Raw genomic sequence first — 144179 nt, forward strand, 5'->3', positions numbered from 1 at the left:
TGCAGCCTGCTCGGACATCTCCGCTGAAATGCTAGCAGGTGTGCAGCAGTCGTTCTGTACGAGTCTCGTAGCGTGGATTGCCCCTGCCAGTGACCATTTTGAATGTGTCTTTGATGACCAGTAGTCTCGTTATTCGTCAGAACCCACGTAACCCTGCATGTTAGATGTAAGAGAGGGCCTGATGGCCCTAATCTTGCCAGGTTCAATAAATCAATACATAAATAACTAGGGTTGTTCTGTAGTGTATGCTACCGCGGGTATTGTACTATTACGGCATCAGAACTTTTTCAAAATACGATATCTCGTAAGCCACTCGCGCTAGAACTCTACAACAAACACCACTGACAGTCTAATTTCCCCTACTTTCAGTTTATTGATGTCAATAGGCATTGCTTCATTTGAAGAGGAGTGTGTTTGCCCAAAACTACGCTTTCTAAGTGTTATTACGGTCTGTTGATTGGCTAACAATACGAGCCCCTGACCATAAATCCACTCTCTGCAAGCAGCACTTCAATAGCACTTTCCATTTCCCTAATATCTGCGGTGCAAGTTTTGGGTAATTCACCCTGTATATAATTATGTGATGATGGCCAATGATCTTCTCAGTGGAGATGGACACCAAGCTCTACGGGAATGAGCGAAATTCCACGAGTAATGAGGTTAATGAGCTGGGTCCACTACATCAATAGTATGTGGCACAGATTGAGAATTTGGGTCTGAAGAAAGGTGTGCTAGAGTAGTCCGTTCGCTTGTGGTGACCACTGTGTCTGGATGGCTTTATAGTCAGTCCATCTGTCTCGCAAGCAGGAGCCCCAAGTTGGATTCTCGGTTTGGCACAAAGTTTCGGCTTTACCCATAGAACTAAATCAATTCCCACTGGCAGGTAACGTATTTAATTTCTTTTTCTCTTTATTACGATTTATCGTGTAAAATGATTCATGCAACCTGAAACCAACTAACAAATTAACTTACTAATTTTGAGTCGGATAGTTGCATTTATTGCGATGACGACCATCACTTTCTGATATCCTCATTTTCCATTCCACATTGAATGGTCCTTTTTGCAAATCCAGTGCTTGACTCTTCAAGCATATGACTGTGCTTTTCCTGTCTGACATGAACTACTATATATTAGGTTACAGCCGCTTCTTTGAACTTATCGCTGCAGATAATAGTTGTCATGCGTGCAGACGGTAAAACCATGTTTGTGGTGCAAGGAATCACTGCATAATCACCAGGATGAATGATCCTATATCAGATCTAGTTTTACCTTTTTCTTACTGTCGTGTATATTGCTTGCTCACTTAGACTAATTAAATTTCAATCATTCAAACTTGTTCATGTGCATGCGAAGTGGCTGTTAAAGTAATAACATACTTAAATGATATACACAGGTATTAAAATGAACTTTGTAGGCTACAGAATACTGTAATAATAGCAAATCTCAACCTATGTTAACATACAGACTTTTAGAATTATTTTGTATTTTTACGTTCATTTATCTTTATTGGTGGTTCATCACTCAGCTAACCAAACGGATCTTTTTTTTTATACAGTACATTTTGAAACAACTTATACAAACACAAACATTTTTGATGTTATTTGTTAGAGTAGCGGATACATAATAGTGACCTCCTTACCCGTCAGCAGACGACTATACCGGCATCGTAAGTTCCTCTCCACTTGTTTTTTTCAATAAGCTATTTCTGATTTTTTCAGTAGAACTACGCTTTAAAACTATCCTCCAGCCAAGAGCGCCTATATGGTAATTTGTACTGGGTATCAGGAAGACTGGGTACGGAGTTGGGAGTATTTTTAATATGTTGGAAGACGAATGGCGACTCATAAATAGCCATAAAAAAGGTCCAGTTCCGACCGTGTTAAAACCTACTTAACACCGTCTTTTAAATCATTTTCTCGAAAGAGAAACACCTGACTACACTATATTGTTCCCTTTCTGCGAGAGAAAAGAGGGAGAGGAGCTGCCTCGTGTATGGGCGCCCTTGCCTCCAGTTCATTTCACAGAAAAATCCAATGAAATGTCAAAGCAATAAACTGAAGCTGTTAACGAGTAGCTGTTGAAGTCGTTTGTCTTACAGTTCTCCACACTCCAAATGGGTAACCAGTGGACGAGTTCAACTTTCGACTTTCCTTGCTCTGTGAGACAATATAATGATTTTAAAAAAAGAGCCTCACATCATTATGTTACCCTTCTAACGTTAGTGTCTTATCATCACAGTTCAGTTTGTGAGCTTGTGTGGCTCCGTTTGATATATATAGTTGCAATTTTTGAGTTAGTAAAAATTTGATGCTGTTTCTCTATTTTCTGCAGTGAGGGTGCACATGACATAGTAGCCTGGTTCACACGCATGAATACATTCCTTAGTACTTCATTTCTCAAGGCATACATCAGCCATGGCGTTTACTCACTAATATCTACCTTTATATTTAAACTACATTCTCTGCAAAGAGTACAAAACGTTTCCGAAAAGAACGTCTGTCTCGAAGCTGACCAATTTTCTGATAGACAGTTGGTAGATATCTGGAAATATAGTGGGATACCTGTCGGAGAAGAACAATGCCTTTTGTGTTTTGTCACATTCATCTTTTATAAGTTTCTAGTCCTTGTTCTTCCTGGAGTGAATTCACCATTTGCTGCGTTGAATTAAAAGTATTGTTCAACCATTATGCTAATTGCACAAGTCAAGGAACAATTGAAACAAAGTAAATTTCATTTTTCTGTTACTCTTTCTTAACAGAGTGTAGGACACTTGATTCGTATTCTATAGGAACATGGTCTAAATCCCTGTTCGGTGATCCATATTAATACTTTCCGTGGTTTCCCTAAATTTCAGACAAGCATTAATGGTCATACACTGAATAAGGCACAGTGCTTAAAACTACTTGAGTCCAAGGTGGATAACAAGTTAAAATGTAGTCTAAACCTTGATAAACTAATCAAGAACCTTTATTCAGTGAATTATCCCCTTATAACCATCTCCATTTGGGGTGACCTATAGACGAGAGTATTGATTTATTTTGTGTATTACTGCTCCCTGTTATTTTATGGAATTGTCTTCTGGGACAGTGCACCAAAAGTAATTAAAGTGTTTGTTCAGCAGTAAGCATATTATGTCGCAGGGAATTGCATATTTTGCAAAAGTATTCTTAAGGATCTTCGAATACTTTTGCTCATTTATTCTTTCACGATTTTTGTTGCTGGTAATGAAAACCAGTTTCAGCTGAACTATGATATACACAATCACAATACAAGACACAAAAATAATTTACTTTGCGTCCTTTTTTAGGGTTCAGAATGAAGTTCTGAACTCCTGTGCTAAAATATTAAAACGCTCCTGGCTAACACAAAGCAGGAAATTGAGTATCCCTATTAACACAAAAGAAAATTAAAACCATGATGCCCCATAAACACTCTTTCTGCAAATTAGCAGAATATCTAGACTAAGAAATTGAATCGTTATGTTAGCTACATGGCAATTAAGAGTGTATGTTATAAAGCTGTATGACAAGTAATAATGTACAATAAATACGACGGTATTTATAGATGTAACAATATTGTCTTTGAAAAATTCCTTCGTAATCAGGTAAATACGAAGCTACTAGCAGGAAATAAACAGCATCTGCGTAATAATATTGAGGAAGCAGTACATTTTCTCAAAGTAGCAGCTGTCTTACTAATTTACTCGATTAAATTTATATAGCATAAGTTTGAATGATATTAGGCAGTGCAGTGATAGCTTATTGTTAATACAGAATACAGATTAAGTTTGTATGATGCCTTTGTCTCATAATAAACTATACCTTGACTCGATCCACATCCCTGAATGTTTCCCTTCTTGTTGAGATCTACAGAACATGGTGAACGAATCACTCAACCAACTGAAGCCAACTCCAAGATGGTTCCTTTGAAAAAGCCAATGTCCATTTACTCTCCTCATCCCTCTCATTCTGAGCTAATGTTTCCTTTCTGGTGAGCTGGTTAACGAAGAAACATTAAACACTAATCCATCTTCCTTCCTTTAAATTTGCCTATAACCATTATTCCGCAATCTTTTTATCTGTATTTAGTATTTCGTTATTTGGATCTTACAGCGTCATGGAATTGCAGGGTCTAATAATCAGCATCTGTTCCTATACTAGTAAAATCTTATTATGTTTCTCACATTCTGCGTGGTGTCTGTTTGTTCTAAGTCGTGTGTCCCTACCACTTTCGCGCAACGACGCTCTGAGCGTGTTTTTTTTAGGGAATTTACTAGTTTGAACCTGGGACCTGTTGCTGGTAAGGAGACGCCAGACCACACATGACATGTAGAGTTCAGAAGACTTCAGTGAGACTAGCGATGATATAATCAAATCCTTAATGATTTCAGCGTCAGCTCCACTGCACTCCCTGTAAAAGAATCTTAATACTAACTAAATTTAGTGGAAGGGGCTCAAGGCTTTCCTATTTTTAGTTAGCTGGTAAAATATCGTCGAAAAAGCAGTTAAATTTACCATTGGAAATTTTATTCTACTCACAAAACATTGTTTATAAATTGCACTATTGATAAAAGGAAATCTTTTAATACAGGATAATAAAAACCAACTGCGTTCAACTAAAATGTGAACGTATATTTCCTGAATGGGTTTCCAAGTTCTACAATGGACCGAAGGATGACCTGTGCCATATCACATCTATAATCTAGGTTTAAGTTAAGTTTCATAAAAGCATAAAAGAGAAAACTATGAAAATGATCTACAGTGACCCTCAATTACCTTTAATTACTTATCTAACTTGTCGTAAATTACAGTGGCTGATGTGGCTTCTCAATAATTATATAACAGAAAAATCATCGCGTTTCATATTTTTACTTCAAGTAGCAAATGTGAACACCACGAGATTTAATTGACGATCGACACTAGTATTGCGTACAAAGGGGATGTAACAGATGAGACTTCTGCAGTTCTGAGTTAAGTCTTATGCGCTCAAAAATGCGGCACTGCGTGCGTTCCTTACTTTGTCGGTGTTTAGGCAGCGTCAGGGGGCGGCGGGCGGCACAGCTCCACACAGCTGGCTATCTCCAAAGCAACTCTCCTAACTTCTCCTTACTACAGTTTACCGAAGTTGGTTTAAAAAAAGCTATCTGGCTGTGTTTTCAACTGACCAATCAGGGTCTCAATGTTAACCTTAAGCTCTGCCTACAAAAGTTCTGAGTATCCATTGAGAAACGTTATACTTTTCGTGGTGGGGCAATGTTTTTAACGTTTGCAACGTAACAGAGAAGCGAAAAAGTCTCACGCTAAAACTTGCAGCTGGTGTGGCCCTTTTAGTGTTATCGTAAGATCTATACTGTTCTTCTGGAGGTCTCTATCTTTTAACATGGGCTGAGGGATGGTTTTGGTGGTCAGCCGGCGATGTGGGTGTCCGTCCCTTATTGTAGGGCCTTCTAGCTTAACACGGTTCTGCTCTCGGCTTCTGTTCTCGTTTCTTCTCTCGGAACTGCGTCTGTTTTACGGTGGAAAGGTATGACATGCATTTAGGCCTTCTTTTGTTGGTCTGAGGATTCCATTTGCTCACTCGTTGATCGTATTACTTTGGTTAATTTAATTTCAGGATTTATTTGGAGCTGTGTGACATACTGCCGGATTTGTTATCATGTCAGGGTTTTCGTGGAAGGTGTTTGATTTGCCTGACACCTTACATGTTCTCTGTATTTATCTAGTTACCTAGTGAAAGTGATCTGTGAAGGAATCCCAAAAATATAAACATTGTCGTTGCATTTACTTACCTGTATTGTGAATTTCTACTCAAAGTTGTAAAACTACCGTAGAGTACCATAAGTAAGGGTATACTACGATAGTTTTCCTACTAGCTTTGGTAGTTAAGGTCGTACCCATGTTACCCGTATGTTGAGTGTGTTGCAGTGTATCGGCCGTTACCTCATAACGATCGCTTTCTTTACGTATGCACTCAGTGTCTTACTAGATTCCTCTGAAAACTGGAAGTGGTGAACCGTCGAGAAACTGAGTGAGGATATCTAAAGGGCCGCATAACCTACGGAACGTTTTTGTTCTACATGGCATCCTCCAGTCTTACTTAAGAATAAGTGGTATTTATAGGAAAAGTGAAATTGGCAATACTTAATTTAGGCTTGCTGTGTCGTTCGAACACGACTCAGCCAGCGCAAAAGCACCAAGGCGCAAAGATGCGAGCTGACGCCAGTGGCTTAGAGACCCGCCACTTGCGCGAGTTCCACCAGCTCCACGTGCAGCCCTCAGGACGAAATGTCGACTTCGTCTCGGCCAATTTCCAGGCGAGTACAATCCGCCAAGGACCGGACGGAAACGGACAGAAGCCTGCGAGGAAGATAGAAGAGCAGCTCTCACCCACTTGGTTATAGATCATCTTCCAGGGCCGACCTTGACAGGGAACGTCGTTTAGTGAACTCTTAGGACTGAACAGACAGTTGTTGTAAACTGGATTTGCTATGTACTGTGTAGTTTACCTACGATTATTTGCATTTAACTATTGAGGGCCTTTTTCGCGTTATATTACGTGCAGTGTGGCAGATTTCATTATCCAACAAGTTACAAAGATAAGTAAATCTTTTTAACTCATTTGTGTGACTTTGTTACAGATTTGTTGGAGTGTTGTAGAGCCTTCGTTATCCTATCCTGTTACCTGACCCTGGGGAATAGCTGTGTAATAGTGGCAGGGCGAAATTGTCTTAGCGGTGTACTGCACCAGAATCCACTTCACGAACTCACAAACTCTGCCTACTATAACAACAGTGGCAACTCGTTGTCCACAGCAGTAGCGACAAGGCCTTTACAAAACAGGCGACGAGGGTTTACAAAAAGGGTTTTTTCGAAAATAGTTGATTTGTAATATGAATCAGAGGAATGTCGTAGCAAAAATAAAGAAAACAATATAGATTTATCGTATAGCGCTAGATAATACAATTTCCTCAGCAAAGAGGTAAAACAAAAGTCCTCAAAACAAAAATATATCAAACATCGCTTCAATACTTCTTTGAACTTATGTACAACGTGTACTGTTATTCATAAACAACTTTCTCATTTATCAGTAATAACTGGAAACTCTTGCCTCTGATCATGTTGAAGAACGTTCAGTTGAGTACAAAATAACAACAATAATTACATATATGTTTTATGTTAATGCATGTAAACTGTAGTTACATCAAAAGTAATTGCTTTGGTTATACAAAAGCGCAGTAACTGTGCAACGAACTATTTTTTATTGCTTTTAAAATGCAATTTATACTCTGTAAGGATATAAAATACACAATGGACTAACACTGAATAATGCGCGGTTCTAATTACGCACAAAATAAACAACCGAACAAACAAAAAACAAAGAAAAATGATCGGCTTCCAGTTTCTCTCATTCATTTATGTTTCTTTCCCTACCAATACTACCGGTGATCCTAACATTCAGCACTTCACTTACGTAGTGTACAAAACTACCAAACCGTAGTTTCGCTAGAGCACAACTCTGCTCGTCCTACAGCAGTCCTCCGCACCCTCATGAGGGCACACCAGACAAACATCATAATGTGATATTCATGTCGGGTCTGCAGCGGGAACATATCGTCATACGCACACAATATTTTGGTGGTCCATCTGAACGCCATCTTTCTCACCTGAATATGGCGTCCAGATGGACCGCCGAAATATTGTGTCCTGATGACGAGTTACTACGCTGGGAAAGTTTACAGAGCCACAAGCATCGTTTTTGCGATGGTTTCTGCGATGGTAGTGCTCCTGCTGCTGTCACAGAATACCGTCGGTGCTTTCCGACACGTCGAATTCCTGATCGTAGAATGTGTTTCCAGAATTTTCAGCACATTACTTAAACAGCTCTTCTTCCAAGTTCCCATTTTTCTTCTGAACGTATAGTTCAATAATCTGTACCGGAACAACAGCACGTTGCTGAAATGGTGAAGCGTAGTCCTACTACCAATAAACATGTTTACAGGTCTATGTGTTAAAATACGTATTTTTCAATTGATACTTTGTAAAACGCGTGTTGTTAAGTTTACAAATTTTTGTATATATGTACACGTGTGAACCTGACAATGTATTAAACAATACAGAAAAAATAACTATATATGTTAAATATGTTCTATCTTAAAAACCTTTCGGAATAGGGCAGATGTTCGCATGAGGTTTTTGCTTCAAATGGTTGTTCCTACCATATCCCTCAATACTGACCAGTCATTGTGGGACACCCTGTATGTCTTTGGTCAATTTCGTCTCTAAGTGCTCTCTTCAGTATTGCACTTGTAAAGTACTGATTTGGGAGATATTCTCTTCCCACGAAATGAACAAAACTTCCCAGACAACTACTCTTCTTCCAGTCAGAATGTCATACTTTTCACCCATCCATTACCTCGTTTGCTTATCCAGGGGGGGGGGGGGGGGGGGGCGTCCTTAATTGCTGACCTTTACATAGCCAACGTTGTTATGGAACCGAGACATTTTTGTGTGCCGAGTCTAGATATGTTGTCTTTCTTTCTCTCTCTCTCTCTCTCTCTCTCTCTGTCTTTGAGAATCAAATATTTGTAAGAAGACGAAGCATTTTCTCGTCCTTTGACGTTCAACGACTTAGTGCAGAACGTAATGGCACTACGTCAGTAAAGACAGAAACCGTTTTCTAAGGATGTACACTCTAATTTTCTAATGGCTATGTCAGTATGAACAAAATTCCTTGTCTAATTCAGAGTGTTTGTAACACCTCGAGTGAAGAATGATTAAAATAAGGCTATCGCGCTTTCTCGCTTTTTCCTTTGATTTAATGCCCTGCTTAGACATGGTGCACTAATTGGAATGAGTCTGGGGAGGGAGATTGAGGAGGGGGTGGCGTGAAGAGAAGCCATGGGGAAAGGTATAACCATGGCCTTCCAAAGGGAGTTACTCATAATATATAATGACTGTACGGAGATATGCAACTAGATTTTCTTGATATCGTGTCTGATTCCTTAGCAATATGGCAACTTATTCACTGAGAAAGCTAACGTCTCGACGGTACAAAAGCTATTATTTACAATTTCCCGATTCAGGTAGAGTCGTAACGACCTTAACTAAAATGTTACTTGACTAAATTAATGCCGTCGTCATCGGAACCAAATCAGAGGCAGCCACCATCGAGTCTACATTCCAGGCTCACAAGGAGGTAAGTAAGACCTGAGGATCTAATACCTAATACTAAACAATACTAAAATACTTTAACCGCAATATGCCAAAAAACTAAAGTAAGAACATTAAAAAGGGGTAATTTTAGCAGAGAATATAGAAAAACGAAATGGGTTGAAAATCCCTATGATTTTGTGGCAGGTTCCAATTGGTAGTGGCAAATTCACATTTCAGGGTGTTATTCTCAAAAAAGACAGTTGCATAGATCTTAAACAAAGACTTTCGAATATAAAATATCAAACAATCGGAAGTCAGGTATAATCTAATAATGACATGAAACCTTCTAACTTTAAGAATGAACTTTTCCAGGGAATAGACATTGATCAGTTACGCAACAGTGATTGAACATCTCACAGCACATAGCAAAATCATCGAAGGCAGTTGAATAAAAAGAAGGGAAAGTATCAGAAGGGAAAAACAAAGACGTAAAAAATACTTTAAACATGGGAAAGAAATTAACAGAAAACCTTGAGTGAAATGAGACATACACATACACCAGAGGTGAAGGATCTACAGATATTTAGAAATTAATGGAGCAATTATATGTGACTCACCAATAAAATTAACAGCAGGTATGAAACACAAATTGAATGATGAAAGAGAAGGGTGCTGAAGTTACAAAAAAGAAATATGATTTCGCCATTACCGTAACATTAGAGAAATGAAACAAAAGATCGGAGAAATGAGATTAATAACTTCAGGAGTACGGACTGGAAAAAGGTAACATATATCAATAATTATTTATCATTAGTTAGTATCCCAACAGTACTGCGGTCGTTCAAAGTTTGATCGCAAGCTCATTTATAAAAAGAGGCAGTGGAGGAGAGGTGACTTTTTTTTGCGGCGAGGGAGGGGGGAGGAGAAGTGAAAAGGAGGCAGTCATGTCGCTCATCAAACCACCAATCGGACAATTGCAGGAGGTCATCTATGGAATCCACACAATCCCTAAAACGAACGTTTCGTTTTGCTTTCTGGTGTGCACAGTTTTGGAAAATTCTGACGTATTAAAACTGTTAAAACTGTGTAACCGGACGGGAGTGGAACTCCGATTTTGGCGTTCTGGTACGAGCATTGCCCCCTGTCAAACCGTCTCCAAAGAAGGTATACTCTGCTGCAGAGTGAACTGTTCATTCTCGAAACAACTGTTAGGCTCTGGATAAGACATACATCTGTGGTATCATTTATTCAACAAGTGCTATTGCAACAACGTAATCAGGAGGGCTATTATCAAGTTTGGAAAATAAATATTGTCACAACTGAAACAGTGAGTCGTATGTTGAGGGCTCAGTTGGTATGAACATTACGGGCGATGTGCAAGGGTCCGATATGTATTTTTGAATTTGTGTTCGATAGATAGTATTTGAGGTAAAGGCTGTAATGTGTAACATTTCTATTTGAAAGAAAAAGTTGCAGTATTTCTTACTTTCTGGTCACTTGAAATTTTATAATTGACTACATATTTCCGCTCTAGACTAACTCCGCGGCAGACTAGTTGAAGAAGGTGTCAAAGAGAAACAAATTACACTCCGCACATCGAGACACCACTACATTGTACCATTCTACTTTTCAAGGCTGATTGCAACAATATATTTCATTCCTCACGATGAAAAAGTTGTGTTCACAAGATGGTAGTATAGATTATTTTTCATTGTAGAACGACATTTTAAATATCACAGTTAATCGGAAACTCAAATACATTGGGTGACAACAAATTTCATCCATGAATAAGTACTTAACGGAGACGTGCGAGAGTGAACCTCATATATAATTCTGATCACTTCCATCAGTGCGATGAATACTTTTTGCCTAGGTAGGGAGCTACCACAAAATATTAACCTATATGACATCAATGGATCTAAAAGTATAAAATGCGTTAACTTACTAACTTACGTGTCCCCAAAGCAGGGGATTCCTCTGGTGATAAAAGCAGCTGAACTCGTATTTTAGGAGCTCTACTGTGTTTGAGTTAGTTTCAAAATATACGCTCAAGAAGTTACATTCTAACCTGTTTGCTATTCCTGCTTAGTAGAGTGCACCAAAACATCATGTTTTTGTCTGTTGAAAGGTAAAAAGATTAAAATAATTGAGGAGTTTTCGAACAATTATAAGTTTGCGTGTAGAACATGCATATGACTTGTAAATATTACTCTGTCATGTTTGGAGAAAATTAGCAAAACCAAGAAATTTTATAGCATTCAACTGTGACGAAAGTTTTCATAACACTAAGTAAAAAGTTTGAAGTTTTCATAATGCTACCCCTGATCTAATGACTAAAGAACATTTTAAAATATATTTGTGAATATCACCTGGACATGACAAAAATGAGAAATGAATAAATACAACGTGAGAAAAAGAGTGAGATTTTACAGCAACTCTGTGCATCCATTTTTTTACTTTGTATACTGAGAAAGAACAAAAGGAAAGGAAAGTAGAATTTCGAGCAAATAGGAATGCAGTATTTGAAAATGGCTTAGTCACTTTGAATCAAATGACAACAGATGCAGAATAGATAGCGATTCTAATAAGATAAGGAAAGCTTTAGTGGCACTTTAGCAAGTAACTTCAACAAAGTAGTCCATGTAAGATTAGTATAAGAGCCAGACTAGCAGAAGCAGGGGAAAAATTCTCGTCATACGTTTTTTGCTACTGTTTAACATCATTTAGTTTTAGGAGTACCAAAAATGCCAGCAAGATGTTTCAGATAAAAAATTAATCCAATACGTTAATCTCAAATTCTTCCCACAAATGCAGTCAGAAAATTCAATGTTGTACCAAGAAGTACTAGTAGATGCTCAGGTAATCTCATAAGGGCTGAAGCAGTATATAGGACTAAGTGCAGAAAGAGATAACGATTGGCGATACTGGTTTTCGTGGCTGTGTCGTAATTAAGGTTATACACATTGGCCATAACCACTTTCAGTGTATACGGTTGTCATAGTTAACGTTAACGTAGTTGCGATATTTTTCAAGCCACCGGTGCTCATCATCAAGCTTCAAGTAACACAAAACTCTTAAATAATATTTTTGTTGACAAAACGCTATCAACTAAATTAATATCATAATTATAATGGCAAATAACTTATAGATCACGTTAGATGACAGTATGTTGTTAATATAAATAACAGTTAAGGGTTTTGTATGTCTTTTCTGCCTGATGACGAGCGTCTGTGGAGCGAAACATCTCACATATAATGCAAACAACAACAGAAGAACATTGTGACTGTTATGGTAAGTATGTACGATGATGCGATTACGTTACAAATATCATCTATGAATTTAAGTGGAGGATACACTCGGAGATGAAGATTTCGAAACAGAATGACAACAAATGGTGAATACTTCTAACGAGCTCATAGCCTAATGCTCTTATACAGTGTAAGTAAGTGTAACTGATCTCTCATCATTTGGTATGTTATTATTTATGATCATGTGCATCAGCAAGAATTAACTGTAATTCCTTCTGCAGAATGACGACAGAAAAAAACTGGGTGACTCCTTAAACTTTCATTGAAATGCAGATTTTATGAAAGGGAAAGGCAACAAAAAGAAGTTAGGCTAGTAATCTTCATGGTAATGAGGATACTTTCATTCTCTCTCGACATTTAAAGTGTTTGCTATCTTTAAAGTTAAAATAGCAGTTATCGTTTGAGTGGTAAAGCAGGAAGTAGCGTAAATGTTGCTGTAAAATGTTAGGTAATAAGATAAGTTTAAAGCGTAAAATGGCCTCTATCAATAATCGGTAGCAAATCACAGGAATCTTTAATCAAATTCAATTAGCAAGAACTACAGTGAATCACCTGATCCTTTGCTAAGCATTTCTGAGTTGCATTTACAATATTTCCATCACGAGGACACTCTCTCGCTAAATTTAAACATACTATTATATTAAAGTCCCACGCCGTGGTTTCCGTCGGTATGTCAAGGAACTACTGCACGGATTTTGATACTGTTGTCACTAATATACAGACTGCTTCACGAGGGGATGTTGCGTGTAAAATTTAGTACCGCTACGCCAGGCAAGTCATCCGGCCTTAGATGCTTAGTACTACGCTTGCGAAGCCTGGCGGGTAGTATAAAGTAGAACTAAACCAAGAATCACCAAGTTAAACGTACTACCAATTCTCGAACTGTTGCGAGATTGTGCGACTGTACACACAGAATGATTCTGGTAATGACAGAAAAATTGGAAATACGTTACAGGTTACTTATAAAACTCTACATCAAGGACAAATATCCGAAGATCACAAAATGAGGCTTCTAGCAAAAAATTTTAATTCATAAAAGCATTAACTATTTCTAAGCTGTTGCTTTAGTTGTTCTTCACGAAAGGCTGGAATGGAATCCAGAATTTATCTTAGCTGTCAATTCAGAGTGCTGCGCATTAAGATCAATGTACATCGAACAGTTTCAATCACGAGCATATTTCAACATCTAGAGATAGCATGGAAGAGCTTCCTTCAAAACTGTATACACACGAAAAAATCATTTGAAAGTGTAATACTTTTCCTTAGAGAAAATTAAAAGATCTGGATGGATGGAAGGAACAGTTCTTCATGTTTTGGAAAAGCATTACAGAAGACTTTTCTTCTAATGGGTTTGTCTTAAAACCCTGGAAGAAAATTTCGCAAACATACCAACATTTCAGGGAAAATCGAAATCGACTGCTACTTGTCTTATAAGGTGTATTTCTGATACACTATCAAGAATGCAGATCCGTCGTTGTACCATTAATTGCAGAAACTTAAATGCATTATTTTCAACAATCTATACATATGACCATAAATTCGTCTGTGAGTTCGTAAATAAATAGATTTTTATGTTGTAAGGCATTATCAAGTGGTGCCTATTCTACTGGGAAGAGACAACCGTTTGTCCGACTACAGTGTCATTTTCTTACATATTAGTGCATCAGCACAAAGTCCTCTAAGGTTTCTGCACGTCTTACTTTAACTACCATTTGACTCTTTTTCTGTGTCTTTTAAGAATCCCTTTACATTATTTTCTGGCAAATTATCTGTTGCATCAGACGGACTGCTTGTTTCCTGATTCCACTTGTGAATTACTATAGTACATAAATCTCACACGGAGGCCGAGCTATCAGTCTGTAGAGATTTTGCAGAGATATAAATATCAAAAGCCGAGATGTGTTCTTTGTACCTGGAATGTGGATTTGTCCACAGACTGAAGTTATGAATGTGCTTTTTCAGTGCACACACTGGTATATTTCCTCTCTAACACATTTTGTCATAAATATTTCCTTAATCAATAATCTCTGTAACATATTTTGAAGCCCTTTCCCATAAATTACTTACCTGGATACACCGAAGCTACTCTGTTCCTGCTCTTTCGTAAAGTTTATAGAATTCCTGCATATTCTATTCAACACCCACTCTACAATGTTCGATGTAATTTTTACACAATTTCTTATAGAGTTTCTCCTGTATTGACTGGATATGATTAACCTCCCTGTGAAAATTTAGATCCCATCTAATTAGTACCGTAGTAATTCGCAGGTGTCACAAGTATAATCCCAGGTCTCTCATTTTACAGTATCACTTGAGTCATTAAATGCTTTCTATAGACCTCTCACTTACTTTTCAAGGGCAGATAAATTAACAATCAATCATTTCAAATGCTCTCTGCACTCTTGTAGAGAATCAACGAGTTTTTAGTTATTTGAAAGTTATATCTGGGTCAACCTAATTGGCCACTGCATCTGTAGCTATAACAATCCACTCAAAAACTCGTCTCAAACTCAAATACGTTTTCTTATCTTATTTACGGACTTAAACTGCAAACTGTTTCGCAGTTATTGTTCATTATCAAGCATACTGAAACCTACTTTTTTCATATTTCACTTGAACACTGTGTTATCATCAAAAGATCGTGGTTACACACCAAAGTCGGCAGCGAGCATCAATACTACAGACATCAGTGACGTCTCGCTGCAATCCGTAATGACGAACGGGAGGTGCTCCTGAAGAAGGATGGCTCGTTCCATCCTAAATGTGACTGCGATGAAGCGATTAGCATAATCTAGTTAGGTCACTAGTACTATTCAAGTCTCAGATGAAACTGTACTTTGGTACTTCAAGATAAGTGTTTGTAATTGTGTGTATCAATCGATACTTTACTGTTCAAAGACTGTTGTAAATTTTCGGCTCGTTCCTGTGTCAATGGATTGTATAAATTCAAGTAAATCTTTTTATCATTTTGTAATAAAGTGAACTATTGTTACACATTTTGTAGCTCCAATCAGCCGTCTCCCAAAGGAATCAAAGAACCCACAGTTATGACCGGATGGTTGTAGTATGTCTGGCCGTAACGAACACTACATCGAACATATTGTGTCGACTTCTCTTGAATATTTGTACAGGAGCTACGTTTCATCTTATTAGTTTCGTTTTAAGCTCTTTTCACATTGATCGACAGAGTTGGGGCAATGATTATGAGACTAGACTCGAATTCGTGTGGAGTTGTCCCAATCTGGCAATACGAATGAAAGTTGTTTGCGGTTCCCTAAAATCCATTATGGTGACTTGAAAAGGTAGGAACTGATTTTGTTTCACTTTCTTGTCCAGCTCTGCATGTGTTCAGACTTCAATGGTCTCTTTGTTGACAAAATGTTAATCTTCCTTCTTTTACTTCTGTCTTTATTGATCTTCTTAAGTTCGTTAAACACTTTGCACAGTTCCACAACATAATTCCTACATTCTGACCATATACGAAGCTCGTCCTCAATTTTAACCCACCCTAACAGGCAGAAGCTGATTTAAACGTTCTCTAAGAGGTCTTCCTACAGCATTTTCTTGAGAGAGTGAAGATACACTCCTGGAAATGGAAAAAAGAACACATTGACACCGGTGTGTCAGACCCACCATACTTGCTCCGGACACTGCGAGAAGGTTGTACATGCAATGATCACACGCACGGCACAGCGGACACACCAGGAACCGCGGTGTTGGCCGTCGAATGGCGCTGGCTGCGCAGCATTTGTGCACCGCCGCCGTCAGTGTCAGCCAGTTTGCCGTGGCATACGGAGCTCCATCGCAGTCTTTAACACTGGTAGCATGCCGCGACAGCGTGGACGTGAACCGTATGTGCAGTTGACGGACTTTGAGCGAGGGCGTATAGTGGGCATGCGGGAGGCCGGGTGGACGTACCGCCGAATTGCTCAACACGTGGGGCGTGAGGTCTCCACAGTACATCGATGTTGTCGCCAGTGGTGGGCGGAAGGTGCACGTGCCCGTCGACCTGGGACCGGACCGCAGCGACGCACAGATGCATGCCAAGACCGTAGGATCCTACGCAGTGCCATAGGGGACCGCACCGCCACTTCCCAGCAAATTAGGGACACTGTTGCTCCTGGGTTATCGGCGAGGACCATTCGCAACCGTCTCCATGAAGCTGGGCTACGGTCCCGCACACCGTTAGGCCGTCTTCCGCTCACGCCCCAACATCGTGCAGCCCGCCTCCAGTGGTGTCGCGACAGGCGTGAATGGAGGGACGAATGGAGACGTGTCGTCTTCAGCGATGAGAGTCGCTTCTGCCTTGGTGCCAATGATGGTCGTATGCGTGTTTGGCGCCGTGCAGGTGAGCGCCACAATCAGGACTGCATACGACCGAGGCACACAGGGCCAACACCCGGCATCATGGTGTGGGGAGCGATCTCCTACACTGGCCGTACACCTCTGGTGATCGTCGAGGGGACACTGAATAGTGCACGGTACATCCAAACCGTCATCGAACCCATCATTCTACCGTTCCTAGACCGGCAAGGGAACTTCAAACAGGACAATGCACGTCCGCATGTATCCCGTGCCACCCAACGTGCTCTATAAGGTGTAAGTCAACTACCCTGGCCAGCAAGATCTCCGGATCTGTCCCCCATTGAGCATGTTTGGGACTGGATGAAGCGTCGTCTCACGCGGTCTGCACGTCCAGCACGAACGCTGGTCCAACTGAGGCGCCAGGTGGAAATGCCATGGCAAGCCGTTCCTCAGGACTACATCCAGCATCTCTACGATCGTCTCCATGGGAAAATAGCAGCCTGCATTGCTGCGAAAGGTGGATATACACTGTACTAGTGCCGACATTGTGCATGCTCTGTTGCCTGTGTCTATGTGCCTGTGGTTCTGTCAGTGTGATCATGTGATGTATCTGACCCCAGGAATGTGTCAATAAAGTTTCCCCTTCCTCGGACAATGAATTCACGGTGTTCTTATTTCAATTTCCAGGAGTGTAATTCCATCAGAAGCTACTGCTATTTGTGAACTTCCCGTAGTCGTGACAACTTAAAGCTGGCATATGTACAGCGATGTCATTTTAAAGGTAACATCAAACATAAATGCAGAGCATGTATAATTTAGTTCAATTACGGTCGTCTCTCAGATATGCTATAATTTCAACAAACCTAGTAATCAGTGCAGTGGTTAAGACGTGGATTCGTAAATGGGAAGTGGGCTAAAATCCCTTTCGAGCCACCTGAATTCATGTTTTCTGTGGATTCTTTAATTTATGGTACTTCAAATTAGTGTCTCGCTGGCTCGTTCAGTAAATCTCGGGTCTGTTCTCTTTCGTATTCTTCTAAATCAGAGATAGTTTTCTCTCTCCACAATACATTGAGCTGTAACTCCCCTTATTTGTTATGTTGTACTTTGTGGACACGTAGCGTAAGTGTAGTGGCATATAAAGTGACACGTCAGATAGAAACAGGGTGGGACAGAAGCAAGTGTAATAACATAGGAGATTTTACTTTAATCTTTAAACTTTCTAGTGTGTTTTTGCAACTCTTTCTTAATGAATTGTAATTCCAGTATTACTCATTCGCTCTGTTTCACACACACAGACACAACAAATAATTATTTTGCGAAACTACAGGTATGAATATATGGTCATTTTCATCGGAAATTTGCATATGCTTTATTTATCGAAAACAAAATTATAATGTAATGCTGAATGACATGCATCTCTTAGCCTCTTCGATAGTAAAATAAGCTATAAATATAATGATTATTACTTTTAACATGACATCTGAGGCGCAATACTGAACATGTTTCGAATTTCCAGACGCTTTAATTTGTGTTTTCTGCAACATAGCTGTGTAATTCAATGACAAGAAGCAAATGCATGTGACAGTAAAAATCGATGTGATTGCTTTGAGATACGCAAATTGAGAAGAATAAGTTTGTAAAACTTAAGGAACGTACGACCAGTGCAGTACTGCCATCACTGCTGTCACTGCCTTCTACCTTAACCTAATAGGATGGATTCACTGGAAGGAGGGGCGCGTACAGGACGCATGCTGCCCTCATTGTGCATGTGGTGCGTGAAGACTTGGGAGACGGTAGTTCCCGCGGCGGCCACTAGGCTGCGTCCTCCTCTTGCGACGTTGTCGCTGGGCGCTGCCGGCCTCCGTTGCGCGTTTTGTATGCCGATTGCGACTTCACCTTAGGTTTCGGGTGCTCCAGCGCGTATAGCTCCTCGTCTGTCAGCACGCCCTTGTACCAGTCCGCACTGAAACATATCGACAATACCGCTCTTAGCTATAATCTTCCACATTCGCCCACAATCTAATAAAATATTTTACTCCTAATTGCTTGAATCAATAAAAGATTCTGACAAAAAGCTGCAGTCATTGGGTATGTTTTGCGATATGGATAATGAATTTTGACTGTAGAGGCTGAAACATACTGATAAGTATGCCGAAAGTTTGGATTCACTCTTATTTATCCAGAATGAAGAAAGTTGCTTTACATTGTATAATATAAAATTATCTTACGTCTGACTTGGACAGTTTAACATGAATCTTCTTTCAGGGTTTCAGTTTTGGAACACTCCTTTTTATAATATGCATAATTTGGCATAGCTCCAAAGGCATTTTATTTGTCAATGATACAAATACAAGTTCGAAACAAAATCGCTTAATGCGAATAACTTGGCTTCAGCTGTATTATATATAGATGTACTTCCTGTTGGTGACATGTGAAAATTTGTGCCGGACCGGGTCTCGCCGCCGTATTTCCCACTTATCGCGAGCGGAAGAAATTTTTATATGTCCTAGGCAGTACACCTACACCTAATTTAGCTGAAGCCAAGTAATTCGTATTCGGCGAATATATATCGAAGTAGTTTCGGAAGGCTAGGTAATCACATCATAACTGAATAATAAAATGATTAATTTATTGGATAAAAATCGTTCCCAGTTCACACCTAATAGACTGACAGTTGCTATCAGGCACAGAATGCTCAATTTTTTACACGTAATTCTGTGTTAGCTACTCATATGATCAAAATATATGCCACAGTTAGCATGTGTGATAAACTCCAACTTCTTTATTTTGTGTACTTTTATTCAATGACGTTAAACGGGATGGTTCATGGTTATTCAAAAGGGATATATTTAAGTGATCAAAACATTCCGTTTAGTGGCTGCTTTGCGTTTTCCCAAATGATTCGAGGCCGTATCATGATATTAATTAATGGAAGGCCGCTCCAGTTGCTGACATGTACTTTACCTAAGCCCACGATCGGTTTTGGCCTTCATATCCATGCCATCTTCAAATGGACCTGTTGAATATGCAGTTTTGGGATAAAAACACGCTTCAGACATGTTAGGATAGTTCCTACTAGCACGCCTGTTCCATTTCTATGCACCTTGTGAAGATTTTTAAAACAACGTTAATTTTAGTGGATATTTTGTTGTTATTATTATTAATTACAGTACTATGTTCATTCTCTAACTTGATAGTTGTATGTTCTATCATTCTGTTAAGTCTATTTAAGTGTGTATATTATTATACATTCTGTGACATAGTTCTTTAGTACGCACACCTAGTTGGGAGAAAATAGAGAAACACACAAACCCAAATTTCTGTGTCTCTGCTGCAATTAAAATAAAAAGAATATTCTATTACAAAGAGGAACAACTTTTACTGCTACTTCCATTATTAATACTTTTGTTAGATAACTAAAACCAATATATTTGTAATGTCATTTAAATCACATTTTTTTAAATACTATAAATTAAATAATTATTTAGATAATACAAAGGTTCTAAATATGTAAATTAAATAAATGCTAAAACACCTCTGTCGTTCTACAACACACTTTCATAGTATAATGCATGTTATTTGAAAGTAATATGCGAAAGATCCCTTTCTTTCTAAGTTCGACTTTTCTCTTCCTTATAAAGAAATGGAGACTCTGTTTTCCAGACGGACAAATGGGAAATCACGAAGAGAGTGATTTTTGGGGGGGGGGGGGGGAGGTAAAAGTATCTTTGTGATCCTGACATCAGCTGAAAAGTATATGTATGTTTCTGTGTAGTGTGTGCAATATATGCTGTCAGTAGTGATTAAATGTGAATGAGCAGTGTGACACTGCATTTGTCACTATCAGTTAACTCATTTGCGCACTAGACCTGATGAGCTATATGCCAGAAAAAAAACTAATATTTTTAGCTTTCAGCAGCGTTTTACTCTTACCTTTTAACTGTGTTGTACATTGCTACATCCATTTGTCACATGTGATAGCAATGTAAAACCGTCTGTAAGTGAACCAACAAAAAACTAGTAGTTTCTGTTAAAAATCAACACTCTTGTGCCTGATGTTATGTAACAGGACTTTTTCTACACCCTTATTTTATCATTTTCTAATAGTTACGTTATTAATGAGATACCAGTTTTTATTACAAGCAGACAGAATTGCTGCAAGTACTACAGTTACAGATAACTGCAATAAATATTACCATTACAAAAGCGAATGCTACCCTCAAACTCTTACACCACCAACACTACTATGGCTCATTATTACTATTAACTATTATCAATAATAATTCCTGGCGCCTCATTTTTATTTTTCCTCTTGACTATGTAATCATCTGATCCAAAAGTACTCAATCTTGGAACTTGTAAAATAATACTGCCACAATACACGATACCAGAAAATCATTGTACCATCATTTTTCGGTTCTACGGGAAGCCTACAAAAAATGTAGGTTGCCCAATAGATTACACCCCTCTGCACATAATTTAGGCAAGTTTCAGCCATGCGCAAATCATTTTTCGATCTAGTATTTGCTAATTACATACTGCAGTTGAATGAGTCCATATTGTTAGCCACAGGTCACATGACGGAGAATATGAACACATATGGTACAATGAGTATTCCGAGACGCTTGAATAAAGGTTAAAACAAAGCTCGCAGATGGTATCAGACTGCCCACGGTGTCCTTTTCCTCTCTATTAATATCCCTTTGTGAAAATACAGTCTTGGCCCATAGTTATGATGCCACAGGAGATAATAGCGAGAAGATAAGGGAAGTACCCAAGCTATCAGTGTCATTTATCATGGAGAATCGTGTTATAGTGGAGACATAAACGCTCAGTTTTTCTCAAGATCCTGAATGTTATATTTCCGACACAACATTTCATCTATTACGCATCCTATGAATTTAAATTGTTTGACTTCTGCGATATTTCGTTCACCTTGGGAATGTCATTTTTATCAGATTTCTGTATCAGAAACTGCACATACTGTGTTCTGATGCAAATAAAATAAACAAGTAATTGGATTTACCCACTACCGCATTCATCATTTCCACAGATTTCGCGTCATTCACAAAGACACTTATTTCACTTGCAGATAAAATAAAATTTCAGTCAACTGTCAAGTCTGTTGGCAGATCAATGATACAAACGATACTCCGAACAGAATCATCAGACATTCACATCATAATTTGTTTCCTTTTGTTGAGAACGGAGGACAGCCTTTCGCTTTCGTTTTTCTATATACAAAAGGAACCGATGATAAGTTATTATTCTTATTCCAGGATGTTCCAATATTTGCAAAAGTGTAATGTGATCTGTAAAGTCAAATGAATCAAGCCTGTTGATCTCTCCAGGACTCAGGATACAGCATGATGCTGTGCTATCCTCACCTCAGACCATATTTGTCACAGAAAACCTATCATTGCCATAGGGATCTACATCAGGTCACGTTGCCGGAAAAATCACTGTTTTCAGAACAATTTGGAGCTACCCATAAGACACTACAGATGTTACGTCTTTTGTACCATCAGTGGCTACTACACTCAGCTTAGGTGGTGCAGTGGCTTCAGGAAAATTCAGCTATTGACTTGTACATTATCAACGCGAAACACGTTGATTACTATATTTTCCACGTATCCAATACAGCCATGTCCGCAATTGCAAATTATGGTTCAGAATGTATTACTAACAAAGAGAACTTGAGTAAGACAGTACTGAGCTAAAGTGCTTGACATTGGCAGCTTAATTTGCTATACTTGCCGAAAGTGTAATACATGCAGAAATACCAATCATTCAGCTAGGAGACAGATAATAAATAACGCTTATTAATCGCAACGGGAAATAAATTTTCCTAACAGCGAATTAGTATATCATATTCGAACAGAGTGATTACATTAAGTAACTAGTTTTAAAAACAGTGCCAAATGAAAGTATCCACAGGAGAATGTACCGTATAAATGAGAAATAGGCAAAAAAAACTGGTCAGTGAGGCCAGAGTACTTTAAACAAAGCACTGTGTGAGTACGGAGCCAACAAATCAGAGACATCAGGAAGAAGTATTGCGAAATTTCACTGACAGTCACCCTAGTCTTGAACTTACGAAATATAGTAAAATAATACAGACCAAAAGAAAAACTTGTTTGTGTCTTCCAGGACTCTTATAAATTACTTTAATAAAACCTAGAGTCAAGAAGTTTGAACGTAGCTGAATTCGAAATAACGTAACAAGACGCAGCAGAAAGTGTTGTTTACAGAAAAAAATTGACAAATAAAAATGGTTTGCAAATTATAAGAGAAAAGGTAACAAGCTGATAATAATCAGCACGCAGAAGGAAAACAGAAACATATTAAAGGATTGGGGGAGGGGGGGGGGAACCAAATAGTCTAGACCACGTGGGAATCCCATACTGCTTTAGAGAATAATATCTTAATGCTAATGCTTCATTCTTACCTTTCTCCTGCTCGTTACACGCCACGTGAGGCTCTGTTTCCTGTGGGAGATTATGAAGAGTGCTTGCGTCGCGCAGCATTGCCTTTTTGTTGTTAAGGATAAATAAGTAAACGAAAGGAAGCAAGAAGATGAAACCTGGTACCAGTACATAACTTCCTTCTCTCTGGTGGCACCAAGAGGGGCGCCAGATTCATCGTCGCAGTAAGAGGAAAGATCATCATCAGCAGTTTAGATTATCCTCATTCCATGAGACATTGCGGAGAGTTTTGCGATGTAAGCCAGGACAATCTCGCGATGCGCTATCTCTAGCCACCCTTACTGATGTTAGGTGCAAATGCAAAAGCAAATAACTAATAACTAAAATTGCTATGAATCCTCAGATGACCTTAGTGAGAGGAACAGAATAAATATCCTGAAATTTCGAACGGTTGTGTGGGAAGGGAATAAATAGGTTTGAACACGCGAAACCGTTCGGTCGAAGAAAAGAGTAATTTCACAAGTACAGGTCGATTGTTGCATCTAGAAAGTCGACTAAAATGACTAAATAGGTCTATTGTTGTACCTAGAAAATCACTTAGAATGAATAAATAAATAAATAAACATAAATATTCGCATTTCACTTCTGTCTTCCATCCCTTCCCCTTTTATGTGAAATTCGACTCTTTGCGAATCTTTATAGTAATTCTAATTATCGGTACTCACGTTTTGTATACAAACTACAGGAAATAATTATGTGTAAACTGTATCAGTCCTTTTTATTTTATAACACCACTATGTATTTCGATGGTCACGCCATGTCACGCAGGTGCTCTAAGATACTTTTACATTGTTAAATTCGTTTGTAAGATACGCATCTGTTTTCTGCTTTGCAGAGACAAATTCAACAATTTAAATATGCCATAACTCACCTGAAAATGGTGGCATCATCATCGAAGCGTGCGGTGTTGTTGTAATAAGAATAAAAGTGACTGAAGCAGTATAGCAATAACTGTTTACATCTAATCACTCTTAGCCCTTAAAAAATTGCCCATTATGGACGACGTATTTGCACACTAAAGCGAGTACAAAGAACAATATTCAATGCACTTTATCAGTTCTTGATAACAATAACTATTGTGAAGTGGGACATTATACCCTGACGGGATAGTATACCATGATATGTTTCGTTTCAAGATATTAGTCATTTCCCAATAAAACTGCGCAATGGTCATACACAGTTACCAATTTCCGTTGTCACCAGCGGCTGTTTGAGTTCAGTTTATTGCCTTGGGAGTACATATCCTGCCTTTGTACTACAAGCTACATCTGTGACGTTGGATGTGCTTGAACATACACCAATCTGTTAATGTATTGCTAATGTACTAACATGATCTGAAGATGGTTGCTGGTAGTTGTGTGTGATTGTTGTGTGACTGTCAATGAATAAATAATATTCTACAAGCAGAGTCACTTTACTGAACTGATACAGTCTACAGGAAATAAGTACATATTAGCAGGATATATAAAGAGAAAGAAATACATTCTAAGATGGAATGACAACTGAAACAAACTTCATATGGAAGAACAGCTCAGAAAACAAAGGATGTGATGAAGTACTGCAGCTGTATTTCCGATAGTCAACTACTAGAAAATACCAAATATTTAATTGTAATGCTCCAAAAGACGACATACAGAAAGAAACAATATAGACATGGACTGACCAAGCACCATTATAGGATGAGAAGTAGATGTTTCGACAAGATCTTTTAATACAAAGTATCAATTAAACCGCATATTTTCTTAATACACAAGGAGGACGTTATAACATGAAATGTTTACGTACAACACAACATTTACAAAGACAGTGGAGCAACAAGACAGAGATGAAACATAGTTAAAGACAAAGTTTATTTCGATTTATGTATTACACATTTAATTCATTAAAACACATAAACATTTATAACAAAACACACATGGGCACTACTAAAAATCTAACTTAGAGCTTAAAGTGCACTTTTCCACGAGAATTATAATAAACAATATTATTTTCGCAAAATTCGCACTGGCAACATCTTATGCTCACAGATGAAGTTTCAGCTAGTTTACTATTCATGCATACATGTTCCCATGCTTGGAATGGATTTAGCATAGCAGCATGATTTAAAAAATGCCTACAGATAATAACTGCTTTTTGTTCATATGCAAATGGTGACTATCCATACCACTAACAAAAACCTCTGGAAAGTTGGTGCATACTCAACAACAGTAATAAACATTCATATAGGAAATAAATGAGTATTGCTATGCTTTAACCTTCAAAGTCAGTCAAACATTATGGTGACCCCACGATAGGGCAATAACTTTATTAACAGAACGTTTGTCATCTGCTGATAATTCTAACTTATGTAGTCATACAGTGAAACTACCGTGCTAAACAGGCAAGGCAATGACAGTCGACATAAACAAACAGGCATTCAGAACTGAAATAGTGTTCTAAAACCAAAAGCTGACAGCGTATGTGCCATAATTTGACAGTAGGTGTCAGTTACTGTATCTTAAAACAGAATTCTTACACAAGTAGCTGACAGTGTGCATCAGAAGTGGGTGATTACAATTCTCCCAAATGCATTGTTGATAGCCCTAATCACAGCAACAGTCGAAACAAGTTGCCCTATGTTAGAGTAAGAATTGTAACAACCCATGTTACAGCAAAGTTGAATCAAATTGCCTCATGTTATAGTAAAATTGTAGTCATACGTACACATTGTACTCGTACACATCTTAGCACAGATGGTGAAGCCCAGTGCAACGGTTTGCCAGTGTAACCATTTTTCACTGTAACCATTTTCCTGTAGTCAAATTAAATCGGGTGATGCTGAGGGAATTAGATTAGGAAATGAGACACTTAAAGTAGTAAAGGAGTTTTGCTATTTAGGAAGTAAAATAACTGATGATGGTCGAAGTAGAGAGGATATAAAATGTAGACTGGCAATGGCAAGGAAATCGTTTCTGAAGAAGAGAAATTTGTTAACATCGAATATAGATTTATGTATCAGGAAGTCGTTTCTGAAAGTATTTGTTTGGAGTGTAGCCGTGTATGGAAGTGAAACATGGACGATAACTAGTTTGGACAAGAAGAAAATAGAAGCTTTCGAAATGTGGTGCTACAGATTAATACTGAAGATAAGGTGGATAGATCACGTAACTAATGAGGAGGTATTGAATAGGATTGGGGAGAAGAGAAGTTTGTGAAACAACTTGAATAGAAGAAGGGATCGGTTGGTAGGACATCTTTTGAGGCATCAAGGTATCACAAATTTAGCATTGGAGAGCAGCGTGGAGGGTAAGAATCGTAGAGGGAGACCGAGAGATGAGTACACTAAGCAGATTCAGAAGGATGTAGGTTGCAGTAGGTACTGGGAAATAAAGAAGCTTGCACAGGATAGAGTAGCATGGAGAGCTGCATCAAACCAGTCTCAGGACTGAAGACAACAACAACAACAACCATTTTCCAGTGTAATCATTACCAGTGCAATCACTTTACAGCGTAACCATTTTCAAGTGTAAGAATCTTAAAATGTAACTATTTTCCACTCTAACCACTTTCCAGTGTAACAATTTTCCATTATAACCGTTTCAAGTAACCACTTTCTGGTGTAACTGTTTTCCAGTGTCTAACCACTTTCCAGCGTAACAATTTTCCATTATAACCGTTTCAAGTAACCACTTTCTGGTGTAACTGTTTTCCAGTGTAACCACTTTGCGCTGAATTGTTTCCAAGCGTACTTAATTTCCAATGCAACCATTCGCTAGTGTAACAGTTCTCCAATGTATCGGTTCTTTACTGTTACCAATTTCCATTGTAACTATTTTCCAGTGTAACCACTTCCAGTGTAAACATTACCAGTATAAAATTTCATCAAAACTTCTTCCAAGAAATGAAACACTTGTCAGATCTGTGAGGCCAATTGTCGATTGCTCAGCTCAATAACCTGTTCATTTGGGCAAAAGTCATACCTCTTTACTCTGATGTCATAATGAGATCACTCACAGGTCACTTATCTTGACCACATGATTCCGCAATGATTGTGGCATGTGACCTCACAAACCTGACTACGCATTTTGGTTGTTAGTACCATTCGTGACAAAGCAATTACACTGGAAACGATTACATTAGAAGAAATTACCTTGAAAAACGATTTTACTGGAAAATTGTTACACTAGAAACCAGTTACATTGGAAAACAGTTACTCTGGTGATGGTAACACTGGAGAATGGTTCCACTGGAAATGATTATACTGTAAACAGTTACCCTGTAAACTGTTTCACAGGAAATAGTTACTCTGGAAAATGTCTACACTAGAAACAAACATAATGGGAAACATTGACGCTGAGAAGCAATCACAATTGAAAATGGGTATCCTGGAAAACGATGTGCCAGAAAATGTTTAAACTCTAAAACAGACTGAGAGATAGCTACACCTGAAAATGCTTACACTAGACACCACCATTTATGCTAAAATGTGTACCTGTGTAACATGTCCATATGGAAAAGATTTTACTGTAATATGAGGCAATATGTTACAATTTTGTTGTAAGATGGATTGTTACAATTTTTGCCAAAACATGGTGCAATTTGTTGCAAAGCTTACTGAAAAATGGAGCAATTTGTTACAAAGCTTGCTGTAAAATGGAGCAGTTTGTTACAGTTTTTTCTCTGGCATGGTGTAAGTCTCTGCCATGTGTCTGTGTCAGTTGCAGTCACCTGCTGCACATACACACCGTCAGCTATTGGCATTACAGTACAATTTGCAGAACCAGTAGCTGACACACACGCAGTAGCTGACAGTAGCTCACACCCCCAATAGCTGACACATCAGTGGCTGACACCCACTGCACATACACACTATCAGCGACTGATGCTAGAGCTCTGTTTAAAGCTCCAGTAACTGTCAAGATAGTGCAGATAACTGTCAAGTTATGGAACATAGACTGTTAGCTTCAGGTTTAAAATACTGTTTCAGTTCTGAAAGCCTATTTGTTTGTGTCACCTATGACTGTCTTGCCTGTTGTTGTTGTTGTTGTTGTTGTTGTTGTGGTCTTCAATCCTGAGACGGGTTTGATGCAGCTCTCCATGCTACTCTATCCTGTGCAAACTTCTTCATCTCCCAGTATCTACTGCAGCCTACATCCTTCTGAATATGCGTAGTGTATTCATCTCTTTGTCTCCCCTTCGATTTTTACCCTCCACGCTGCTCTCCAATACTAAATTGGTGATCCCTCTATGTCTCAGAACATGTCCTACCAACCCATCCCTTCTTCTGGTCAAGTTGTGCCACAAGCTCCTCTTCTCCCCAATTTTATTCAATACCACCTCATTAGTTATGTGATCTACCCATCTAATATTCAGCATTCTTCTGTAGCACCACATTTCGAAAGCTTCTATTCTCTTCTTGTCCAAACTATTTATCGTCCATGTTTCATTCCATACATGGCTACACTCGATACAAATACTTTCAGAAACGACTTCCTATACTCGATGTTAACAAATTTCTCTTCTTCAGAAACGCTTTCCTTGCCATTGCCAGTCTACATTTTACATCCTCTCTACTTCGACCATCATCAGTTATTTTGATCCCCAAATAGCAAAACTCCTTTACTACTTTAAGTGTCTCATTTCCTAATCTAATTCCCTCAGCATCACCCGACTTAATTCGACTACATTCCATTATCCTCGTATTGCTTTTGTTGATGTTCATCTTATATCCTCCTTTCAAGACACTGTCTATTCCGTTCAACTGTTCTGCCAAGTCCTTTGCTGTCTCTGACAGAATTACAATGTCACTGGCGAACCTCAAAGTTTTTATTTCTTCTCCGTGGATTTTAATATCTACTCCGAACTTTTCTTTTGTTTCCTTCACTGCTTGCTCAATATACAGATTGAATAACATCTTGGAGAGGCTATAACCCTGTCTCACTCCCTTCCCAACCACTGCTTCCCGTTCATGCCCCTCGACTCTTATAACTGCCATCTGGTTTCTGTACAAATTGTAAAGAACCTTTCGCTCCCTGTATTTTACCCCTGCCACCTTCAGAATTTGAAAGAGAGTATTCCCATCAACATTGTCAAAACTTTCTCTAACTCTACAAATGCTAGAAACGTAGGTTTGCCTTTCCTTAATCTTTCTTCTAAGATAAGTCGTAGGGTCAGTATTGCCTCACGTGTTCCAACAATTCTACGGAATCCAAACTGATCTTCCCCGAGGTCGGCTTCTACTAGTTTTTCCATTCGTCTGTAAAGAATTCGCGCTAGTATTTTGCAGCTGTGACTTATTAAACTGATAGTTCGGTAATTTTCACATCTGTCAACACCTGCTTTCTTTGGGATTGGAAGTATTATATTTTCTTGAACTCTGAGGTTATTTCGCCTGTCTAATACATCTTGCTCACCAAACGGTAGAGTTTTGTCAGGACTGGCTCTCCCAAGGCCGTCAGTAGTTCTAATGGAATGTTGTCTACTCCAGGGGTGTTGTTTCGACTCAGGTCTTTCAGTGCTCTGTCAAACTCTTCACGCAGTATCATATCTCTCATTTCATCTTCATTTACATCCTCTTCCATTTCCATAATATTGTCTTCAAGTACATCGACCTTGTATAGACCCTCAATATACTCCTTCCACCTTTCTGCTTTCCCTTGTTTGCTTAGAACTTGGTTTCCATCTGACCTCTTGATGCAAGTTGTTCTCCTCTCTCCAAAAGTCTCTTTAATTTTCCTATAGGCAGTATCTATCTTATCCCTAGTGAGATAAGCCTCTACAGCCTTACATTTGTCCTCTAGCCATCCATGCTTACCCATTTTCCACTTCCTGCCGATCTTATTTTTGAGACGTATGCATTCCTTTTTGCCTGCTTCATTTATTGCATTTTTATATTTTCTCCTTTCATCAATTAAATTCAATATTTCTTCTGTTACCCAAGGGTTTCTACTAGCCCTCGTCTTTTTACCTATTTGATCCTCTGCTGCCTTCGCTATTTCATCCCTCAAAGCTACCCATTCGTCTTCTACTGTATTTCTTTCCCCTCATTCCTGCCAATTGTTCCCTTATGCTCTCCCTGAAACCCTGTACAACCTCTGGTTCTTTCAGTTTATCCAGGTCCCATCTCCTTAAATTCACACCTTTTTGCAGTTTCTTAAGTTTTAATCTACAGTTCATAGACAATAGATTGTGGTCAGAGTCCACATCTGCCCCTGGAAATGTCTTACAATTCAAAACCTGGTTCCTAAATCGCTGTCTTACCATTATATAATCTATCTGATATCTTCTAGTATCTCCAGGGTTCTTCCATGTATACAACCTTCTTTCATGATTCTTGAACCAAGTGTTAGGTATGATTAAGTTATGCTCTGCGCAAAATTCTATAGGTATGATTAAGTTATGCTCTGCGCAAAATTCTACCATGCAGCTTCCTCTTTCATTTCTTAGCCCCAATCGATATTCACCTACTACGTTTTCTTCTCTCCCTTTTCCTACTCTCAAATTCCAGTCACCCATGACTATTAAATTTTCGTCTCCCTTCACTACCTGAATAATGTCTTTTATCTCATCATACATTTCATCAATTTCTGAGTCATCTGCAGAGCTAGTTGGCATAGAAAATTGTACTACTGTAGTAGGCGTGGGCTTCGTGTCTATCTTGGCCACAATAACGCGTTCACTATGCTGTTTGTAGTAGCTTACCCGTACTCCTATTATTTTATTCATTATTAAACCTACTCCTACATTATCCCTATTTGATTTTGTAAATATAGCTCTGTATTCACCTGACAAAAAGTCTTGTTCCTCCTGTCAACGGACTTCACTAATTCCCACTATATCTAACTTTAACCTATCCATTTCCGTTTGTAAATTTTCTAACCTACCTGCCCGATTAAGAGATCTGACATTCCACCCTCCGATCCGTAGAACGGCAGTTTTCTTTCTCCTGATAACGACATCCTGTTGAGTAGTTCTCGCCCGGAGATCCGAATGGGGGACTATTTTACCTCCAGAATATTTTACTCAAGAGGACGCCATCATCATTTAATCATACAGTAAAGTTGCACGCCCTCGGAAAAAATTATGGCTGTAGTTACCGCTTGCTTTCAACCGTTCGCAGTACCAGAACAGCAAGGCCATTTTGGTTAGTGTTAGAAGGCCAGGTCAGTCAATCATCCAGACTGTTGCCCCTGCAACTACTGAAAAGGCTGCTGCCCCTCTTCAGGAACCACACGTTTGTCTGGCCTCTCAAGAGAACCCCTCCGTTGGGGTTACACCTACGGTACGGCTATCTGTATCGTTGAGGCACGCACGTCTCCCCACCATCCCCACCAACGGCAAGGCCTACTCAGCGTTTTTCCACTGTGCAATAGCACGGACTAGCATTGTCAATATAAGATGACAAACTTTTTATACTGAAAACTAAAGTTAATATCCTAGTATGGATCACTTCAGTGTTTGGGTGACTTTGAAAGTGGGTAGTTGAAAACATAGGAACCCATATGTCTTACCTATACAAGTATGCATTACTATTGTTGAGTATGTTATTTGGGAAACACGTTTAAATAGCTCCATCTTTCCAGATGTTTCTGTTACAGGTGTTAACAATCGCTGTTAGACATATCAGCAAGTAGCATTTGTAGTGGTAGGCATTATGATCTTATTTCTATGCTAAATGTATTCCAAGACTAGAAAGTTATATGAATGAATAGTAAACTACCTGAAACTCCTTTTTCGAGCATGAGAGGTTGTCAGTATCCGCATAATGGAAATAACATTGGTTGTTTTGGTAATTCTCGTCGACTAGTGCACTTTGAGCCGTAAGTTAGATCAGCAGTAGTGGCCATGCGTGTTTTGCAACGTCGTATTACCAATTTTCATGTAATTTGATGCACTTCATGCATGGTACAAACACTGAACTACGCACTTCAACTGACTTCTAATTAATTTCAGTAGTACCAGTAAGTGATCAACATGAATTTTCATGAGTAATATGGACAATTTAGATGTGTAAATGTTTAATTTGAGGATTTACTGTGCCTGAAAACTGTGGTAAGGATACTGAACTTTGAGTTTTAACAAGTGCTACCTTACCTATCAGTTTTGCCAGTAGTTCCAATATGCAAACTACGTGATTTTTTTTTAAATCTTGGAGAACACTTAAGTTATGCTAGTAGTGCCATGTTTATTTTGTGCTCAAAGTCTTACATATTTCTAGGAATAATTTTATTTTGGTGCGAAGTTCGAATTTCTGCTCACAATCAGAGATCTGTAATTACACTTACATATTATGACACGCAACCCATCTACCTGTTTTTGAATTCTAAATCGTTAGTTATTTTAAACAAGTAGTTTTATTTTAGTGCAAGTTCTTATCTTAGAGACAGTGAACTTCCATCTCTGTCTTGTCTGGTACTTTTCAGCATAGCCACAATGAGCTGCATTGTGATTGGCTGTTTTATTATAATGGCTCCTAAAATACTAAATAGCAGTTAGTTGTTCCACGGTAAACTATTGCACAGTGTTTGGAGGAGAAAGGCATGGCTTACTGCCATCTTGTCTCGGTTTGTGACATCATAGGTAAGGATAAATGGCTTGTCTCATGATAGAGAAGGGGGCGTGGCTTGCTGCCATGTTGGATTTTTTCATTTTTCAACACTACCAGCGACTGCAGCGCCAACTTGAATTAATGTTTTCAAATCGTCATTTCATTCCTACTAACCAGGCAAAAGACTAAACAGTGATCTGTCTACATCTTCAAGTGGAAACGAGTAGATATTTTACTTGGTTGTAATTTTTTCGTGTTATCATCTAAGCACTTCTTCGAAAACTACAAAGGGAATAGAAGTGAGAGGGCCTTTAGGCTGTTCTTATCTTTCTTTATAACAAATTTTATAATGTAAATCTATCCAATATTTGATACACGCTTATGAGCAGCGGAATGTGTATACACATATGCATAAGAGTTGCCTTTATCAGTTTTCGTACACTAATGTACTGAGGTGTGTTGTTAGCAGTCTAACTATGCATGGTGGCCCAGTGTTTAAGAAAGTAGTCTCGAATATGAGAGGAATGGAATTCAAATTCCTGGCCATTCACAGAGTAATTTCTCTAAGTCAGTTTACACAAATTCCTTTGAAAAATGTACGGTCGATTTCCTTCTCCATCTTTCCCCAATCCGAACTTGTGCTCCATCTCTAATGGCCTTGTTGTTGATGTAACGTGAAATCTAACACCTTCTCTAGTCTCAGCATTTCCGCCGCAATGATTTTGAATTATAAATGTTAGGATCTTGATAAACCTCCTGTTACGTGTACCTGATGCCACTGAGAAGTGGTAATTAAATGAAGATCGTGTGGCTCCCAACCTGATGCAAGTCTTTCGATTTAATGTGTTTCTGACGGCTTGTGTGGCTCTGACGGCTTGTGTGTCAGCTTCGCTGTGTATTTAATCGAGCAGCTTCTCATTTAACCATACTAGATTTAATGAATCCCGTGCCAGTGTTTTCCAAAATAGGAAAAACAAAGTTATTCACTACCAAATGAACCTTTAGCATCCATATTACTGGCCGGCAACGCACGTGATTATGAACGGCGCACTGATAGTGAAAAAATTTTGATTTACGTAAATAGACATTTGTAAAGTATTTCTTAATTTAAATATGTCTCAAAAGACTTTTTGTGTCGATACTGTTTTCATTAAAGAGTGACAGTAAAATGAGAAATTTAAAATATAAATATAACTTCTACGAATTTCGTACTGTCTCACGTGATTTTGATATAGAGAACAACTATTCAACAGTTGTAGAATAGAAGGAAAGCTTTTTGAATGAGGAGAGCTTGAAGGCAACTGAATCATCTCTTCCAGAATATAAATTTGTTGGTCATCTGTGTTAGCTATGATTAATTTTACTTACGCCTACCATTCATCGACTTCCTCTCATACTTCAATTACGTAACATCATTAAAATCCTGAACAATGGATATGCATGTAAAGTTATTAAGAAGGGCTGTTGCGAGAGGAGAAATTGAATGCAAGTTGCCCATATAAGCTGGGTGCCATATACGTACCATTCGGGAACGTTCCTCGGCCAGTCACAGCTGCGCGTGGCGTCGTTGAAGACCTGCCCCATCTTGCAGCCATTGCGGCGGGGCACCTCCCCGTTGATGCAGACGTAGAAGAACTGGCAGTCTTCCGGGTCAGAGTAGCGCGGATGTTGCTGCGCCTCCGATTCGTTCACTTTTGGACATGTGAACTGGAACACGTCTGCCGCCCACCGCAATTAGCACAACAATGTCATACGGCTGTGGTTGGGTTGATAGGTGATCATTATGTCGCTCTTCTACCATAAATCATTCAAAGAAATACGAAAGCGTTTTGTTGAATAGGTAAAAGTCTTCACATGTTTGTGCATTGTTGAATAGATAGTTAACAATGATGGTATGGGACCAGACAGAAGTGTTTCAGTGGTTCTGTGAGAGTTCAGGATGAAGAGTAACGCTAGATAAGATGTGTGCAGAAGAGTGTCACGTAAAAGGACGTATGCTAAGAAAACAAGGGATTTGGAGTAAGTGTAAACAGGATGGTAGCTGAGTCACAGTTATCAGGAGAAACAAAAAAAGCAAAAGTAAAGCGAAATGGATAAAGAAAGAGCCCTAATAATGGACAGGATGGGAGGAGCTGGACACACTTAATATTAGGTAATGTAGTTATTAAATGTGGGCAACTAGGTTAGAGACTTTGATGAGACGGCAAACGTTTTGTGTGAAGGTGGGTACGTAGATGCGAGAAGTAAGATTTACTATATTTAAGTGTTGGCTGGAATTTCAGAAAAGTGGAAATCAGGCGACTGTACCAGTAGAGGGCATTGCTCGAATCAAGACTTCCTACGTACGGTGATCACTGTTAGAACGAAACTTTTACCATCACTTTTTTCATTCCCCACTAATTGTTCGGGTTGGCAGCGTTAACGTCACTTCTCTTCACCTTTTGATTTATGAATCAAAGAAATACAATTTTTTATGATTTCAAAAAAGAGATGATGTACTTTTGGACGAGGATGGTACTGGAGTGAATGTTGTATGAAAAGTGATGTATGTATATTGAGAGAGGAACTGTTATGATTATGGGTTAGTAGGTGCTAGGATTTCGGTTAGGGAGAGACTGGCGTCGAGACATCATTTGGGATGGGACAGGTGGGGTAGCTAAGATGAGCCGATCTTGAAGTTTGTCCTATGGTCTATGAGAGAAAACTGTTAAAACATATGCAGAGCAAGCATTGGTTAAAAATGAAACAAAGGCCGGGTGTATACTGACACAGAACTGAAGCAAACCAGTGTTCTCAATAATGGAGGGAGACAGTGGGTTATTGGGGCGATGCTAGAGGAAGTGAAGGGACATTATATACTGGTGCAGGAAACGTGTGGGAAAATTCAGTCTAATGTGAGAAGCTAGGTGCAGTGGTTGTCGTTCAGATGTTCGAAGGAGTAGTAAAACTAGAGATAAGTTGCATTTATAACACACAAAAATCTTTTTGAACTATCTTTCTGCGAATAAAATATGACAAGACAGTCATTCTTTCGAAAGGCGAAAACCTTCAGTTCCAAATTACAAGAGGTCGTCACCCTACCTACAGTATGAACTTTTGTGTAGCCCATCAGAGAGATCACAACAGCCCTATATTATGAATGGTAACAGACGTGAAAGAAAATTCATAGATATCAATGAGCGACAGATAGATTGGTTATTTACATTACATCTGAATTTACCACACTACCTGCAGACGTTGTCTGTTTGCATATGTTGACAGTAACCTAGTTATTCTTTGTTTTCTCGAGTGTAAGATATTAGCTGCAACTTTTTCTTTTTTTTAATTCCCTCGCACTTCAAGAGAAGTGTAATGACACCATTTCCAAAGAAGGCGAATTATTTATAGTAGATTCCAAAGACTGATAGAAGACGACAATGGCAAAGATTACTTTTACTCCGAATAATGTAATAACACGCTTGCAGTACAGACTCTCCGATTTATCTTAGAAAATAGGATGAAGGAAGGAAAGCCTATGTTTATAGCGTTTGTATATTTAGATAAATCTTTCGACAACATTGACTGCAACACAATCATTGAAATTATGAATATAGCAGGCCTAATATACTGGGAGTTGAACAGAGGCAATTATGAGAGATGTGAGAAGTTCCAATACCTAGGAGTGCTGGTTACGGAGGATAGCACAATAAGAGAAGAAATAGAATCTAGGATTGCTGCAGGAAATAGAGCTTACTGGGCTCTGATCAAGATCCTTCAGTCACGTAGCCTTAGCAGAAAATCGAAGGTGACTGTCTACCGTAAAGTCATAAGACCCGTGGTAATCTATGACTCAGAAACATGGACAATGACTGTATCAGAAGAAGAGCTCAGAAGATGGGAGAGGAAAATATTAAGAAAGATTTTTGGAGCCGTGTATGAGGCGGGACAGTGAAGGATAGGGAGAAACAAGGAATTGGAAGAACTGTATGGAAATCCTGACCTGGTGACTGAAATTAAGTGTAACAGATTGAGATGGCTGGGCCATGTAGAGCGAATGTCGGAGGATCGAGCTGTCAAAAAGGTTTACACAGGAAATCCAGGTGGCAAAGGAGCAAAGTGAGACCCCGGAAACGATGTCTCGAGGATGTGGAAAATGTTTTGAGAAAGATTCGAGTCAGGAGATGGAGTAAACGAGCAGAAAATCGTCAGGATTTGGCTGTGATCATAAGAGAGCCAAGGCCCTACATGGGCTGAAGCGCCAAGGAGTAAGTAAGTAAATATACAGGGAGCGAAAGTTTATCTACAACTTGTACGAAAACCAGACTGCAGATATAAGGGTCAAATGACATTAAAGAGAAGCAGCAGCTGAGAAGTGGATGGGACAGGGTAGTAGCCTATTGCAGGTATTATTCAATCTATGTATTGAGCATGCATTAAAAGAAACGAAGGAGAGATTAGAAAAAGGAATTAAAGTTCAGGGTGAACAAAGAAAATTTTTGAGTTTTCGCCGATGACATTGTAATTCTGTCAGATACAGCAAAGGACTTGGAAGATCAAATAAGCAGAATGTATGACGCCTTGAAAAGGGGTGATGAGATGAATGTCGTCAACAAAAGCAAACTAAGTGTTATGGAACGTAGTCAAATTTAATCAGGCTATTCTGAAGGAATTACGTTAGGAATTGGGACACTAATAGTAGCGGGTGCGTTTTGCTATTTAGGCAGCAAAATAATTGACGATCACGGAATAGGGATGATATAAAATGCAGACTGGTAACAACAAGAAAAGAGTTTCTGAGAAAGAGAAATTCGTTAACGCTCAATATGAATTTAATAGTTAGGAAGTCTTTTTAAGGTATTTATCTGGAGTGTAGCCTTGAAACGTGGACGATAAACACTCAAACAAGAACAGAACAGAAGCTTCTGAAGTATAATGCTAGGTTGTGTGTGTGTGTGTGTGTCTGTGTGTGTGTGTGTGTGTGTGTGTGTGTGTGTGTGTGTGTCTAGAAGGAGGAGATGAGTAAAAATTGTAGGAGGAGGCTAAGGCTTGACTAAAGAAAGCAGCTTCAAATGGGTGTAAGTTGTAGCAGTTACACAAGGCTACACAGCTGCCCCTACTGATGTCGTTTAATGCAACCCGCAATGTTGTCCTGACATTCAGACACCATGGGCGAGATTTTCATATTCTCCCGCTCACTACGAGCAAACTATTGGTCCTACATAAAAATGCCCCTGACCTTTTTGTAGGAAATTTAATGTAGTAAAATTTTGTACTCGGATACGTATTCGCAGGAAGCCACGATTTCAAGTTATTCAAGAAAAACGTACAAAAGTGACCTTCAAGCGCACCTCCACCTCCACACTCATCCCTCACCAATCAGGATTTCTAGTATTCTTTTCATGGCACTCATTCCTACCAATGTACAAAACTTTCAAACTGCATGAACTATCCCGATATTTGACCTTTTTCGGTCACTCTTGATTCGACTATTATGCCGCCAACATACTCGGCTATTTCGTTCACGTTAATAATTTAAACGTGTCCGTGAGGGTGATGAAAGATAAACGACTTTTGTAAACTTTACGCTACAACTAATTACGCTGGCAATTCGATCCAACTTAACCCTTACAGACACGATAGTTTCTTAGTCAGAAGGCCTGACGAATACAACGATGAAATTGTTTATTTCATACTAGTAAAATTCAAAACATTTTGGGTAAAATTTATACAAATGTCAATTTTACTATTTTTAAGTGCTCGAATAAGCCGGCGACGTAATAAGGCGACTCCATGAAGACCAAAAAAGGTCGAATGTGCAGTCGCAAATTTTTGTACAGTGGTAGGACGGAGTGCCATAAACAACGTAGCGGAAATCCTGACTGATAGGGACGGAGTATGGAAGTGGGGATGAGCCCGAATGTCACTTTTGGTACGTTTTTCTTGAATAACTCGAAAACTACAGCCTCTAGCGAAAAGTAGCCCTGGGCAAAATCTGACTTCATTAAATTTCCTGCAGAAATGTCAATTTCATTTTTTCTGTAGGGCTAAGAGTTTGTGCGTAGCGAGCGAGAGAGAATGAAAATCTCGCGGGTGGTTTTTGAAGTCCAGATATAGACTTGTGGGTTGTATAAAACGACGTCGGTGTGGGCAACTGAATCACTCCGTATAGAGATGACGATACGTGCACAGGAGAGACTAACATGGAGAGCTTCATCAAACCAGTCTTCGAATTGAAGAGCGCAACAACACGGTTGGATTCGCCTGAGGTCTCTCCTGTCAAAAGTTATAGTCATTACATAAGTTAAGAGGTGTTTTCCGTAGTAATAGTACTACCACTAATTACTAGTGGTTTATTGAAAAAAGAACTAAGATGCTTTTGTTTTCTTACCCTGGGAGGAGCAGCCTTTCTTCTTGGCCTCGTCGGGCCACGTGCAGATGCCGGTGCGCTCGTTGTAGACGAGTCCGTCAGGGCAGGTGATCATGTTGAACTTGCCGTCCACGCAGTAGTAGAACTTGTCGCACACGTTCGGCTCCTCGTGCGCGAAGTAACCGTGCTTACGTGGGCAGTGCAGACTGGGTTGTGGCGTCTCTGCGGAAAAAGATGCGACAAACCTGTGCATAAGTCCCTCATCACAACTCATCGATATCATATTCATTGCAGAACTTTTGCTCCAAGCTATTTTGATGGAATGAACATTACAGAAAACCAGAAACAGAAAGTAAGGAAAATGGTTCGCATTAGCTAGACACAGACCGTATTGTACATGACTTAAATCGTCTTCGTATTACATTTCGGTGAAATCTCGTAGAATGATACGACAGCAACAATAATAAGGAAGATAGTCTTTAGACATGTCTGATACAGCTGCGGGAATTAAGTTTAGTTTTACTTGTAACACAGAACAGAGAGCAACGGACTTCTTCTTTAACTTTGGTAGGTTAAGTCACTGAAATCCCTTTATGATCTACAAGGATTCTGTGGGGCGGGTCTGTCCCTTAAAATCAACCTTGGCACATTGACGTCGGTGGTTTCTTGAATGTTTTGATACAAAAGTGCTGTATGCTCCAGAAGATGCGGGATACAGCCTACATAGAATAGCGACGAGATGCCTATGAACATTCGAGAGTTGTTGAGGAAGTAAGTTTCTATAGGTCGCTAAATGGAAACCACAGTGAAAATCAGAAACATTTTATTTGCAAAGTTAGCTATACTTTCTAGATACTTCTCTACATAGTCCCCGCTCCGACTTCGACATTTGTCAAAGCGTCATTCTAAATTTCCTACACCATCGTCATAGAAGGCCGCCACCTGTGCTTTCCGATAACTCTCTATGCTGGTCTATAGTGCGCAGCCTGCGCCCAAGTGTTGTCTTCGTAGCCAGCGTTTCATGTGAACAGAGATGACACTCAGGACGAGCCAATGAGGCCTCTGTTGTGGGTGATCAAACGCTGCGCATCGAAAAGGGTGCAGGAGCGTTTTCACTGCCGCTGCAGAGTGCGGCTGAGAACTCTGCCATGAAGAAGAAAGTGCGTGACAGTTGTGTTACGTGGGCTGCATTCATTAAGGCGAAGCCTCTCAGCGGGCCCTCCTACTTGGCGGGACGCATCGTTGTTCTGGGCACCTTTACTCGCCCACAACGCGATTACAACTTAAAAGAGCGTCTTGATGCGGTCGACGGCCATACTACAGACACTACCCAACACATCTGTCAAACCTTCATCGGATTTTCACTGTGGTGTCCATTTCGAGAACGATCGGAACTTACTTTCTGGACAACCCTCATAGTTAGTGCCAGACTCCAAAGAGGGTATACACGACGAGTACTATGTTTCACATCCGCCATACGTCACACAAGTAGTTCCCAAGTGTACATCTATCCAATAAACGTGAATATAAGTAGGCATACAGCTACACTCACGTTAAATGGGGCTGTAGCCCTCCGAGAAGGGGTGAACCGCCTGGGAGATGAAAATAGTGCCAAAGGTTGTCAAGAACGTTTTCCTGCTGCTCACCGCACTGCAAACTGTCGTTAAGACCGCGAAATGGGTGGGAACCAACATCCCAAGGAAAGAGATGTTTTCATTGAAATCCACTATGCCGCCCCCTGAGGACTTTTCATTTCGATCCTGAGCGCTGTGTGATTTCAACGCTGAGCGTCGAGGTTGTAACCTTCATCGGAGAGAATTCAAAAGAAGGGATGAACTTTGGGTAAGACAGGCTCTGACGACCTTCCCATAGCGTGACACGTCTACGGTGGCGTTGGGCAGAAATTTGGTGCCCATGTGACATCATTAATCCACTTTACACATCATATTAACTTCTGAGCTCAGACCCTTTTTTTCGTAAATGCCGAAAACTTGCTGGTTGAAGCACCGTTGAGCCCGAGGGTGAAGTCGCAGGGCGCCAAGCTTTTGCACCGCTACAGAAGAAGGTTGTATGCATCTTCGAGCCAGATTTCAAACTTATGCGTCGCAACAGGACGAAATTTACGGGATTTCGAAAAAGTTATCCTTTAATTCTGTTGCGCAGTGCACCTTACATGTTATGCGCATGTTCTTTGATGTAAATAATTTTTCTGTGCAGTTGAGTCACAAAGATAGCTGGAATAAAGAACAGAACGAATTAGTTTGTAACGAGCACATGGAGATAAAATGCTCCCTATTAGAAGACAGTAATCAAATTCCTCATCGACGTCTGAAACTCTTCGCGCCCAACATGTATTTTGTGCTGAAGCTTTAACTCACAGTAAGCGAATTCTTACTTAACTGTTATTCGTAAGTCCCATTTACTTTCTTGTGGCTAAAATTGCCGTCGAAAGCTAAATCCGATCTGTATTGATTCTGTCATTCTTTTAACTTAACAGCGTGAATTTTCTGTTTACATTAAAAAAGTGAGCTAATATGTGCATTTTGGACAAAGGAAAAGTTGAATTTATTGAGATTTATTCTTGTTGGTAATATAAAAGTTTGGGCTTATCACACATAGCACACCGTGTGGTGAAGGATATATAATACTTAGAAGTAAAAATGTTCAGCAAGTTCAGTACTAGATACTGCATTGTTCTGTAGAACAGATGTACCATACTAGGAGAAAAATGTACAAGTATTTCCTAAGCATTAGTCAGTTTTGTTTTAGAATTGGAAAACATACAGTGTGAATCAGTATTTCTGTTTTAACTGCTTGAATATTCGCGTTCAGTGAGATAAAGAAATCAGCTGTTCACCTTATCATCGCAGATGATAGCAGAGCACCTTTCACAGAAACCGCTGGAATAATTGTAGTGACCATGGTTTTTTTTAGGTCCGATAAACTTGAAGAGCGTATTAAATACAGGGTTATTCAAAATGAATATACGGGTTTTAAGGCTTTGTAGCACATACTACATTCACCTTACAATTATATATAATATACCAAATGAAAGAGAAATACAAACAGTTTTTCTTGTAATTATTCAGTGTGAACACCGATCACACATCGAGTAGATAGGCGAATTGTTCCGAAACCTTGATCAATGTATCAGGAGTAATTTCAGGAGTAATTGTTGCAATAACACTGTTTTGTAAAGTCAGATACAAAGTCACATACACATGATCACGTCAGGTCGTGAGTGAACGTGGGGATCATGCATAAAATGCTTTGTCAACCGACCCCTTGCTCCCAGTCCACCGGTCGAATACAACGTCGTTTAACCAGCCGCATACTGAGTTATGCCAGTGAGGCGACGCACCATCTTGCTCCCAAATAAAGATGTGTTATTCAGCTTCTTCCCATTGAGGCACGGGCCATAACTGTAGCACATCAAGATAAGAAACATCGGTTACAGTTGATTCACCGAAAAAGAAAGGCCCATAAACTTGCTGCGGGGATATATTTTGCGGATAAGCTTGAAAGACTGGCACTCGTTCTACACGTTTTTCACTCACTCTTTGTCGTTACATACTTTCCCATTGCGCGAAGGTATGCAAACAAAACTGTTTGAGTTGCTCTTTCATTTGGTGTATTATTTACAATTGTAAATCGAACGTAATAAATGCTAAAACGCCTTAAAACCGGTATGTTCATTTTGAAACACCCTGTATATTAGTAAACACAAATAGCACTTGTTAACAGTTCATAACTATGTGTCAGATGCGCTCTACTTGACAATAAAAGATACATTTGTTTGTGCTATGTCTGTCACATGGGCACGGTAAAGAGTCAGCTGATTGTTAATTAGCCTGAAGATTCAAATTTACTCCAGCTGATGAGTGCTAGGTCTACTCTGCGTTCATACGCTACGAAAGCCAGTAATTCTACGAGGGAAAATTTAGAGGCAGCCACAAAGAAAACGAGACGAAAACCACTAAGACAAAATAAACATAGACAAAACATTCAAAATATATAAAAAATAGTTGAAAAAGACCTGATTTGCTTGGTCTTTATTTTCATGTGTTTCCTGAGTACATTCCAGCTGACGCGAGGACATAAGAGAACATAGAAAAAATGAATATTCAGAAAAAAGTTAGTTTTTCGCGTTCCAAAATAATCTCGAAGGCTCAAAAACAGTCTTGAATAGTCTTAAATCCACTAATTTGGAATAAAGCACTCTGTCACGCACATGTTCATTTCTGCATAGGCCAACATCCTTGCCACGTTTACTACACCGATTCGCTTCGGATCACCGAAGTTAAGCACTGCTGGGCGTGACTCTACATGGATGAGTAACCGCCCTGGTATGTCACGCACTGTTGGCAATTTCCCCTTCGCCTTTCCTCCGAAGAAGAGGAGGATTGGTGAATTAAAGTTTCTGATCAGCAGATTTTGCGCCAATATCCTGGACTAAATTCCAAACCTCTCCAATGTTTCCCATTGAGTGAGGAAATGTGACGCTGTTTATGGTGATCTGTCCGTCGGATGGGGTCGTAGGCTATGTACCGTCACAGGATTTCATACTGTCCCTTCCCTCATCATCATATAGTGCGAAGTGACACCACACTACACACATATCCATTACAGTCAAGTACATGTATTAGATACGCTTAACTCACAGATCTCACGACTGGTGAAGCTGCCGGTGTTAGCGAAAGATAGGAAAAACCTTTCGAGTTAGGTGGCTAAACGTGCCCCTCGTGTCTCCCAACTAATCATGCCATTCGACTTTACTTTATTGTTTCTTTATAGCATACCGAGAACATTCCAAAACGTTAGAGAACGTTAAAGAAGACTGTGGAACTTACTAGAACACTCTAAGACATTCAAGAACATTCTAAAACGTTAAAGAATACTCTAAGATATTGTAGAACGATCTGAAGTACTCTAGGACACTCTAGAATATTTTAGATTATTCGAAAACATTCGTTAATAATCAAGAATATTTGCAAAAGCTCGAGAACATTATAGATCAATCTCAATTTTTTCCCTTGAAATATACATTCAAGCGAAACAGATGAAAGATCTGCTGGTGACCACCACATTCTGATAGCGACCACTTCAAAATCTCATATTCCCACGACCACAACAGCTACCACTGCACAATCACTATCGTAAGCAAATGGGAAAGCAAGGGTAGCACTAGACACAAAAACCAGTGATTGACGGTGTCGGGGGTTGGAGGTATCGTACGCTTCTCTCGTAAACGCTAGAGGAAGACAGAGAGAGAGAGGGGGAGGGATAGACAGATAGAGAGACGGGGGCGGGAGGGAGGGAAACTTGGCCTTATCCTCGCTTCGCCTGGACAAAGCCAGCCAACTCCTATCAAATGTGAATTTAAAAATATAGCTTTAAACACAGAAATTACGAGGTCAGACTGAGTCGTCGTATATTCGCGCAACGTTGATACACTTCTGTTTGTTTGTCATCAATGAAATACACTTGCAAAAAATTATAAGCTTCCTTTGGTGACATTTTAAACGAAAACACAGGACTGAATTGATGCTCTCCACTACTCCGAGAAGTAGCATCAAATGATCTCATCTGAAGCCAACTATTCTACCTTCTTACATTTTGTAGAGAACGATTTGATTTCTACGTTTCTCCAGTCATGTAATTAAATATTTCTGGTGGAACACTTTCAGTGGTGCTAATATAATTTTTCCACTCCTGAGACGCACTCTTGGTTTCTCTACTGAAATTCTTTGCACTGTGGAACTGACATACTAGATCCACATTTTGTCAACGACAACATGTTTATGTTTTTTTGTAATCTTTAATGGGATCATGGTGGAATACTTCACCTGTCAAACTGGAATCTCTACTTCTTCTGCTATGTACTTCTCTTACATTAATGTTTTATTCATGCGCTTGCGCTCGTTATCTTTCAGAAAATTCGCTCATGGTAACTCTACTTAGTTCATTTCATACTGTTTCTTCAGCAGTTTCTTTATGTCTGCTTGCAGAGTATCTCACTCGATCCTCTACTCTACTTTCATCTCAGCAGTCATCCTTTAAGTTTTCTCTCAATCTGTTCATTCTCTTCCGTTGTGAAGCTAAACGTTCAGCTCGCGTATCATCTGTTCCTTTACTTCCCTGTTCTTTCTGTTTCCTTCTTTTCAATTTATCACTGGCCAGAGCTCCTCCTCTTTTACGTTTCGGAATCCTAATAAATGTCAGTAGTACTTTACACAATAAGATTCGACTTAATACACTATTCACTACCGTAATTCATTTACATTTATTTCACTTTCTATCGCCTGTTACTTTTCCTTGATCGACTCTAATCGATTTTCAAAATGGTTCAAATGGCTCTGAGCACTATGGGACTTAACATCTGTGGTCATCAGTCCCCTAGAACTTAGAACTACTTAAACCTAACTAACCTAAGGACAGCACACACATCCATGCCCGAGGCAGGATTCGAACCTGCGACCGTAGCAGTCGCGCGGTTTCGGACTGAGCGCCTAGAACCGCTAGACCACCGCGGCCGGCTAATCGATTTTCAAAATCAAACTGATGTGTGTGCCTCTCCGGATTTAATTATATATATATATTCTTGAAATTAATTAACATTCTAAAAGATTTTAAAGCACTTTTGAGTCTTATAAACGATTCTGTGACATTATGGAACATTATAGAACGTTCTCTAATCTTCAGGAAAACACTCTAAAATTCTGGAACGTTATCCAATCAACTAGAACGAACATTCTGGACAGTCTCGAACACTTCGGCACTGGATGCGCTGCTGGTTTGGCAACTTCTTATAAGACGTCTATTGGTGTTATGCCCTCTTCTGACACCCGTATCTACGAACCCAACTCCTGCAGTTCCAAACCAAAACATTTTTCATGGATGGGGGATGGTAGACTACCGTCCCATATAATCCACACTGGGCAGCGCGTGTGGGTTGCGGAGCTGTAGTGAAACGCACGGACAAACCACGCTTATATTTATTTCATCCTTATCTTACCAGGCGAGTGTTTTCTCCTCCAGTCACACCCACCATACCACTAGCCCACATATTTTCACTTGCCATTTGATCCTGGTCATGGTCGATGTCTTAGGAAATCAGGCTCAACATGAAACCGCGACCGGTCCTCTGTTTAGCAACTGAAACCAGCACGCTGCCAACTACTATGTAAATGTCGCTTCATTCATATTTACGAATACAGCGAGCTCCAGTGCATGTTTTTTTCTTCTCACTACGCCACTGCAGTGTTTAAAGAATATGATACTGTCTTGTATTTTTCCAGTAAGTTGTGTAATATATTCTGTACCTTTGTGTCGTTGAATGTGTATCAATTTTTATAAAGATTAAGCAAATAAAAAAGAAAAGAAGTGTAAATTAATGCATGCCACGAAATGTTACAGTGTTTTAGCATTTGACTGTATAATTAATATGTCATAATTGGGGGAAGTCATCTCACACAAATACCTGCAAATAACAATGCTTGGGTATGTATAGTGGAACAATTCCACAGGCTCTGTTGTAGCTAAAGCAAATGACAAGCTTCGATTCATTGATTTGGTACTGGAAACTGCAGTTCACTTATTAAAATATTCCTGACTTGTACCGTGGGACCATCATCAGCATCGGAATCTTCCGAGGAAGATATGAACCAATGTTACACCATGATGCAATAAAAGTAGTGGACGACAGCAACTGACAGCAGCCAATAGCGTTCGTCTTTTGAAAATATGTGACGTCACACTTCAGTGAGGGAGCACACGGAAACGATGTTTTACTGTTGTCGGTGGTGGGCCATTGCATGAATAGGATCTTCGTTGAATTTCTAACAAAAAATTCATTTGTTCACAGAACAATAGACATTTTAATGAGCGTAACATTTCCAGCCTTGAACCCTTACATTCTACAAAGAGGAGTTCGTGTACAAAAACAGTTTTACTTGGTTAAGCCTAGTCTGTCTGATGGAAGAGTGTGTCAGAAACGTTGTTTACTCCGAACAGGCAGACACCTGACAAATATATATATATTTCGAGTTATTTACACCTGTTTAGACCTTTTCCCACAACCTCTCACTCAAGCCTCAGTTCAAATTTCTTGGTAACATGCCCTCCTCTAATTGATTTTTCCATTCTGTACGGGGTCTTCCTCTTTTTCCACGTAGGTTGTCAACAAAGTACTTCTTTCGGTCACGGTTCATCCCTAATCTTATCACCACATGTCTATGCCGTTTCAGACGCAGTTTGTCCCCCTATTCGGTGAGCTACATGGGAGTTTGCGATAGTTTCCTGATTTCTTTATTTGGGATCTTGTCTCACGTTGAACCTCCACAACTTCTCAAAAAATCCATTGGCACGGCGTCAAGTCTTCTTCTATCTTGTTTTGTCATTTCCCAGGATTCCGCTCCATATAAACAAATGCTTTGATTATGGATTCATGTAACCTTATTTACCTTTTTCTTAATTTTATCCAACCAAAGGATGGAATTCTAATTTTTAAACCCCGTATACATATATTTCCTTTACATTCTCAAAATGAGCAAGACTATTGTATTTCTCACAGATTTACTCGATCTCTGAATGGACTAGGAGGGCTGTCTCAATATGTTACACAATGAAAAGTACCATTGTCAAGCAGCTCACAGTTATTTACAAAATTTAAATATAGATGGAATGGACAGTGACTTGAGAGGAGTATATAAGATGAACATCAACAAAAGCAAAACCAGGATAAAGGAACGTAGTCGAATTAAGTCGGGTGATGCTGAGGGAATTAGATTAGGAAACGAGACACGTAAAGTAGTAAAGGAGTTTTCCTATTTCGGGAGCAAAATAACTCATGATGGTCGAAGTAGAGAGGATATAAATGTAGACTGGCAATGACAAGGAAGGCGTTTCTGAAGAAGAGAAATTTGTTAATATCGAGTATAGATTTAAGTGTCAGGAAGTCTTTTCTGAAAGTATTTGTATGGAGTGTAGCCATGTATGGAAGTGAAACATGGACAATAAATAGTTTGGACAAGAAGAGAATAGAAGCTTTCGAAATGTGGTGCTACTGAAGAATGCTGAAGACTAGATGGGTAGATCGCATAACTAATGAGGAAGTATTGAATAGGATTGGGGAGAAGAGGAGCTTGTGGCACAACTTGACCAGAAGAAGGGATCGGTTGGTAGGACATGTTCTGAGGCATCAAGAGATCACCAATTTAGCATTGGAGGGCAGCGTGGAGGGTAAAAATCGTAGAGGGAGACCAAGAGATGAATACACCAAGCAGATTCAGAAGGATGTAGGTTGCAGTAGGTACTGGGAGATGAAGAAGCTTGCACAGGATAGAGTAGCATGGAGAGCTGCATCAAACCAGTCTCAGGACTGAAGACCACAACAACAACAACAAATATAGATGTGGAGGTAGAAAATTATCGTGTACACTGCCAAGAGGGAAAACCTGTGAACATTAGTGATTACTTGTTTGTTGTAGTTTTTCTGTGTTTATGCAGGGTATTTCCATAAGGGCGTGCAAAAATTTAACGGGAAATACAGGTTGCTTTACTGAACAATTTGAGGTAGGGAACCTGAAGTCGGAGAAGTCAGCTTAAGGAGGTATTAGGAATAAAATTACATTACTGTGTACTTTTTTATTTACATTAGTACAGTTAACTGCAAATACAATCATTGACACATTGAACGTACAATTTATACTGTATATAACAAAATATGCTGAAATCGATGGCCGTCAACCTCAATATAAGCATGACATTGGCGAACAAGATTCTGATACAGCCTGACAATTACCACTGGTGTGTTTCGAATCACATCGCAGGCAGCTACAAATCTGGCAACTAATTCCATCTCCGTGTCCACTGAGTGCTCGAAGTGACTTTAGTACACCTGCATGAAATAATCGAGGGGATTCAGGTCAGGTGAGCTCACAGACCATGGGATAGGCTCTCCCCTTCCAGTCCAGCGACCAGGAAATACAGCATTGAGATTGTTGCTTACATCCACACTGAAGTGAGGCGGTGCGCCGTCATATTGTGTCCGCATACTCTCACGAACAGACAAGGGCACGTTCTCCAACAACTCAGGAAGAACTCTTTGCACGAACCTCAAGTACAAGTGGCCATTCAAACGGCTAGGTAGAAGATAGGGCCCAATGAGACTGTCGCCTACAATGCCGGCCCAGATATTCGCTGCAAAACCAATTTGATGGTGTGGCTCTCTACAGCGTGAGGGTTGTCTTCATCCCATAAATGGCTATTCCTGCTGTTCGAAATATCATCACTATCAAATGAGGCCTCGTCAATAAACAGCAAGATCTGGAGGAAATTTGAGACATTAATCCATTGCTGAAGCAACCACTGACACAATGCGACCCTTGCTGCAAAATCAGTCACAAGTATTGCAAGTGATACGTGTTTAATTGTTGTTCTTGGAGTACTTCCACACGCTAGTGCGTCCAGCGCCCATTTTACGTGCAATACGACGAGTACTTGTAGTGGGGTCTACTGCAACACATTCCAGCAACTCTTCTTCAAAATCGGGTGTGCGAATAGTCCTCATGTTGTCAGGTCCCTCGTTTCTTCTTTCCGGTGAACCAGTCTCCCACATTCGTCGATCGAAAAAAATAAGCACTCGTTGTGGCGGATGATGTCTGTTAGAAAATCGTACATCTACATCCATACTCCGCAAGCCACCTGACGGTGTGTGGCGGAGGGTACCCTGAGTACCTCTATCGGTTCTCCCTTCTATTCCAGTCTCGTATTGTTCGTGGAAAGAAGGATTGTCGGTATGCTTCTGTGTGGGCTCTAATCTCTCTGATTTTATCCTCATGGTCTCTTCGCGAGATATACGTAGGAGGAAGCAATATACTGCTTGACTCTTCGGTGAAGGTATGTTCTCGAAACTTTAACAAAAGCCCGTACCGAGCTACTGAGCGTCTCTCCTGCACAGTCTTCCACTGGAGTTTATCTATCATCTCCGTAACGCTTTAGCGATTACTAAATGATCCTGTAACGAAGCGCGCTGCTCTCCGTTGGATCTTCTCTATCTCTTCTATCAACCCTATCTGGTACACACTGCTGAGCAGTATTCAAGCAGTGGGCGAACAAGCGCACTGTAACCTACTTCCTTTGTTTTCGGATTGCATTTCCTTAGGATTCTTCCAATGAATCTCAGTCTGGCATCTGCTTTACCGACGATCAACTTTATATGATCATTCCATTTTAAATCACTCCTAATGTGTACTCCCAGATAATTTATGGAATTAACTGTTTCCAGTTGCTGACCTGCTATTATGTAGCTAAATGATAAGGGATCTTTCTTTCTATGTATTCGCAGCACATTACACTTGTCTACATTGAGACTCAATTGCCATTCCCTGCACCATGCGTCAATTCGCTGCAGATCCTCCTGCATTTCAGTACAATTTTCCATTGTTACAACCTCTCGATACACCACAGCATCATCTGCAAAAAGCCTCAGTGAACTTCCGATGTCATCCACCACGTCATTTATGTATATTGTGAATGTCAAACTTTCAGCAGCGAGAGCATTGCAACGTACTTCCCCACACGCAAAGTGCATGTCAGTTAGTTCTGTGAACTGTACCAATACTTCTCCGACGTATTCTACTGTACGTCTCTGAATAGTACTGAGTAATGGAAGGGGCTGTCGTTGATTCGTAACACGTTCTGTCATGGACAAGTAAAGTATGTTACAGTCAAGTAAAGTAAACAAAAGCTGCATCATGACTTCCTGGTAATCAGGCTCGTCTTCCCTGTTTCCTTGCAGGAAATGAAGAATGCACATGTAAATAAACAGTTTAAAATTGTACGAGCCTCAGTTGTAGATAAACCGGAAAACAGTAATGCTGCATAAAGCGGTAGACAAGTTTACTTCCATATCTCCTTAAGCTGACTTTCCGACCCCAGGTTCCCTACCTCAAATTGTTCAGTGGAGCATTCTCTATGTCCTGTTACATTTTTGCACGCTCTTACGGAACCATCCTGTAGGCCAAGAAGAACGTGAACTTCTTGCACGGAGGGGTAGGCTCTCGGATGTTGCCAGGTGACCTGTTCGCCTTGCACAAAGGTTATCCAACTCTTGAAGGCCTCGCCACTGCGTTGTCTCCGCAGCCGGCAGCGTGCACACAACTTCCATCCTCCCTTGCACTCGGAGACCGAGCTGCTATCCTCCAGTTTACTCTATAATCTTAGTTTCAGTCTTCTCTGATACTAAAATCTGTTGAAATAACTTTCAGCTTTTTGCCTAATGCAGACGTACAGTCGCCATTAGAACGGGTAGTTTGTGTACTGCATCGGAACAATACACTTAAGAATCAGGTTAAAACACCGTCGGTAACCTGAATGTCATCTACTGCACGACTGTGAGAAATTCTGAAATGCGCTACTACAGCACAAGAAACATTGTATTATTGAACTCAGTACTCACAGATAATTAATATCGGTTGATTTAGTAAGTCTTTCTACCCAACGAATGTCTCAAAGACTACAGCGTTTGCACAAATCTTAAAATATTTTAAGAGCACGAGAGAGCAGTCTGCTATAGACAACAGCAAGGCAAGAGTAAGAGGAGCGACATAACAAGGAAAACCTTTCAAAGGGTTCACCTTACTGCAATTTCATTTTTGTAACAAATCGTAAACAGAGAAATAATGTTTAAGCTAATAAAACATGTAATAAGTGCTGGTTAGTAAACATGGGAGTTTTATTTTTTATCAGTACAGATTTGAATTAATACTTTTAAAATTCTCACAAAAGAGTTAAATAACGTTTATGAAGTCTACGAGTAAATATGAATAACACCCCCCAGAAAGTTACGGTACTGGAACCTCATGTTTTACAATTCAAGTTACAAATCTGGTTCTTCCTACTTCTTGGCACATTTGATTCTTTACACAGTCCATTTAACGGCATCTATTCCACAAGTTATTCCTATTTCTCTAATCTCCCAACTTTTCCGAACGTCGTTTGCAAATACTTTTCTTTGTCATGTGAGTATTCTATGTACACTGTCATATTATGAGAAATCTCGAATTTTATAGTTTTATATAGTTCTTCAACAGTTTTCTAAACGTTATCTTTATACCTTGCTCTTAAGCTCACCTCAGCTGTGAATTCTACGCACTTCCTCTACAGACATTATGTTGTCGCGCCTTGTCTACATTTATTTAGTCTTTTAGATTCTCGCCACTTTTCCTAGGCTGAGATGTAATACTTGATCTGATAGGTCACAAGCCTGCGTAGTTAAATTCGATTCCCGAAGACCACCGAAATTTTCCCCCTAATATTTGACTTTGGAGTAAGCTTCCATTAACTTCTGGTTTGTAATTGATTGTCTCTTTCTGACTGCTCAAAAATCTTCTAAAATTACGGGATGTGCCATACGCTACTCCGAAAACAACGAACACAATTACTTTGTTTTCTCCTCAGATTGTCTTCTTTTAGAATTCTCTTGAGATAAAAAAGTTTTTCCATACGACATTGTAAAATTAATTACGAGGGCTATTCAGAAAGTGAGTAATGATCGATCACGAAATGGAAACCACTGTGCAAATCAGACGAGACTTTTCACAGACGTTTTGGACAGTGTCTCTAGTATGCCCGTCGATCGCATCAAGACGCTCTTTTCAGTTGTGAGCGCACTGTGAGTAAGTAAAGGTGCCTAGAACAACGATGTCTCCGTCCAAGTAGGAGGGCCCGCTGAGAGGATTCGCCTTAAAGAATGCAGCCCACCTAACACAACCGCCACGCACTCCCTTCTTCGTTGCAATTCTCAGCCGCACTCTGCATGGGCAGTGAAGACGCTCCTGCAGCCTTTTCGATGGGTAGTGTTCAATCACCCACAACACAGCCCTAATTGCCTCGTCCTGAGTATCATCTCTGTTCGCATGAAACGCTGGATACGAAGACAACACTTGGGCGCAGGCAACGCGCTATAGACCAGAGTAGAGAATTATCGGAAAGCACATGCGGCTGTCTTTTATGACGATGGTGTTGGTAATTTGGTACAACGCTCCGACAAATGTCTAAGTCGGAGCGGCGACTATGTGGGGAAGTACCTGGAAGATATAGCTAAATGTGGAAAGAAAACAGTTTTGATTTTCACTGTGGTTTCCATTTTGCGACCGATCGTTCCTTACTTTCCGAACAACCCTCGTAGAAGGAACGGATAGGAACACAAACTCTCGCCTGTCATTTGGTTGGGTTTTCATCCGTTCTTTTTCCATTCGCACTATTCGATGAAACCAGTTAGCCACGCCACTCCAGGCCCTCGCATCTTTTGTCGATCACAGCGCGTATAGTGCTGCATGTAGAGCGATCGTATGACCACAGATGACTCTTGCATATAGTTCAACACATATTACAAGCCTCTGGATTTTGACTGCGGTTTTTGTTTTCTTCGTGTTTTGTCTCTACATAAAGAGTATTTCAGAACTCCTTTAACCCACTTCTGAGGGTTGTATAGGGGACTCAGTAGATAAAGTTTTGACAACGATCACATGTCCAGAAACGTACAGTTTGTATTTAAAATAAGTTTGAAGACTGGATCACGCTACGCACACAGCGAAAACGAAGAGCTCTGATCCGTGTGCTGTACAAGACCCCAGAGTATTGGCAATGATTCGAGTACTCGTCGCCATGTTGTCTTCTCTGAGACTAAGCACCACAACCCTCTACTTGTGAAAGTACTTCGCAGACGTTATTGTATTCAGATGAAATACAATGTCCTAATTATTGCAGAAGGGACTGACGACGGCATTCTCTTCTCAATTTGTGCACGTATCGTAAAGCGGGAGATTTGAAAGCAATCTGATCTCCAAACGTTTAGGGAGCAGTCAAATGAAAACCGGACACGGGCCACAATGGGACCATGCAATGATTCCATTCAAAAATAATCACGACAGTTGTTAAGACATATACCCCTACGTGAGACGAGGCGACCAATTCCTGTTTCGTAGGACGCGGTCGTCCGCCGATGGATCCACAACAGCGCCCATTATTGCACTTCCTCGTCCAACTGAAATCGACGTCCACGTATATCTCTTTCTTCAGATCGCCAAAGATGTGACAATCACACATTGAAAGATCAGGGCCATCCCTCAGGATGCTGCGGTGTTTCCCAACCAAATGACTAAAGTTTAGCCTTCGTCCGATTGGCAGTGTTTGGGGCGGGCGTTATAGTGCAACAGAATGATTCAGTCCAACAAAGCGAGGACAACCGGCAAAACCAACACTGGAAACATCCCACATCTACCCCGCCAAAGGAATTCGGAACTGTTCACACAAGTTCCTGTAAGGTCATGATGACCTTCTTCGACTGCAGGTGCCCTCTGCTCTTAAAGTTCCTCGAGATCTGAACCTCAATTAGGGTGCAGAGCTATGAAGGCACTTATCAGAAAATGCGACAAGTCATTAAGTCAAAATGCCCAGGAATGCTGTCGGACGGAATTATCCTGGTGCACAATAACGTCCTCCCCCCCCCCCCTCCCCCCCTCCCCCCCCCTCCCCCAATCGGACGAAGGCTACGCTTCAGCGATTTGGTTTGGAAACACTGCAACATCCTCCGCACTGTCTGGATCTATCACCGTGTGATTTTCACATCTTTAGCAACCCGAAGAAAGATATGCGTGGACGTCGGTTTCAGTCGGACGAGGAAGCGCAACAGTGAGTCCGCATTCCGATGAGTCAGCGATCAGCAGCGTTCTACGAAAAAGCAATTGATTGTCTCCTCTACCAGTGGGATAAATGTCTTAACGCGTGTGGTGATTACTTTCGAGTGGAACACTGGTCCCATTGTAGCGGATATTTGATTTTCTTTTGGCTGCCCCTCATTTCTTACATCCAAACCATACATTTCTGGAGAGTGATTGATTATCAAAGCTTTATTTACTAAGTCCCCTCTACAACCACTAGAATCCTTCGTTACTATCGCTTTTGTGACTACGATGCAATTATAGGTCTTTTAAACTGTGTTTTAGATACTAGTTCAGTACAGGGTTATACGTCAGACACTGGGAGCAATTTTTCTTCTGTAGTAAACAAGGATGACCATGATTCGAGTGACGAAAAAGGTAAGAAAAGTATGACGAAATATTTTTTCGTATTCTGGAGATAGGCATATTATATACCTTTATTGTGTATCAAAACTCACATGACAGAAAAAGAAAACGTCCTCAGATTTTCGTATAAACATGTCAGAGTAAATATTACAACAGTGCAACTCCCAGAATCCTCGTCCATTTACAAGCAATGGACTAAGGACTCATTTGCCGATGAATATCCTAGCAGCTGTAAAGAAGAAGAATCCTTCAAACCGTTGCACGATGTGCCATGTGGCGCAACAGGGGAAAATGGTATGAAGTTGGTTGACAATGATGTTGTGTTTTGTTGTGTTTTTCTTCATTCACGAGAATGTCTGTAAATGATCCGCACCAAAACATGATTCTGAGCTTATATAGACGGTACGTATAGAGTTTTTAAAGTAAGGGTACCAAATTTGAATCCTAAACAGTATTTGTTTTTTATATATTTTTTTAAAAATGTATGTCAGCACTTTTGCTGACTGCGATCCTATTCAAAACTAACAGGTTACAGGGACGTCACTTAAAGCTGATACATATGGGTTGGAGTGAGCGTATGAATGTGTATTTCCAGTGGCCAGGGATTTCTGTTCATTCTTTCTTTTTCAGAATTTGAAATGTAAATCACCGCCTCCAAAATTTGAGTGCAGAATTGCTACGATTGCTGCATATGACTATAGAAGTTCCGTAACAATGGAAAAGAATGCCGCGAGAGCAGTCTGTACTCGACTTACGGAGTTCCGGCCTTTTGGAACAGTCGATGTTGAAGGGCAGGTCGCACTTCTCCTGGTCGGGGCTGTAGTCGTTGAAGACCATGCCGTCGGGGCAGAGCTTCTCGGTGATGGCGCCGTCGCGGCATTCGTAGTACTTGTCGCACTGGTAGGCGTCTGCGAAGTAGCCGTTCGGCTCGGGGCACTCGTCCGCCAGTTCGCCATCCGCCGCGGGCGCCGCCGTCGTCGGCTTCTTGCGGGACTGCGCCACGCTCCCACCTGCAACACACGCACACACTCCTACTTCCTGCGCCTTGTCTCATGCACATAAACTCACACTAACTGCTAGGCGTACACTTAACACAGCGTGGGCAAAGTAAGACTCCCACAACACGCCTTAGGGTCGGCAACCCCCGTCCCATCTTCCACATCTGTGGCACACGATGTTAGTCGGGTTGCCTGTCGTAGGTGCATGAAATATTTTCCGGCCAGTTTTACGAAGGCTATTTGGGAAGTTACATCACGAAATGGAAACCACTGTGAAAATCAAAAACGTTTTGCTTGCAACAGTTTGCTACATATTCCAGCTATTCCTCTATATAGTCGCTGTTTCGACTTACAAGGGAAGCCCATCACGTTGGGCTCGTAGATTTACTTCAAACTTTGTATAACTTTAGTAAACCATTAAAACAACATAATGTGCAAGTAGTAAGGTGTACTACTCAGGCACTCCCGAGGAAACCACTAGAGAAATTATGCTCGTCTATTATGTAACTGATGCATATGTGCGTAGGTGTCGGAAGTTAGATTTCACGGTGGTCAAGTGGTTAGCTTTAGAACTCGCTCAAACTCAATTTTAACCGATACTTTTTTCATCACTGGCCATATTATTTAATTTATGTAATATTTGAGAGGTAATATAATTTCAAAAAAACCACGTGTATTTGAATGAAGTTATAGTGAATTTCATGTTATTTGACTACTAACTATTTTTAATTAAATTTAATTATTAGAACAAACATGTTTATAACTATCGACAAGAAAATGAAGAAACGCATAAAGTTTTCCTGAAAATGTATCCCAGATGTGATTTGCGAAATCCTTTATACATGCAATCTGGTAATGTATTCGTAACTACTTTGCACCTCGACTTTTAGAGCTGCACACAAGGAGGCAGGCCCCGTTTGGAAGTTAACCTGCTTAGCGGTGAGACGTTGCTAATGCAGCAAGAACGAATAGTGTAGGTGCAAATTTTTCGAATGAGCAGGAGTCGAACCGTCAACTCGTACTCGTTCGTCTTACGAAGCTCGAACACTAACCACTCCACCATCATGAGCTCTAACGTCCGCACCTATGTACAGATACATCAGTTACATAATAGACGCTTAAAACTTCTCTTGTGATTTTACGAAATTGCCAGAGTAGTACACCTTAATACTTGCACATTATGTTGTTTTAAGTACCTACTAAAGGTGTACAAAGTCTTAAGTAAATCCACGATCCAAACGTCTTGGCCTCCCCTTGTTAGACGTTGTTCCAACAAACTGTCACAGAAGGCAGCCGCCTGCGCTTACCGTCAATTCTCTACTCTGGACTACAGCTCGTTGTCTGTGCCAAAACGTTCTCTTTGTAGCCAGCGGTTCAAGTGAGAAGAGATGAAACTCAGGGGGGAACCGATTATGGGCTGTATTGTGGTCGATCAAACATTTCTCGTCGATAACGCTGCAAAACCTTTGCCATCGATAATGCTGCACTGGCTCCTTCGTTGCCCCTGCAGAATGGGACCTGGAATATGGTCACTAAGAAAGAAACGCGTAACAGTTGTGTTATGTGGGCTGCATCACATCAGGCGAAATCTCTCACCAGACCCTTATACTTGGCGAGTGACACTATTTATCTAGACATATTTACGTGCTCTCTGTTCCCTTAGAACTCAAAAGATCGACGTGACGCGATCGACAGGCATACTAGAGACTGCCCAATACTATGCAAAGCTTCGTCGGATTTTCAATGTAGTTTCCTTTTCGTGCCCAATAGGACCTTATTTTGCGAATAGCCCTCGTATTTTGTCTACCCCCTATAATAACAGATCAAAGTTCAAGAATGTGTTATACGGCACACGAAAACCACTAGTGTTTACTTTAGAAACACCAAGGCTGTTGCCTAAAATTATGCTCAGATAATTCTGCTTTTGGACAAAACTTTCAGTGAAAGTATTTGTAAAACTGTTTGCATATAATGGATTAATTATTTCTGATTGTCTTCTTGTATTCAAGTATCGTTGTTGCCCTACAAAATTTTCCAAGCTATTATTTGCATAACTAAGAAGGATGAGAACAATTTGCGGGCATACACATCTTTAGTGCAGTGCTTATGTGCGGCTTAAATTCTGCTGGTCGTTCTTTTACTCTCTCAGTTGCGTCCTCATTTTTACATGGATAGTGACAAGTCTATGGTCGTTTTTAACATTTGTCCTCATTGATGTGGTGTAACAGGTGTACCACACTTAACAGCATGAATATACCCAACTTACGAATTCTCTGATTTAATTTGGTTTATGATGAATTCCTCTATCTGTTCTGTATGTGTGTTTGATATTTGTGTTTACCTGTCAATATGTGTCGTTAGAGGAGGATGTATGCGATGTTCGTCGTACTTCAGTGTATTTTGTTGCTGCTTTGGTCTATAGTTGTTATCCAGTTAGTCTCATGTTCCACGAATCATTTGTACAATTAATCGTAAGTGTACACCACTACGTCAAATTGCTCTGAACTGACATCTCATTTATAAAGGTCCGAATTTAATTAAGCAATCGCTTCTAATTCTATTCTGAAACCTGGTATTCTCAGCACACTCTTGAGACTACGGATCTAAGAATACTGAATTCCCTAACGATTTCCGAAATTAAATGTCCAATTCATGTAGTTCCAACTACCATTCCGTGTTCAAAGTCTCTTAATTCCCGTCGTGCGACCCCAATCACATCGGAAATCTTTGCACATGAATCACCTGAATGCAAATGATAGCTCCGCCAATACACTTCCCTAGTATACCTTGCGTACGCGATACTAACGACATCTGTGTCTGTACATATAGCTATTCCACGACTTTTGTCACCACAGTATATAACGTCTGCGAGGTGGCACAGTTTTTAAGATGCTGAACTATCATTCCTGATGTTCGTTTTTTCGACCATACAAGCCCTGGCTATGGACAATTACGTGTAGATAAGGGTAAAGACTATCATATACTCTGTTTATAGTACCGTCTAGGCAATCATTGCTCTCCTCTTATCCAGCTTAACATCCAACACTATTATATGAGCAGTATAGGGAAATAAACTAGAACAACCATTTTTTCAAAATCATTTTCTGTATCGGGAGCCAAACTTCGCAACGATCTCCTTCAAAATCTCAGCAAAATTCCGCTCCGTTTCCACCTCGAAAGATAATTAAAGGTCTACCTTCTATCACAATTGCCATTTATTCTGCATACGTTTCTGCAGTACAGTATAGTCACCCTCCCCTCTCTCAGTATTCCCCAGCCTCTGTGTCTACAGCGCCTTCTATTGAAACAATATACCCTATCTTACAAGTTTCCGTCACTGGCATATCCCTATTCTGTCATCATATCTCCAGTATCGGATGATGTTGAAAAGTACAAAATTAATATTTTTGTTATTGTTTATATACGTTATTATCAATATTGAGAATCACAATTATTATTAGATATGTCGGCAGTTATAATTTTCCTCGTTAGACTATCTCAGACGTATACATAACTGAGCCACAAGTACGTAAAGAAATTGAGAAGTTTGGTAAACAATTTTTGCAACTTTTTTATATGTATGTTCCTCTCCACTGTCGGGATCCCCTGGTCGGATAAAATAAGTAAATACCCCATCCGGCCATCCAGATTTTGGTTTTCCGTGGTTTCCTGATATCGCTTAAGATATATGCCGGGATTGGTCCTCTGTAAAGGACACGGCCGATGTTCTTCGACATACTTCCCCAGTCCCAGCTTGTACTTCGTCTCCCATGAACTCGTTGTCGATGGAACTGTACACCGTAATGTTCCTTTCTTCCTTTCTAAACGTCTAATTACAGTGGGAGGCAGCAAGAAGGAATCAAACATTTTTGTGTTTTATGTTTTAGTCTTAAATCACGTTAAGAAAATACCTATGTCGTGGATTCACAGCTGCTTCCTCTCTAGTATAATCCAAACGGTATACCGCAGGAAGATCCCGTAGAACGAGATGTTAATTAATGCATACGGGTTTAAGAAAGGTCAGACGACGTGACATTCGGAAAGATCAAGGCAAACGAGCAAGTGTCGCCCGAAATGGCAATGCGGGATCGCGTACATCCGCAATTAAAAGTTGACAGCAATCTACTAATTTATCTTCCTTGTACTCCAGAAACGTCATCTGGAGCGGATGACTCGCAATTCGCGCAAAAACAAAGGTTTGGTTTAAGGCATGGGTACCACCCTAAGCTCTAACCTCTCAGGAAGTTTCACTTAAACTGTTATTTCGCTGATATACTACAGCGGGAATAAATGTTTGTGTGGCGACGAAATATATGAGCTCTACTCTTGAACAATTTCTTCGTGGAAGAACTAGTATAAGAAAAAAAAAATCCGTAACGGACGTCTTCCTTGAAGCAAAAATTTCCGGGCCTCACTCCGGATGTCAGTGTCAAGAATCCAAAACTCAACAATGCTCCGAGATTTCTCTCTTTGCTTAACACTAAAGCGGTAAAAAAAGATATTATGTCGTATCCGAGATTGTTAATTATGTCAATTTACCATTGTGGGGGGGGGGGGGGAGGGGAGGAAAGGAACTGATGATAATAGCTGCACGAGGACTTTCTGCAGAATCGGCGGTGACTGTATGGCAGGCCGGGACTCGAACCCGAGATCTTCAGCTTACAAGGCAGCTGCTTTAACCATTACGCCATCTGGATCCAGCGTTTATCTCGCTACCTATCCGCAGTCCCCTTTCATGTGCCTGCTAACTTTTTTTAGATTTCCACAGGAGGTCGAAAGATACTGTGCATTCGGACTGGAGGTTGTGGATTCATTGCCCATTCGTGCAAATCAATTATATGAATGCATTCTCATCACACATACGATATCGTTAAAGCTCTCTTCTGCGATGACGCTCGACACTGAGAAAGTGTTTTAAAGAATACTGTTCCTTGGTTACATTTTGATGGGTAATTGACGGCCGGCGGAGGGAGAATAGCTGGTGGAAGGTCATAATTCGCCAACTTCGTTTAGATTTACCTGCATGTTCGGATGAACAGACATTAATGGCGATTTAGAGCCGTCCAAAATTAATAAGAAATAAATTAGCTGAATGTGAATATTTTCGAGTCAGCTGTGTTAGATATAAATGTACTAGATATAGATGTACTAGATATAGATGTACTACTGACACACGAAAATTTGTGCGGAACCGAGGCTCATCTACAGCCTGTGTAAGGGACTATGGTTTAGTTATGTAGACAGTGTGATATAGGGAAGTTTGGATCGAGTTGGGACGCGTGCACGAGTAGCCAATGAGGGTAAGCCGACCGCTCGAGGTAAGGGAGAAATCCGGGTTCGACCCCCAGTCCGGCATAAATTTTCATGTCAATGAAAAGGAAAGTTGCTACTCACTATATAGCTAAGTGATGAGTAGCAACTTTCCTTTTCATAATATGGCTACATTCCATCCTGAATTATCTATTGTTTAATAGATAGTATATCTATACGTAATACAGTTGATTCCAATATATTCGTATTGAGCGAATTTATTACGAAGTCTTTGACCTTGCCTGGGAAAGAGTGGATGCAGTCTCTCGCCTCCGTAGAGCAAGAACATGTGCGCATAATGAGCCGTCGGTAGGATGGGAACCGTAAGCTCAAGGAGGCCCTAGGCTACGTGCCGGCGGCTCAGTGTTTCTCACTACCCCCTTCTTTCATTTATGACATCACAACCGTTAGCCTATTCTGAACAAGCACTCAAAGTATTTAGATATAGACCTGATAGTTACTAACAGATAGCAGAAATGCACAGGAAAACAACATTTATTAGAATCTACACGGGTAGGCAATACGATATTCTGTGAGACAAAGGATATTCCTTTCGCAAATCAATGATTTTCTCTCCGCTCACTCATAACATCTGTAAGCTAGAGAAAAACTCCGTAGGTCAAAAGGTCCTAAATTTTATGAGAAATCACGTTTTTCACAAATCCTACTTCATTTATATATCGCAGTATTTCTTTATACTAACTGAATGGGAAAACATTTATCCGTCTTACAACTCAGACGTATCAGAAATTCTCCTCGAACTGTTCAGCTTCCAATCATCGGTAGGCGTTGGACAATGTGAAAGTCTGTTTACTGGAAACGGTCAGAGGTCGGTTTCTGCAGAAATCTGGTTGCGTCCTGTAGGACGAATTCCTGGAAATATCCGCAAGAGTGCCAGCGTGACACTTGTCTTGGTTTCAAAGCTTCCGTATGGCCTTAATGCCACAAGTTGCGCTAGTGAAACCAAAAAAGTCTTCACTTGCTACAAACAAGTTCCAGAAATCAACAAATATGGTTGTTTCAAAAACCTTAATTAGGAAATCATTTTTTTAAACTGATCATACAACACTTGGAACTGAATGTTCTATTAACATGCAGCTAAATAAAGTTTAAGGCAAGCCAGTTAAGTTGAAATACGAGAAACTAGTTCACGAACAACGGTTAAGATATTCGGTCAGATTTCGGACGGCGTAGGTTTCAGTTCCCCGTCCGGCCACACGGATTTATATTTTACTCAGTTTTCCTAAATTACTTCAAGGCAATGAGAGGGTGGTTCTTTCGATAATGAGTTGGACGATTCCTTCTTGCTGTTTTACTCCAACTGAGTCGTTCAGAATAACCTCCTTCTCCTGCAGCACAAATCTATTTATGTTTTGGCAAAAATAGGAGTGAAGTGAATACGTCGAAACAAAAGTTTTTCATTGCAATTTTTTTTTGATTCAGCTCAATAATTGATTCCGACTTCATGACCATCATTATTTTGATCTGGAGAAGACTTTTTTCCTGTGCTGGTACACCACTTTCAGTTAATTTCGTTATGTGCTATATACGTCGTGGACACATTTGTATCTGAGACTACTATTTTGCTGTAGTGTCATTTCAGTGCTCTAGTTCTTTTTTTTTACTTCATTCTTCACTCCTTATAATTTGACTAGTATAGTATTTTCACTGGATTTGTAACACGCCATTGTAAACTGTGCATAGCTGGCATTTTTAATTTTAACTAATATTTTGCTGTGCACCCATTTTTATTTTCTCCGCTTTTAACAAATTGCATTTTAGCTTACGTAAAATTTCGAATATCCCTTCCTTGCGCTCGTAGCACGCCATTGTTGATTCTGCTTACGGAGAGTGACACCTAACGGCCAAACCCCCTATGCTGTTTGTATTGAGCCGTTATCGTAGTGTTTTAATGACGGCCCAACGTTACAGGCCGTAACTGTTCATCACAGCTTTATTGCATTTTGCAACATGTGAAGATGTCAGCCATGTCTATCAATTTTATTTGCTTCGTTTACTAAGTTTAAGGAGGCAGGTATGTCATTTGTTAGATGCATCTCAGAAAATGTCAATCAATGATATTAATTATAATTTTGCACCTTGCCATAATGCTCTGACTCATAAAGGTGCCACATCTTTTTTAAATCAGTCTGATAATGATCATTACGATCGAAACCAGTTATTGAACAGAATTAAGGAAATTTACGATAAAAGACTGTCTTGATTCTGACATACTCTTAAACATTATATAGCTGTTACCTTCAAGGTAACCATGTTGTCCCTCATCTAGAAGTGAAGTGATTTGACATGTGCGTTATTCTGTCTGCATGGGATATGACATCATACACTGTGCACAGTTTGTCCCACAATGGCAGTTTGTGGGAAAGGGAACCATACTGCAAGAACAAGTAAATATCTTCCTCTGTACTCACCATCAACTCTTTGCAGCAGATGGCTAGGCTTTGCATACCTCGATAAGCTCTTAAGCCCACGACCATAGACTTGGGCACAGGAAACGTACCTGGAGAACGACTGCATCAGATCAGAAAAACTACATCAAAGACGCCGATGAAAAATGGTTGTGTTCCAAGGCTACCACCTGTGAAACAGGCACCAACCATACAGGAATGTATCGCGGGTTGCCGAAACATTGGCCGTCCAACGCCATTACCTGAGGACATTGTACGAGGCTTATTCAGAAACTATGGTCCGATCGGTCGCGAGTGGGAACCATTGTGAAAATCAAAAAGATTTTATTTTCAACAGTTAGCTACAGCTTCCAGATACTTGTCTACATAGTGGCCGCTCAGACTTACACATTTGTCGTAGCACTGTTCAAACTTTCCAGCACCCTCATCATAGAAGGCAGCCAACTATGCTTTCCGCCAGTTCTCTGAACAGCTCGTTGTCTGTGCCGAAATTTTGCCTTCATAGCCAGCGGCTCATGTGAGCAGACATGAAACTCAGAGGGAGTCAGTTACGGTCTGTACTGTGCGTGATCAAACACTTCCCTTCGAAAACGCCACGCGAATTATCATCCAGAAAGATAAAATGTTGGCGATACGGTCCCACTATTAGTTGTAGAATCTCGTCCTCGTACGGTAGAGGAGCTAGACTGTTCTCAAGAACTACGAGAGGTGTACGATGGCCTCATGTAATGCCAGCCCAGAACATCAGTCCACACCACCTTGTTGCACCTGTTGGACACAGTATTGGAGACGTTCGATATGACAGGGTTGACTCCAAACACGTTGTCAGAAACAAACAAACAGACCGCCGGCCGCTGTGGTGGAGCTGTTCTAGGAGCTTCAGTACGGAACCACGCGGTTGTTACGGTCGCAGGTTCGAATCCTGCCTCGGGCATGGATGTGTGTGATGTCCTTAGGTTAGTTAGGTTTAAGTAGTTCTAAGTTCTAGGGGACTGATGACCTTGATGTTAAGTCCTGTAGTGCTTCCAGCCATTTGAACCATTTTGAACAAACAGACCCGATTTTCATCAGTAAAGTACACCAGACGTCAATTCTGAGGCGTTCATTCTGCATGATTTCTTACCCATCTGTGCCGGGGCCCACGGTGTTGCGAAATACGACCTGGTGCTCGCCAAGGCCGCCGGGAATAGAGATTCGCATCAGGCAGTCGTCTCCTAACAGTTCTATGCGACACAGAACATCCTCTAGCCTCTTCTAACGCCGAATTCAGTCCTGGAGCACTCAGCCCACCGTTCCTTTGAGTCAAAAGTAGTAGATATTGATCATTTAGTGCACCTGTCGAAAATGGATGGCTTGCGTGGTTTCAGTCCTCAACACTAACTTCAATAGGAACCGATTCCATATCTGCAGCACATCGCTTTGACTCCGGGGCGCTCGTCTACCAACTTCCCTGGTTGAGAATCCTTCTGCGCCTAACTTGAAGATGCGGACATGATCACTGGTCTCAACTGTCCTTCTTCGCACGAAGAATGTTCGTTCTTGACATATGTCTTCAATGCGTCCTTACTGGTGCCTAACTTTCAACTGAAATGCTGTGATCCCTTCGAGTGCAGCGTTCTATCCGAAGTGCGTTCGTGGTAACTGTGTGTATGTTCACCAAAAACGTGAGGGGTGACCTTCCGATCGGTACAGGAACAGTCGTAATAGAAACTCACCTACACGACATACCAAGCTAACGCAAAACTGTTGTTGGTCGCCCACATCTCGTGGTCGTGCGTTAGCGTTCTCGCTTCCCTCGCCCGGGTTCCCGGGCTCGATTCCCGGCGGGGTCAGGGATTTTCTCTGCCTCGTTATAGCTGGGTGTTGTGTGATGTCCTTAGGTTAGTTAGGTTTAATGGTTCAAATGGCTCTGAGCACTATGGGACTTAACATCTGTGGTCATCAGTCCCCTAGAACTTAGAACTAATTAAACCTAACTAACCTAAGGACATCACACACATCCATGCCCGAGGCAGGATTGGAACCTGCGACCGTAGAAGTCGCGCGGTTCCAGACTGAGCGCCTGAACCGCTAGACCACCGCGGCCGGCAGTTAGGTTTAAGTAGTTCTAAGTTCTAGGGGACTGATGACCTAAGATGTTAAGTCCCATAGTGCTCAGAGCCATTTGAACCATTTGTTGTTGGTGTGTGTATTAGAGGAAGTGGGGAACGGCCAATGGAAATGTTTAAATCTGTTGCTGGAGCAGGCTGAGACAGAAGGGGCGGGATAAATATTATATTATTTTGTGGAATTATTTGGAGTTGGTGAAATCGAGGAGTCGGCGGTAGTCGTCAAAGGTGTAAAAAGCGATGCTGGGCCCTGTGGAGCGGCTAATACAACAGATCTTCCCAGGGTCGTCACGTGAGAAGCCGCGCGCGTGTGCAGTAGCTCAGCGCCACAAACACAGAGTGAGTCGAGTAGGTATTAATAAGCAGAAAATCAGATAAGAGACGCAAGACCACTTATTAATGAATAACCTACCGGTGTATCCAAAACTTCTGTGCCAAGTTTATTTCGGGTTCCTTGAAAATTCAGTCACAATTTAACCCATTGACGAAATTTCCAAGAGAAAAGAAACGTCATAATAAAGTTTCCTAATATACTGAAGAATCGAAATCTGCAAACAGATTATGACTGCCGTCATTCTGAGAGGAGCCGATAATTTACTCAAAATGACGTCAACCGCTTAAAACTATTAAAGTTTTAAATGATATTTTTTCCTCCTTCAGGAGGTGTAGCGGTACAGTGAGAACCGCCTTCCCGACAGTCGGAACTGAGGCTGGATAAGAACCTCTGTCGACAAAAAGGGATTGTTGGCCGCTATGTCTCTGTAAGGAGGCTTGGACCCCTGAGTTTCTACACTCCTGGAAATTGAAATAAGAACACCGTGAATTCATTGTCCCAGGAAGGGGAAACTTTATTGACACATCCCTGGGGTCAGATACATCACATGATCACACTGACAGAACCACAGGCACATAGACACAGGCAACAGAGCATGCACAATGTCGGCACTAGTACAGTGTATATCCACCTTTCGCAGCAATGCAGGCTGCTATTCTCCCATGGAGACGATCGTAGGGATGCTGGATGTAGTCCTGTGGAACGGCTTGCCATGCCATTTCCACCTGGCACCTCAGTTGGTCCAGCGTTCGTGCTGGACGTGCAGACCGCGTGAGACGACGCTTCATCCAGTCCCAAACATGCTCAATGGGGGACAGATCCGGAGATCTTGCTGGCCAGGGTAGTTGACTTACACCTTCTAGAGCACGTTGGGTGGCACGGGATACATGCGGAGGTGCATTGTCCTGTTGGAACAGCAAGTTCCCTTGCCGGTCTAGGAATGGTAGAACGATGGGTTCGATGACGGTTTGGATGTACCGTGCACTATTCAGTGTCCCCTCGACGATCACCAGAGGTGTACGGCCAGTGTAGGAGATCGCTCCCCACACCATGATGCCGGGTGTTGGCCCTGTGTGCCTCGGTCGTATGCAGTCCTGATTGTGGCGCTCACCTGCACGGCGCCAAACACGCATACGACCATCATTGGCACCAAGGCAGAAGCGACTCTCATCGCTGAAGACGACACGTCTCCATTCGTCCCTCCATTCACGCTTGTCTCGACACCACTGGAGGCGGGCTGCACAATGTTGGGGCGTGAGCGGAAGACGGCCTAACGGTGTGCGGGACCGTAGCCCAGCTTCATGGAAACGGTTGCGAATGGTCCTCGCCGATACCCCAGGAGCAACAGTGTCCCTAATTTGCTGGGAAGTGGCGGTGCGGTCCCCTACGGCACTGCGTAGGATCCTACGGTCTTGGCGTGCATCCGTGCGTCGCTGCGGTCCGGTTCCAGGTCGACGGGCACGTGCACCTTCCGCCGACCACTGGCGACAACATCGATGTACTGAGGAGACCTCACGCCCCACGTATTGAGCAATTCGGCGATACGTCCACCTGGCCTCCCGCATGCCCACTATACGCCCTCGCTCAAAGTCCGTCAACTGCACATACGGTTCACGTCCACGCTGTCGCGGCATACTACCTGTGTTAAAGACTCCGATGGAGCTCCGTATGCCACGGCAAACTGGCTGACACTGACGGCGGCGGTGCACAAATGCTGCGCAGCTAGCGCCATTCGACGGCCAACACCGCGGTTCCTGGTGTGTCCGCTGTGCCGTGCGTGTGATCATTGCTTGTACAGCCCTCTCGCAGTGTCCGGAGCAAGTATGGTGGGTCTGACACACCGGTGTCAATGTGTTCTTTTTTCCATTTCCAGGAGTGTATTTAGTTAGAAAAGGCTCTATATTTTTAAACGTCGGAAACCTACAGGAGTGATGTGCCACCAAGCCGTAAAAGGGCTAGCTGACCCTTCAGTTTGAGCTTCGAGCCGGGGGACCAGCAGCTGCAGCTTGGTTACTGTCGCGGACACGACTTGCTACACGTACAGTAGTTAGTATTAGTTTGGCTGTTCATCATCTTGAACACAAAGTAGCGACATCGTACGCGTACGTTCGCCGTTGCATTCGCTCCACAAAAACGAGTATCTCGAGCCATGACCGCAACGAACACCGCCAACGATGTGGTACGATTCACCTCAGTCTCCTCCTTTGCCGCCAGTTCTCTGTGGTTCAGCACTCTCTCCGCAGACTGATCACATTTCTGTGTACCTAGATATGGTTGCAATATATGTGCTCTGCGTCATTTTACAATCCACAACGGCAGTGAAGGCTGCTTTCGGCTAAATATTGTGTTTTACTTGACTCCAATTTCAGAATATATCAACAGTTTTGTTATTCATTATTTCTTTCTTACACTACCGGCCATTACATTTGCTACACCAATAAGAGATGCAGATGATAAACGGGTATAAATTGGACAAATATATTATACTAGAACTGACATGTGATTACATTTTCACGCAATTTGGGTGCATAGATCCTGAGAAATCAGTACCCGGAACAACCATCTCTAGCCGTAATAACAGCCTTGATACGCCTGAGCATTGAGTCACACAGAGCTTGGATGGCGTGTACAGGTACAGCTGCCCATGCAGCTTCAACACGATACCACAGTTCATCAGGAGTAGTGACTGGCGTATTGTGACGAACCAGTTGCTCCGCCACCATTGACCAGACGTTTTCAATTGGTGAGAGATCTAGAGAATGTGCTGGCCAGGGCAGCAGTCGAACGTTTTCTGTATCCAGAAAGGCCCGTACAGGACTTGCAACATGCGGTCGTGCATTATCCTGCTAAAATGTAGGGTTTTGCAGGGATCGAATGAAGGGTACAGCCACGGATCGTAACACATCTGAAATGTAGCGTCCACTGTTCAAAATGCCGTCAATGCGAACAAGAGGTGATCGAGACGTGTAACTAACGGCACCCCATACCATCACTATGGGTGATACGCCAGTATGGCGATGACGAATACACGCTTCCAATGTGCATTCACCGCGATGTCGACAAACACGGATGCGACCGTCATGATGCTGTAAACAGAACCTGGATTCATCCGAAAAAATGACGTTTTGCCATTCGTGCACCCAGGTTCGTCGTTGAGTACACCATCGCAGGCGCTCCTGTCTGTGATGCAGCATCAAGGGTAACCGCACCCATGGTCTCCCAGCTGGTAGTCCATGCTGCTGCAAACGTCGCCGAACTGTTCGTGCAGATGGTTGTTGTCTTTCATACGTCCCCATCTGTTGACTCAGCGATCGAGACGTGGCTGCACGATCCGTTACAGCCATGCGGATAAGATGCATGTCATCTCGACTGCTAGTGATATGAGGCCGTTGGGATCCATCACGGCGTTCCGTGTTACCCTCCTGAACCCACCGATTCTATATTCTGCTGACAGTCATTGGATCTCGACCAACGCGACCAGCAATGTCGCGATACGATAAACCGCAATCGCGGTAGGCTACAATCGGACCTTTATCAAAGTCGGAAATGTGATGGTACGCATTTCTCGTCCTTACACAAGGCATCACAACAACGTTTCACCAGGCAACGCCGGTCAACTGCTGTTTGTGTATGCGAAATCGGTTGGAAACTTTCCTCATGTCAGCACGTTGTAGGTGTCGCCACCGGCACCAACCTTGTGGGAATGCTCTGAAAAGCTAATCATTTTTTATATCACAGTATCTTCTTCCTGACGGTTAAATTTCGCGTCTGTAGCACGTCATCTTCGTGGTGTACAGTTTTAATGGCCAGTAGTGTATCAACAGTTTTGTTACTCCTTATTTCTTTTTTATTAGTGATATCCTTCCACCTTTGCCAGTATCCAAACAAATCAGGGACATCCTTCTAGTAGGTATCAGTCTAAAATCCCAGCAGCTCGTTAACAATTACCAAGCCCGCTAACTGGGGTGTTCAAATTAAAGGAAGGCATCGAAGCAAATCAGAGGCGAGCTCCTAGATTTTTCAGCAGTAGGTTCGGTCTGCACACAAGTATTATGAAGATGCTTCGTGAACTCAAATGGGAATCCCTGGAGAGAAGACGACGCTCTTTTCGCGAAGCAATATTGCGGAAATTTAGAGAACTTCCATTTGATGGCGACTACAGAACGATTCTGCTGTTACCATGTGCTTTTCGCGCAACGATCACGAACGTAAGATGAGAGAAATTAGGACTGGTACGGAGGCTTTTAGACAGGCGTTTTCCTCTTGATATATCTGCGAGTAGAACAGGATAGGAAATGACAAGTAGTGATACGTGGAACCCTTCGCCATGCAACGTAAGGAGGCTTGCGACGTATATATGTAGATTTAGAATTGGAATAAGCTCCTTTTATTTGCGCCCCCTGGTGTTGGAAGAACTGTGGAAGACAGTGAGGTATGGTAGTTGCTAGTGAAGGTCATTTCTGAGTATTGCTTGTATGAGATAGGGAGTTAGTGATCTTCAGTGATTAATATACACTGAATCGCCAGTGAAACTGGTATGGGCATGTGTATTCAAACACAGAGATCTGTAAACAGCCAGAATGCGACGCTGCGGTCGACAACGCTTATATAAGGCAACAATAGGCCGGCGCAGTTGTTAGATCGGTTACTGCTGCTACAAGGGTGGGTTGTCAAGGTTTAGGTGAGTTTGAACGTGATGTTACAATCGGCGCACGAGCGATGGGACACAGTATCTTCGAGATAGCGATAAAGTGGAGTTTTTCCCGGACGATCATTTCACGAGTGTACAGCGAATATTAGGAATCCGGTAAAACATCAAATCTCCGACATCGCTGCGGCCGGTAAAAGGTACTACAAGAACGGGACCAAAGACAACTGTAGAGAATCGTTCAACGTGACAGAAGTGCGACCCTTCCCCAAATTGCTGCAGATTTTAGTGCTGGGCCATCGACAAGTTTCAGCGTGTGGACCATTCAACGAAACATCATCGATATGGGTTTTCGGAGCCGAAAGTCGACTCGAGTACCCTTGATGACTGCACAACACAAAGCTTTACGCCTCGCCTGGGCCCGTTAACATAGACATTTGACTGTTGATGACTGGAAACATGTTGCCTGATCGGACGAGTCTCGTTTCAGATTGTATCGAGTGGATGGACGTGTACGGGTATGGAGACAATTTCATGAATAATGGACCCTGCATGTCAGCATATGATTAGTCACGCTAGTGGGGGCTCTGTAATGGTGTGGGACGTGAGCAGTAGGAGTAATTTGGGGGCCCCTGAGACGTTTAGAAACAACTCTGACAACTCTGACGTAAGCATCATGTCTGATCACTTGTATCCTTCCACGACTATTGTGCATTCCGACTGTCTTGGGCATTTTCAGCTGGACAATGCAACACCCCACACGTCCAGAATTGCTACAGAGTGGCCCCAGAAACACTCTTCTGAGTTTAAACACTTCCGCTGGCGACCAGACTCCCCAGACATAAACATTGTTGGGAATATCTAGAATGCCTCCCAACGCGCTGTTCAGAAGAGATCTAAACCCCTCGTACTCTTACGGATTTATGGACAACCCTGCAGGATTCATGGTGTAAATTCAAGCCAGCACTACTTTAGACATTAGTTGAGTCCATGACGTGTTGCGGCACTTCTGCGTGCTTGCGGGGGGAGGAGGAGGGGGGTAGCTGCACGATATTAGGCAGGTGTACCAGTTTCTATGGCTTTTCAGTGTAGCTGTTCTGTCAGCACGGGAAATCTTGAAAGAGTTTGCAGTTATATTCCCATGTGCGGACATAGAACTCTGCTTAGATGGTGAGCGGGGATGTGTGCGGTAAACAGCGGCCTCATATCAGATCGCGGATCTAGTAGCTAGCTGGAGGCGGTGTTCAATGAACGAAGCAGACCTGGCGAGATTTAATGTAAGCGGATAAATTCCGCTTGTTTCGCAGAAGATTTTGGTGTGGTGTGTTGTTGGGGCTGTTGCCCAATCGACACTGAACAGTATTCCTTTTTTTGTTGATGCTGGCGGAAGTTGCTAGACGCCAGTTGGTAGTGATGTATGAACTGTTAGCAGTGTACTTATTTCAGTCCTCTGGTCGAATCTCCAAATATTGTTTTTAGTTGTCGACTCTAGGAGAGGGACATTTTTAACTCAGTCTCACAGGTCAAAGCGAGGCTGGTTAGTCTAATTTAAACTGATTTCACAAGGGTACCAATACAGGGAATTAATCTGAGCAAGCCAATACACTTTTCCGAATGAATCTACGGAGCAATAAGTCACGTATATGATCTCGCGCGCCGGTCACCACTGGCAGTGTATGGATTCCAGCCGTGACAGCGAGTGGAACTTGAGTTCATAGCCGCGGATGCTCCGACATCGGATGAAACGACCGTTTCATCGTTTACATAGACTACCACTTTAACGTGTCACATCAGAAAGAGCGGATCTGAAATATTTCCGTGTGTTCTGAGCTACCAAACCACGCAACACGGATGCGAGGGACCGTGTCTCATTGGCTTGGAGCGTGCGACCTGAGGACACGGAACGTCTGGGACGTGGCCAGAAGGCCGCCCCGCCCTGCAAGGTTGATGGGTGTGGCCGCCGTCGCCCGGAACACCATTCGGCCGCCAAGGCGCAGAGCCCAGAATCGTGCATACGTTCAACCTTCACCTCCAAGTACAATCTGATTAACAGATCCATTGGGGTCAGAATGATCGACAGCATTAGAATACGAAGATCTTGTCCTCTCCTTTTTGGTACCGAAACTTCTTGTCACCTAACAGTATGTGTTACTTCTTCGCGTATCGATTTATTTACCTACTGGCCATTAAAATTGCTACACCACGAAGATGACGTGCTACAGACGCGAAATTTAGCCGACAGGAATAAGATGCTGTGATATGCAAATGGTTAGCTATTCAGAGAATTCACACAAGGTTGGCGCCCGTGGCGACACCTACAACGCGTTGACATGAGGAAAGTTTCTAACCGATTTCTCATACACAAACAGCAGTTGACCGGCGTTGCCTGGTAAAACGTTGTTGTGATGCCTCGTGTAAGGACCAGAAATGCGTACCATCACGTTTCCGACTTTGATAAAGGTCCGATTGTAGCCCATCGCGAGTACGGTTTATCGTAACGCGACATTGCTGCTCGCGTTGGTCAAGATCCAATGACTGTTACCAGAGTATGGAGTCGGTGGGTTCAGGAGGGTAATACGGAACGCCGTGATGGATCCCAACGGCCTCGTATCACTAGCAGTCGAGATGACATGCATCTTATCCGCATGGCTGTAACGGATCGTGCAGCCACGTCTCGATCGCTGAGTCAACAGATGGGGACGTTTGCAAGACAACAACCATCTGCACGAACAGTTCGACGACGTTTGCAGCAGCATGGACTACCAGCTGGGAGACCATGGCTGCGGTTACCCTTGACGCTGCATCACAGACAGGAGCGCCTGCGATGGTGTACACGACGACGAACCTGTTCACGAATGGCAAAACGTCATTTTTTCGGATGAATCCAGGTTCTGTTTACAGCATCATGACGGTCGCATCTGTGTTTGGTGACATCGCGGTGAATGCACAATGGAAGTGTGTATTCGTCATCGCCATAGTGGCGTATCACTCGGCGTGATGTTATGGGGTGCCATTGGTTACACGCCTCGGTCACCTCTTGTTCGCATTGACCGCACTTTGAACACTGGACGTTACATTTCAGATATGTTGGACCCGTGACTCTACCCTTCATTCGAACCCTGCAAAACCCTACATTTCAGCAGGATAATCCACGACCACATGTTGCAAGTCCTGTACGGGCCTTCCTGGATACAAAAAATTTTCGACTGCTGCCCTGGCCAGCACATTCTCCAGATCTCTCAGCATTTGAAAACGTCTGGTCAATGGTGGCCGAGCAACTGGCTCGTCACAATACTCCTGATGAACTGTGGTATCGTGTTGAAGTTGCATGGGCAGCTGTACCTGTACACGCCATCCAAGCTCTGTTTGACTCAATGCCCAGGCGTATCAAGGCCGTTATTACAGCCAGAGGTGGTTGTTCTGCGTACTGATTTCTCAGGATCTATGCACCCAAATTGAGTAAAGTTGTAATCACATGTCAGTTTTAGTATAATATATTTGTCTAATGAATCCCGTTTATCATCTGCATTTCTTCTTGGTGTAGCAATTTTAATGGCCAGTAGTGTATAAATGTGCACAGTTTATGTCTTAGATCTAACAGGATGGCGTTTTACTACACTTTATCACCTGTCTCCATCTTCCATGTTACTCTTCTTTTGTATGATGCGTATGACGAAGTTTTCAACATTGTGTTTCCCAACTGCTTAACCGTTTCACTGTTTCTTTGTCTTGTTGGTATATACTAACAGCAGAAATCAAGAGGGCATTAGGCAATACCATTGCGCAAATGAATTAAAGGGTCACTGTTTTGTAACTACATAATTTTCCCTCATTGCCGCCGGCCGTTGTGGCCGAGAGGTTCTAGCCGCTTCCGCCCGGAACCGCGCTGCTGCTACGGTCGCAGGTTCGAATCCTGCCTCGAGCATGGATGGGTGTGATGTCCTTAGGTTAGTTAGGCTTAAGTAGTTCTAAGTCTAGGGGACTGATGACCTCAGATGTTAAGTCCCATTGTGCTCAGAGCCATTTGAACCATTTTTGAACCCTCATTGACACGCAGAAGTGTGACAAATTCAAATGGCTCCAAGCACTATGGGACTTAACATCTGAGGTCATCAGTCTGCAGTTCAAGAGGAGGCGTGAGACGGGGGCAAGGTGGAATGTGACGTCCTTCCCCTTGTGTGACACGTCCACAGTGGCATTGGTCAGAATTGTGGTGAAATTCTGTAGCAATTCGACATCATTTACTCCCCTTACACCTCACATGAACTGCTGAGCTCTGGATTCTTCTCGCATGAGTCGACATCTTGCTATCAGAAGCGTTGTTGAGACCGAGAGTGATGTCTCTGGGCGTCCTCCTTTCTCTAAAGTACAGAGGAAGGTCTAAGGCATCTTTGAGCCAAATTTCAAGCTTCTGCGTCGCAATGAGGCTTTTTACGGTGCGAGTATTTAGTGTTGGTGTATGGTCTTATTTCAGACCTTTCTTAAGACATTTCTAATAAGAGAGCTTAAGTTCATTACCAATTAATGTATGTCAAACTGTTCCTAAGACAATGTCTCAAACGCAAATAAAGAGCTTCTAATCCATTTCTGTGGTTGGATGAGCTTATTTGGCTTTCTTTATTTACTATATTGTGCGTGTGTGGCGGGGGGAGGGGGGTGGAGCGGAGGGGTGTATAAGTGTGTGCTGGACGATGTGAAAGACTAACTGTGGATGCAAGTTGTACACAATTTTCTCAGAATACATATTCCTTGTACTGAACTTTTACGATCTTTACACTTTCCTTTTATTACTCTACACGATGGATTTTAAACAAAGAGATTTAAAATAAAATTATGTTGGACTCCTGCCTTCACCTTAGATATTGTGCACCTGATTTAAGTTCGCAAATTTTAACAAAATAACATCAGTAGAGTAACTTATGGAATCCGTAGTTTCGCGCATTAGTATCAGATTACCACGATCGAGTGTCATTCCAAGTAAAGAACACAGGAGGTTATTTGTTACTAATACGGACAAAACAATTCGTACTGCAATAAGATTGCTCCTGAGTGGAAAATTTATTAACATAAACTTCCGGATCACCAGAACATAAACTGAGGTGACAAAAGCCATGGGGTAACTCCTAATATCGCGTCGGGCGTCCTTTTACCCGGCTTAATGTAGCACCTGGAAGTGGCGTGGACTCAACAAGTCGTTGGAAGTCCCATGCAGAAATACTGAGCCATGCTGCCTCTATAGCAGTCCATAATTGCTAAAGTGTTGCCGGTGCAAGACTTCTTGCACGAACTGACCTCTCGATTATGTGGCACACATATTTGACGGGATTCATCTCGGGCAATCTGCAACCTGGGTGGCCAGACTATTCGCTCGAATGGTCCGGAATGTTCTTCAAACCAGTTGCCAACAGTTGTGATCCGGTAACATGGCGCATTGCCATCCATAAAAATCAATCAATGAATGGCTGCAAATGGCCTCCAAGTAGACGAACAAAACCATTTCCAGTCAATGACCGGTTCAGTTTGGTCAGAGGACGCATTCTATTGCACGTAAACACAGACCACACCATTATGAAGTTGCCACCAGCTTCGTAGTGCCTTGTCGACAACTTGGGTTCATGGCTTCATGTGCTCTGGAAACACTCGAACCCTGCCATCAGCTCTTACCAGCTGACATCGTAGACCATTAACGCCACATTTTTCCGTGCTGACCTGACGGATACGTTCGTCGTAAGTCCCACATTAATTTCTGCTGTTATTTCATGCAGTCTTGCTTGTCTGTTAGCACTGATAACTCAATGCAAACGCCGCTGCTCTCGGTCGTTACGTAAATTCCGGCGGCCATAACGTTGTCCGTGGTGGTACTCGCAGCTCACTCCTGACACTGTGGATCTCGGAATATTAAATTTCCTAACGATTTCCGAAATGGAATATCCCATGCGCCTAGTTCCAACTACTATTCTGCGTTCAAAGTCTATTAATTCCCGTCCTGTGGCCAAAATCGCGTAGAAAACCTATTCACATGAATGACCTGAGTACAAGTGAGAGCTTCGCCACTGCACTCTGCTTGTATACCTTGCGTACCCGGTACTATCGTCATTTGTATATGAGCATATCGCTATTCCATTTGTTACTTCGATGTATACCGACACTCCAAACAATTGTATTATATTTATTATATTGTTAAATCTAGTATTATACAAAATTTCCGGTTTTACAAGGAAGGGGGCAGGAAATCAGCTGCGACCTTTGTGATGGAATCATATGGCCAGTTACTTACTGCAGTTTATACAAACTACAGGAAATCTCTTCCAGGATGGTTAGACCGTGATTTGAACCTCATTCTTTCCGCTAACAGTTCCTCCAGAATAGGTGCCAGCTGTCCAGCAACTGTATAACTTCGTTAGCAACGTAATTACTAAACAGTTGTGAAACCTTTCACAGTATGATTGGGAAGCATATGAGATATCTCTCTGGTAAAATAGATATTAAGGCATAGAACATACGAGTAAACTGTGGAATACATCCCATATTTCTACACCAATATCGAAAGATTTAAGGTATGGAAGAATTAGAAAATGTTATGTCGATTCGAGAGCATTAGAGAGGGAGGACTAGTTTAGTTGAATGAGAAAGAGAAATAAACAGGCTTTGGTCTATTTACTGTAAAGCAATCATCCAGACATTCACCTGCCGTGAGTTAGGGAAATCACAGTAAACCCAATTCTGCATGTTTCGGCATGGACCTGAAGCCTACTCCTCGAGTAGATGTGCCCAGTGTCGTAAATACTTCGCTACCTCAGTCGGTAATTTAAGGAAGGTTGCAGACAGTACATTTCGCTCATGTAGAAACTCCGGAAATGGATTAGACAATTAGTGTACTTAAAGAGCATATTAAAAAGTATTCTGCCACCTTTGCATCACTTAGCGAACAAGCAAGATAAGTCAAAGTGATCTTCCCTCAAAAGTTAAGCCTACGTACCGGACCCAGATTCGATCTCAGATCTTCGTCTTTCGTATTCAACGCTCTAGCGACTGATCAATATGAGAACCCGTCAAAGACAGACCGCAAATTTTAACCTGTGTCATTAACGGAGCAAGGCGAATGTACACAGTGTTTTTCAGAATACCGATTAATCCGTGAACTTATTTGTACAATTTCTGAGTAGACGTCATCTGATCTATATTAACGACATAGGAGACAATATGAGTAGCCGTCTTAGATTGTTTTTAGATGATGCTGTCATTTACCGTCTTGTAAAGTCATCAGATGATCAAAACGACTTGCAAAATGATTTAGATAAGATATCTGTGTGGTGCGAAAAGTGGCAATTGACCCTGAATAAAGAAAAGTGTAAAGTTATTCACATGAGTATTAAAAGAAGTCAGCTAAATTTCGATCGCGCGATAAGTCACACAAATCTGAAGGCTGTAAATTCAGGTAAATACTTAGCGATTAAATTACAAATAACCTAAATTGGAACTATCACGTAGAAAATATTGTGGGTAGAGCAAACCAAAGACTGCGATTCACTGGCAGAACACTTAGAAGGTGCAACAGGTCTACTAAACAGACTGCTTGCACCACGCTTGTCCACCCTATTCTGGAGTATTGCTGTGCGCTGTGGGATCCGCATCAGTTGGGACTGACGGATGACATCCGAAAAAGTACAAAGGGCAGCTCGTTCTGTATTATCGCCAAATAGGGGAGATAGTGTCACAGACATGATACGTGAATTGGAGTGGCAATTGTTGAAACATAGGCGTTTTTCGTTGCGACGGGATCTTCTCATGAAATTTCAATCACCAGTTTTCTCCTCCGATTGAGAAAACATTCTGTTGGCACCCACCTACATAGAGAGAAATGATCATCACGATAAAATAAGAGAAATAAGGGCTCTCACAGAAAAATTTAAGTGCTCGTATTTCCCGCGTGCCGTTTGAGAGTGGAACGGTAGAGAGACAGCTTGAAGGTGGTGCATTGAACCCTCTGCCAGGCACTTTATTGTGAATAGCAGAGTAATCACGTATATGTAGACGTAGATGTAGATGTAATACATCTCAATTTTTTCAACGGGAATTTGTGTAATAATTCTTGGGGAGCAAGATAGGTAATGTTGATACTAACAGTCTCCGATACTTACCTAGGCAAAAATGGAACGCCATGCCACATCATCCCCTCCATTTATTATGTCATATCAATCTTTTCTCTCTTCCAAGCCGTGGATACAAACCGAATCCAGTACAGGTCCACTAATCCCAAAAAGAAAAAGAAAGTGGAAAACCCATATCACAGCACCGGTCTCAGCACCGGTCTCCCACGGAGAAGATCAATCTTGCCGAGGCTGCTTGGTCTTTTATCAGATTTAGATGAGAGCAAGTGAGTTCTCATTTGATCGCTGTGAACATTACGGCACGCAAGGAGAAACGGCTGGAGGAAAGCGCTGCTACCAGTAAATGCCAGCGCGACCTATCTGCGCAGCCGCTTAACGGTTTCGCTCCGCGTCTCTGACTCAGCTCTCGTGTCTGCTAACCCTTGCGACAATATCCTCTTCTGTTCCTATACTGCTTCTCTTCCCTCTAACAGCCTTACGTTTATTGTGTCGGTGTTTCTAGTGATACAGAGTTGAATCAGTATTATGAACACATTGTACAAAATGTCATTTCACTACATTCGTGGATTGGTTACACTAATCTAAAACTTAAAGTCATTAAAATCTGTGGAATAGTCTCGAAAAAGTAGATGAACGCACTAAAACAAATCAATGGAAGAACTATAGAGGAATCTTTAAAGGCAGGCATTCAAACCGTCAAAATAACTGAAATCAATGAGTGAATTCAATGGATGGAACATGTGGAATTATGATGGGTTTTAAAAGATCAACTATACATATCTTCCGAAAAACTGTTAAAAGATGATTTCTTTAAGCGATTGTGTTATTTCGGTCCATTCCAAAAGAACTTGTATTAAAATAGCCAGAGTAGAGTCCAAGACGCGCACACCTCTCTCGATGGAATGTCAGATATGCCAAAAGTACTCAACGGAACTGACGTCAGGTGAGCTGTATGCAACACGGGTAGCCTCATAACCGTTTCCTGCTCCTCGGACAATGTTCACACCATTATGGAGCAATAGGGTGGTATATTGTCTTGCTGTAGTTATAGGTCGCCTGTTGAGGGTTGTAGACAAACATACGGATACACACGATCGTACTGTAGGTTTCTGTATCTTTAGAGACATCTCTACAAAGGGCAATCACAGAAGCTGGACAGACAAATAAAGTTACAAGAAAGGTAACTGAGACGAAGCAGTGAGTAACAGAAGAAATACTTGAATTGATCGACACAATAAGGCAGTAATCTTCAAGAAAAGAGAGGAATACAGTAATGTAAGTCACATAGCAGTGAAAAAATGGGAAGTGCAGAGAAACTAAGGCGAAATGGAAGCAGGAAAAGTGTGAAGAAATTGGGGAAAAAAAGTGTCGTCGGAAGGACACATTAAGTATATATAACTATCAAAACATTCTCCGTGGAAGTCAAAAGCAAAGGTGTCAACATTAAGAGTGCAGGAGAAATTACGCTGTTAAACGTAGAGCAGGAAATGGTCAGATGGAAAGAATACATTGAAAGCCCCTACGAGAGGGATGAACTGTCTGTTGACATGGTCGAAGAAGACATTGAAGTTGGTTTGGAAGACTATATGTAAGATCCAATAAGAATGGAAGCGAAGGGATGGGTTAAAAAGGCTGTAAGACAGGGATGCAGCATATCTTCCCTACTGTTCAAACTGCACATCGAAGAAGAAGGACTGACGGAAATGATAAATAGGTTCAAGAGTGGCGAAAGAATATCAACGATAAGATTCGCTGACGAAGTTGCTATTCTCAGTGAAAAAGAGAAATTACAGGGCACACTGGACCGAATGAACAGTCTACTGAGCATAGAATGTGGATTGAGATCAAATCGAAGAAAGACTAAAGCAATGAGAAACAGCAGAAATAAGCTTAGCAATAAAGTTAACATCAAAATTGGGATCACGAAGTAGATTAAGTGAAGGAATTCCGCTACCTTGAAAGCAAAGTAACAATGGCGGACGAAGCAAGGAAGGCACAAAAATCAGACTAGCACAGGGAAAGAAGACATACATGGTAAAAAAATCTCCTAGTCTCAAACATTGGCCTTAATTTGAGCAAGAAATTTCTGAGAATGTACGTCTGGAGCAAAGAATTCTGTGGAAATGATCGTGGATTGTATGGGAACCGGAGAAGAAGAGGATCGAAGTGTCTGAGATGTGGTACTACAGAAAGATGCTAAACTTAAGCGGGCTGATAAAAATAAGAAACGAGCAGGTCCTGCGCAGAATCGGAGAAGAAAACATTCAGAAGAAGAAGGAACAGGTTGATAGGAAATACGTTAATACACGTGAGAATAGCTTCCATGGTACTAGAGTGAGCTGTAGAGAGTAAAATACTGCAGAAAGACTGGAATATATCCAACGAATAATTGAAGACGACGAGTGCAAATGTTACTCTAAGATAAAGAATTTGGCATAGAAAAGGAATTCGTAGCTGGCCGCATCTAACCAGTCAGACGACTGATGATTCAAAAGAAAGGGAAGATGTCAGACTATCAGAGTTTTCCTTTTATCACCGATAAAGGTACTCTAGAGAACAGTACTTTCGTGAACGCTGCCCTGTGTTTAATAGCAGTGATCATCTAATTTGGTTGTCGGTGTGTTCGTGCCCTGCCATCAGCGAGTAACATAGCAGTGACTCACATGCGGTGGCACGCATGTGAGTCACTGGCCTCTCTATCCTATCACGTTGAGGTGGTCCCAGACCAGTGGTTACCAACCTGGGGGTAATTACCCCCGAGGGCTAAAGTGAAATTTTCTGAGGGGTGAAAACAAAATAGGTTTGTTTATGGTTTGTCACGAAATTAAATTTTCGTTAAATGATAATATTGGTTACTTTTTCTCAATAATTGCTTTTCCTCAATTACTAGCATTATGACACTAAGCGGAGGAGATGAAAGGTTACTCTCACTCACATAGTCCACTCACTGCATACGTACTTTGTACTTTCTACCTTACACACACGACGGGAAAAGCACTAAATATTTGATTGAAACGTGTTCTCCAGACTGTAGATAGTTCCTGCATAGACCAGAGATTGAGTCATCTCTCAATTCGAAACAGTTAAACGAATTGACAGCACCAAACAACAATAACTACATAAGGTTACTGTAGTACTCCACACAGTGTTATTATTATTATTTTATTGGTCAGGCATAAAGCATTAACAGTTGGAAGTGTACCAATTTCTGACAACGCATAAGTAAGGAGTCCAGTCAAGTGATTTACAAACAGTAGCCGGCCAGAGTGGCTGAGCGGTTCTTGGCGCTACTGTCTGGACCGCGCGACCGCTACTGTCGCAGGTTCGAATCCTGCCTCGGGCATGAATGTGTGTGATGTCCTTAGGTTAGTTAGGTTTAAGTCGTTCTAAGTTCTAGGGAACTGGTAACCTCAGAAGTTAAGTCCCATAGTGCTCAGAGCCATTTGAACCATTTTGCACAGTGCAGGGGAAGCAGTAACCGCCAGGGAGAGGAGTATCCAGGGGGGAAGTGTTTTGTAACAAGTGCCCACGCTTATTGTGGATAGTCAGATTTCTTGCGTGAGAAGGAGTTGTAGGTAGCACTCGCGATACAGCGGGAATTGCTTCAGCCTTCATTCCAAAACACACACACACACACACACACACACACACACACACGTGCGCGCGCGCGCGCGCGCTTCGGGGTAATAGTTTAAGAAAGGTTGGGAACCACTGCTCTAGGTGGTGTGACAGCTTACCGGTTATTGTTGTCCATCGCTAAATTGACTACTTACTTGCTGCGTCGCGGCTCGCCTGTCCACTGTCATTACTAACCAACGCAAAACGAAGCCACTACCAAACCAGGAACCACCTTGGTCAGATGTCTAGGTGCAGCAACGCTCTCATTCAAAGTCCACAGCACGTGTTCTAGTGGCTAGTGTTGCTGCGTCTGGATCACGGGATCCCGGGTTCAATTCCCGGGCAGGTGGGAATGCTCTGCCCAGGGACAGGGTGTTTGTGTTGTCCTCGTCATTTCATCATCATCATCATCATCATTCGTGACAGTGGCTAGATTGGATTGTGTAAAAATTGGACTGTTTTAAAATTGGGAATTTGTACGTGGGCTGATGACCGTGCAGTTGAGCGCCCCACAAACCAAACATCATCGCTTCTCATTCAAAGCAACACGCGTCGTTACCTGACAGAGTATGCATGGAAAGGGATCGCGAAACATGACACGACGGCATGCTGTTAACGTAAATACATTTTTTGATGCCGAGAAGGACAAAGAAGCGACAGTGCTGGCAGTTAAAATGATGGTTTATCCATGCAAAATGTTAAAACTGAGAAAGTCAATGGTGTGCAAATTACGGAAAGAGAAAGACGATGAAGAGAGGTATGGGGGAGGAAGTCCAGAGTGGGCAAAATGAAATTGGCCCGGGAGGTACGAGGGCTATTTTTTTTTTTCAGTGTCCAATCGGTGGCGAAAGAGCACAGCGAAGATTCGATGACGCTTTGCGCAGATGTGTTGCGCGGTGTCTCTAGCACGACCGTCAATGGCGTAATGTTGTACTTTTCAATTATGGGCGCAGTGAGCATGTAAAGACGCCTAAAAAAATAGAGTCCGCCGCCAAGGTTAAAGTACGTGCTAAAATTCAATTTCTTCATGCTGAGGGGGTCCGCCTGATTCCCATTCAGCTCACATAACGTAAATGTCATGAGTAACAGCAAAGTGCGGCAGTGGTGCTGGTACTTTTAGTACAATTCTCTACCGCATACTACAGCTGCAACGTAGACCCCCCTGCATCGTTTCCGATCGAAAGTGTTTGATCAACCACAATACAGTTCGGAATTGGCTCCCTTTCATTTTAATATCTTTGCTCATACGAAACGCTGGCTATGGGGACAGCATTTTGGTACAGAAAACGAGCTGCAGCCCAGCGTAGAGGACTGCCGGAAAGCACAAGCGACTGCCTTCTATGACGAGAGTATTAGAAAGTTAGTACCACACACTATGAGTGACGTCTAAGTCGCAGTGGCGAGTCTGTGGAGACGTAGCTGGAAGGTGTATCTAAGATAGGCAACTTGGTGCGGATCTTAAGTACAGTGAGATATTTCTGAACCAGTTTTGTTTTGTCCATCCTCTATGTGCCCAAAGAACGAACAAGACGACATACTTTCAAAAGAAAGCTCATTAAATTCTTACGAAGAAAGATAAGTATTAGAATCATAGCACCCAGCAGATTATTCAGATGAAACGTGAATTCTCATACAGTGTCTGGCCAAAAAAATGAACCGCCCAGGAGAAGTGGAAACGGAATGAAATTTCGTGGATTGAGACGATACTTGATCTTATTTCAGCGATTACAAAATCGAATCAGATTTACAAACAACTTGACAGTATGAGCCCATACTGAGCGTCATACGACGGTATCACATTCCTCCCCCCAACTGCCGTCCTCCCTGACCTAGATGCATGCACTGATTCGGTTGGGAAGGGTCTCATCAGGCCGTTGTATCCTCCCCTGAGATAAGCTGACCCACAAGTATTGTAACTGCTTCTTGATATCCTGGATGCTGGAACTGCGAAGCAGTTGACGTCTGCACTGGTCCCACAAATACCAGGTGTACAAGTATGGAATGCGCATTTTTTCTCTAAAAACATGCTATATTCAGAATAATGATAGCTAGTGCTTTATTCAAAAGATAGTCCATCGTTTGTTAACATTTTTCTCATTCTTTGTGCAAATTTTGAATACCACGCCAGAAGGAGTTTTACCCTTTGGCTGCGAACCATTCATCGAGTCATTTTTTCACATCTTCGTAAAAACTATAGTGCTACTCAGCAAGTGTGTGACCCATCGACGCAACAAGTGGTAACTGGATGGAACCAAGTCTGGTGAGTGTAGAACTTCCCAGCCGAATCCTTCCAACATCTCGCCGAATATGAAGGAACATTGTCGTGAAGAAAAATGACTTTGCTTGGCCTCTTTAGGTATTATTGTCATGTTCAAGCAGCGAAAGGCTCAAATAGGTTAATTGTTGCTGATAACGTTCAGTATTAACCGTTTCTGCCAAAGTGGTCGACACGATGCAAACATGACTTCCTTTTGTACCGAGCGAGCAAAATGTGACATGTGTTTTTGTGCTTTCCCATTTCGCTGTCGTTCAACGCGTGTGGTACCCATCTGCCGGTCTTCTGAATCTTTCCCGTCTCTCGTAGCCGATTGGAAACAGCTTGTTGACGATCGCCCAATTGCTCAGCTGGCTTTTTTTGTGTTTGCAAGCATCTTCGTTCAACAATGCTTCCAATTCCTCATCTTCGTATTTTTTTTGGCGGTTTTCCAATTTCCTTGTCTGCAACATCGAAGTAGCCATTTTTGAAATGCCGAAACCACCGTTCACACGTATCTCGCCATGGAGAATGTTCACCATAAGCTTATCGACGTAATCGGTATGATTCAGCAGCAGTTTTCTTCAAATGAAAACAAAAAATTAATGCTGTCCACGAATGCTCTTTGTCCGGTATAAATTTCGACATACTGAGCCCAACAACACAACCCTGTGCACACAGTTTTCCAATTTATCCCTCATTGTCCGGTATAAATTTCGACATACTGAGCCCAACAACACAACCCTGTGCACACAGTTTCCCAATTTATCCCTCAATTATGACCCAACAAAATGGTGCAGTGTCAAAACTTTATATCGCATACTGCATTGGCGCGTCGTCTGTTGTCTGAAATTTGCATTTCGTACTTGAACACTAGGTGTTCTATCGAGGACAGACCTGGGGTTCCTTGCTGGCCACTGGAGTAGCTCAACATCGAGTAGGCAATTCATACAGACACGTGACGCGTGTGGAAGAGCATTCTCCTGTTGAAAAATTGCATCATGATACTGTCATATCAGAGGTAAGACATAAGGACGGAGGATGTCCGTAATGTGTCATTGTGCGCCAGCGATGGCTTCCCACTGCATGACCACAGGAATAACACCGTTGTGCATTCCAAAGTATTGGATGAATTGGACCTCTCCCCTGTTCTTCGCCGCTATACTCACTGTGATTCGTCGCTAAACACAATGTGACACCACTCATTAGGTGTCCATGGTTCTAGGCGCTTCAGTCCGAAACCGCGCTGCTGCTACGGTCGTAGGTTCCTGCCTCGGGCATGGGTGTGTGTGTGATGTCCTTAGCTTAGTTCTAAGTCTAGGGCACTGATGACCTCAGATGTTAAGGCCCATAGTGCTTAGAACCATTTGAACCATTTGTCCATGTTTCCCGCGCACGGTGTCACTTGAAACGCAGCCGTTTGTGTTGTGGTGTCAACGGCAGCCTACCCGTGGGACTGTAATTCCTCCATCTGTCCACTCACAGTCTCCGACCAGTGGTGTGGAATGACACAGAATGTTATAGGGAACCCGTTATTTGTTCTTGGATGGCAGGCTCAGATGTGAAGTAGTTACGAAATGCTTGGTGCAGAATACAGCGGTCCTCCATTGAGGTGGTCAGAGATGGTCGACTGGAACCTTGACGGGAAGCATGCCTGACCTCACGTTCTCATGCAGTCCAACATGGGGCCACTGTCACATCCGAATGTCCCAAAAATCTGGATATTGCACGATTCTTCCAGCCGGCCAAATGGAGACCGCCAATCAGGTCCCTTTCAAACACTGTCAGATGCTGATAACTCTGTCTCTCACGAGTACTCAGCATGTGTATGGCCTTCGCAGTGATCACTCAACATCTGACGCTCTTCACGCCCCTTATTCTCCTACCTCGCCTGGTAACAACACCAAACACTGACAACATTTCTGTACTTTGGTGACCGTTGTACCTATCACAGAGTTGGAAATATTTAATATTTACGTATCCGTACATTGTGTGTACATGTACCATGTAACATTGACAACGTATCACGTCTTCTGGGTGCTACAGCTTTTTTTTTCAGGCAGTGTGTATTACACCCTGAATAAATGTTGTCAAGTGTGCGAGGACTGTTATGAAACAAAATTGTCAGTCAATGTTTAATTATTGTTCAAATGTGTGTGAAATATTATGGGACTTAACTGATAATGTCATCAGTCCCTAAGCTTACACACTACTTAACCTAAATTATCCTAAGGACAAACACACAGACACCCATGCCCGAGGGAGGACTCGAACCTCCGCCGGGACCATCCGCATAGTCGATAACTGCAGCTCCTTAGATCGCTCGGCTAATCCCGCACGGCGTTTAATCATTGTGTTGTGTGTGGTATTGGCGCGTAGCGTGCGAGAGTGCTCCACTTATAAGAATATTTGAGTGTACATTACCACTGCCTCCTCGTTTTTCGTGCGTGAACACGACGGTGTTGCCACCGAAGTTAGCTCTTGTGTCCACTTTGGCAAATAATACATTCCATCATAGCGGAACACCATCCTTCTCATCCCCATGTTGCTGGCCACGTTAGTCGCCTCCGCTGGTGGTGGTTTCTCCAGAAACGACGTACGCGCGGTGTAGCTCTGAGGTGGTGCCACATGGAAAGTAAAATGTAGTTTCAGGAGCAGAGGCTTCAATTTTTTTTTCGGTACACTTGATTTGTGGAACGTTAACTGGGTCAGATTCTTACAGGGTGTGCAGTGGAAGTCTTATAACATCACACTCCAAACGGGCAAGTCACAACACATTTTCCGTGTACGTTTAAACCCGTCTACTTGTGTACTGCAGCTAATAGTTTGACTTCCTCTGATCAATATTACCGTTGTTGTTGATCGATAATCTGCACGGTATTTGGTATTTGAAAGAAGTGATATGAATTGTTCGGCAGTAAAACTTTTTCCTAGAACTGACAGTGAATCAGTGCTTTGAGATTTTGTCTCCAGTGCCAGTAAAACTCTTTTTACCTCATTCTACAGTATCCATACTGTTCAAAAGGATTGTATGGGTAACCTCAGTCTTGAAGGGACGTGCCTCCCTGTTCGGCCTACTCGGTCGTTTATGAGAACATTGTTGTCATTCTTACAATTATGAAGGAAGGCCTACATGTATTATCGCACGAGTTAGGGGGTCCTTGGGCATGTGTGTACTTGAGTGTCGTATCATACTGGAAGACCAGCAGGAAACTTGATCCATACTAGTTACCGTATTCCCTGACAGAGAGACAAATGCAAAAAATTCGAAAAATTTCGAAGTAGTTTATCTTGCTGTCTAAATATAACGATTATACGAGTAGGTTTAAAAAACTGTATTTATCATTATACATTTTAAATTAAACCTCAAAAGAAGTGAATATGAAGACACGCCAATAGCAGTTCGAGAACCCTGAATCGTAAACGTTTTCTGGGAATACCCGCTACAAGCACCAAAGGCACTTAAAACCATTCGTCATACATCAGTTCTCTCATGTCAGCACCTCAGAACGTTCATCGAAAATTTTCAACGAGTGTTTTCCTGCAGTACGGTTTACATTCTTCAGGCTGCCTCTGACACTCTGATCTTGAGCCATTCGACTCTGCCTTGATACCATGTGTAGACTCTAGAGAGGACCTTCTGCAGAATTGTGACAGTTAGTATGCTATGCCGGCCGCGGTGGTCTCGCGGTTCTAGGCGCGCAGTCCGGAACCGTGCGCCTGCTACGGTCGCAGGTTCGTGTGTGATGTCCTTAGGTTAGTTAGGTTTAAGTAGTTCTAAGTTCTAGGGGACTAATGACAACAGCAGTTGAGTCCCATAGTGCTCAGAGCCACTACCATTTAGTATGCTATGATATCAAAAAATATTTGGGAGAAACTTCTGACAGACCCATTTAATAACGCCAAAACAATTTTTGGAAAGGAAAATACGTAATTGGGACTGTTTCGCAAGCTTTCCAAGACCGGTTTGTTTGCTCATGCTCGTAAGTTAAGGGATCTTCGAGATGCAAGACAAAATTATCATTGCGTTATGGGTGCATTGTGCCAATATAATTGTGGCGGGACTAAACGAAACACATGACATTAAGGGCACGACAGTACGATGAAACCTGGTATGTCTGCACAAGTTTCTGTGTGCAAACGTCATTAGTGCGGTGGTTCTGTGCAAACACTGCGTCTGTTTCTCTACATTATGCGAGTTGCAGACAAGCAGGATGCCGCTGAAAATGCGTTTGCATGTTTGGATGACTTTAAATTGACGTGACAGAAGTTCGTGGGATAGTGATATGGACATACACTCCTGGAAATGGAAAAAAGAACACATTGACACCGGTGTGTCAGACCCACCATACTTGCTCCGGACACTGCGAGAGGGCTGTACAAGCAATGATCACACGCACGGCACAGCGGACACAACAGGAACCGCGGTGTTGGCCGTCGAATGGCGCTAGCTGCGCAGCATTTGTGCACCGCCGCCGTCAGTGTCAGCCAGTTTGCCGTGGCATACGGAGCTCCATCGCAGTCTTTAACACTGGTAGCATGCCACGACAGCGTGGACGTGAACCGTATGTGCAGTTGACGGACTTTGAGCGAGGGCGTATAGTGGGCATGCGGGAGGCCAGGTGGACGTACCGCCGAATTGCTCAACACGTGGGGCGTGAGGTCTCCACAGTACATCGATGTTGTCGCCAGTGGTCGGCGGAAGGTGCACGTGCCCGTCGACCTGGCACCGGACCGCAGCGACGCACGGATGCACGCCAAGACCGTAGGATCCTACGCAGTGCCGTAGGGGACCGCACCGTCACTTCCCAGCAAATTAGGGACACTGTTGCTCCTGGGGTATCGGCGAGGACCATTCGCAACCGTCTCCATGAAGCTGGGCTACGGTCCCGCACACCGTTAGGCCGTCTTCCGCTCATGCCCCAACATCGTGCAGCCCGCCTCCAGTGGTGTCGCGACAGGCGTGAATGGAGGGGCGAATGGAGACGTGTCGTCTTCAGCGATGAGAGTCGCTTCTGCCTTGGTGCCAATGATGGTCGTATGCGTGTTTGGCGCCGTGCAGGTGAGCGCCACAATCAGGACTGCATACGACCGAGGCACACAGGGCCAACACCCGGCATCATGGTGTGGGGAGCGATCTCCTACACTGGCCGTACACCTCTGGTGATCGTCGAGGGGACACTGAATAGTGCACGGTACATCCAAACCGTCATCGAACCCATCGTTCTACCATTCCTAGACCGGCAAGGGAACTTGCTGTTCCAATAGGACAATGCACGTCCGCATGTATCCCGTGCCACCCAACGTGCTCTAGAAGGTGTAAGTCAACTACGCTGGCCAGCAAGATCTCCGGATTTGTCCCCCATTGAGCATGTTTCGGACTGGATGAAGCGTCGTCTCATGCGGTCTGCACGTCCATCACGAACGCTGGTCCAACTGAGGCGCCAGGTGGAAATGACATGGCAAGCCATTCCACAGGACTATATCCAGCATCTCTACGATCGTCTCCATGGGAGAATAGCAGCCTGCATTCCTGAGAAAGGTGGATATACACTGTACTAGTGCCGACATTGTGCATGCTCTGTTGCCTGTGTCTATGTGCCTGTTGTTCTATCAGTGTGATCATGTGATGTATCTGACCCCAGGAATGTGTCAATAAAGTTTCCCCTTCCTGGGACAATGAATTCACCGTGTTCTTATTTCAATTTCCAGGAGTGTAGATGGCGCTAGTATCGGGTGCGTAAGGTATATACAAAAGGGCAGTGCATTGGCGGAGCTCTCATTTGTACTCAGGTGATGCATGTGAAAAGATTTCCGACGTGTTTATGGCCGCACGACGGGAGTTAACAGACTTTGACACGAAATGGTAATTGGAGCTAGACGCATGGGACATTCGATTACGGGAATCTTAGGGAAATCAGTATTCCGAGATCCACAGCATTAAGAGTGTGCCAAGAATACCAAATAGTAAGCATTGCCTTTACTACGGACAACACGATGGCTTATGAGCTACACTTAACGACCGAGAGTAGCGGTTGTACCCTAGACTACTCGAGCCGTGGCCTGGTCAAATGAATTCCGATTTCAGTTGGAAAGAACTGATGACAAGGTTCGACAGTGGCGCAGACCCCACGAAGCCAAGGACCCAAGCTGTGAACAAGGCACTGTGCACGCTGGTGGTGGCTCCACAATGGTGTGGGCTGTGTTTACATGGAATGAACTGTATCCTCTGTTCCAGCTGAACCGATCATTGACTGGAAATGGTTATGCTCGGCTACTTGGAGACCATTTGCAAATTCATGGACTTTATGTTCCCAAACGATGGAAGTTTCATAGATGCCAATACTTCATGTAACCAGGCCACAATTGTTCGTGGCAGATTTGAAGAACAATCTGGACAATTCTACCGAATGATTTGGCTACCCAGATGGCCCGATTTATGGGGTCAGTTAGTAATTATAATAATATTAATGTTGTGTGACGAGGGCCTCCCGTCGGGTAGACCGTTCGCCTGGTTCAAGTCTTTCGATTTGGCGCCACTTCGGCGACTTTCGCATCGATGGGGATGATTAGGACAACACAACACCCAGTCCCTGAGCGGAGAAAACCTCCGCCCCGCCCGAGAATCGAACCCGGGCGCTTTGGATTGACATTCTGTCGCGCTGACCACTCAGCTACCCGGGGCGGACGGGTCAGTTAGTGCAGAGTATCCTGCAGCTGGAACACTTTCGCAATTATGGACTGCAGCAAGGCAGGGCACTTCCAACGACTTGTTGAGTCTATGCCAAGTCGAGTTGTTGCACTATGGCGGGCAAAAGGAGGTCTGACACGATATTAGGATGTATCCCACGACTTTTGTCACCTCGGTGTACTGCCTCACAGAGTCCGTTTACCCGAGAGAATCACGGAACTGCTGAGAGGGCACAAGCGGATCGCGAGCTATAGACGGGCTGTCCCGAAAGCGTGCGGAGGACGTTAGCAGAGAGAGAAGCCGTAACGGCGCGGCGCGAGTCTTTCACAAGACGGCTGTCGGTGGCCGCTTTCTCCTGGCAGCGCTCGCGACCGCCGACCGCCGCGCATCGCAAACAAAATACGTGCCAGCCCGCCGTGTGCTTTCCTCTGCCTCGTACATTTCTACCATCTACACCTGAGAGCTTCGTACCGTTTTCCAAATAATAATCTGCCGATGTACTTCAGAACCGGCTGCGTCGTTTCCAAAGCCAGCGTTATAAAAATAACCCTACCTCACGCTTGCGGAGGTTTTTCTATTGGGTTGGAAGTCCCGTTTACAATAAAGCCATGAGATATAAAGTCAGATTTGAAAGAAATCAGTCTAGGTTCTGTATAGTGAACCATTTCGGCACTCACTTGTTTCGATATAGGTGCCCTGTGAAGCACGTATCGAGATCACTGCACGTTTAAGTGTCTGTGTTTCCAGCAGTTGATTAAGGGACGATCACAGAGTTTCTCCTCGAAGGCCGTACAGTCCAGAATCAGGACAAATCGCCGTGAGCATTGAGGCAATTATCCTACCGGCGCACCAGGCTGAAGATACCTGTCTGCCCTGCTGAGCGAAGGACTGCGTAACTACCCGCTGTACATCCTCGTCCGACAGCAATTGTCAACCCTGCAAGGACTTTTTTAAGGGACCGAAGAGAAATCGGGGCTGTAGGGCGGGTGCTGGAGTGTCTCCTGTTTGAGTTGTCGTAACTTCTGCGTTATGAAATTTGCGTTATGGGGACGTGCGTTATCATGAAGCAGCAGCACCCATTGTCACAGTTTTCATTCTACAACGATGGTTTTCTAAAGTCATGCTGCCTCACACATATTCTTCATTCTCCGATGGATGTCTACCGGTGGTTGTCCTTCGGCAGCCAAGTAAAGAATAACAGCACGTTGGTCCTGTTCGGACACATTTGGTAATAACGTCACCATAGTTCACTTTTCCGCATTTACTGCACGTACGTAGAAAAGACACGAATGCCATACTCATCCTTTGTCTAAATCTCGTTGCTTGTACGCTCGCATCGGAACCGTGCTGCGTTGCATATACGCTGAAGCAACGTCTTCAAACGGAAAACTTTTGATCGTCCTTTATACATTCACATTTGTGATGTAGCAACTCTACTGGTATTCTCACTGTCCCGTTTCAGTACTATCGTGAAACGAGTGTCGTCTTAGTTATACTTCCTTTTGAAACGATCTCGTTTGTCCTTAAAAGGAAATATATTTCCGTAGCTGATTACTTTCGATTATATTACAACGAAATGCAAGCAATCACTGGTAGAAATTAAAACAACAATGATTAGTTTCTTTTTTTCCGTTCATATTTCCGACATTTTCATATTGCAAAACTTCCCAGATGAGTTTCACGGATGTGTGACATGTAGTATATTCCAACAGAAATGCCGCGCGGCCTAGCAGCGTTGTCTCAGGCGCCTTGCCACGGTTCGCGCGGCTGCCCCCATCGAGGGTTCGAGTCCTCCCTCGGGCGTGGATGTGTGTGTTTTCCTTAGCGTAAATTAGATTAAGTAGCGTGTAAGCCTAGGGAACGATTACCTCAGCAGTTTGGGCCCATAGAATGGCTCTGAGCACCATGGGACTTAACTTCTGAGGTCATCAGTCCCCTAGACCTTAGAACCACTTAAACCTAACCAACTTAAGGACATCACACACATCCACGCCCGAGGCAGGATTCGAACCTGCGACCGTAGCGGTCGCGCGGATCCAGACTGTAGCGCCTAGAACCGCTCGGCCACCTCGGCCGGCGGGGCCCATAGAAACTCGCCACAAAAAATTTTTTTCCAACGGAATGGAAAAGTTTCCTGCGTTAGCTATAGGCACGGTCACTGCATTTGGTAACACTCTGCAGGCGAAAGTGACCTTCATCATTGTTCACTGTTATGAATGTTCCTTCATTCCGCCCCTGTAGTTGTGTGGTCAGCGCGACGGAATGTCATCCCGGCAAGGTCGGAGATGTTCTCACTTCAAGAACTAGGTGTTCTGTTGCACTTATCATCATCATCATCTCATCCTCATCGACACACAAGTCACTGATGTGGCGTCAACTCAAAAGACTTGCACCAGGAGAACGGTCTACCCGACGGGAGGCTCTAGCCACACGACCTTTCATTTCATTTCTATGTTTCTTCACACGAAAGACAGAAACCAAAAGACTACATCAACATTTCGTAACCATCTGGAAATAAGGCTTTCGAAGATTCAGGTGAGATATGATCGAGTGCATGGAAAAAGACAAAGCCGTTTTCTCCGTTGTGCACGTATTCTGCTGGCGGGGTGAAAGTCTTTCGCAAAGGTGTTCAGTTGGACGTCTTACAAATTCCCTATTGTCTCAAAGCGTTACAACAAAGACGCGAACAAGTAACTTAAGTAATGTTTCACTCGTCTGTTTTGCAGAACTTTTCTTCCTATATATAATAGCCGGCCGCAATGGCCGAGCGGTTCTAGACGCTTCAGTCTGGAACCGCACGACCGCTACGGTCGCAGGTTCGAATCCTGCCTCGGGCATGGAAGCGTGTGATGTCCTTCGGTTAGTTAGGTTTAAGTACTTCTAAGTTCTAGGGGACTGATGACCTCAGATGTTAAGTCCCATAGTGCTCAGAGCCATTTGAACCTAAATATAATATTAACGTGACCGCTTATTTGCTACAGACGATGCAAAGCACAGAGCATTGTGATGGAAATTTCTAAACACTTCTGAATGGCTCTGATTCATTCAGGATAGCAACAGTATTTAAGAAATTAGAGAGTTACAACTACTCTTTATATCGTAACTTACATAATACCAGCTACTGTTGAATCCGCTCAATTACGTAACTACAATGAAAGGAAAAAGATGTTATTACTTCACTCTCTCAACCCCGTTCCAGTCAAAAGGTAGCCCAACGCGCATAGACGAATTATAATGTAATGATCAGTGTCCCTCAAAAAGCAGCTAATACGTTTGAATGTCCTTGGATATATCAGCACACTTGACATTATTGAAGCCGTTTCAAGGCAAAGTAACAAGAACGAAGGAAACCGCTGGCACGGCCTCCGCAGCGCGTGTCCTTCTAGGGGAAGTTGTCCGCCGCCTGCAGTGTCTCGAGACGTGTTCTACTTTATGCAAGTCGTCTGGCTACAGAATGACCTTTGCTTCACTGAATCGCTCAGCAAACTCCAATAGGACACGCGGCATCGTGTGTCACGTGACCTAAGTTCCAGTACGAGCCAAGAAACATATTAATTCCTCCAACGTACCTCTCGCATAATGAATGTGACGATGAAACTATAGAAATTTGTGCTAAAGCATAGGGGTAACGAAACTCCTTCTTCTAGCATAGAACCAGCGAGTGGAAAATGAAGGGGGTAAGATGATCCTGGTAGACGATGTAACTTCGTCTGATATTGTACGGTGGCATGCGAAGAACTGATACCGACTTAGACTTCGTTCGCATTTATAATGCAGAGTGACAAACACTTCTAGCTTTTTCCATGGTAGTCATAGAGGCTGTTCTTGGCAAAACAGTGGAAGGACAAAACTTCATAATAAAATCCGTGTTTTGTGCTTTGAATAGCTTTTCTACTTCACGAATACGCATTTCGATGCACATTTTCTTGATCAGGGCTACGGCTGTCGTCTTTGGAAATGTATAAATTTTAATGAAAACAATCTAAACAACATGCGTAACGTTGTCCATTGGGGCGTCATACACAACATAACACGGCAAAATTGACATATAAGCATCTCTGGCGTGTTGATGTCGCCATGAAGGCCCTTCCATGAAAACTGAATACTAATGATGAATTGTACATTGGTGAAGTAAAACTGCTATCGAAAAGAGAATATACGGATTTTATTATTATTTAAATGACACCATATCTGTTTTCAGCTGATATTTCTGTCCAACGTCAACGAGCAAGTCAAAAATCTTATGCTCAAAAATGGCATAAATGCTGAAATTACAATAGTAAACCAAAAACAGTAAAAGCTAAAAGCAAATATGACGTAATTAAAAACAGTTATACAGTAGAAGCTGTAGACCCATATTACAAGAAAATGATTTTATCATTATATTTCCCAATAAATATATTGTTCACAGTACAAAAATCTATTTTTAAAATCATGCGAGACAGCTTTGAACCGTCACTTGGCTGTTTTATGTTAATTTTCCAGTGTCGGAGTTGCATATCAGAAGCACCGTAATTTCTCTTAATTTTTACGTACGAACAAAGTGAAACAGAAGGAAAGCGAATAAGCAGATGTTGAGAAATGGCAAGGTACACAACTATATAGACACAGATATGTTAATTGATGCTCAAGAAACGAGTGCCTAGTCAACCTGCTGACTGCGCAAGAAAAGCTGCTTGGAAACCCCAGTATAAATGACCAATCAAAGGCGCAATAATTGCTTTTTGTTTAGTTCGTACTGCAATGTCACACGCTTATGGGTCTGTCAGCGGACATATATATTCCCTGAAATTGAAGTTATTTACGTAATACATTAGATAACAACGAATCGTGATTTAAATTCTGAACTGCAATTCTCGGACCATAGTGAGCCATTACTGTCACGCAAAATATCTTTAAGCCACCAAATAAATATTTTTCCTGTTAGTTTTCGGGTGTCATAGTTATGTATCAAAAGAAAGTACAGTAATTCCTTTTAATGTACAAGTAAAGTAAAATATGAGGAAAGGAAATAAGTTGCTGTTCAGAAATCGCAATGTCTTAACAATCGTCTAGGATAAAGCCCACTTGCAAGAGAACGTCTGCAAACATTGTTGCCATAGCACTGGTGCAAATACTCTCCAAATGCTGAAATGTGATTATTCAGCAAACAACTATGTAGATCTGTTGAGTAGTGCTCAGTAAATTAGTGCCTATTAATCTCTTCGATAAGGGTAGAAGCTAAAGTAATGAATTACAACTTGTGACAAGGCTCGGACTTGAATCCAGATCTCGTGCTCACTTGGCAGATGTGTTGTCCACTATACCACCGTGGAATTGTATCCGACACAGCTGTACAGACTACCCTACTCCAGGGCCCTCCCTAACACAAATTCACACTTCAGCCCATCATGGCACAAGTTTTAATTCAGTGCCTCATGTTCTACCATGGTGGAAGATAAAATTGAGACTCAGTATATCTCCAGGGAAATGTAATCCCATCGGATCAATAGATCACCTACTAAACTCGTTGACTGCGTTATACCTGTCTGCTTTGAAGCACACAATATGAAATCTCAGCAAAATGAATTAGAACAACTTTTTTTTCGTTTACACGTTGAAGTACCATACGTGTTCTCCAAAACTCGAACAAATTAGTAAGCCACGAGTAATAAAGCTACAATGAACTGCGATCTAAATTCTGAACTGAAATACGAAGACCGCAATGAACTGTGACATTTAAAAATTAGCGGTACTGTCTGGTGTGAAATACACAGGTACGGTAGGCGGTCCTCTCGCCTGCGCACAGCCCCGCAGTTCTGTGACCATCGAGCGTTCTCACAGAGGCCGGGAAGCTGTGCCGCGGAACGAGAGGGAGTCTCACCGACGAAGGCGAGGAGCAGGATGGCGGCGGCTGCTGCTGCGGGTCTCATGTTGCTCTGCGACGCGGCGCCGGACTGACCGCGGCGACCTTGCGGCTGCGCTTATACACGCCCGCCGCGAGAAAGTACCGGTAGGCGGCCTTTCGGCCAGCGCAATCTCTGAGCCCGCTGCTCCCTAGCCTTTTGTTGTGCACGGAACGCACGGTGGGCGCCCCGACGACATGTGTACAATTGTATACCGATAACGTTGACGACCGTCTTTTGCCGAATCCGAGAGCGTGAACTTTATGACGTCCCTAATGGAAAACTAGTAGAAGCCGACCTCGGGGAAGATCAGTTTGGATTCCGTAGAAATATTGTAACACGTGAGGCAATACTGACCCTACGACTTATCTTAGAAGCTAGATTAAGGAAAGGCAAACCTACGTTTCTAGCATTTGTAGAAGCAGAGAAAGCTTTTGACAATGTTGGCTCTCTTTCAAATTCTGAAGGTGGCAGGGGTAAAATACAGGGAGTGAAAGGCTATTTACAATTTGTACATAAACCAGATGGCAGTTATAAGAGTCGAGGGGCATGAACGGGAAGCAGTGGTTGGGAACGGACTGAGACAGGGTTATAGCCTCTCCCAGATGTTATTCAATCTGTATATTGAGCAAGCAGTGAAGGAAACAAAAGAAAAATTCGGAGTAGGTATTAAAATCCATGGAGAAGAAAGAGGTTCACCGATGACATTGTAATTCTGTCAGAGACAGCAAAGGACTTGGAAGAGCAGTTGAACAGAACGGATAGTGTCTCGAAAGGAGAATATAAGATGAACCTCAACAAAAGCAAAACGAGGATAATGGATGCTGAGCGATGCTGAGGGAATTAGATTAGAAAACGAGACACTTAAAGTAGTAAAGGAGTTCTGCTATTTGGGGAACAAAATAACTTATGATTGTCGAAGTAGAGAGGATATAAAATGTAGACTGGCAATGCCAAGGAAAGCGTTTCTGAAGAAGAGAAATTTATTAACATCGAGTATAGGTTTAAGTGTCAGGAAGTTGTTTCTGAAAGTATTTGTATGGAGTGTAGCGATGTATGGAAGTGAAACGTGGACGATAAATAGTTTGGACAAGAAGAGAATAGAAGCTTTCGAAATGTGGCGCTACAGAAGAATGCTGAAGATTAGATGGGTAGATCACATAACTAATGAGGAAGTACTGAATAGGATTGGGGAGAAGAGAAGTTTGTGGCACAACTTGACTAGAAGAATTGATCGGTTGGTACGACATGTTCTGAGGCATCAATGATTCACTAGTTTAGTACTGGAGGGTAAAAATCGGAGAGGGAGACCAAGAGATGAATACACTAAACAGATTCAGAAGAATGTAGGTTGCAGTAGGTACTGGGAGATGAAGAAGCTTGCACAGGATAGAGTAGCACGGAGAGCTGCATCAAACCAGGCTCAGGACTGAAGACCACAACAACAACAACAACGCTAACGACCGTCTTTTGCCGAATCCGAGAGCGTGAACTCTATGACGTCGCTAGTGAAAAAGAAATACCTCTCGAAGAACTACCCTCTACAAAAATCTACTAGCGCAGGCGCGAATCCAGGGTTCGACCCCGTGACAGTAACTGATTCTTGAGGGTACTTTTGGTCTGTCGGTGCAACTACAAAAATGCGTGATTTTGTCACTTTATTTGGGTAAATAGTCATCAACGGTGCTGATTTTTCGGCTGATACCTCGCTTACATCAGGAAATGCGGTCTTCTAGCGCATCAATGTTTTTCTGTTTCTGACACTCATAATTTTCGTCTAATTTTTAGATATTCTGCAGCACTATGCATTTCTCACGCCACACTTTTATGCATAAAAGTGTGGTGTGAGAAATGCATAAAAATATGGTGTGAGAAATACATGCGCTGCAGACATCTCAAAATTAGACGAAAATTATCAGTGTAAAAAACAGAAAAATATCGATGCACTAGCAGACCACATTTACCGATGTAAGCGAGAAATCAGCCGAAAAATCACCACCACTGATGATGCTTTACCTCAATAAAAATGGCTCTGAGCACTATGGGACTCAACTGCTGTGGTCATCAGTCCCCCCTCAATAAAACGAAACGCTTGTGGTGAATAAATCACGCATTTTTGTAGTTGCAACGACAGACCAAAAATATAAAGCAACTACAGACACTATGGCCACACAAATGAAGAATTTAGTGTCACCTTGTCAAGTCGCAGATTGTTCGTTGTTTAGGGCGTTTTAAGACCACCTGCATAGGATCGATGCCTGGTGCAAGCATTGGCAGTTCTGCTGAACCTACGACTTATCCTATAATGGGCGATCAAAAAGTTTCCTTTTGACGGCATTTCTGCATCGTATATGGAACGTAGTGCGACTCCGGTATAGGTATGTAATCTAGGGCTGTTGAATAAATTTTTATACTTCGATATATCGATATTCTGCCCAATAAATATCGATATAAAACGGCTCGATTCCTTTTTCCCGCTATATCGATATACAAAAGTCTATATCGAGTGCCGATATTTTTATTTTATATTATATTTTTTAGCATTTTTAGTAAATATTTGAAATTGTTCTTTTAAAATTATAGTGCAACATAATTTTACTTTCACTGTGTGAAGGAGTGTTACAAACTTTTTGAGCTTTCATCACACCCAGTCTTTCTCTTTGACTGTGTGAAGCAAAATAGGTGGTGGTGGTGGTGGTGGTTAGTGTTTAACGTCCCGTCGACAACGAGGTCATTAGAGACGGAGCGCAAGCTCGGGTTAGGGAAGGATTGGGAAAGAAATCCGCCGTGCCCTTTCAAAGGAACCATCCCGGCATTTGCCTGAAACGATTTAGGGAAATCACGGAAAACCTAAATCAGGATGGCCGGAGACGGGATTGAACCGTCGTCCTCCCGAATGCAAAATAGGTGGCACAAAGAAGAAGTCCGATTACACTGGGGGTGACGGTGTGACTGGCATAACAACATTTGCGATGTGAAGAAATAGCACACCACTTGGGTTAGAAAACAATTTTTAACGTCACTAGTGTGCTATTTCTTCATATCGGCATTTTCAAAAACAGTTACTGAAAATGATGAACAAAAATCTAATTGAAAAAATTGGTCTTTGCGGTGGGCAGAGGCGTGTGAGGGGAAATGCTAACGTAAATGTCACTCGGTGCTGGTATCAGAAATTGCAACGTTTAACTTCAGCACGCAATGTTTGACACTACGACTGCTAGGTATCTGGAGTTTTCAGGAGTGAAAAAACAGGGAAGTCTACATGAAGTGTTCCAGACAAATTCGATATGTGACTAAAGCGAACGACGGACCCATCGGACACCTTTTATTGTGCCACTTACCCACAATTACCACTGTTAGCAAACTGATTATCGCCAAGTGTGAACGTGCATCGTTTTCCTTTCAATTCTTCTTCTAAAGGGCAGGCTGATAGCTTGTTGATGTACAGAATATCTAGTAATATACCAGTACTTACATGTACAGCTCTAAAACTGGCAGTATATTTACAATGTGCAACTAATATTCTTACAGGCCAGTAAATGATATTTTTCCGACGATTTATCAATTCTTTTTTCGACACATCTGTCGTCGAGAATGATATTTTTTTAAATGTCAATACATCGGGTTCCTGATATTTTTAAAAATATCAATAGTCCTAATGTAAACACCGACATGTAGGCAAGGACTAGTGTGACATTCGTGTCTCTCTGACGTGCATGCAGAAAATGATGAAAACCACAAGTGTGGCGACGTTGTTACCAAATGCATCCAAACGTATTCTTTTCTTGGCTAACGAGGGCCAAACATACGTAGACATCCATCGGAGAGTGAAGAATGTGTATGGGGCAGCATAGCTGTCGAAAACCATCGATGTGGAATGGTGCACCAACTTCCACGCTGCTCACGATCTGACACAAGGTGCCGGTCTATCTGGGAGGCCAGCCCCAACCACTTCAAGGAACCTGGTGTCTCCATCGCTGGAGAACGATACAGCGCAACGCTGGATGAATTATAGTGGCAGTTAAGGCGAAACGTCCGAGAAAATTGCAACATGTGCTGCTGATTCATGGTAACGCACGTCCCCATATCGCAAATGTCGTCGCGCAGAAGTTGCGCCAGCTCAAGTGGGAGACACTCGAGCTCTCGCCCTATAGTTTTGACGTGTACCCAAGCAATTATCACGCCTTCACTTCCTTAAAAAGGGCCTTGAAGGGTCGACCGGTTACTGCCGGACGAGGATGTGCACCAGGCAGTTACGGACTTCTTCATGCCGCCGGACACGGTGTTTTATCAAACAGATTTACATCTACATCTACATACATACTCCGCAATCTACCATACATTTCGTGGCGGAGGGTACCTCGTACCACAACTAGCATCTTCTCTCCCTGTTCCACTCCCAAACAGAACGAGGGAAATATGACTGCCTATATGCCTCTGTACGAGCCCTAATCTCTCTTATCTTATCTTTGTGATCTTTCCGGGCAGTAAAATTGTACTGCAGTCAGCCTCAAATGCTGGTTCTCTAAATTTCCTCAGTAGCGATTCACGAAAAGAACGCCTCCTTTCCTCCAGAGACTCCCACCCGTGTTCCTGAAGCATTTCAGGAACACTCGCGTGGTGATCAAACCTACCAGTAACAAATCTAGCAGCCCGCCTCTGAATTGATTCTATGTCCTCCCTCAAGCCGACCTGATAGAGATCCCAAACGCTCGAGCAGTACTCAAGAATAGGTCGTATTAGTGTTTTATAAGGTGTCTCCTTTACAGATGAACCACATCTTCCGAACATTTCTACCAATGAACCGAAGACGACTAGCCGCCTTCCCCACCACTGCCATTACTTGCTTGTCCCACTTCATATCGCTCTGCAATGTTACGCCCAAATATTTAATCGACGTGACCGTGTCAAGCGCTACACTACTAATGGAGTATCCAGACATTACAGGATTCTTTTTCCTATTCATCTGCATTAATTTACATTTATCTATATTTAGAGTTAGCTGCCATTCTTTACATCAATCACAAATCCTGTCCAAGTCATCTTGTATCCTCCTGCAGTCACTCAACGACGACACCTTCCCGTACACCACAGCATCATCAGCAAACAGCCGCACATTGCTATCCACCCTACCCAAAAGATAATTTATGTAGATAGAAAGCAACAGCGGACCTACCACACTTCACTGGGGCATTCCAGATGATACCCTCACCTCCGATGAACACTCACCATCGAGGACAACGTACTGGGTTCTATTACTTAAAAAATAGGTATCTTCAACCTGGTACGTGAGTGGGATGATTGCCTCGATGCACACGGCGATTTGTCCTGATCAACATACCAATTCTGGACTGTACGGCCTTCGAACGGAAACTCTTTGAACGCCCTTTATAGCAGATTGGTTGAAGAAAGGCAAATTTAAGTTTATAAGTATTTTAGATTTAGAGAAAGCTTTTGGCAATGTTGAGTGGACTAAACTCTGAAATTATGAAAGTACCAAGGATAAAAGACAGGGAACGAAAGATTATTTACAGCTTTTACAGAAACCGGCAACGGCCTTGCCGCAGTGGATACACCGGTTCCCGTCAGATCACCAAAGTTAAGCGCTGTCGGGCGTGGCCGGCACTTGGATGGGTGACCATCAGCCGCCATACGCTGTTGTCAGTTTTCGGGGTGATGCCAACTGAGGAGCTACTCGACCGAATAGTAGCGGCTCCGGTCAAAGAAAACCATCATAACGACCGGGAGAGCGGTGTGCTGACCACAAGCCCCTCCTATCCGCATCCTCACTGAGGATGACACGGCGGTCGGATGGTCCCGATGGGCCACTTGTAGCCTGAAGACGGAGTGCTTTACAGAAACCAGACTGCTGTTGTATGAGTCCAGTGTCGTGAAAATGAAGCCATAATAGAGAAATGAGCGGGACAGGGTTCTAGGCTATCCCGACGTTATTCAATCTGCACACTGAGCAACTAGTTAAGGAAACCAAGGAGAAATTTGGAAAGGGAATTAAAGTTCACGGGGAAGTAACTAAACCTTTAAATTTTCCGACGTCATTGTGATTCTGTCAGAGACGGAAAAGGATCTGGAAACACAGTTGATGATTGGACAGTGTCTTGAAAAGGGGCTATAAAATGAACATCAACAGACTCAAAACAAGGATAATTGAGTGTAATCCAATTAAATCAGGCGATACTGAGGGTAGTTGATTAGGAAATGAAAAACTAAAAGTAGTATATGAGTATTGCTATTTGGACAGTAAAATAACAGATGATGGCCAAAGCATGCGTATATAAAATAACCCTGGCAGTAGGAAGAAAGCCGGCCGGAGTGGCCAAGCGGTTCAAGGCGCTTCAGTCTGGAATCGCGCGACCGCTACGGTCGCAGGTTCGAATCCTGCCTCGGGCCTGGATGTGTGTGATGTCCTTAGGTTAGTTAGTTTTAAGTAGTTCTAAGTTCTAGGGGACTTATGATCCGATGTTATGTCCCATAGAGCTCAGGGCCATTTTTTGAATAGCAAGAAAAACATTTCTAAAAAGTGGAATTCGTTAAGATCTAATATCAGTTTAAGTGTTAAGACAGTTTTTCTGAAGGCATTCGACTGGATTGTAGCCTTTCACAAAAGTGAAACGTGGACGATAAGCAGTTTAGACAGGACGAGAATAGAAGCTTTTGAAATGCAGGGCTACACAAAAATGCTGAAGATTAGATGGGCAGGCCCAATAACAAACGAATAGATTGAAAAAAAAAATGGTACAACTTGACTAAATGAAGGGGTCGGTTGATAGGACGCATCCTGAGATGTCAAGGAACTGCCAGTCTGGTAATGGAAAACAGTGTCGGATGTATAAACTGTACAGGCAGACCAAGGCTTGAGCATAGTAAGCACGTTCAAATTGATGCAGGTGGCGCTAGCTTTGCAGAGATGAAGAGGCTTGCACGCGATAGAATAGCATCGAGAGCAGCGTCAAACCAGTCTTCGGACTGAAGACGACAAATTCTGTCTACAGGGTTATTGATAAATACCTGCATGGTTTCAGAGGAAGAGTGCAAGAAAACTGCAGGACATACAGAAAACATACACATAATAGTGTATAGAGAATCTCTCCAAGTTTTTCACTCACATTACAGGTGCTCAGTATGGGCGCCGTTTGTGAGCCGCGTCAGTACGACGGTCTGACTCTTGCCACACACATCCTAACATGTCGTGATCGATGCCAGAAACTGTATTAGTTTTCCTTTATAGCAACTCTTCCCAATGAAGTTGCAGCGTTGATAGTAATACACGATCTTTGACATAACCCCACAAGAAGAAATCACTCGGCGTTAAGTGAGGTGACCGTGAGGGTCATTGAAGCGGAGAGTCCTGGCTGGTAGCTCGTCCAATCAAATGCTGAGTCAGTTCATCTCTGAGAAAATCAAGAACGTCTGAAAGAAAGTGTGGTAGAGCACCGTCTTGTTGCAAAATAAATATTTCAGTGCCTTGCTGTAATTGAGGCTTAAACCAATGCTACAACGCGCCCAGGAACATGAAACCTGTCACAGTTTTCTCCCCAAAGAAGAACAGCCAGTGAAATTTTAAAGAGAACATGGTACAAAAGACGTTCACCTTAGGTGAATCACGAATGTTCACCACAATCTAGCGTGGACGTACTGTGCCCAAAATACCATCTTATGACGATGCACCTCTCCAGACACATTAAACACGGCTTTTTCACTGACAACCAACTCCTGCGATAAACCGTATTCCTCCAGTGGCCTCTGCAAGACATAGTAATAGTCAGAACAAAGCTCATGGTCCTGAGAGTTCAGCACTTGTGACAGTTGCATTCGGTATGGATTTACACCGAGACATTTGCGCAGAATGCGCCGGAAAGTTGACTGCGGTATATTTTTCTCATATGTCATGTTAGTTTCCTTGGGCTCCTGACGAATGATCCCACACACGCTCACCTTTCTCTGCTGACGGTCCCAGGCAGTCTGTTTTCTTCGCACCACAGAAGTAGCCAGTCTCGCGGAATGTGCACTACCACCCATGAATTCTTTTATCCGTTGGCGGTTTTACCTGATATCTGGTGCTAAACTGTGGGTGAACCGTCATAATTAATTCACATATAGTGAATTCAAGGGCACAAAACGCCCGAATTTCTTCGTTATGTGATATGTTCTGAACGCTTGCCCTGTATTGGTTCGCTCTGTAACTATGTCTTGGCGAGTATTACGAACCTAACCTTGCAGAGATGCTCTAGCCATTGATAATTGTCATTTTTCTCTATGTTTAACAATTTTCGCACAATCTTTTTCTAGAGCCCCGGAGGTACATATGAATAACCTTGTACATCTACATACACACCCTGCGAGCCACTGTGAAGTCAATGGTAGATGATACTTCGAACTGTCAGTTATTTGGGGGTCTTCTCGTCCTAATCCCTTATAGAGCGTGAGAAGGAAGATTGTTTAAATGCTTCTGTGTACGCTGTAATTAGTTCCATCTTGTCTTTACTGTCTTACGGGAGCAATACTTTGGTACTTGCAGTATATTCCTAGGCTCCTGAAACTTAACAAGTAGCCTTTCACGGCATAGTCTGCGTATATCTTCAATCGTCTGCCAGTTCAGGTTTTCCAGCATCTCCGTGGCGCTTTCCAGTTGGTAGGAAATACCTGCAACCATTTATTCAGCCCTTCTTTGTATGCTTCCAATTCCCCCTGTTGGTCCTACTTGTTATGAGTCCCACGTCCTTGAGCAATATTCTAGGACGAGTCGGACGAGTATTTTGTAAGCAATATCCTTAGTACAGTAGGCTGATAGCATTTTCCAAATATCGTATAAATGAGCCGAAATGTGACTCCTGCATTACCTACGACTGGGGCTGTGTGATTGTTCCATTCCATATGCCTACAAATTTTTACACCCACGTATTTGCATGTGTTGACTGACTGTAGTTGTGCCTATTGATACTGTAGTCATAGATTGCTACGTTCTTTTTTTTCCTTTTCTGAAGTTCATAATCTTACATTTATGAACATTTAAAGCAATTTACCAGTATTTGCACCACTTTTAAATCTTACCAAGATCACTGAATATTTATGCAGCCTTTTTCAGTTAGTATTTTTATTGATAAATGCATCATCTACGAAACGTTTAAGGTTGCTTCTGATATTGTATTTCACGACATTAAAATATAACATGAACGGCAAGGGTCCCAAAACTCTTTCGTAGTGCACGTCTGAATGTACTTCTACAGGTTGCACATAAAGTCAGGGAACACTGTTAATTATTTGTTTCACAAGAACTAATTTGTACAGATGTCATACATATTGCATTTTGAAGAGAAAACCTGAAAGTTCTTTTACAAACATTCGATATGCGAACCATGAGTGACCCGGCAGACATCAATACGGTAATCGAATTCTTGCCATACATGTCCCAACATGGTATCGTCGACTGTGGCAGTCGCTTCCCGTATTCTCTCCCGGACCTCTGCTACATCACGTGGTTGAGGCGGTACATATACCATATCCTTAACGTGTCCCCACAGAAGAAAGTCACGCGGAGTGAGATCTGGCGATCGTGGAGCCCATTTCATGAAACGGCTGTCCCCTTCTGAGGCACGGCCAACACATCGATGCGGCAGCTCCGTGTCCAGGTACCCACGAACTTCACGATAATAATGGGGTGGATCCCCAAATGGTTCAAATGATTCTAACCACTATGGGACTTAACATCTGAGGTCATCAGTCCCCTAGACTTAGAAGTACTTAAACCTAACCTAAGGACACCACACACATCCATGCCTGAGGCAGGATTCGAACCTACGACCGTAGCAGCAGCGCGGTTCCGTACTGAAGCTCCTAGAACCGCTCGGCCACAGCGGCCGGCTGGTGGAATCCCATCCTGCTGACATATGAACGGAGAGTCCGATTACATTTGAAGCATCAGCCATTGCTGCAGCACGTAGAAGCAGGAATATCCAGTACAGTGCTCTCGGCGAAGCAGAATGGCCCGTACACTTTTCGACGTGACAAGGCACAAAAAAAAACATTTATCTTTGGGGAATCACGCTCAAATTCAATGTTGTCGTGTTGATGCTTTGTACTCCAGTTTCGACAGTTATGCCTTTTCACTTTCCCATCACTGTGAAAAGTGGTTTCGTCGCTAAAAATTAAACTATCAACAATCCCAACACACAGAAAGCTCGCTCCGCCCCTGAACTCGCTATGATCGCGACTACCGCTGACTACTGGCAAATTACCAAACTACGCTGTGGCGGTATACATGGAAGAAAAAAACTTTCAGCGTTTCTCTTCAAAATGACATATGTATGATACCTGTACAATGTTTGGTTCTTGTGCAATAAATAAGTGAAAGTGTTCACGGACTTTATGTACAGCCTGTATATTTGTCGATGACTCAACGTCAACAAATGCGAAGTGTTGTGCATAAAAGACTCGTTATTGTACCATTACAGGATCACTGATTAATTAACAGGCACGTGTAGTGTCCCTCTTGCAATATTCACCACTATCGAGGTGAAACATAAATAAAAATGACTGTATGTGACTCAAAATGAACTGCAAACATCGATTTATCTGCCAAAGGTAATAACACTAACTGTAAAAATATACAATATAGATCGATAGATGCAGAAAAGACTTTATTTTTATTGTATGAGATTATAATGTGTAAGTAATTAAAATAAGTATTATTATCTTTGTAAGAGTATAAAACACAATGCAATGCTCTTTCTTCTGTCTAGTCTGTTTTGTTCTGTTCGTTCTGGTGTTAGCTGGAATAAAGTACGTAAGCTATTGTGTTGCGCTACCATTTGTTTCCGTCGTTTCGTAATTGTAAATATTTAATGGTGTAAACTGTGTCCTAGTAAGAATATATTAGTATAAAGTGACCTCCGTGTGTTATTTCAAGTACCTACGCCACATTTATCTTATGAAAAGAATATTTAATGAAAATTATTTAGCATGTTTCCAGCTGCTGCGGAGCGCGCAACAGTGATCTCTGACTGTTAACAATTAGCCGCCATTACGCGGTACATTTAAAAATATTTTTTCACGGCACAATGTCTGATAGCCGGAGCGGAAGAAATTATGTAAAAATATTCAGTGAGATTAATTGAAGGAATCCAGTGAAATAATTTTATTAAAACTTGTCTATTTTCTGTGGTAGTAATAATTTCAGATCAGTTAACTGGAGCTGAGTAATACTACGCTATTGCATTTACAGTAATTTGTAGGGAGCCTGGCGCTCGATAAAACCAGATATAATACATAATTGGCAACCTACGAAATTCATTATTTTGCTTATTATATCTCTTTAGTATTTTTTGAAAGCTAAACGTAAAACTAACTTCACTAAAAATCAGTAACAGATCACGATAAATCAAAGGACAAACAAATTTACTAGGAGAGTGTTTCCTCTAAAATAAATAGTTGCACTTTTTTTTAAGAGATATAATACACAGTCATATTCATAAAGTATCTGGGTGTATGCGGACAGAGAGATTTAAAGTGGAACGATCATATAAAACCAACTTTAGGAAAGGCATACGCCTCACTGAGGTACTTTGAAAGATATCTCAGGAAGACGATACTGCAGTGGCCGTGTTGCTAAGAAATGCATAGCAATGCTCCTTCGAACGTGCATGCATGTAACACAGGCCCTACACTATCGTATTTATTCGCCGATAACGGGAAGCGACTTTCAATTACAGTGTCTTCCTTCTCCCCCTTCACCTGACCCCCCCCCCCCCCCCCCCCCCCAGCGCCTTCGCCCATCCAGCCACTCACCGACCCGTTCGGCCGTATGGGAGTCACATAATATGTGCGAGTACAGGTTGTGACACATGAGCGACGGCATATGGAAGTTTGGGTCTCGCCATTAGTCGCGCACGGATAGCCAAAGCGTAAAGCAGGAGACCCGGGTTCAAGTCCTGGTAGGGCACAAATTTTGGTTGTCGTCATTCCATTATACAACCGAAGGTTGTCTATTTTCGCAACTGCGAATACGTGTACATTTCATGTATTTCATGAAGGTTGTAGTCACCACAGTAAGTGTTCCTTTGGACATGTATACATGTCCGAAGGAACATTTCATCGTAACTCGAAATAACACAGGTATCGCAACATCGTATTTATCCGCCGACACTGACCAAGCGACTTTCAAGTAAAATTTCTCCCCTGTACGGGAATATACGTAATGAATGTACGAGCACAGGTTGTAGACACCTGCACTGCGTTTATTTTCATGCGACACATCTTCAGAAAGACGAAAACTGAATTTCGGAAACCGTTTTTCGCTGTCATATTTGCGTGTTAAAGTCTCAAGCGGATTTGCTAGCCCACTGAAATATGGCGCCTGAGGAAGAGTTGTTACATTTTCTGACTTAGTCAGCACAATCGTTATTTCTTTTCTATTAGACGAGGTGTAAACAGCTTCAGTCTAATATTTCAACTTATCCTTCACTGCACAAAAACTCACTCACTCCACATCAGCAGAAAATTTTTAAAAACAAGACGAAACCTGACAGCCCAAGCACGTTTCAAAACCGGTCGCGTTTACACGGGAGCGAAAATCTATTACGGGGTTGGAAAACCGACAGCTGCAAGTGGATTTCCAGAATCGATTTTGAAGTGTTAACATGACCACCCAGAAGCGGCATTTCGAAATCGGTTTACAAAATCTGGTTTTGGGAGCCCCATGTAAACGGTATGATCGCTGACGACACATGGAAGTTCGGGTCTGGACGTGAGTCGTGCTCAGATGGCTAAATTGTAAGGCGACTGCTCGCGATAAGCGCGAAATCCGCTTCGAATCCCGGGCCGGTGCAAATTTTCATTGACATCATTCGCAACTGTGAATACAATTGACAAACTGCTTATTTGCTTCTGTCTCGGGTTCTTCGGCCGACGTTCGTGTGATGATTTTGCTGACGTTTCGCCAGCACGAGTGGCTGGCATTGTCAAAGCTTCACCCTCCATTGCCGGAGGTGAACTGGCGAAACGGCGAAACGTCAGCAAAATCATCACACGAACGTCGGCCGAAGAACCCGAGACAGAAGCAAATAAGCAGTTTGTCAACAAGTGGCCACGAAAGTCTTAACAATTTTGTGAATACAATTCATGTAACTCTCAGGAAGTTTATCACATCCACGAAACAGGTAACTTACACAATTCTCGTTCGGCCGATAGTTCAGTATTTCACCTTAGTTTGGGACTCTTACCATATAGGATTGATAGATTAAATAGTGAAGATCGAGAGATGTTCATTACGTTTCGTCATGGATCTATTTAGTAGGCGCGAAAGCGTCAAGGAAATACTCATCCAACTACGTTGGCAGACGTTATAAGAGAGGCGTTGTTTATTGCAGGATAGTTTAAGTCAAAACCTTTGGCCATGCACTGCACAATAACTTCCAGAGTACACATGTAGCTGTAAACAGTTGATTTTGATAGTTTTCTATGGGAGGAAAATGTCGAGATCTTTACCATCAGTTCTATAACCATATGTAACGCGTGTGGTTCAAAAGGAGAAAAAGTACAATCTCTTGTAGAATAGAAGTATAGTATTTTCCTAAGCCACACGCACTCACAGTCTCTGCTTTCTCTTTTTTCTCTCTCGCTCTCTCTCTATCTCTCTCACACTCTCTCCAAAACACACACGCAGAAACAGGCGCGTGCGCAAACCTTAGGCATGCACGTGCTAAAATAATGAGATATGACACTTGATGGAAAGGAGACATTCATTAGCAAAATATCTAAAATCCTACAGCACGGTTGCCAAGAATCTGGCTCACGAGCCGTGCCTTGGCACGAGTGTTACAGCGCTTGGCCTGGGTGGCACGTTTCTCCCACCACATCACGCTGTCGGGGCGTGAGGAGAGGGAAGAGGGGCAAATTGCGAACGCTCCGCATGTAAATGGCAACACAGACGTATTGCATATTACTTGGTTTTATATTTCACATTTCTCAACAAGACAGATAAAAAACAAAAGAAATTTTCAGTATTATTTAATTATCTTTGGTGCGCTGAAAACACAATATAATTTTTATCTGGTACAAACTGTCTGCATACAAAACAATTTCATAAATTTTCGCAGTCAGATTGCGACGTAATCTTGATTTATTTAGCTTCATAGTAGAAAAATGTCTTTCATACACATGTTGTTGTTGTTGTCTTCAGTCCTGAGACTGGTTTGATGCAGCTCTCCATGCTACTCTATCCTGTGCAAGCTGCTTCATCTCCCAGTACCTACTGCAACCTACATCCTTCTGAATCTGCTTAGTGTACTCATCCCTCGGTCTCCCTCTACGATTTTTACCCTCCACGCTGCCCTCCAATGCTAAATTTGTGATCCCTTGATGCCTCAAAACATGTCCTACCAACCGATCCCTTCTTCTAGTCAAGTTGTGCCACAAACTTCTCTTCTCCCCAATCCTATTCAATACCTCCTCATTAGTTACGTGATCTATCCACCTTATCTTCAGTATTCTTCTGTAGCACCACATTTCGAAAGCTTCTATTCTCTTCTTGTCCAAACTAGTTATCGTCCATGTTTCACTTCCATACATGGCAACACTCCAAACAAATACTTTCAGAAACGACTTCCTGATACGTAAATCTATATTCGATGTTAACAAATTTCTCTTCTTCAGAAACGCTTTCCTTGCCATTGCCAGTCTACATTTTATATCCTCTCTACTTCGACCATCGTCAGTTATTTTACTTCCTAAATAGCAAAACTCCTTTACTACTTTAAGTGTCTCATTTCCTAATCTAATTCCCTCAGCATCACCCGATTTAATTTGACTACATTCCATTATCCTCGTTTTGCTTTTGTTAATGTTCATCTTATATCCTCCTTTCAAGACACTGTCCATTCCGTTCAACTGCTCTTCCAAGTCCTTTGCCGTCTCTGACAGAATTACAATGTCATCGGCGAACCTCAAAGTTTTTACTTCGTCTCCATGAATTGTAATACCTACTCCAAATTTTTCTTTTGTTTCCTTTACTGCTTGCTCAATATATAGATTGAATAACATCGGGGAGAGGCTACAACCCTGTCTCACTCCTTTCCCAACCACTGCTTCCCTTTCATGCCCCTCGACTCTTATTACTGCCATCTGGTTTCTGTACAAATTATAAATAGCCTTTCGCTCCCTGTATTTTACCCCTGCCACCTTTAGAATTTGAAAAAGAGTATTCCAGTCAACATTGTCAAAAGCTTTCTCTAAGTCTACAAATGCTAGAAACGTAGGTTTGCCTTTTCTTAATCTTTCTTCTAAGATAAGTCGTAAGGTCAGTATTGCCTCACGTGTTCCAACATTTCGACGGAATCCAAACTGATACACATATGTTGGTCGAAATATTTTAACACTTTTGCAACCTCATTGTGCAGACCTGGAAACTCTACCTGAGGAAAGCAATCTACACGTCTTGGACAGTTTTAATGTCAAAGAGATTTGTCTTTAAAATTGCGGTTACCATGCAGTTCAATCACTTACATCTGCACATGCACAGGGACGCTTGCAACTGAAACAACAAATAGTCTCGAAAACGTCTCCTAAACAGACGCAAGATTGGCAGTCTCCTCTAAACGTCTAGGAAACAATCCTTGTAATTCTTTCAAGGCCGCGATGAATTCTTCAAACCTCTCGTTTCCTTTCAGTGAGCTTCCTCAACGCGATTTTCTTTCTAGATGCATCCCCATGAAACCACAAAGCTGTTTCTCACCTTATAATACACTCCAGTGGTGTCGCGACAGGCGTGAATGGAGGGACGAATGGAGACGTGTCGTCTTCAGCGATAAGAGTCGCTTCTGCCTTGGTGCCAATGATGGCCGTTTGCGTGTTTGGCGCCGTGCAGGTGAGCGCCACAATCAGGACTTCATACGACCGAGGTACACAGGGCCAACCCCCGGCATCATTGTGTGGGGAGCGATCTCCTACACTGGCCGTACACCTCTGGTGATCGTCGAGGGGACACTGAATAGTGCACGGTACATCCAAACCGTCATCGAACCCATCATTCTACCGTTCCTAGACCGGCAAGGGAACTTGCTGTTCCAACAGGACAATGCACGTCCGCATGTATCCCGTACCACCCAACGTGCTCTAGAAGGTGTAAGTCAACTACCCTGGCCAGCAAGATCTCCGGATCTGTCCCCCATTGAGCATGTTTGGGACTGGATGAAGCGTCGTCTCACGCGGTCTGCACGTCCAGCACGAACGCTGGTCCAACTGAGGCGCCAGGTGGAAATGGCATGGCAAGCCGTTCCACAGGACTACATCCAGCATCTCTACGATCGTCTCCATGGGAGAATAGCAGCCTGCATTGCTGCGAAAGGTGGATATACACTGTACTATTGCCGACATTGTGCATGCTCTGTTGCCTGTGTCTATGTGCCTGTGGTTCTGTCAGTGTGATCATGTGATGTATCTGACCCCAGGAATGTGTCAATAAAGTTTCCCCTTCCTGGGACAATGAATTCACGGTGTTCTTATTTAAATTTCCAGGAGTGTAGGTCGGATTGTAGTCTATCGCGATTGCGGTTTATCGTATCGCGACATTGCTGCTCGCGTTGGTCGAGACCCAATGACTGTTAGCAGGATGTAGAATCGGTAGGTTCAGGAGGGTAATACGGAACGCCGTTCTGGATCCCAACGGCCTCGTATCACTAGCAGTCGAGTCGACAGGCATGGCTGTAACGGATCGTGCAGCCACGTCTCGATCCCTGAGTCCACAGATTGGAACGTTTGCAAGACAACAACCATCTGCACGAACAGTTCGACGACGTTTGCAGCAGCATGGACTATCAGCTCGGAGGCCATGACTGCGACCTAAGAACATCACACACATCCATGCCCGAGGCAAGATTTGAACCTGCGACCGTAGCAGCTACGCGGTTCCGGACTGAAGCGCCTAAAACCGCTCGGCCACAGTGGCCGGCCATTTGTAGACTCTTCTAGGAACGTACGCTCTCGGAATTTTAGTAGTAAACGACATCGTGATGCACAATTCCTGTCTTGCAGTGTCTACAACTGGTTTTTTCTGAGCATGTCAGTGACGCTTTCGCTCTTACTAAATAAATCTGTAACGAAACTCATTAGTTTTCTTTGACTTTTCTCCGTTTCCTCTATCAGTCCTGTTTGGTAAGGATCAAAAACTGGCGAGCAATATTCCAGTATTGGTCGAACCAGGATTTCTTAAGCTACGGCCGAGCGGTTCTAGGCGCTTCAGTCTGGGACCGCGCGACCGCTGCGGTCGCAAGTTCGAATCCTGCCTCGGGCATGGATGTGTGTTACGTCCTTAGGTTAGTTAGGTTTAAGTAGTTCCAAGTTCTAGGGGACTGATGACCTCAGATGTTAAGTCTCATAGTGCTCAGAGCCATTTTTGTAAGCTACCTTCTTTGTGCACTTCCTGAGGACCTGCATGTCAATGAAATGCGTAAACATCACAGCATGCGTTTTACAAAACATCAATTGAAACATATGTATTTTTCACGCATTCAGCTCTAAGCTTGATCGTGTACGTCGAATTATAGTTGTTGTACAATTCACAATAAATGTTCGAATATCCCTATGTCAACTTCATTGCTTCTGTGCACTGTTGGCAGAACGTTTTCTGTTGCTCGGCTGAGCGCCTGTGCATGTTCCCTAACGACGGCAACAGTGTCCACGATGAGACTAAGCAGTTCACCTCACGTATTCACCTTTCATTTGTACACCTCAGACTACATCATACCCTGTAAGCCGAAATCTAACGCCGTAATGTCTGGTGATCTTGGTGGCCAGTTAATTGTACTACCACCACCAATCCAGCGATTATGGCAAGCGCGTTACAGATATTTCTTCAGATGTCTGGAAAAATATGGAGAGACTCCGTCATGCTGGAAGTACATTTGAGTTCGCATGACCAAAAAACATCCTCAAGGTGTCCAATAAACGATTTTCTCAAAAAGTACAAGTAATTCTGTCCCGTCATTCGCTCTTCTAAAATGACTCGATCTGTCAACATTTTACCGAGCATGCCGCACCAAATATTGATCGAAAACGAACTTAGAAATTTGTTTCCATAGTGTCGTGTGTATTTTCATGCGACTATCGGTGATTATTACGTGTGTTGTTGACTCCATTCCTTGTAAACGTGGCGAATAGTGTTAATGGAAGCAAATGACGATTATCATTGCACCAGTGACAAAATTCAAGTCGTGTGGCATTGTCGCCAGTGTGTAGATTGTGGACACGCTACATGTGAAATGGGTACATGTCTTACGCATGTAATGTTCGCCATACATGGGTTCGTGGGACATTGATACGTGCTGGAAGAAGCCCTGTGCGTTAATAGGACTATCGTTGCGCCATTTCACCAATGTATTTTGGTCCTGCGCCATTTGTAGATCTACACGTTCAGAAGAAAAATGGGAACCTGTTTCACGCAGTTTGCTTAAAACTTTGGTAAACACTCTACGATTAGGAATTCCACGTGTTGGAAAACAACCAAAGTATTCATCGATTGCAGTAGGAACACTACCGCTGCAGAAGCTGTAAACATACACCCCACCTGCACCTTATTCATTAGTATAGCTGTGTGGCATTTTCACTTGAACACAGTTAACCAATGCTTCTCTCTGATACACTCTAAATCCCACGCACTCCGTTACTCACAACAAACCATGGACAACTGCGTCTTCAACGGGCTAGATTAATGAAAGAAAGACATCCCAAGCAAACAGACTGAAAGCAACGAGGTCGGTTGGCTTAGAATAAAACGTCCAAGAGATTGAGTGAGTAAGACATGTACATGCCCGTCAGTAGCCTATAAAGAAATGTACATTACATACGTTCTGTCTCAGAAACCATTCGGAATATTGCATACGTTCATATGAAGCTTTTTGCTTAAAGTGAGCATTCCTGTAGTATCCCTGAATATTGACTAGTCCTCCTGTGACATCCTCTATAAAAAATACGCCTTTTAAAACAAATTCTCTACTTTCAACACTTACAATAAGTCTGGTGGTCAGAAACTGTACGCCACCATTTCTCATCGCCTTGCTGGCCAAATAAAAGTGTTGAAAATTTCTTCCACCGCTGAGATTCGAATTGGACCGGCTGCCTCTGAGACGAGCAGTGGAGGAAATTTTCATCATTAGTATTTGGCCGGTGAGAGAGGGAGATATAGTGACATTCAGTTTCTGATCACCCGACTTTTCGCTAGAGTCCAGGATTAAGTTTCAGACTTCTCTGCAGGTCTCATGGAGTGAGGGAATGTGACACTATTAAAGGTGATCTCTCCATCAGATGGCGCTACTCGAGAGGAGCAGGGTATGTGGCGGAAACGGATTTCCCCCTCTCCTATCATCATAAAATACAAACATAGCATTGCACTGAATAGACTCTCATCACAGTCATCTATACTATACAGGTATACATTTGACACGTTACAACAGCTGGAGGAAGACAATAACAAACCACCTTCACTAGGACCTGGCCGAGGACGGCAATGCGAGGTTCCCGCATCTGCCCCCAAGGTTCATTCTTGAGGTATGGGACTAGGTAAGCTTCGCACCCGGGCGCGCGCACACAGTAGTGCAAGAGATGCAGAAAAATACACATGCAATTATCACACAAAATACTTATGTAAACAAATACACTTGACAATGAGAATAAATCCTCGAAAGGCCTCATGCTAAGCATGAAATACGCAGCCGTGAGGTTTTATGTATTTATTTACTTATTTAAATATCAAGTTCCGTAGCACCAAATTGAGGAGCAAATCTCCAAGGTCATGGAACGTGTCAGTACATGAACTTACAAGATAAAAAGCAATAACAGATAAGAAAATCAGTCCATTAGTTTAAGCAAACGCTATCGGCAATACAATGAGAATCATCTTAATTTTTCAAGGAACTCCTCGACGGAATAGGAGTGACCAATGAGGAAACTCTTCAGCCGGCCGCGGTGGTCGTGCGGTTCTAGCGCTGCAGTCCGGAACCGCGGGACTGCTACGGTAGCAGGTTCGAATCCTGCCTCGGGCAAGGATGTGTGTGATTTCCTTAGGTTAGTTAGGTTTAAGTAGTTTTAAGTTCTAGAGGACTGATGACCTAAGATGTTAAGTCGTTGAGTAGAAAAGTATTCATTGCACAAAAACGTGTAATCAGAATAATTGCTGGAGCCCACCCACGGTCATCCTGCAGACATCTATTTAAGGATCTAGGGATCCTCACAGTAACCTCACAGTATATATATTCCCTTATGAAATTTGTTGATAATAATCCAACCCAATTCAAAAGTAATAGCAGTGTGCATACCTATAACACCAGGAGAAAGGATGATCTTCACTATGCAGGGTTAAATCTGACTTTGGCACAGAAAGGGGTAAATTATGCTGCCACAGAGTCTTTGGGCACCTACCAAACAGCATCAAAAGCCTGACAGATAGCCAACTAACATTTAAAAATAAATTAAAAGAATTTCTAGATGACAACTCCTTCTACTCATTGGCTGAATTTTTAGATATAAAGTAAAAAAAAAAAAAAAAAAAAAAAAACTTAATCATTAGTGTCATGCAATATTTTGTGTAATGTAATTTCTTGTACAGACATCTTTTATTAACCTGACACGTTCCACATCATTACGAAGTGTCGTATTCATGATCTATGGAACAAGTATTAATCTAATCTAATCTAATCTAATCCATAGTGCTCTGAGCCATTTGAACCGTTTGAAACTCTTCAGTTTCGATTTGAAAGCGTTTGGATTACTGCTAAGATTTTTGAATTCGAGTGGCAGATTATTGAAAATGGATGCAGCAGTATACTGCACACCTTTTTGCACAAGAGTTAAGGAAGTCCGATCCAAATGGAGGTTTGATTTCTGCCGAGTATTAACCGAGTGAAAGCTGCTTATTCTTGGAAATAAACTAACATTGGTAACAAGAAACGACAATAAGGAATATACATATTGAGAGGCCAATGTCAAATACCCAGACTCGTGAAAAGAGGTCGACAAGAGGTTCGAGAACTCACACCACTTATTGCCCGAAGCGCCCGTTTCTGAGCCAAAAATATCCTTCTAGAATGGGAAGAGTTACCCCAAAATATAATACCATACGACATAAGTGAATGAAAATAAGCAAAGTAGACTAATTTACATTTCGAAGTATCACTCACTTTCGATACCGTTCGAATAGTGAAAATGGCAGTATTAAGTCTTTGAACAAGATCCTCAACGTGGGCTTTCCACGACAGGTTACTATCTATCTGAACACCTAGGAATTTGAACTGTTCAGTTTCACTAATCATATGCCCGTTCTGTGAGATTAAGACGTCAGGTTTTGTTGAATTGTGTGTTAGGAACTGTAAAAACTGATTATTACTGTGATTTAACGTTAGTTTATTTTCTACAAGCCATGAACTGAGGTCATGTACTGCTCTACTTGGAACCGAGTCAATGTTGCACACAACATCCTTTACTACCAAGCTAGTGTCATCAGCAAACAGAAATATTTTAGAGTTAGCCATAATACTAGAGGGCATATTATTTATATAAATAAGGAACAGGAGCGGCCCCAACACTGATCCCTGGGGCACCCCCCACTTGACAGCACCCCACTCAGATCCCACATCACAGCCGTTATCAACATTGTGAATAATGGCCTTTTGCTGCCTGTTGCTAAAGTAAGAGGTGAACCAATTGTGAGCTACTCCCCTTATTCCGTAATGGTCCAACTTCTGGAGTAATATTGTGTGATCAACATAGTCAAATGCCTTTGTTAAATCAAAAAATACGCCAAGCGTTCGAAACTTTTTGTTTAGCCAAATGCAGTACCTCACAGTGAAAAGAGAATATAGCATTTTCAGTTGTCAAACGGCTTCTAAAGCCGAACTGTACATTTGCAAGCAAATCGTGTGATGTAAAATGATCAATTAACCTTACATACACAGGTTTTTCGATAACTTTTGCAAACACTAATGACATAGAAATAGGTCTAAAATTATCTACATTATCCCTTTCTCCTTCTTATAAAGCGGCTTTACTACTGAGTACTTTAATCGCTCAGGAAACTGACCATTCCTAAAGGAAAAATTACAAATATGGCTAAATATAGGGTTAAAATGTGCAGCACAGTACTTTAATATTTTACTAGACACTCCATCATAACCATGAGAGTCCTTAGTCTTCAATGATTTGATTATTGTCTCAATCTCCCTCTTGTCTGTATCACAGAGGAGTATTTCAGACGTGAATCTCGGAAAGACATTTGCTAAGAAATTTATATGATTTGATGTAGATACTAAATTTTTATTTAATTCACTAGCAATGCTCAGAAAATAGTTGTTAAATACTGTACATATATCTAATTTATTAGTAACAGAAATATTATTACTGCAAACTGACTTTATATCGTCAACTTTGTGCTGCTGACCAGACACTTCCTTCACATCTGACCATATGGCTTTAATTTTATCCTGTGAATTAGCTATTCTATTTGCATACCACATACTTTTTGACTTGCTAATAACATTTTTAAGCACCTTACAATACTGTTTGTAATGGGCAACTGTAGCTTGATTGCGACTACTTCTAAAATTTTGATATAATTCCCGCTTTGTTCTACATGATATCCTTATCCCACTAGTCAGCCAACCGGGCTGTTCATTACTGCTAGTACCCCATTTAGAGTGTTCTAGTGGAAAGCAACTCTCAAAGAGCATGAGAAATGTGTTATGGAAAGCATTGTATTTATAATCCATATTATCGGCATTATAAACATCTTGCCAGTCTTGTTCCTTGACAAGTTTTGAAAAGCTCTCTATTGCTGTTGCATTAACTTTCCTACGTAGTTTGTAATTAAATACGACATTGGTTAGAGTACAAAAACCTTTTAGTGTTAAAATTTGTGCATCATGGTCTGAAAGCCATTCACCCTTTTACTAACAGAATGCCCATCTAGTAATGAAGAATGAATAAAAATATTGTCTATGACTGTGCTACTGTTCCCCTGCACCCTAGTTGGAAAAAACACAGTTTGCATCAGATTATATGAATTTAGGAGATCTACCAACATCCTTTTTCTTGCACAATCATGTACAAAATTAATATTGAAGTCACCACATATAACTACTTTCTGGTACTTCCTACAAAGTGAATCAAGAACCCTCTCTAACTTAAGCAAATATGCTCTGAAGTCGGAGTTAGGGGACCTATAAACAACAGCAATTAGAAGTTTAGTTTCACTAAATTCAACTAATGCTGCACAACTTTCAAATATCTGTTCAGTGCAGTGTCGCGATACGTCTATGGTCTCAAATGAAATACTGTTTTTTACGTACAGAGCCACTCCCCCACCCCGAAAGGAACTCCTTGAGAAACAGCCAGCTAATCTTTAGCCTGGTAAAGGAAGCCTCTGGATTATCAAATTATTTAAGTGGTGCTCAGATATACCAATAATTTCAGAGTTAGCATCTATTAGCAGTTCACTAACTTGATCTCTGATACCTCTTATATTTTTATGAAATATGCTAATTCCTTCTCTACTTGGAAACATTACATCCTCTGGAGGTGAGCCCTTAGTTAGAGGTACTTCCTTTAAGCAGGTATACCTATTAGCTGACTTCAGTCTAAAAAAGGTGCAGCTCTAACACCAACTACTATAGGAATTTTTCCATGAGTGATATCACTACCACCACCACCGCCCACTACACTGTCACCTATAAGCTTAGCCAGCCTCCCCTTCCCTTACCTATTGAGGTGCAGGCCATGCCTAGTGAAACATCATCTACTGATAGACCCAACTGGCACCACTGAGATGTGATCCATGCCCTCCGCCATCAGTGCCCTCCCCAGCTCCATATTAACGCGCCCAACAGCCGCATTAAGGTGCGGCCGATCATGACGCTGAAACAGTTGCACGAAATGCACATTAGTGCCACCAGTTTGAGTAGCTATCTTAACCAAGTCACCACTGACATCATATTCCCCGTCCCTATCGAGACTGTTCCCTGCTCCACCCACTGTCACTACCTGATCCTCTTTCGTAAAATTCTTACATAACTCCCCTATGCTTTCAGTCACCTGAGCCAACCCTGCACTAGGCTTCTGTGGGAACTACCTAGCAGCAGAACCTTCTTTCTGCTAGACTTTGCTACTAACCTAGACCTCCTAATTGCTGAGGACTGCTGCAAGTTACCTACATCTACGGCTACACGAGGCTCCTCTCCACTCAACTCTGACAGTTGGTCGTATCTGTTGCATGTATGCAAAGTAAAACTGTCTGAGTACCTCCTTTTCCTGGCTAGCTTCTTGCCAACTGCCAGTTCCCATTCCCCACCACCCCTCACCCTCCTCAACCTATCTAGTTCCTCCTTCGCGCATTGTAACTGCAGCTGAAGGGCACAGATCTTATGCTCCTGCTCCTCTATTAACTTGTTTCTACTACAGATTCTACATTCACAGGAGAGGATCTCCCTAAAATGACCACTAGCTTCCCCACTGCATTCCCCCCAATGAAAATACTTCAAACAAATCCCACACCGTAATCCACTACTTACAAACCTACGACAGAGCCCACACTTTTCACTCATGGTAAATTTTACAGTTACTGAAAAAAAACTATACGTCTACGTTACCAATGTTCAGTTACACCAGTAGAACTGTTTAAGAACTAACAATAATGGTCTCGAAATTCTCTGCCTACTAAGAAAGCAGCTACTTGTATTAATACTACTACAACACAGCCGACACCAGTGCCAGCAAAACTTCACAAAATTATTAGCTACAACCAATAAATTAAAACTACCACTGTAACACAAAGCGAAGTTAAATCACTATATGAAAATTTTACTGAAATATTTCACTAGAAAGAATAATAAACGTCAGTTGAAAACTAAAGCACGAAAATTACTAACGGCTTCAACACACAGAAAACTCTCTAAAACACAGCGAGCGAACGATTACAAAAGTTTATTAAGTTGTTATATCGCCACAAACGGCACGCAACACCGCTGAAATCTATTTAATAACTGTATTACAGAGCACAAATAAGTTTGTCTGTACTTAGCTCATAACCGCTACAGGTGTTACATCTTTTAAATCAATAACGAGTGAAAAAAATGACTCTGACTACTATGGGACTTAACTGCTGGGGTCATCAGTCCCCTAGAACTTAGAACTATTCAAACCTAAGGACATCACACACATCCATGCCCGAGGCAGGATTCGAACCTGCGACCGTAGCGGTCGCGCGGTTCCGGACTGAAGCGCCTAGAACGGCTCGGCCATGCCGGCCGGCAATAATGAGTGAATCTTAATAAAGTAGAAATGATGTAAAGTAATTTGCTTAACAACCTAATACATAAAAAATGTGTAAAACTGTGTTTACATGGGAGTCCAAAAGATACTCGTAACAGCAAAATAATATTGGCAACATGATATACATCCTTATATATAAAAATGTGTAACATTTTGTCTGTATGGCAGTCCAAAAGTTACGCATAAGAAAAAAATAATACTGACAATATAATATAAATCCTAAGACACAAAAATGTACAAAATTTTTATGTTGGAATGAGCTTATCTCTCATACTGAAGAGTAATACATGGAAAATATTAAGTAGCAAAACATTTAGGACACAAATATTGTGTTAAGTATCTTTAATAGGAAGTATAGGAACTGTTATACTGACGGTATTCGAACTGATCAGTACACAAGAAAGGGAGGGCGTATTTGTTTGGGTAAATTGATGCTGACACTGAGACTGACACTGACACTCACAATTTTATGTATTCAGAGAGGAAGGAGCTGACTACTCCAAATGTGGATTATCCTTTTGTAAGTAGTGAAAAGCTGAGGACAGAATGGAAAGTCGTTGAATGGTTGTTCATAGATGGTAGAGAAGTAGTTGGACAAGTGGGTATAGGGAAGTGCCATAGTCCACCACCTTTCACAATAAGGACATCCATCCACCAGTATGAGGAGTTATATTGCATAAGTAACGTCAATGCAACAATTACTCTCCTTCCAGTCCGGATACACTCACACTCTTGGGTTTGGCACATGTTCTCTCGGCCAATAGAAAGGCTCTTCCCATGCGCATATTTCTGCATCAATCCACAGGCCAAGAAACTCCTGTAACCTCCGCAACTAAACGTATGTACACCCCACATCTTTTCTTTTGGAAGAGTTCCGAACTGTAGATTTACAAGTAATGATTAATACATAAATATGACATATATGACCATAAAAATTCCTCACTTCTGTGCACTGCAGCCTCTGAAGTGCTTCATTCTTCACAGTGCTCACTGTGTCTCCTATTGTGATGCAACTCATCCCAGGAGCACTATACAGCGATACTGAACATATAAATTACAATATAAACCAATATAAAAAGACAAAAATAAATATAAAAATAGTAATTATCATAGCATACCTTTTCCTCTATTTACAGTAGCCACCATAAACATCTTTAATGATACCAATACCTCGAAACTTTACCACTGGTATGTTACCTCTCACTAACAGGTAGCATTGCAAATTTTAAGTGCAAAGTAAAATTACTCATCACTCGTTATAGATGAATCTGCACAAGATTTTACCCATGTTACACATCCATCTCATGATAAACTTCTTTCTTTGTTTTAAGAACTTGAGGGAGAAGAATAATGAAAAAGAATTTGAAAAATTTCTTGTGCTCTGAAACTTAGTCGTATATTATCACCTTATCACACAGAAAATGTAAATATATATACTATTTTCCAAAACTGCTTGTCAGCTGAAGTATCTCCCTTAGATATGCCAATGTAGTTATTCTTAGATTGACTTTACACTTGAGATATTATGCAGCCATTTCGATTTCTTGATTCATAGAGTTTCTGCCTCTAGTGCATTTGGGTGTGCAACACGTCACACCCTAAACGGACCAAGGTAAATGGGAAAAACTTGCATGTCAACAAATGTCACCCTTCGGATAGCTTGTACATCTTCAGTAGTGCGTTCTGCCCCACCATAAATGATTATGCTGATCTCTTGCGCTCATCATTTAATTGACAACTTTCAGCAGCCTTTCTAATGTTTTTCAAAGCTAGTCTTAGTACATTACTACCATTCAATCTAGTAGAAACAGCTAACAGTACATTTTCCTGTGCTTATCTGTTGGAAGCTGATTGTTCAGTATTAAAACCAATGGGCAAATATGTTGAGTCGTTTGGCAGTTCATGTATGACTTCTTCAAACAAATGTATATATGTACCCTAAGATTTATGACTTCATTGGCAATAAAGCCTATATACAGTAGTTTAGCAAGCTATTTCATGACATACTGAGAGGGATTAGATGCTGGATGGCATGATGAGATGTAAATTACCTTCATCAATCTCTTATGCAAAGCTTGTTTCCAAACTACCGATCTGAATTTTCGACCGTTGTTTGATATTACTTTATCAACATGACTAATCTTATGCATGACACATAGGAATGACGTTCACTGCTTCATGGAAGAGGACTAAACATATCAAGTGTAGCAAGCTCTCTCAATCTTAGGAAATAGAGGTGCATGATGAGACACCATCAGCAGTTTCACGTACTGACGAGGCTTGCATGAAGCCCAGAGTTTGTAAATGTTTTTCCCCATATTCAGAAAATAAAATATTGCACAGAGTTTGTGAAAACACATCTATGGACCAAGGTCTGCATAACTCAATTGAGTACACCAAATCAATTTGTTGGCTAATTCGTCAGGAATGCAAACAGGACTCAGTGAATTATCTCCACTTCTTTCCTAAACAAAATATTTTTTAACTTAGTAGTCGACCAGGGGTATGTTTGCCCTGAAGATGACCCCTGCGATGGGCTGAAACCGGTCGGCACTAAATAACAAAAAAAACGCGATTAAGACTGTTTTCTTAGTACTAAGTTAATTTTATATCAATCGCTGTTACTCCACAACCAAGTTGTCCAAACATCAAAATATTTTTTACCAACTAAAATTGCCTAACTGCTTCACGTCCTTCCGTGATGGATCCTTATCCTGCAGCTTAGCAATATTCTCAAGTGAACTCGTAAGGAAGTGATCAAATGCTTAGTTACACTGAAACTGGATTCTTTAAGAACATCTCTGATCCTCTGACTGAATGCTGAAGGAAATCTTAAAAGAGCATCAGCAACGACTTTATCTTTGCCAAAAGTGTACACAATTATCAAGCTGAACACTTGTGGATATAACGCCCACCTGGATAAGTGACCAATAGTCAACTGTGCACTCATCAAAAATTCAAATGCTCCATGATCAGTATAGATCTCGGTTGTCTGAACAAAAAGTCGACACATGAGGTTCACAAAACCCTACACAACAGCTAGAGCTTCAATCTCAGTGACCATATAGCTGTTCTCACACTTCATGAATATCTGGCTCACAAAAGCAGTAGTGTGACATTTCATCACTATACCTGCCTGAAATTATTGGAAAAGCTCAACACCAAGACCCATCTTAGATCTATCTGAGCTCAAACAAAGATCTTTACTTAAATCTGGATGTCACAGACTAGGAACCTCCAAAAGAGCCTTTTTTACATCCTCATATTGTGCCTGTACTTGGACATCCCGATTCCAAGGATCCCCCTTAGTTTTCAGTGCACACAGTTGTGACATAGCCAAAATATCCAAACCCATAAATCTTTCCTAAGAGTTAATTAATCCTAATAAGGCATACATTTGTTTCTCCGCCCGAGGAACAGGGAAGTCCCCAGTTGTCTCAATTTTCTCTGCATAGGGTAGAATCACTGATACAGTCACAAGGTGTCCAGGAAATTTCAGCTCACTTCTCCCAAATTCTGATTTTTCTAGTTTTACAGTGACACCATACTCTTTTAAAATATCAGTAATCTGTCCAAAACATTATGCTTTTCCCAACTATTCTCTGTAATCAGTGCTCCGTCAAAATATTTTTTGGTTGATCTGTTTCTTAAATCTGCTGATGTTATTAAAACCTCTGACTAGGGCAACTGAACTGACATTCAACCTGAAGGATAACCCGCAAAATTGATAGCAAGAGCCATAACATAAGAACACTCTGAATATTCGACATGAAGGATGCTACTTAATTTTCCAGTAGCTCTCTCTTAAGTTAATAGAAGATAGAACCTTAATGTAATGAAATAGTTACAAAAGCTCATCTTGTGACAGTGATCTATCAGTTTCCGATACAAGAACTGTAATTACCTATCTTCAATCCAGCACCAACCTAATACCATCTCCCTTTTTAGGCACCATTGCCAACGATGAACTGACAGCAAATCAGATCATACCTTACTGCAACATTTTCTCAATATTAGCTTCAACTATCCCTTTATAAATGAATGACATGGGATATGGCCTAACAAAGAATCTCTTATGCTCCTAAACCCTTAAATGATATAAAAATCCCTTAACTGTACCAGGATGTTCAGAACACACTGAAGAATCACACTGAAGAGCACCAAATAAATTTTCTTTCACTACCTCATCTGCCTTTCCAGCATAGTCAAGATGATACCGTTGTAAAGTGCAAACATTTCATTGGTAGACTAGTAATAAAAGTCCACTAGCAACAGCTACACGACGTGCACGTTGGATGGAAGGTTTGGGTTTGGCGAACACCTAGAGAACGTTATCTGCCAATATATGTACTGCCGACAGTGAAGTACAAATGATATGGTGTTATGGTACAGGGAAGTTTTTCGTAATTGCGGTGTGTTCCCCTTATCACGATTAAGCAAACGACAAATGTCGAAGGATATGAACATATTTTACAACATTGCTTACTGCGTACTGTAGAGTAACAGTTCGGAGATGATGACTGTTTGTGTCACTATGAAAGTGTACCCTGTCATAAAGCAGCATCAGCGGGATAATGGTTTGTGGCAAATAACATTCCTGAAATGGACTGGCCTTCCAAGAGTCCCAATGTAAACCCAGCAGCACATTTGGGATGAGTTGGAACGTCGTCTTTGCTCCAGACCTCAGCGTCCAACTTCACTCCCTTCTGTGGTTTCGACTCTTGAGAAGAATGGGCTGTCATTCCTGCTCAGACATTCATACACCTCATTGAAAGTGTCCCCAGCAGAGTTCGAGACATCGTAAAGGAGCAGTTTATGAGCGCTCTGTCATAAAGGCGAAGGGTGGGTACAAACCATGTTAATGTCCACTAATAGGTGTCTGGATACTTTTGATCAGATAGTGTACTTTAATTTCCTCCCAGTTACAGTGATCTTGATGTACGGCCAATTTCTACTACAGATATCCAGCCCACAACATCTTAGTCCTACGCACACTCCATTGACTGATGAAGAAATGAAATACTTTATCATAGAGATAAGGATTTTTTGACGATAATTATTTTCTCCACTATTCACTTAGATGGAAACATACTACTCCTAAATCGTTTTATACCCTAACAACAGCCTTCAGTTTGGGATGTCAGCTACGAGTACCCATTGCAACATTTTCCTGTCTGCCCCAAGGGTCACAACAGTCTGTCTCTCATGTACCCTAGGGGCCATTAAGAATGCTTAGGGTGTCATTATCTGGCAAAATGCGTCTTTCAATCTCTCTGGAGCTTTTCTTTTCAAAAATAAATGTCTTTGTTTTATGAAGGTCCTTTTTGCATTACATTACATCATTGTTTTATTTTACGAAACTTCAACTTTCAACCTCATGCTGCTCCTCTTGTTGACGTATATCTTCACCGCCACTGTGTTTACTGGATGGAGTGGCCAGCTCAGTATTTCAACATGAGCTGCCAAGACAATTACTGGGATGCTGTGGCAATACAAGTATAATGACTGGGACAGTTTCGGTGCACTCTGCATTGCTGCCAGATTTCTGATGACATCATTGACAATATCAGGTTGCCCCCCCCCCCCCTCTACCCTTTGCCCATCCCTGTGATATCCCAGTTTCCCTATACAGGGTGTCCCAGCTATCTTGTCCACCCAAAATATCTCTGGAACAATAACAGCTATTGGAAAACGACTTTCACCGGTATCAATGTAGGGCTGGGGCCCATGAATGTACGTATTTGGAAACATTCTAAAACGAAAGCATATGTGTTTTTTTAACACAAACTTATGTTTTTTTTAAATGGACCTCCTATATTTTTTCTTCAGCAATCCATAGCATGACAAAGCACATACACAATGGCGTTGATTGCATGGCAATATTCCCATTACATCCCGAGATATTGAGACGCGAAGTTGACGCTTGAAACACCCGACATGCGCTGCTAGCGCACGTCCTGAGGCTCAGGCGTGAACCCCATGATGCCCGTAATCGCGATGTGATTGACATGCGTAATCACACTTCCATACTTATCAAGAGGTCCGAAACGAATAATACGGTCTGCTGCGCGATTACGGGCAGCATGGGGTTCACGCCTGAGCCTCAGGACGTGCGCTAGCAGCGCATGTAGAGAGGGCTAAGCAAACTTATGATCCCCGACATCCACTGCAGGCTATAGTGCGACGACTGAAGTCGAGAAAGAGCTTCATCGCCAGGACTCAGCCACTAGAGGGAACACCAGAGTCTAACGGCATCAGCAGGTGGAACAGCAAGCTATCACCTGATATCCCTGTAAAGGAAGAGCTAGCTCCAAGAAATGGCATGCCCTACCCTATTTGGAGATCGCTCAATCGTCTTAGGGTGGGCATCCCTCTGTGCAAGACCAACATGCAAAAATGGGGCATTCTTCCAGCTGATGAAGATACATCCTGTGAGTGCGGCACCACACATGACCCGGCCCACCTGCTAATATGTCCTCAACTTGAACAACCCTGCACAACACAGGACCTGATCGAGGGAACCAACAAAGCTATCGGAGTTACTACCTTCTGGAAATGTCGACTGGACACGGAAATGAAATGAATAACGCAGAGGCCAGAAACGTCCCCACCTACAGAGTAGGAGGAGAGAAAGGACATAAATGTGGTTGGCCAGAGGCATCAGGGAAATGCAGAGCCCAGTGTCAGATTGGCCGATCCCTGTAAAGTGCCGGTGGACTGGCGTGCCCATTTTAGGTAAGGAGAAACAGTGCGCTGCACACTCCTCTAAAGACCCATTTTTTTTCTTTTTTTGTACTCAGAGGGATATTCATTCAGACTATTAACATACTAACTCTGTATCGCTCATTGCGATCCTCGCTAAGTTCCGACAAGTCTGTTTTACTCACTTGGAGTGGGGCTCTCAATATTCATACGTTACAGTGCTACTAGAGATTGCTGCATTTGTCAGCTCTCACCCCACAGACTCAGACAGTGACTTCTGTTGTGCAGCCAGTTGCATACTTTGCTTTTTCTAACGTTTAGAATTAGCCTTTAGTTTAATATTTTGTCTGCATACAAATCAATAGGGTTACTGAAACCTTTGAGTTCGTAGGTAGGTGGTCGTAGTGTTCTGGCTGACCAGTGTATAATGGCGTAGCTACCCAGTTTTATATACACGTTGTTCCATCTGAAGTTTCGGATGAGATTATCTTGAAAACTACACATTGGGTAAAAATAGTGGGTAAGACAAGTTCGTAAGCTCGAAGGGAGACATCAAATGATACTTACTACACGTGACCTCCAGCCACCGCCCCCTTGGGTAGGGCGGGGGGCAACTTTTAAATCTTAAATGGAAACACTCATTTTATTGCAGATTCTGATTCTCCATAAAAAAAGTATCAAGTTTTGTCTGAAACATTTTTTAAACCATTGACAGATGGTAATCGAGAAAAAAGTAACATTGGAGAATAACTCTGATTTATTTAGAATTATCCGAGAAAGAGGCATCAAATCGATAAAAAATGTACACCAAGTCTTTCGTTACGCCAAATTAAGCTATTTTTGCACAAAATGTACTGTGTCCTACTTTTAGCGTTACCCACGAACAACGACATGGGCGTAGTAGAATGATGTTCCCAAGGGGGGCTTCATTAGTGTGAGTCCCCTTGCCTCTCACATGTTGGGGTGCTTCATAAGTGTGAGTCCCTTTGCCTCTCACAATTTGGGGAGCTTAATTAATGAAATTAGCCACGAAGAAATTGTTCAAAATTATCCCCATTTGCTTCAATGCATAAAGTCAGTTGTCTGCGAAAGTTGTCCACAGTTTTGAGCACCACATCCCGTGGTATGGTTGCACACGCTTTTCGAATGCGTTGCTCCATATCGTTCCTGGTTGTGGGCTGTCTTTCATAAACAATATTTTTTAAATAACCCCACAAGAAAAAATCGGGAGATGTTACGTTTGGTGAACGTGGAGGCAACTGAATTGGTCCGCCGCGTCCTATCCACCGACTAGGGTACCGTAAATTTAAAACGTTCCGCATATTTTTAGCATAATGGGGAGCTGCTCCTTCCTATTGGAACCACATTTGTTGCCTAGTTTCTAAATCAACATCTTCCATTAGCTCCGAGAAATCATCACGGAGAAGTCGTAAATAAGATTCCCCAGTAACATTTCGGTCAAAAAAATACAGTCCTATCAAGTACTCGTTTAAAATCCCACACCAGACCATCAAGGACCATTTGTGTTTATTGTCAATGGGTCTGTGCCAGTGTGGATTGACAGGGGACCAATAATGACAATCATGACGATTTAATTTGTCATCGTTTTTGAATGTGACTTCATCGGTGAACATAACGTATCTAAAAAAATCATTGTCACCTCTTATCATTTCGAAGACCGTTTGGCTGAAATGCACGCGTATTTGCATATCTTTCGGCGTTAATGCCTGTGTCAGTGTGATATGATACACATGATATTTATGTGCCTTCAAAATCCTCAAACAGTTGATTTCGGTATTCCAGTTTGTTTCTGAATCGCACGACTACTAATTTGGGGATCCAGTTAAACAAAGGCGAGAACGGTAAGGGTACGAGCGTCATTTACATTGTATTCACGATGACAAGGTGGACGGTGCATGTATCCATATCGAGCTCGTTGAGTGCAATTTCGAATAATGTTTTTGCTTGGATGTCGTCTGTTTGGGAAACGGTCTGCATACAATCGCGCAGCTTCAGCGTAATTGTCATATCATTCGCTAAAATTAACATCATATCAACAATCTCTGTAGGAGGATAGTGAGCCATGTTTCGCTAAAGAGTAATTTACTTTCGTCTGTTGATGTTTACGGTTCACAATCTGAAAGTGAAGTGACGTTTGATCGCATTGCACCGACCTTTACATTGAGCCATAGTTCGTAGTTTGGCCACGGTAGCTCCACAGTCGGATGAGTAATGCAATTGTGAAGACTTCCCTAACAAAATTTTAATACCATTCCGCCTCCCTCTATCTAAAACTATGGTGGGTAGGATACATTTTGTAAAAAAAAATAGCTTAATTTGTCATTATGAAAGAATTGGTGCACATTTTGTATCGATTTGATGCGTCCTTCTCGGATAATTCTAACTAAATCGGAATTCTTCCCACAATTTTAATTTTTCTCGTTTTCAGCGCCATCTGTCAATGGTTTAAAAAAGTTTCAGACAATACTTGATTATTTTTTTTATGGAGAATCCGAATCTGCAATAAGAAATGGGGTTTCCATTTAAAATTTAAAAGTTTCCCCCCGCCCCACATAAGGGGGATCACGTGTAGTATCATTTGATGTCCCCCTTTGAGCTTACGAACTTGTCTTACCCACTACTTTTACCCGATGCATAGTTTTCGAGATAATCTTATCCGAAACTTCAGACGCACCACCTTATATATATTCTCGAAATACCCAAACACTCACAGTGTTATCATCCTATCATGAGGTCAGTGCAGGCGACTTCCCATAAACAATTAAACTTTTTAATGAAACAGAATACATTCATTTACAGATGCTGTCCTTCAAGAGTTTAATGTACAGTAATTATGCGATACAGCATGCACTCGATGAGAGAGTGAGCCGGCCGCCTTACGTTTATAGCTTCTGCGGAACATTGTGGAACAATTTGGTAAAAGTGTCATGCCAAATCCGCATTGCACAGGCGAAAATGTAGCTCAATATTTTGATGTGTGTTCTACACCAATAGACTGAACTGTGTATGAGTTTAGAACGCTCAGTGTATGCACAGAGCTGCATTGTCATTTAAGTGCGTATATATATTTGGCTATATGTAAAAATAAATGAAGTGTGAGTATGAGGTCTGCATTTTTATTTCCTGTAAAAACCTATATATGCTAGTGTAGACATATAGTCTTCAGATGAGCAGTTGGACAATATACACTTCACCACGACTTTGTGGTAACTGACTGGTCCGAGAATACTGCAGGCAAACAGAATAAGAACAGATGATTACTGCCGAACACCGTCAGATCGATAATTGTCAGCCCCTGGCTGAAGTGGGGTTATCAGACACAACATGCTACAGTTCGTTCTCGCATGCGTTGAGGCACGTGGAAACCATTTTCAACACGTGCTGTAACTGTGGCTGCTGGATATAGAGCGTATTAGACCGCAGTCTCAATAACAATGTATGACTGAATAAATGGCCTCTAGCTTGGAAACCATGCATTTCCGGACATAAAAGTTCAATAGACCTTTTTTGTTCCGCATCCTCTCACCGATCAATCCCTAGAGTATGTGCACGGTGGAAAAAATCATCCTGTATATATTCATGTTCTTAGCACATTATACTGTATTATGTCGCTGTAGATGCTTGAAAATGGCAAAAAAATCCGAAACTGCAGTAGCGCAATATATCTGTTACAACTAAAAGCGAAAAGCTATAATCTAGAGCATTGGTAGCTGGTTGCAGACATGAGTAGGATTTGGAGGTTATGATGGTTATTAAACTGCCGGTGATCAAATGACGACACTAAGCGCAAAACAAGTTTTGTACGATCATATTGTCGTATATAATTGCTGTATGTTTAATATGAAAATTTTCTTATGAAGGTAAGGTGATATATTCTAGCCTGGCAGTACTTAACTCACCGCTTTTCAATAAGTAGACTGTCTCTCGTAACAGCAATTCTGGAAGGCCTGCAAAATATTCATCTACTGCTGCCATAAACTCTTCATTTGACTCCGAAGTTCTCTAGCACAAATTATGTAGTAATATATAGGAATAAGAATATTTCAACTCTGGGAAATAGAATCTGCACGGGTATCACCTTCAGATGAAAGACAGCCACGTCTGAATTCATAAGCAGAGGTCTTAATTGCTGAAACTGAAGGAGTAGAATTCTTTATAGCCTTCAGTAACTTTGGATGAATATCCTTTGGCGATAAACCGACCGCCACTACGATTTTTTTTAATGGAATAATATTTCAGTTTATCCATGTGAAACACACACGACACGACTACTGGAAAAAATTTAGTTGCAAGACCTCAGGTCTTCTTTTCTCTTCATAAAGTTATTAAGGGCCATCAAACCAGCCTACCGTGCATTTCTAAAAATCTGAGTTTGCATACATGCATGTTCCCATTTCGCTACCGCGTTACACTGTCATTCAAAGTAAGAAATCGAATGCTATGTATTGTCATATACATGATCGGGAGGATGTATACATATAGTAATTCTTTTCATTTCACGTAGGAGGTGAGTGGGAGCATAGTAGGAGGTGGGTGGACATCCGACCACTGGGAATTGCGGATGGAGTCCCAACCCACGGCTGGCCACTTTCTTTTTTGATGTCAGGTTTCGGGCGCCATAGCGACGTACGCTCGCTATTTTTGCAATGACTGGGGGCAGTTTTCTCTCGGAACCCTCATGTTTTGGGCAGAAACACGCCAGCTCGTCGCCATAGCTGTGCTGTAGTTTGGGACGTTTTAGAGAAATGGTCGCCGAGCTCCACTGGATAGACGACAGAACGACGTCACGCATCGCACCCCAATTATCATATTCCGTTGGTGCACGTCACCAGAAAACTTCCACCACAAGTCCTGGTGGAGGCTGTGATAGGCTACTCGACTGTTACGTCAGCGCATGTTTGCAGCCACCGTCGGCAATTGACGGGGAAGAACGGTATTGATGCCTGGATTGGTGGCGTACGGTAGTGAGCGCCTAGACGAATTTGTTGTAAGGTCATAATAGGCGAAAGCTTTGTTTATCGGAGACAACTGGCCGAGTTCTGGCACAACGGAGCCATCGCTGTCTGGGCGGAAGAGAATTTTGAGGTAGTTGGTTCCTGGCCGCCACAGCAGTCGTTTGTACTAGGTTCTTGCCAACGTCTCTATCAAGTGAAGACTGTATACGTGATTGTTCCTTGTACAAATCCATTATCAATTTTGTGTTCCATTTTTTTAAAAAATGTAATTGTAAACTTTTCTGGGGCAATTTTATCTGTTAAATAGTCACACTCACCAGAATCCTTTCCCATCATCATTTTTGGAGGGGAACTTTGATCAATTAATTTAATGAATAAATTGCATGAGAGGCTAACCACCCGTGCAGGATTCATATCAGGGCCATTATAAGACTGTGTTACATATTTCGTGCAGATTCAATATAAACCCACTTTTGTGTGATTTGCATAACATCGCGATTCTTCCTCCTAATTTGCATATCAGTTAAGGGTCCCACGATAGCAAACACGTAGCTAGTTTCCATAGTAAACAAACCGTTTTCTCGGAATATGTTGACACTTACGTCCCATAATTTGCAATGCCTTTTCGTTCTTTTCCACATTAAGGCTCTGAGCACTATGGGACTTAACATCTATGGTCTTCAGTCCCCTAGAACTTAGAACTACTTAAACCTAACTAAGCTAAGGACATCACACACATGAACCTGCGACCGTAGCAGTCACGCGGTTCCGGACTGAGCGCCTTAACCGCGAGACCACCGCGGCCGGCTTTTCCACATTATCACCACTGATGGCCAACACTTTCGAGAGCCTCACTACCAGCTTATGATTCTAATATTGTAAACGTTCTACTACTCTCACCCTCTCACACACTTTATCGCTGCCGTCATGAATCACATCGCTGTCAGCAGAAGTCTTTCGACCCAGGCGACCCAGGTGTTCCTTCCACTACAGAAACAAGTGACAGTCACTTTGTGTAAGATCAGAACCGTACTTTCCAACCGATGGATTGCGACAGAGCTGATGTGCCAAGTGGGCCGTTGTTATCATGCAGTAAACAAATTTTCCTGCAGAACATTCCTCACTGTTTGTTATGTACAGTACCACATATATTACGTAGGTTCCCAGAATAGACGATAACATTGATAGTATACACTAGAAGTCAATGTTCGATTCGAAGTAGTCCGTCTCTGCTTCCTCAGCCTATAAAAGGTCTGTTGTTCCGTTTGTAAAGCTGTAATTTCTAATTTCTTCTCTGGTGGTAACTGTGTCTGGAACCATCCCTTAGTGTGTCGCTTTCTCTCAGTTTTGTGGTGAACTATCATAGTTTCACAGCTCGTCACAACTCATTCCACAAGAAAACATCTCCTTATTGTGTTACAGGACGATACTGACGGGATTTGTAAGCAACGCAATCACTTTCCTGGCACTCCACTGCCCCAAGTGAGCTTGCATTAATTTTTATTCATCATGCCGACCCAAGAGGAAATAACAGAGTCACCGAGTACGAAAGAACAGCCTTCCTATCGTTTTCGCTATCTTTACTTTCCGGATAAGGCTTGTATTTTAGTAATGATTTCAATTGGTAATATTGTGAACATTGTTTGGTTTCACGTTGCACAAACGTACGAAATTACCATACAGTGATTAACTTGGCTTCACGGGTAGCAATTGAATTAAAAAAGAGCCCTTTCCTCACGAAATGCGATTTGATTACACTATTGGATATTCAAAGTCGATGCATCGCATAAAGAGGGACTATAGCAAGCCTCAAAGAAAGTAGGGCCTGAGTGACTCTTCGCCAACACCATCTGACTTGCTCGGTTGTCAACCGCTAAGTTACTTTGATCGAACATCAATTGTTGTATCAAGATGATTTTAACATCACATTAAAGATCTATGGGTCGTGATAGACGGAAAAACAGCAATACAGAATAAAAGAGAACCAATCTACACAAATACGAACGACCAGCGGATATTTCTTTTCAGTAGTCTTGAGAAAATTGTAGCAGTGTGTGTGTAAAGTGTTTATCTACCAAGATCTGCGTCTGAGTCGATGCGTTTTCCGTACGCCAGACCGAAATGATGAGAAGAAATTCCGAACAGCCCCAACTGACAAACACTATTATTAAATTTTACATTAGCCGTTATTGTCAAGAGGTCAGAGTTTCAAAAAGGTTAATCCGGTTTCGAAACACCACACCGTCTACATAAATTGAGACAGAAACTGGGAGTAAATTCAAGTTACTTATCGAAATAAAAAGTTTACTTTTGGCGGTAAGTGTGAGTTTCCGGTTCATATTGTGGCCTGTAGAGTTGTCCCTGGCACGGGTGCACAGGGTGGACAAAAGTCTGGAAACACCAGAAACTCAACACATTACCATGCCTAATACGGTGCAGGAAAGCCGCTATTATTCACTACAGCTTCCATTCATCTCGAAATGGATGAATACAGATCCTGTGTGGTTTTCCAGGGAATCTACTACCCTTCTTCCGGCAAAGTAGTGGCAAGTTCAGGTAGTGATGCTGGAGGTGGATAGCGATTATGCACCCTTCTCTCCAAAGTAGACCATAAATGCTCGATAATTTCGAGATCTGGTGACTATAGTGACCAGGGCAGAAGCGACAATTCATTCTCGTCCTCTAGAAACCAGTCCTGAACGATGCGAGCTGTGTGAACAGGGGTCCTGTCGTCTCGGAAAACAGCATCACGATTGGAGAACAAACACCGTGCCATGGGATGGACCTGATTGGCCAAAAGGGTCACATAATCCTTAGCAGTAGTGTGAACTGCAAACTGACCATGGGGCCAGTGGAATACCACGATATGGCAGCCCAAATCATCATCGAACCCTAGCCATGTTTCATTCATTAGTAAACTCGGCCAGAAGTTGGAAACGTATGCAAAAAGACACATTCGACCAAATAACTTTCTGCCATTGCTCCGTAACCAGGTTACGGAAGAGTCCACCATTTGTCCAAGTTCGAATTCAGTTAGCTCCGACATAACGCACGCACAACTACGCAGAACACTTCGGTACCACGTTTTCTTGTAACAGGCATTTGCATCACTGATGTGTGGTTTTCAAATTCCAGCTCGACCTACAATACCCAGCTAGTAGAGTTCCCTTCGTGTTCTTTTGGTGCTGCTAGGGCTCACGAGTGCGACATTCCGTTCTGCAGTGAGTTTTGCAGCTGTCATCCTCATATTTGTCGCCACAATCCTCTTCACTGACCGTCTGTCACGATCACTCTATACACACTTTCGTCCGAGTTGTGACTTAGCGGATAATGTTTTAGTGATTTCTCTGCAGATGGTATAAATCTTCGATACGGTGCTTCTTGAAACACCAAATACTTTGGCCACCTTCGTTACGGAAACATCCACCATTTGTCCACGTTCGAATTTAGTTAGAGTGACACTTGCAACGTGTTGAGGACATGTCGCAGATGCCGTTCGTTGACAAACGCAACAGTGCGACTTGCAGGCTGAGCTAGCATCTGCATTTACTGTTAAGCATGCAGTTTTCGCTGTGTTTCGATATTTTCGTCCAATCCATGTGACTGTCTCGATCGATCATTACCCCATGTGCATCGAGTCGAGATGGCGATAACACAAAGCGTAAGACTATCTCCGTGCTCTGTTTCAATCCGTGTAATTCAGTTACAACAGTGCATCGTGAATTTCGTCGAGAGTATGGCACTGCACCTCCTACAACTCAAAGCATTCGTCAACGGACTACCCGTTACAAGGCGCCGGCTTTTTCCGTAGTAGTCAATCCATAATTAGCCCCCGTACGTTCATTTAAGGCGTAATGCGCATTCAACGAGGTTTTGGACGTAGCCCACAGAAGTCTGGTTCAAATGGCTCTGAGCACTATGGGACTTAACATCTGAGGTCATCAGTCCCCCAGAACTTAGAACTTCTTAAACCTAACTAACCTAAGGACACACACATCCATGCCCGAGGCAGGATTCTAACCTGCGACCGTAGCAGTCACGCGGTTCCAGACTGAAGTGCCTAGAAACGCTCGGCCTCATAGGCCGGCTCACAGCAGTCTGTTCGCCATGCCAGCCGAGTCATACCTACAGCTACTGGAGAAAAAGCGCAGGTGACTCCAGTAAGTAAGAAAGGTAAAAGAACCGAAGCGCAAAATCACAGATCAATATCCCTAACTTCGGTTTTCTGCAGAATCCCAGAACATATTCTCAGTTCAAATATAAACTTTCTTGAGACAAAGAAGCTTATGTCGACGAATCAGCATGGTTTTAGAAAGGATAGCTCGTGCGAAACTCAGCATGCCCATGTCTCACATGATATAATGCGGACAATGAATGAAGAGCAACAGGCTGGTTCCATATTTCTGGATTTCCGGAAATCATTTGGAGACCAATGCAGGCTGATAACAAAGGTCCGAGCATATTGAATAAATTCACAGATATGTCAATGGCTAGAAGACCTCTAAAATAATTGGACCCAGTATGTTGTCCTCGACGGCGAGTGTTCATCAGAGGCAAAGGTATTGTCAGGAGTGCCCAGGAGAGTGTGATAGAACAGCTATTGTTGTCTACATACATAAATGATTAACTGACAAGGCGGGCAGCAATCTGAGGTTTCCTGATGATGTCATGGTGTACGATAAGGTGTCGAAGTTGAGTGACTGTAGCAAGATACAAAACCATTTAGACAAAATTGAATGACAGCTAGGCCTAAAAGTGGAAAAATGTAAGTTAATGAGGATGATTAGGAAGATCAGACCTGTAATGTTCGGATACAGTATTGCTAGTGTCTTGCTTAACACAGTCATGTCGTTTAAATACCTGGGCATAACGTTGTAGAGCGATATGCGGTGGTACGAACATATGACAACTGTGGTAGGAAAGGCGAATAGTCGACTTCGGTTTATTGGGAGAATTTTAGGAAAGAGTGGTTCACCTGTAAAGGAGACCACATGTAGCACGCTGGTGCGACCTATTCTTGAGTACTGCTCGAGTGTTTCGGATCAGTTCGTATTGGAGGAAAACTTCGATGCAATTCAGAAGCGGGCTGGTCGATTTGTTACCGGTAGGTTCGAGCAACGCGTAAGTGTTACGGAGGTGCTTCGGAAACTCAAATGGAAATCCCGGGAGGGAAGGCGACGTTCTTTCCGAGAAACACTACTGAGAAAATTTTGAGAACCGGTTTTTAAGCTGACTGCCGAACGATTCTACTGCCTCCAACATACATTGCGCGTAAGGGCCATGAAGATAAGACACGAGAAATTAGGGCTCATACGGAGGTATATAGACGGTAATTCTTCCCTCGCTCTATTTACGAGTGGAACATGAAAGGAAATGCCAAGTAGTTGTGTTGTACAGGGTACCCTCCCCCACGCACCGTACGGTGGCTTCCGGAGTATCTATGTAGATGTAGATGTACATGTCTGTCTGGCGTGTTTTGTGGCGAAGTTTGTATTTCAAATTATACAAGATTCGACAGCTACAAGCCATTCGTAACTGTGATAAACAACAACGTACAGCATTTGGGAATTCAATCTGGGCGTGGAGATGGGAGATGATAATTTCTTTTCACATTTATTGTTCGGTGATGAGACTACATTCTGTTTAAGTGGAAAAATGAACTGACGCAAACATATGAAAATGGGGAGCAAAGCAGCCACAGATCATATCCGAGCACTCGACAGATTCTCCAAAACTTCCTGTGTTTTGCGCCGTTCGCAGCCCTTTTTTTGGGACAAAGAGTTACAGGAATCACGCACCTGAATATTCCGTGGATGTGCCTTTCCCAAAATAGTGAGACCATGCCGAAAATTTCATTTTTATACGGGACAGAGCACCACCGAACATTTCTTAACAATGAGCTGCCTCGAAGATGGATAGTCCGTAGTGAGTGTACGGATCTCTCATTGCACCATGACCGCTAGAATCCCCTGATTGTACGATATGTGATGGTATTTTTGTTATCTTGCGACGCCGCAAGAAACAGCAGGGAATGCAGTAAATCTAGATATGCTGGCTAAAGAATGGAACGAGTTTGGCTATCGTGTAGATGTTTGTCGTGCGCCCGGTGGAGGCCACGTTGAACATTTGTGAAACGTGAATGATAACTTTGATCGTAAGGGTAACTTTACGAAGCACCACAAGGTTGCATGTCCATGCGTGCAAAAGATACACACCTGTAAAAGCGGATTGTTCTTTTGAAAATACGAATTTTTTTTTTTTTATTTTTTATTTTTTACATTGAGCAGCCAGACCTCTGACGGAAAACGCTGAGCTACCGTGCCGACATCTGTATGCATGTCCAAATGAAAATTGCATCGTAATTCGGAACAGCACAGCCACTGCAGTATCGTATGTATCCCCCGACACCGGGCAAGCGACTTCGAAGTGAAATGTCTCGCCCGTAAGGGAATATACGTAATGGATGTACGAGCTAAAGTTGTAGAAACACGGTTGACATCATATAGAAGTGCCGGCCAGGGTGGCCGAGCGGTTCTAGGCGCTACAGTCTGGGACCGCGCGACCGCTACGGTCGCAGGTTCGAATCCTGCCTCGGGCATGGATGTGTGTGATGTTCTTAGGTTAGTTAGGTTTAAGTAGTTCTAAGTTCTAGGGGACTGATGACCTCAGAAATTAAGTCCCATAGTGCTCAGAGCCATTTGAGCCACGGATAGCCTAATGCTAAGGTGACCGCTCGCCATAAGCGGGAAATCCGGTTCCTAGTCCCGGTCCAGTACAAATTTTCGCTGTCATTCCATCATACTACTGATGGTTGTCCATATACGCAATTGCGTATGCTTTTCATGTATCTTCACTACGAATAATAATCAGATGAATAGACGAGAGCGAAGATTCAGGGCTTGCTCAAGCAGTCTTTGCGAGGCCTGAGAAGTGCAACGCAGCGTAAGAATCTGGCGCAGTGCTGCATGGCTGTCTTTCCGTAGAAGCGGTAGCAGATTAGCGGCGTTATGCAGCCCGCCGTGGGAGTGTTTCATCACGACAGCGGCGGTAAGCCAGGCGCTTGCGCAACTCCATCGCTGGGCGGGTCCTCCTTTCTCCCCTCTTTCCACTGACACAGACAACTTAAGCGACACAGAATGCTATATTTTCGGTGTTATTTAAACGGACAAATGCTGAGGGCACTTGCTGCTCCAGTCTTGGTACAGGGAGCTCCGACACATCTGCGTCGCCTGCAGGGGGTACAGAACAAAGTGCTACGTATCATAAGCGATGCTCCACGATACTCACGCGCCACGGACCTACACAATAAGTACCGCCTTCAAACTCTCTCGGCAGTATTGAAACAACTCCCCATACGACTATATAGGAACTCGAGATACTTCAGCAATCCCTTCATCCTTAACGTGCGTAACTACGGCCACAACAACAGGAAGCATAATAGTAGAAAGACACTCCTCCTTAGGGATAATTATCCACCTCGGTAAGCTCAATCTAAGCACATACAAATAACGCAATATCTGCTAGCCTCTGGAGTACGGCAAATCTAGCTGGCACTGCTAGCTGATTACACACAGTTGACAAACCGGCAACAGCAGGAATGGCAGACACACGTGAAACAGACCCCACTCAACCTTCACACAGAAAGGCTAATTTTACACTGAAGAGCCAAAGAAACTGGTAGACCAACCTAAAATCGTGTAGGGCCACCGCTAGCACGCATAAGTGCCACAACACGTCACTGCATGGACTCGACTAATGTCTGAGTAGTGTTGGAGGGAATCGACTGCATGAATCCTACAGGGCTGTCCACAAATCCATAAGAGTACGAGTGGGTGGAGATCTCTTCTGAACAGCACGTTGGAAGGCATCCCAGATTTGCTCAATAATGTTCATGTCTGGGGAGTTTGGTCTCCAGCGCAAGTGTTTAAATTAATAAGAGTGTTCCTGAACCCACTCTGTAGCAATTTTGGACGTCTGTGGTGAGGGGTGTGGTGCCCAAATTCGTCGGAATGCACCATGAACATGAAAGGATGCAGAAGGTCAGACAGGATGCTTACGTACGTGTCACCTGTCAGAATCGTATGTAGACGTATGTGGGGTCCCATATCACTCCAACTGCACACGCCCCACACAATTACAGAGCCTCCACCAGCTTGAAAAGTCTCATGCTGACATGCAGAGCCCATGGATTCATGAGGTTGTTTCCATACCCGTACACGTCCATCCGCTCGATAGAATTTGAAACGAGACCCATCCGACCAGGCAACATGTTTCCAGTCATCAACAGTCCAATGTCGGTGTTGGCGGGCCCAGGCGAGGCGTAAAGCTTTGTTTCGTACAGTTATCAAGCGTACACGAGTCGGTCTTCGGCTCCGAAAGCCCACATCGATGACGTTTCGTTGAATGGTTCGCACGCTGACACTTTTTGAGCGCCCAGTATTGAAATCTGCATCAATGTGCGGAAGGGTTGCACTTCCGTCACGTTATACGATTCTCTTGAGTCGTCGTTGGTCGCGTTTCTTGCAGGATCCTTTTCCGGCCGCAGTGATGTCGGAAATTTTATGTTTTGCGGTATTCCTAATATTCACGGCACACTCGTGAAATAGTCTTACGGGAAAATCCGCACTTCATCACTATCTCGGAGATCCTGTGTCCCATCGCTCGTGCGCCGACTGTAGCACCACGTTCAAACTCATTTAATCTTGATAACTTGTCATTTTAGCAGCAATTACCGATCTAACAACTGCGGTCAGACACTTGATTTCTTATATAGGCATTTCCGGCCGCAACGCAGTCTTCTGCCTGTTCTCATATCTCTGTATTGCAATACGCCTACCTATGTGCCTAGGCCAGTTTGTTTGGCGTTTCAGTGTATAATCACACCGACCATTCAGATGACGACTTAGCTTGTTACAACTGAAGCTGGCCCCGGGCTACATCGGTACATCCAGCTTGACAGTCTTATGACGAATATTGCCCATGACACTGATACCGAGCATTGCAACATACGCTTGCGTGATCTGTCGCAGACAGCAACAAAATCGCGTCTGCTCTTACTACCTGCCTAGACAGTCACAGAGATTTTTTTCCCATGGTACTTTTTTTCCCTATTCCCTTGAAACTACTCTTCTACAAACAAATTTCGACCAGTTCTATCACCCGATGGTACCATATTAGTGGGTAGTCTTAACCAGATGTACGGACAGCACCACAGACCAGCATCCTGTGAACTCCTCGATGTATTGTTTTGGTGCACGGTTCTTAGAGCTTTTCCATAAGTTTAAACACACAGTACGAAGTCCCAAACGACTGTAGAAAAGCGCAGGTGGTTCAAATGGCTCTGAGCACTATGAGACTTAACATCTGAGGTCATCAGTCCCCTAGACGTAGAAGTACTTAAACCTAACTAACCTAAGGATATCACAAACATCCATGCCCGAGGCAGGATTCGAACCTGCGACCGTAGCAGCAGCGCGGTTCCAGATTGAAGCGCCTAGAAACGCTAGGCCACAGCGGCCTGCTAAGCGCAGGTGACTCCAGTGTATAAGGAGGGTAAAAGAAAGGACCTGCACAAT

General features: G+C 42.2%; 1 protein-coding gene across 1 annotated transcript; it reads right to left on the minus strand.

The window, feature by feature from the left end:
* Nucleotides 1–18113: 18113 nt before the first annotated feature.
* LOC126298893 (protein obstructor-E-like) lies at nt 18114–97669 on the minus strand. The gene is made up of 5 exons (XM_049990432.1): nt 97582–97669; nt 55973–56227; nt 39148–39348; nt 34303–34498; nt 18114–18732 (listed from the first exon to the last, which is right to left on the minus strand). Exons 1-5 carry the CDS (start codon nt 97628–97630, stop codon nt 18582–18584), a joined length of 852 nt encoding a protein of 283 aa, XP_049846389.1. The 5' UTR covers nt 97631–97669; the 3' UTR covers nt 18114–18581.
* Nucleotides 97670–144179: the final 46510 nt, after the last annotated feature.

The sequence above is a fragment of the Schistocerca gregaria genome, chromosome X, assembly GCF_023897955.1.
Source record: "Schistocerca gregaria isolate iqSchGreg1 chromosome X, iqSchGreg1.2, whole genome shotgun sequence".
Lineage (NCBI taxonomy): Eukaryota > Metazoa > Arthropoda > Insecta > Orthoptera > Acrididae > Schistocerca > Schistocerca gregaria.

Coding starts and splice junctions, on each gene's coding strand:
- LOC126298893 (XM_049990432.1), bottom strand. CDS start 97,630: ATGAGACCCGCAGCAGCAGCCGCCGCCATCCTGCTCCTCGCCTTCGTC. Junction 56,228..97,581: donor CCTGCTCCTCGCCTTCGTCG/GTGAGACTCCCT, acceptor CGTGTGTTGCAG/GTGGGAGCGTGGCGCAGTCC. Junction 34,499..39,147: donor GAAAGGCTGCTCCTCCCAGG/GTAAGAAAACAA, acceptor GGTGGGCGGCAG/ACGTGTTCCAGTTCACATGT.